Source organism: Apteryx rowi, unplaced genomic scaffold, assembly GCF_003343035.1.
Source record: "Apteryx rowi isolate R43461 unplaced genomic scaffold, aptRow1 scaffold_110, whole genome shotgun sequence".
Classification (NCBI taxonomy): Eukaryota; Metazoa; Chordata; class Aves; order Apterygiformes; family Apterygidae; genus Apteryx; species Apteryx rowi.
This window is the reverse complement of record NW_020447309.1, coordinates 496,964-625,494: the sequence shown is the minus strand read 5'-3', so window position 1 is coordinate 625,494 and position 128,531 is coordinate 496,964. Positions and strand designations below refer to the sequence as shown.

General features: G+C 38.8%; 1 protein-coding gene across 5 annotated transcripts; it reads left to right on the top strand.

Moving 5' to 3' along the window:
* The first annotated feature begins 32,480 nt into the window (after positions 1–32,480).
* AGPS (alkylglycerone phosphate synthase) lies at positions 32,481–94,868 on the top strand. 5 transcript variants are annotated; one of them, XR_003255088.1, is made up of 21 exons: positions 32,481–32,688; positions 48,024–48,113; positions 53,528–53,618; positions 55,552–55,672; positions 55,753–55,827; positions 56,554–56,625; positions 58,491–58,570; positions 61,634–61,714; positions 65,478–65,603; positions 67,710–67,818; positions 68,248–68,375; positions 72,846–72,897; positions 75,361–75,437; positions 78,863–78,975; positions 81,842–81,911; positions 82,922–82,983; positions 84,447–84,536; positions 85,007–85,106; positions 86,603–86,660; positions 86,802–87,008; positions 93,986–94,071. XR_003255088.1 is itself a non-coding variant. In XM_026075179.1 (20 exons), the coding sequence occupies exons 1-20, from the start codon at positions 32,495–32,497 to the stop codon at positions 94,105–94,107; spliced, it is 1,911 nt and encodes a 636-aa protein (XP_025930964.1). In that variant the 5' UTR covers positions 32,481–32,494; the 3' UTR covers positions 94,108–94,868. The 5 variants fall into 5 exon arrangements, 3 of the variants coding, with proteins under 3 accessions (XP_025930964.1, XP_025930979.1, XP_025930987.1); XR_003255090.1 differs by having other exon boundaries at positions 86,802–86,998; positions 93,986–94,070; XM_026075179.1 differs by lacking the exon at positions 86,802–87,008 and having other exon boundaries at positions 93,986–94,868.
* Positions 94,869–128,531: the final 33,663 nt, after the last annotated feature.

Sequence of the window (128,531 nt, the reverse complement as noted above, 5' to 3'; positions counted from 1 at the left end):
GTTTTGGCGTGTGAAAGCGCGGCAGGAGTCTCTGCCGGTTTGTCATTTTCCGCGTACCGCAGGGCTGGGTAGACGCACACCAAGCGGTTGAGTTTCAGATTCAAGGTTTGCAGCCTAGCCTGGGGCGTACGCCACCGGGGTACAGTAATGATACACTCTCCAGAAAGTCAGTGATTTTTCCACGTTTCCATGTTTCTGCGTAGGAAATACAAATTCATAATGAGACCGTTAGCAGTCCATCAGAATAAGCCAGCTAGTTCACCTCCAGCTGCTTTGTGCAGGCATATGCTGTCCTCTTTCCATTTACGTCTCCTCATCAAAATAGTTTGCTAAATTTAGAAGGCTTCTAAAAATACATTTTCTAGACTATTTCTAGCTGAGTCTTTGCTGAACTAATACATCCCTTCTGAAGCCTCTATATGTACTTTTCCAATATACCAAGGTAATACTTTCTCCAAAACTGCCATAATTCCCTTACGTCTATTTTATTACTTGTGTTGTAGCCCCAGTTGATGCTACAGGTATTGACATACATTGTTTGATCATGATCGGGATGGGTTGACTTGTACACTTGAATCTCACATAATATTTTTTAGACAGATATAATGGAAATGCTCATAAGATTAAAATTTCAGGATTTCCTTTATCAGTCAAAGATGTTATGGGGTCATGGGATCAGATTAAAAGAAAACTGTATCGCCATGTTCTTTATTTAGTCTTTTATTTGCCAGTTCTCTCTTCAGTCTTAACACAGCTGCTTACGTATCTAAATATTTCATGCTGACATAGCACTTGGTAAATTTAGGTTACGTGTAGTTAAACAGTGAATTCAGCACTGGCAGAAGAAAGATGGAAGTCGTGGCAAAAACCTCATGGAATGCAAGCATAACCTACAGCACTAATGGACAACCATGTGGAGTTTTATTAGAAATAAAAGAAAGATGGAACAACACCATAACAGCATTGCAGACCTGCTTGCATATCAACTTCCCCAAAGCAGAAGAATACCAAACAAATGACCAAACTTACAAACTATCCAAAACAGAGATAAGGAAATGTGGGTTTTAGTACACAATGATCATTGGGAATTTATACCTGTATCCCTACTGTGTCATAATTACCAAATTATTTGAGTGTCTCATCTTAAAGCACTTGTCAGTATTTGATAAACGGCATTTATCAGAGAACAGGCTGGATTCCACCTGGAAATTCAGGTAGCAGTCAAGTACTTAATTTAGTGCACTGGAGATGGCTTTGAAAAGGGTGTGACTGCTGCCACTGTGTAGACTAGCTGTCCATATATGACAATGTATGTCTTTCAAATGATCCTTTGGTCATCATTTTAGCCCTTTTTTGAGGCTCCTTTCAATGATCTACTATAACAAAATAACACTGAATTAGTATGCTCTTACTATCCCTAAGAGATACTAATCAAACTATTCTATTGTAGGCTAATCATGAAAACAAAGTAACCTACCACCGTATTTATGCATAGCTTTGTGTCTACAGTAATGATCAACCAATCCATTTTACTACAAGAAGTTTCATCTATGTTATCTAGAGTGGTAACTACGTATCACTACCCAAAGTAAGGTCTTTGCCCATTACATTTTCTATGTTTTGGGATTATTATATCAAAATCAATCATAAATTAGTCTGAACATGAAAATGAATCTCTTCCACATTTGAAATCCTAATTTAAAGTAAATTGGATTGAGTTGCATGACTGGAATTGCACTTGCCTACTGGAATTCAGTCTCTATGGAAGAAATACTTGGTCACTTCAAGTCAAATGTAGAGAAAACAAAGTAGAAAACAGGTGCCTGGAGTAATATATTGAAGAAACTCATAAATTCTAACAGAAGGGCCAGTTCTCAGTTAGCACTGAGATATATAGCACTGACATATATATATATCCACAGACACACACATGTGAACAATCATATGTAACAAATTCAGTGATTTTATTTTCCAAAGTTCTAAGACTTTCTATTCTGGGGCTGTATGGGTATTTGCTATTATGGAAAATCCTGACATAGGTTCCACAACATGCAGAAAAGTCTTGTTCTGATTTAACTTCTGTGGCTTGAAGCCAGAATGTTGCTATGGTCTTTTCTCAGATTGGTGCAATATGCCTGTATTGGGTATTCGTAATGGTTCAGCTATATTAGTTCAACTTACCCATGTAAAACATGGCTAGTATGAAGATCTAGTTTTTGCATTTGCCCTACAAGGTACAAGAGTTTAACTGTATAAATTACAAAATAGCAGAAGTGAATAATTTTGATAAATTTGAAATAATTTTAAAAAATCTTTGCACAATCATGTTGCAGATCTCTGTCTATCCAAAAATATAGAAGGTGCTTCCTGTAACTATATGAAATTGATATATCCATTTGAAGGAGGAAAAACCTTTAATCTAAGTAGATTTATTATAAGCCTGTCTGGTAACTGTACTAGGTACAGTGGAAGCACTTGCTCTGCAATGAAAGTTTAGTTAAAACGCATCCATAGTGCCACTAAATACATTATGGAGGTCTAAGCAGTACATGCTGCATCACTAATGAACTAAGGATACTGAAGTAGCCCTTATGATGCTATGTCCTTGATCCCATGGAGGGATAATGCATGGCAACAATAAATAAGTTGTGATGGAGAACCAGCAGCAAAATTTTAAGTAGATTCCTGTGTACCATTTTTATAGTACCAGTCTAAAAGTGAATCCAACTGAATTCAACTAAAATGAGACTGTATGTTGGAGACTGTAAAGAAACAGAGCTCTGAAACAGAAATGGGCTGTCACAGTTTAAAGAACCTTTTGATTATAGCTGCTCCCATTTCAAGATTCCTTGCAAATGATGGTTTTATTAATTACCATCTTTTGACTTTTTCAGTACTAAAAAAGAAATAGCAAGCAGAAGACACAACACAGTAGCAGAATATGAGTAATATACAATGTCACTTCATGAAAAATTGCCCTGACACTATAAAGGTGTCTTTTCTATATGCTTCATTAATAAAAAAGCAAAAGAAAAGCAAATGGGAGTCTTATGGGTTGGTATAGATTGTATCAGAGTGCAGAAGTACTATGCAAAGCTTAGCTTAGCAGCTTGCTTGGACCATGTGGACAAGGATTAAAAAAAAAAAAAAAAGGGAAGGACACTTTCTGGCCAGGGCAGATAAAGGAGCATTGACTATATATTTCATTCGTGTTCCTTGCTTAATTTCTTTTCTCTTTTCCTTATCTTCACACCTTGATGCCAGGCAGACCAATGCTTCATTTCTTATGAGTAATGCAGCCATCCAGCCATCCAAAGCTCAGCTTAATGAAAATGCTATATCTCACCACAACATTCTCACCATACACCACTTGAAGAAGTGCATTAGGAGCTTTCTGAATCAGTGTGAACTATAATTTTGCAATATTCTTATCTTCATTTGACTAGACAATTTGAAATACTTGGAACCACGGGTTTATTTTTTACTTGCCTTATAGCTTTTCGTAAAATAAAGTTTTGAAGAAAATGTTTCCAATTAACATTGTATCTTTTTAATCCTGGAGGCAGCCAATGAGGAACATTCAGTTTCTTTGGGATATAGTAACATCTCCGTATGGTGTATGTAGAGGAATTTGGGCCCAAATGTAATGCTTTAGTCTCCACTTGTAAATATGAACTTTTGTTCAAACACAGAAAAATTCAAATCCTTTTCTATTATTTGCCATATTTCTGTTCATATATGTGCATCTGCCTTGTAAAACTTACATATGTAGTCTGTATATGTTGACCTTACTCTTAAAGCTGTTCACCCATTCTTTGGATACTTTAGCTTATAACAAGAGAGATATACTTTCCAGGAGATCTGAAGTAGCTGAGTACAAGAGTTAACTTATATATTCAAAAGGAACCCTTGATGATACTTTACTGAAGAGTAACAAGGAGTATAAAGGATTTTTAATTACACATATCATTTTAAATTTTACCAATTGGCTATTTTTGTATTTGTCATTTTCATTATTTCTATTCTTGCATTAGAGTTTTCATCAATCTTAATATTCAGAAAAGCATGTATTTTATTATCAGAATATATTCTAAGATATTTTCATGCTTTTTAAAATGATAGGACAAAGGAAAGATTTGGCCATACTTTTAGCTAATGGACTATTAGCAACACTTTGGTGAAGTTCTGTCTGACATATCTGTATAACATTTTATATTGCTTTATACTGGAATAATACAAAGATAGAAACTACTGGTGCCACCTATTGCTGAAAAAATACATTATAAAACCTTGCTACTTTTGAATATCTTCAAAGAAAGGGCAATGGAGGAAAATAACTGTTGGAATAAAATATTTCAAACTACTGAAAGATGTTGGAGACAAGTCTCAATATGCTGACTGGATTTCAGTCACACTGAATTTCTGAACATTGAGTCAGTGACTGTGTTGACTGGGACCCTAATGAGTAGTGACTCTCAGGATCTGTGATTTTGTGCTGGAAGTTTTTTTGATGTTATATTTTTAATAAGGACTTTTGCTTTAAAATTAGTCTAAGTGATGACACTAGAAAAAACACTGATGACAAGACTGAGTGAAACTAAATTTATCTTTAACTCAGTGATGAGGAGATATTCTCTATTTTGTGGAAAGCTCTGCATGAGATGTAAACCAAGGACACTGGAATCAGCATCATATATGGCACAAACTCTATCCCCTTCTTACATAGCAAAATTATAAGACAGACCATGGATAGGTGCTTGGTTGCTGGCATAATGAGATGGTATGTCCTCAGGTATGAGGGTTGGAAATCATCTTCCCTAATCCCTACCATCTAAAAGTTAGGTGAAGTTAATGTGCTGCCTAAAGTACAGTAGCTGGTTCTTTCTTTACTTCTCAGAGAAGACCCTATCTCTAGTACTGGCGGAAGAGTAACCCTACACCTATAACCTTTTGCTTTGTCCAAAACCAGTTATGATTTCATTACCTGGAACCATGGAAATAAAAGAAGTTGTAGGTCTTTGTATATAAGTATGAACAAGTAGAGTATAGACCTTTACTCATTCTTCCTGAGGAAAGTTCAAATTTAAATTTGGCTCAGAGGAATCAGAAATGGTTTATCTTCTGCTGGTACTTGTCTCATCCTATAGAGTAAAGTGACATTGAAATATTTTGAATGCATGACTGTCAGAGTTTCTGTTTTTTTATGATTTTATGACTTAAACTTAGAAATTAAAATCCTTTCAAGTTGAGAAATTCCTGAGAACAATGTGTTTGAAATAAATAAAAGAGCTTGTAAGGGTAATTTAACCACTTCATGGCAGTATTTTCGAAGCCTTTGGAGGAACTCGGTATTACTCCTCCTGTTCATTCACAGTGAATGTGAAAGCTGTGCTTACAGCACTCTGCTCTGTTTACATTTGYAACAGCAGGCTGATCTATACTTATAACACTTTTCTGAAGAGTTGTTTATAATGCTTTTGCACAGGCAGTTCCGGGTGCACACTTTACCAGTGTTACACAATAAGAATTCACCTCCTACTAAGTAAGCTCTATAAAAAACAAAATAGAGGACATTTCTTGGTTGTTGAGCTTATGTCTTCCACACAGTGAAAAGTCATGATGACTTTTTGGAAGTATCGGTTAAACAATTGTTTTAATTTACTTTCAGGAATACTTTTGTATTCCTATTCAGGCTAGAAAATTTTCAGCTCTGTGTGATAACAGCTCTGTTACATTGCCATCTAAATCCTTTACAGATTCTGGAAAATCTGCAGAGCCACAAGCTCCTTTCGTCTGGAACTATGTGCTCGTAGGAGAAGGAAAACAAGCCAGTGAGGCTTTCATACAAGACCCAGTGTGGCAGAGTAAGTAGTCTGAGGCGTTCCTCACTACTACCTGCCCAAACACCCTAAAACTACTTCTTTCCAAAAGAAGTGACAGGTAGTGATTAGAGACACACCTCTAAAAGGAGCAGGAGAGCTCCCTCACGATACTAATCTGAAGTTCTTTGCTGTGCCTACCTCAAATCCCTGTTTTCCTATGAGGACCTTGCCAAAGAACTCTGATGCCCACTCCTCCTTCTGGGTCAGTTACAATCCACCAAGCTGTTTTCTCATGTTTCACTCCCTGTGGACTATGGACATATAGTGTTAACTTCTATCAGCCTAAATAATTAAAAGCAATGCAAAGTACACACCAGAAAATTAGAATGGTTGAAAATGCATTCTTTCTTTCTCAAAGAAAGGAATAAACTCAAATCACAGTCAGCAGGAAAATGAATAAACTATTTGGTGATACCATGTACAACAAAATAGCTTAATAAAAATGAAATTATTTAAAGTAATATTCAAACCCCAAGCCATCATTTAGATCATTTAGATTCCAGTCATACAGAGGTAATTATTAACAAACTTCCTCATTCCGTTTGGTGAGAAAACAATTGAAAGTTTTAATGTCCTGGAATCTGCAGATAATAAATGATGTGATCTGGACTCCTTGCCTGAGTAGAATACTAATTCTTCTTTTACCCAGGCATACTAGAATATAGGTATGTCCGATGAAAGATATTTTTATGACCTTCTGGAGCCAAAACAATTCTGGAGTAATTCTAAAATGGGATAACTGTTCCAGAATTACATATTGAATTAAGCTAAAATAGACCAAGCAGCTTATTCCAGAATTAATGACCCCGTATCTCTTGCAATTTAAAATTCAGTTTAACTTCCATAAATTGAAAAGTTTGCAACCTGAATTCCACTCAGTATATTGGAAACAGTTTTAAAAGACTTAGTGTGCGACTTCAACTACTGAAGCATGTAGCTGAAGTATGTAAGTATGTTATTATATAAATAAACATATTACAAAGAGTTTAAAGTACAGCATGTGTTTGGTAGTCAGAACTCCATATCTGATATGCTGCTGAACTCACCACTATCCTTTAAGTATTGGAATCCATTTATGTTGTAGGTGTCATAGGTGTGCTGACCAAGCTCCTATCTGCCTGCTTTTCCCTTTAAATTGCCAAGTGTTCACAGGAGCTCAGAGAGCTTGGACATTTCCAGAACACACACTGTAATTGTTCTTGGATTTTTTATTGCACCCACCCCCAAATATAGAGTGTGTGAAAGCAAGAACAATGTCAAGGTTCTGATACAAAAGACAAGACAAGCATCTGGTAGAATATCTGCTCTGTCAAAAAATTTTAGGATATTAGTGGTATCTGTAGAAATAGAATTAATAACTCAAATAGTTAATAAACTATATTATATTCATAATCCCTTTCTAGGAAAGACCTTTATCCTCTAACTCAACATTCTGTTTGTTCTCTGCTACAATGAAAGAGTTTGCTAATTAGGGGAAAACCGAGTTATTTCCTGCTCTGATTTTCAAAGAGGAAAGGAGGATCTGGCTGCTTTATTGCCACCTTTTTTCTTTTTTGAGATTTTCTTCTTGATAGTCATATGATGTGGGAGTATAATATGTTATTTCCTCCTTCAGCCTCCTGTCATGCCCATATATTCTGCTAACCCAGCAAGCAGTGCTCTCTTACTGTGTTTAAAATATACACAGCCTGCTGACTCTATTCACGCTGCTCTGAAAGACCTGCTCTTGGAGCAGCCATACACACAGGATGCTCTGCTTCTTGTCCACAGGGCTATTACGCAGACAGTCTGTAAACTATCTGCGACTGTCAGTGCAAGCCCGCTTTGATGTATCTGGTGGAGTGCTAACTCCCAAATGTGCTCAGATTTGTGAAGATCCAGGTGGACAGACTCCAGTTCTGCATGAGAAAGCTCTTACAGGCTCACTGCTTACTGGGCAGCATAGGTAATAACCAGAACAAGTTGCATAGATTTGCTCCCAATGTAGATGTGTCCTCTATGCCTTGGTGAGAAGGAAACAGTCAGAAATGCAGAAACCGTGGAGTCTGCTGTCAAGTTTTTGTTGTTTTTTTTTGTCTGGTTCTTTTTTTTTTTTTTCCTTTTTTTAGTTTAACTTCAGCTTCTGACTTGCATCACTTTGTCCTGTCCTAAATATGTCATGGCATTCCCACCCATTGGCCTCACTCCTAATCATAGCTCTGTTTGTGTGCTATAGGGAAAGTGTAATACACAGGCTTAAGCATGAACTGTGTTTTGAATATCAAGTAATATCATGCAATCAGTGTGATCCTCAGCAGCATACTGGACTGTGTGCCTACTTTATTGTTTGAGCATGTGGTAGAAACAGGGAGTTTGTCTCTGAAAGTGAGTTTCTGAGGAGACACAAACTAAGCTTGATTCTCAGAATGCAAATGCAACCCTTATTTTTATACTCTCTTTTGGGTTTGCTGCTAGAGTAATCTGGCAGCTGCTCAGAAATGCCATCTCCAAAACAGTATTGGGATCTCTGTCAGTCCATGACCTGCTGACCTTTTTTTTGCTTTTTGTTTCTAAATACTTTGTTCCAGAAGAACAAGTCCATTATGGGTTCCCCTTAATCACCCTTAGAGGTTTGGACAAGTTAAACATAAAAGACTTATTTCCAAATAAATCTGGCCCTCCAGCCACTGATTAATTTTCTGGCTTTTTTCAGAACTCCTTCTCATTTGTCTTTGTCTTTTTGATAGTATTATGGATGGAACTGAGTACTTAAGGCCAGAATCATAAAGAAAATGACTTAACCTGATGCTGTTACAGTTCTTCATATGGAGCCCAAAATTATACTGATTTTTGTCTTGCTATATTCTACTGCAAACTCATATCTAGTTGCCTGTGGAGAGGAAGAAGAGTTTCCCATCATTTGCTTTTCCAATCCATGCTTTTCTGGCTATTTCTTCAACTGAAAATTATTTGGATTATCTGTACAATATTTGTCAATTTGGCTGATTCTAGATCAAAACTATTACTTTCTGGGTGTCTAATTTCTTTACATCTCATTTATAATTCTCTCTTCATTGGCATGTGCAGCTCTCTGTAATGTACAATTGTAAATGTCAGTATCATGCTGAAGATTACTTTATTTTCCTGATGAAGATGTTAAAAAAATCAGACCTCACACAAATATCCATCCCACCCCAAAAAATCTCACAGTTCACTACATGAACTACCTTTTGTTTACACCTTTGGACACTATATTGAAGTTCCCGGTATATATTGGGGTTTCCAGTATACTGTGAACGATGTTCAAGAAGGAAAAGCCTACATGAGAGCAGGAGCAGCAGTTTGGTAGCTGGCAAAGTGAGGCAGCTGGGTTGTAAGCAGCATGGGAGCTTCACAGGGAAATAGCTTGCTGCTGGCAGGGTGTCATTAGGAGCAGCAGGAGGACATAAGGAGTCAGGAGACACAACAAAACTGCATATGTGATTGGCAGAAGACCGGTGTCAAATGGTCCCAACAAGGCCCACCCCATACTATCACAACCCTCATTTGAGTTTCAACTGCAGGGCTGATTATGTTGCCACTGTCAGAATAATTGTGCTTAAGGGAGTTGCCCTATTTGTTCCAAGAAAGCTGTAAAGTTGTCCGATTACTTCTGCAGAGCCTGTGTGTTAATGAGGACACCCTGATAACTGGAGCTTGCAAAGCCTCGTGCTTGGCACACCTACAGCGCTTGGCCCCGAGCTGGGGTCAGCCCCAGGTGACAAGAGATATCTGTTAGCCCACATTCAGGGACAGGTGTTCCATAACAGCACGAGAAGTTACAGCTTACTTATCAAAGCCAGCTGCAATTAAATTTTCAAGTAAGGTTTTTATGGAATATGGTTTGAACCTTTACAAAAATCTAGTCTATTACATCTGCTGCCTTCACTTCAGCCACTCCTTTTACAAATCTGTCCAAACAGATCACTCGAGTTCGTACAACAAGATTTATTTTTCATAAATCCACAGTGTTTGTTGCTTGTGGTCCTAGAACCTCCCAGCTGTTGAGTGACTGCTTTGCAATGTTCGTAGTATTATTTACTAGGAGAAAAAATTATGCTTAAAAGAGACCGATGGCAAGTATCATTCCTTTTTCTTCTCAAAATTGGTGAGATGTTTGGTTACTAAATGTTCCTTGGTTTCCCACATTTATTATGGTCCTATTTTATAGCATAATTATGACTGGATCACATTCATTCTAGAAACTACCAGAATGCAGCCAGTATCCCTTGACCGATGCACAAAATGTAAATTGTTTCCTGTGTTTGTTTATGGATTCTTAATCAAGCTGTTTTCAATCAAGCTATCTGCTTTCAAGGTCACAAAGGCTGTTTTACAGGAGTGCGGTGTGTGTTGTATCATGTTAGCTTTCACACTGTTTGTAAATGCAACAGGAGAGCTGCAGATAGGTTGCTTGAGGAAAACAAGTCCATTGGAAGGCTTATGTTTTGCTTAGGTGAGCTGACAAAAGTGAGCAGAACAAAGCAGGCTTGTCATAGCATAAGTACTATAATTTCTGATGTTCAGGAGTTAGGTTATTATGCAAAATTAAAAAGAATAAGAACTGTTCAGAATATGAGATTTTTATTGCAGTTCATGCACAGAAATTTTGCTCTGCTAGCATAGCCAAATAGTTGGCTAGCATTTCAACGAATTAAATTCCTGGGACTCTGCCTGACTTCCTCGGAAAATTTGAAGCTGTTTTAAGGAGGTTCTGTGAGAAAACACAGAAGACTGAATTTCACTGACTTTAGCCTGCTTATAAGGGAAGGGCTTGTAGTTACCCTCAGGCATAAACTTGATTACATAAAGAGTAAGAAATACAAAATACATCATATTCTTTAATTCTAAATTACATTATTTGATGTAATAAGAACTTCCATACCAGACCAAATCTAAATTAGTTGTCTGACAATAGTAATTCCCAGATGTCTCTGAGGAAATTGCCCAATTCTTCAATCTCCTTTCCACCCCTCCACAAGTATAATGGATAATTATGTAACAACCTGACTATAGGGGAAGTTATTTTCTAACCTCAGGCTGGTGGCTGATTTATGTCCTGAACTGTGAACATTTATATCCGTTATGAATTTTTATCGGGTCCAATCTAATTCCCCACATAAATGTATGAATATGTATGCATAACCTTTTACTAAATCTCACTAAGCACTTGGCCTCAATGATACCATGTGTCGGCATGTTTCACAAGCATATTACTTTTGTCAGTTTTAAATACATTGCCTTTTCCTTTTATTATTATGACCGGTATTTATTTGTAAGTGTATCAGCAATAACCCCCAACCTCCTTTTCCATAGTCATTCCCTGACCTGAGCAACTCCCAGGTCCGAGTCTGGGTGTCCCTGCTGGCCTGGAAGGTACCAACCTACTGCAAACTGACATTTTCTGCTCCGTCCTCTCATAGGCCAGACCTAGTCTTTAACATTATGGATTGATGAATGGCAGAGAGATGATGCTTTCAGTAAGTGAAAAGGTTAAACCGCCTCAAGGACAATTATCATTCTACTGCACCACAACTTCCTGAACTTGTGAGTGTCATTAGAATTTAATGTTAAGAGAAGAGTTTATTTTAGAGGGGAAGAGATTGTTTTGGACTACCCAGAAGAAATTAATTTTCATTTGTGTAGGGTTAAAGAGGTTGTTTTGTGAAAGACTGATTGGGAAGGGAGGAATTAATCTTAGGGGGAGCTATTATAGCTAAATTTTATTTGAGGGGGGTAGATTATCTTTGATTATATTGGAAAAATGATTAAAAATGATTATATCTGGTAAAATAAGGTTGGATTAGGATTGACTTTGAATAGAAAAGTAAGAAAAAATTATTTTACCTAAGGAAGGAATTTGAATGTATGTATATGTGGTCATTTTACTGACATAAAAAAGTGGACTGGTTTTGACTGGAAGCAAATGAAGATGTCTGTAGGGAAGAGCATACAAAAGCAGCAAGACAATGATTTCCTGTCTCCTCCCCAAACTGGATATTAACAGTATCTGCTTTCATAGAAACCTGAAAGGTGGGCAGATCCCAGGGTTGCCTAAGGGCAGATGTACCCTTGCAAATCAACCCTGACTAAGCACCTGTAATGAAAGGGAGGCCATGAGACTGACTTCAATAACCCACATATGGAGAAGTCGGGGAAACCTTGAATCTGTGACTCCTCAGAACATACACTCTGTGAGGAAATATTATTAGGCCAAAGAAAGAAGTTCATTTACACAGACTGGGGATATATTCAAAGCCAGCAGAGATATTCAGAGTGGTTTCCTCAGACAGCAGAATTCAAGAAGCAATAATTACGCACAAAGAACTTCTGTGATCAGGGTCAAAATAAGGTATCTGTGAACCGAGCCACAAAATTTAAATCTTCATGTAAATTCTTCGGTTTGGGAATGCTGAGAGATCATCTTTTGTTGGTTCACTTAATTATATAATAAGCAGCTATGAATTTTTTATTCAGATTAAAATTTCCCTGGAACACAAGTTAGTTTAGATCTGAGGTTTTGGCTCAAGACCATTCCCAGCTTGTACTGAATATAAATTACTGGCCTAGAACCATGACATGTTCAATTCATCCTCCATTTTATATGGGTGAAAAGTGCATGCATAATTCTGTGCATATTGCACTTTCTGTAATCTACTGTGGCAAATAGACCAAATGACTGAAACTGCTAGGTAAGACACTTTATTTTAGCCCACACCCAGACTTAGTTTAAATACCAGGCAAAAATGACATTTGAATTATTTGATTTGAATCAATGCCAAATTCAATCCTATGCAAACTCAGAAAGAGAGAGAAAAGAAAATCTTGGAATAAAACCAGTGATTTATGTGTGGGAACATAAGGCAATAACAAGCAGCAATCAAAGTAATGACAAGAATGGACCACCATGAAAAATCCAACAGCTTTTCATTGGAGCTACTGTGGTTGTGGGATTGGGAACAGGGGCGATATTTTGATACATGGTTAATGACTACAAGAAAAGAAGTCCTGGAGACCAGCATTCTCACTTCCACCTTTATGTTCTCTGTGCCATGCTCACTCACAGTGCTTTGAGATTCTTTATTGTCCAGTACAGTAGAAGAAGACAAAATTTCCCATTCTGGAGAGAAGAATAGAAAATAATGATGTTGCATTTATACATTATACATTATAATTATACATTATCATAATCTCTTTCAAAATAACTATGCTACATTAAGAGCTTTATCCTGAAATAATGAACCTTGGTGTTGAGTTCTGGTCTTTTGGCTCAGTTTGATTTGTCTGTTAGTGTCTTGATTTCAAATTCAGGGAAGTAATGCAACCTGAACATCACCTAGAGAGAAAGCAGGACTTCCTAGAGTTTTGTCAGCATTACATATCCCATGGGGATTATGTTTTCCAGGATGATTTTATACTCTGAAATATTACTATTTTTCTTAGGCATTCTTTACTAGGTCACAAACCTTTGTAAGCAGGTTATATTTGTATAACCACATGCTAGCAGTTCAGTTCAGAAAGACAGGCAAGACATCTTTTTTAGCTGTACCTACTTATGCCAACATTCAACTCAACTCAGAAAAAAAGAGATTGGGGAGTAGTTATATAGAAAGTTTGTAATTGCAGTTCTATTAGGCTACTTGTACCCAGAAAGACTTTGAATGAGCATTTTCTGAAGTTATGCACATAAAGGTCCGATTCCTTGTTTCTGTTTAAGCAATTTTGTCCTCAGCCAGAGACCTATCCTCTAATCTGAGGCTTCTCAGTGGGACTTTTGTTCTCTAAATTGTCATGCCAAACAGTTGTCCACTTTGTTATTTTTTTCATAAAAAGGCACCTGTTCTATTTTAGATACTGCTTAGTCTGTTCCACTTCAGTGGTCTGCACTACTCCTCTGAGAACCCTGAGCTTTTGACACATTTTAGGCTGCCAGCTCTCTTATGTTCTTTTCCCCAGCAGCCAATTTTGTTCTAAAATCTTATGACTGAGCCAACTTCTGTTCCTTCATAAAGGGATACCCTCTTGTTATTGCAATTGAGGAGTTCCATAAGAGCCTTTTAATGTCTCCTGAGTGTTGTTACGTATGATAAAATCTTGAATTAAGCTTTACCTAACACTTGTTCATGCAATATTCATTCACTGGCAAATTGCACTTGTTTCTGCTGTTGACAAATACTTTTAGGTTTATTTCTAATACCACAATTACATGACCAGATTAATATATAACAGAATAAAATGTTATATGCTGTGTTTGAGTAAGAGGAGGCTAGAAGCCTGAATTCAGTACAATGTACACTGCCATCTTGTGTTCTGAAATTCTAGATAATATAAACATGCATACTATACATACAGCTTTTCACAAAATAGGAGGTGGCTGTAATAAAACAATATGCAAAGTTACTGAAAGATACTTACTGTCAGGGTACAGTTCCTTCTTTTCTTTCATGTAAAATAGTCCTTAAAATAGCAATTCTCACTGGTAATTCTGAATTTGTCAGTTCTAAGGATCCATTTCTTTTAATTAATGATTTATGTGTAACCCGGTCTAAAAAAGACTACAGAGAAAATTCTGTCACAGCCAGGCCATTCTCCATTTTCAGCAGTAAGGCTCAATACGGACTCCAAGGAACAGATCTGTTGTAAGGTGGCCTCTGAGCTGGTCTAGAGTTGCCAGAGTGGTTCTATACCAGAGGCTTCTCTTCAGCAAAAAATGCGTATGATAGAAAAGAGGGTAGGTTTTTATTTTTAGTTGGAATCTCTCCCTTTGAAACAACTGTAGTCTGAACACAGCTAGATCATCTAAGGCTGTTCCAGTATGCAGCAGACTACTAGCTAATTGGGTGAAGGAGGACCTAAAGCAACATTTACTTACAAAACGAAGAAAGAGAATCTAGCATCTCTGCCCTGTGGTGCTTATTTAAAACTTGATTCAAAACAAAAAAACAATGACACATCTTGGTGGATGAAATAAGTATTGCATGTTTTTCCTGTAAAAATAATCATTCCTTCATAATATGCTGATCAAAAAAGCTGTGTACACGCATACCTCTAATTGTTTTCACTGTATCATGGTATTTAGCTCTGCATTTTTATTATGTTTTTATTAATTCCAGGTTCTTTCTGTAGTTGTTTACTATTGAAAACATGTAGGAGCACTCTGAAAAACAGCTTGAAACAATGGCTGTATAAAACCCAGAGGATTTATTCCATGCAGCTGCTGTTGCCTGAACCAAGCATAAACATGAAAGGCAAAAGGATGCCAAAAATCAAATAATAAGCTTAGAGACAGGCAGCAGGGCAGGAAATAGTAAAAAGCATATCATATTAACAAATGCCAAGTAGAAGGGCAGAATGGCAGAGAACACAAGCAGGAGGCAGAAGAGGGAAGCATGCTTGGTCTTACTTGCTCAGAGGTTCCCCTCAGGTTAGTTGCTTTCCCTGCCAGAAACCTTTCATTCCACCTGTTTAGCATTTCTTAGCCCATTTGCACATACTTCTGCAATATAACTTACAATATCATTTGCCACCTCTAAAGGCAAATGATTATGGCACCCATTATGACTTATGCATGCAGAGCTTCTGTCTCCAAAGGTTTCGCTTTATGGCTTAAATAGCTAATATACCACAAAACAGAGTTTAAACGACCTCCCTCTATTGTGCAATGAGCAAGTATAATGATCCTAAAGAGCTTTTGCCTCTATAACAATACTTTTATAATACCTGGCCTTGTTTTAAACTTGTCTTCAAAAGGCAACATGTATATTGCAGTCTGATTGTGTAATCTGCTGTTTCAGTAAGATTAGAACATTAGAACTGTTTGCACAACACATTGCAGTCAGTGTTTAAGTAGTGCAAAAAGCTTATTAAAAAGGACTTTGTCATTTCAAAATCTAGAATGCTTTGCTAAGAGCATTAATGCTGTTTCAGTTTCTTTATCTGCCTGCAACATTCTTGCCAATTTTCTTAATTTTCTAGCATAGTCATATTTTCTTTATTTTATATTCTTTGCTGTGTTGCCACGTAAGAGATTCTCAGACAGAAAAAGCTGTCTACACATGAGGAACAGTAAAACAGTTACTCAAATTGTGCTGAAAACTGTATCAAATAAAGTGGGAAACTGCTTTTTGTAATCTCTGTGCCATGGTAATCTCTAATGGGGCACACGTATACTTCCTCACTGGTCAAATAGCACTGTAATGGCTATGTGTGTTAAGGGAAAAGTAGAAGACAGAAAATTACTGCAAATAAAAAATTAAAGCTCTGGGAGGATAATAAAGTTACTCTGTTCTCAGTGCCTGGAGATATGGGTTGACAAAGCCTGTGACTGTGGTCAGTCTAAGCCTCCTAAACTCCAGGTTTTGAACCTCTGCTAAAGGTTGCTATATTGGATTAGACTGCATAATGCTCAAGTTCAGACCTTCAGATTCCCTTTTAGGTGTGCCTTCGGACTTTAGGGAAAGTCACAGTCATGTTACAACTGCAGTCACCAAATGCAGTTGGGTCTATCCAAATCTTCAGTGCCCTTGTGCATTAAAATCTTCAGAGAATAGAGAACTAGATTAGGGGAATGGTAGATAAGAGTTTCATCCAGCAAAGCTTCAAAGTTTTCTCCTTTAATTAAGCTTAATATTTGAGTTTTTCCAGCGATACAAAGCCTAATGTGTCTGTTATTCCAGTGTTCCCTACTATGTGGTGGAAGTAAAATGCCACACTTCTCTGGAGCACACACTGTAGGTGCCTGAGACCTTGCTCCTATTCTGCTGCTCAGGGAGAGTTGTCCGTAGAGAAGGGAGATCTGTCACAGAGCACAAAATAATTAGTACATGAACTTAAAATTATTAGAGTGGGTTTTTTTTTTGTTTTTTTTTTTAAACAAAGCTGCCTTTCCTTTAAAGTGTCCATCTGCAGGGCTATAAATGTTAGCGAGAAAGCCTCTACTTAGGTTTTATTTTCTGTTACCAAGAGCAGTTGGCCATCTGCTGGGTAAAAGGAAAGCTTTGCTTTGTTGCATTTGGAGGCAAGGGTCACAAATACCAGAGCCCAGTCCTTTGCAAATGATATGTTTATGCAGATCAGAAAATGCCTTGACTTCTTCAAAGTTATTAAGTCACCCTGTTTAGCTATCAAGATCTCCTTAGATCAAAATCCAGTACTATGCAGTTTAAAATGTCTTTCACCTTAGAGATGTTGTCTAAGATTCTTGCTGTCCTCAGGCATGGAAGGACAGATGAAAAGATGAGACTTGCTTTTTGTCATCAGATTTTGGGGTACAACTTCAGCTTCTGTGTGCCAGCCCATGAGGTGATGTCTGCACTACACAGGGATCCCAGGACCCATTGCCTGCTCTTTCTGGCCTCTGCTGGGACAATTTGCATTTGCCTTCAAAGTCTTCAGCAGTTAGGAGCTTGCTGCTAGTGCATGTGGCCAACATAAAGTCCATCAGCTTCTCAAGGCAGGCACATCTGCAGACAAGTGTCCAATACTCCTTAAAGAGCACTCTGGTGCTGAATTTTAAGATGATAGAGTCTGACAGAAGCCTTGATCCTGCTGTAGATTTACAGAACTGAGGATACTACCTCACAAGCTCCCCTATTCAGAGGCATCAATTTAAATTGGTTCTCCAAAATTCAGCGTTCCAGAAGTTTAGGAGATGTGTGTTTGTTCAGGAGCTGCTGACTCCTGGGTCTTGCTCCAATATTTAGTATATTTTAAGGTCTCTTGGGACCAATGCACAAGGTAAGATGGAGTGAAAACTGAAGAGTTAACAGAGGAAAAAAAATAACTTGCCATGAAGAAATCAGAGATGAGGTAATTGGAATTTTTGAAAAGCTTCTCTGTTAAATGAAGTAAAAATGTAACTGATTGAAATGATAAGGTATGATTGATTAGGCACAAGGATCAAATCTACCTGTTTTAACTGCAAACAACAATGTCACGTAAGTCAGGTACAAGGTATAGAACCAGGAATACACAGTATCACCAGGAAAAGAAATCTGAGGTAAGTAATTTTTCCTTTTTAATTTCTTAAATAGTGTTTAGAGGCTGATCAGTAGCTACAATAAAATGTTTAGACACTGTAACAAAAGTGCTCAGAAAATATTTTGTTAACAAACAAATAGATGCTTCAGTTAACTGCAAAAAATGCTAAAAAGAGCTTTCTACAGAGGAAATGTGCTATGTCTCTGCATTCCTGCTCCAGGATCAGTGAACTCTCCACTGAAGATCCAGCATGACCCCTTTCAGCAAGGATTCTTTTGTTGGAGAGTTTAAACGATGCATTGAGCAGTGAATGAGGAAATTAAAACATCTTATTGGAAGAATGAGTGAGAAACTCTCTCTAGCCATTTAAGGAATAATACAAGGACAGGAGAAAAATTCAAGTTAGGGGCTCAAAAATAGGCACTTCAGCTCTGTCTTGCTCTCTTGTGTACCAGGAGTCTCACCCTCTCCATTCCAGCTAAAATTAAATGTTTAAATAGGAGTAAGGCAGCTTTAATGCTCTTGGCCCAAGGTTCTTTGTGCGAAGATGTTCAGGGTAAGTACTCTTGTTGTCACTTCAAGACAATCTTCCTGATCAACATCTCAATTTTCTAACTTTCCCTCTGCTAAATTTATTATCATGGTTTTATTTTTCCTTCAGTCACAAGATTGTATTATCCTTACATGCCCTCTTAAAACTAATCTGTACTTTGGCCAGGAGGGAGTGCTCTAGCAGGGGAGCCAACACTATTATCCTAGAGTCTTAACAGGCCTTGTTCCAGCAAGCTTGAGGAATGATTGCCCTGACATTTCTTACCAAGCTGCTTTCAATTCACAAGAACAGGAGGAATCACTTGATACTTCTTTTTATGCCTAGTCATTAGGTATATTTACAGTAGTACTTTCTCCCTCAAAGTTTGGCATTGCTTTCTTTACCCCCACTTTACCCCCCTGTTTTACAACTGTTCCTTGCCCCTAAACTTCCAGCGCTGCCATGCTGAGGAGCCATGAACAAGGACAGTTTGTTTTTTACTTCTCAAAATACAAAGAATGTTGTGTTAAAGAGAAAATAAATTCTGTTTCTCTCTCATTTGAAAGTGCCTATCTTCTTCAGTGATATCATTGCATGTAATGGAGCAGTAAGCTGGTCCCCCATCAAACAAAGAAAGCAGTAGAGATTAATTATCTCACAAATATTTTGGAGAATCAAGCAGTTCACCCATTTGTGCTGCTCCATTTCCCATGTTTTCAGCTGAAAGAGCAGGCTGCTGTCTAAATTGATGGTGTCCTTTTCAGCTGAGACCAGCTTAATCTATTTTGTGTTCTTCAAAAAAGGAGCTGCCTTTGTTATCCCTTGTATGCACCACATTTCTCTGTTGAAACAAAGCACTGGTGAACAGCATTGGCTTGACAGTGCTTGAGACCAGAGTCATCAGGTCTGGCAAAGCTGTGGCAGGAAGGGCATTTAAGGTGTCCTGCTGGTGCAAATTTAGCAGTATGAGCTGAAGCCTTGCTTTAATTTTATATACTTACGATTGTACAATACAATCATCAGATCTGCAGATGAATTCAAATCACTTCATCATAAGAAAGGAAGCAAAATTAAACTAAAAAAATCAATATATAACCAATAATTCCAAAAGTTAAAGAGAAGAGTCTTCCAGACTGTCTCTTAATGACTCATATGATTCAGTCTGCTTTAGCACTGCTTGCTTATTTATAGGTAATGCTGCTATTTAATGGTTCTTATCCATGACACTCTACCCTACCCTCCTCTAGGAGGCTCTCACTCCCATCACAAAGACAGTTTATCCTTCTATGGAGCAGCTGCTGAACTGCTCTGGTTTATAGCTTGGCATATTTACATAAATTGCCACTCATTCCTCTTAAGATACTGTGCTGTAATTTGTAAAATCCTGAAAAATCATCCTTTTTTCTAGCATCTCTGATGTTAAAACTGTATTTTAAGAACTGCAACAGATTTACATGTGAGCAGAAATGTTGCTTTTACTTGTACAAAGTGTTCTGTTCAGCTGCCTTTGACTCCCCAGCCTAAATTATAATTGAATCAACATTTGCTTTGTTTCATAGAATGACAAAGTTAGCTACATTTTATCAAAATTCCTTGATTTACTACTTGATCTCATTTTTATTACTATTACTTCAGTCTCAATCTCCTTATTTTTGTTTCTCAGATAAGGCAAAACTGAAGAGCTTAGCTGCTAATCCAGGAAAAGGAGAATGAAAATGAGGTGTGGAAGTTGCAGGCTTCTGCCCAAAACAAAATGCACTGTATTTAGTATAGTGCTGGTATAATGATAATTTAATTGAATGTAAACCAGGAGATCCCTCCCTCTCTCTGCTGTGGTTAGCCACATGACTACAAAAACGGAAGGGGGGGGGGGCTGCACCCACCAGCTTGCAATAAAGTTCCCTATTCACAGGTCTGTACCTCCAGGTCTTGTTTCAGTGACCGGAATTCTTCCTTACTGCTATTCCATTCCTCTGGGACTAGCAGGTCCGTGAGGTACAGAACCACCCTGGCACTAGGTACACAGAAGATTTTGTGCTCGTGGCACTGGCAGTCTCTGGCTGAAGCCTTCCATAGCACAAGCATTGCTGGGCATTGTTTGCCTCCATTATCCTGTGGTATAACTGGGCAGGGTACTGGATCCACTCTTGGCACAGGAAGAGAATCCGTCACATGCTCAGTACCACCAGCTGTCCCTGTCTACACTCTGCCTAACTATCATCTAATCTGTTATCATTACGTTTGCATGTTCTTGGATGTCTTTCTAAAACTATGATCTTAAAGTGTCTAAAAATGAACGTGAATTGTATTGTTCTCCTATATCTAGTTAATACATGCTGGGAAAGAGTCTGGTTTGTCAGTAGGCACCTACAGTTTGGCAATGCAGAGGTAAGCTGGGTCAGACTGAAAAGGCAGCTGTAGAGGAAGTGAATGTGCAAACACTGTAAGGGAAGATATAGCATTACAGGAGACATTGGGGGAATAAAGACTAAGAGGGAAGTGATATTACCTAGGGCTAAAAATTATAGAACTACAGCAGATTATGAGACCAGTGGGCTGTTTGGATCAGAGCCCATAAAGTTTAGTCCATAAACTGCAAATCTGCCATAGGATGTAAGGACACAGCTTAACACATGCCTCCAGCAGGTCTTAATAACAGGGATAGTATTCACTCTTTGCTGTGCATTGAAGGGCTATGGATTTGAATTATAAGAGGATATAGGTGCCTACATGTATCGGAACAAATGCAGAGGCTTCAGGGTAGTTTTATCCCGTCTTTACTATTTTCACAAAGCACATACCATGTACTGTAAAATTCAGATGTATAATAAAATTTTTTATTATTAGTCATGCTTTTCCATTAATAGCTACTTTTATAGGACAATTGTACCATTGTGTAGGAGATAATTATAGAGTAAAATAAGAGCATATGAGAATAATATAAATATTATGCAGACAGTGTTAATAGTTCTATCTTATTCCAAGCAGTAGATGTTTCATTCTGCTTTGACATCCATTTCCATTGAGATCATGGAAGAACCTTGGGCTTTAAGCAAAGGAAAAAACAGCGATGGTTTCACATAAATTTTCAGGGAAAAAGCAACCAAAATAATGAAATTATGTGAAGGGAACCCTAATAACAGAATCAAACACTTAATGCAAATGCTGACAACTACCACTTAAAGGGTGTTTTATCCATTTTTAAAAGTCACATGATTATTTGCCAACTTCCATTTGTGAGTAGTTTTTGCATGGCCTATTCAAACACTCCTCCCATCCCAAGTATGTTGTTTACACAATTCCGTTGCTTAATTGTGTGCCTGATGTTGTGTACCTTGGTATCCCCTAGAGCATACTCAGGTAATTGTCTTAAAATTTAATAGACACTACAAGAAATTGTTCCTTCTCATTAAACTCCATGGAAGGATTTGCAATAGCTGATTTGTTTGTTAAGCTGCCTTGCTATCATCTGACCTAAGGAGTTTGAGTTAACCACAGAAATTAAGTGTTATACCTTTAACCGAAGAAGGTCAAACACATTTTTACTAACTTACCTGATAAATATCTGTTTTCCAGCACTAAAGAATTCTGTAATAAGATTCTGCAATAAGTCAAGAACTGCACAAATGTACTACTACTGTTTCATCAGCACCTTTTTCATATTTTAGGCAAGTAAATATCCAACTTAAACTGCATGCAAGTAGAATCAGCCCTCTACATATCCTTGTATTTCCCCTCATTTCTTGAGATGTTATTTCTCACCCACAAACTGCCAAGTTCTCAAACTTAGAATCTTCTCAAAAGAATACACATGAATTGAGTTTCTAATATAAAACACAAGCAACATTCTCTTCTGCAATACAGTTTATGATCATTTATATATTTATGTAGCCTTAAGGAAGTAAAAGAACAGTTATTAGAATCAATAACATATCTAGGGACATAAGCAAGGGAAATAAGGAATTAAACAGATGTTATTACTAGGTCATTTCTTCTTTAAATTCTGAGGAATTGACACGGATTGGGAAAATTTTACTGCAAACAAAGTACTTAAAATGGATTATTTTACAAAATGCCATATGCAGTCTAGTTTCTAGTACCTCCCCTGATGATTTGATATACATAAAGATCCTAGCTCTACCCCGAGTTGATCTCGGGATCCACACACATTAGAATACAGGGGAATGTCAGAGCATATTGTTGAACATTCATGCTTACTATATCCAGCTCCTGCTGCCTCAGTTCTACATAGAACATGTCTCTAGTGCTTGCAGGCTATCAAAGCAATGTATCTGAGAAGATATATTAAGAAATATACATAACTATCTAAATGAAAAGAGAATCAAAATTATATGAATTAAAAGCCTCAGAAGGAAACTACCAGTTCTGTTCAGGAGAAATTCATAAATTGGACTGACAGAGGCAAAGCTCATTCTCAAAAGGGGATTTTCAGAGTTGCAACATTTCCTGTCAGACTTCCAAAAAGAGGCATAAAACTGAAATGAAAAATGGAGGTTCTGAAAGTAAATAAAGAGAACAGAGTGGTTATGATATGAAGTTACCAAGATAAAATGCAGGTGTGTGGGTGTTGCAACAACCAAGAAAGTGGTCAGGCAAATAATTTCCACAGAATCTCCCTTGTTTTGCTGGGCAGTTACATTTCCCCTTAATTGACAGCTCTCAAAAAAAGGAAGAGGAGAGAAAGTCTTGGGGCAACAACAAAAAAGTACAAACCACACTTGAGGTCCATTGGGATATATACCCTGAGAGCTAAGTGTCTGTACATGTCCAATTATGCACACTTTCATTGACAAAGCCAAAGGATGGCATATGTGGTAGCTATGTGTTTAGTTTTATTGAATTCTCTCCGCAAACAAATATGAAAGCTTTTCTTTGACAGGTTTTGATGTTGTGATAGGGTTGGAACTGGGCAGGGATATACATCTTTACACAACAGAGTTCTAGGGAGCTTGTCTTTCTTCCTTTCAGTAATTCAGATGCAGCAGGACTCAGCAGGAACCTGCAGAACATGTGCATTTATTAACATAGCTACTGCTATTGTTAACAGTGATAGTTGAACTGGTTTTACTACTGAAGTAAACAGTAGACAGAAATTAAGTGTCTTAGTCTGCAAAGGCTACCTTGAATTGGTTGATGCACAGACTCCTCCATGCCTATAACTAACAATTTAGCAAGTATTATTCTTGCATGCGTGATACACAGAAAATAGTCAAATCTGAGCATTAGTAATACATGCATTAAATTCCACTCTAGGATATCAGTAAAGGGCTTAGTGAAATCACAGCAGTTTCAGAGGACTAGAAATGCATCTAATAGGTTGAAAAGGATTTGTTACTTGCTTCTCAGTAATCAGCTCTTGCTCATATATAGGCCTATTGTTTCATGTAGTATGTTCAGACCATTCTGTTGAATGAAAGCTGAAATAGTTGATCATCACTGATACCTTCTCTCCTTAATAGGAGAGAACTGACCACTGTGTACAAACACAAAAGAAACAGATGTATGTTTGAGATACCATGTCAGTCAGTAGCAGATCAAAACACTGAAGAGCAATGCAATGCTGCCCAGTAACCTCTCCACACAAAAATGAGTCGGCTTCTAGTAGGAGATCCCTAGATAGGTTTCATTCGAGGTTTCATTCAGGCTCTGTAGGCTTTTACTCCCCCCCCCCCCCCCCCCCCCCAATTTTCCCAGGTTTCAGTTTCTCTTGTCCTTGTGTAACCCTTCCAGATTCAGGCTGACCCGTAGCCAAGGCTTGAGGTCCAGCAGGCTTCTCCCTAACTGTCACCTGAGACCTGGGCCTTTGCCATCCTATAGTACTGAATCCTGCAAGCTGAGCCTCATATTGCCATAAGCTGGTAGGGGATAGACGGATGCAATACCTTACCCAGAGTCTCCACTGACTTTACAGAGATGGCACAAAGCCTAAGTAGGTTTTGGACATGTTGGTTCCTTTCAGGAAAACTTCTTGGTCCATTCAAATATCAACAAAACTCCTCCCAGAGGATTAAGTACTCAGTGGTGAATGGCACATTCATGAATTGTTTTATGCTTCCTGCATTTCTGGTGATAAAATGACTGATCCAGAGGTAAGCTCAAGGGTTTATGCTCTTTTCCCCTTTTTGTCTCATCAGCTCCTTTTGAGCCCATGATTCAGCTGTGGATGTCCCACACCCATTCTGTACTCAGAGCAGCCCAAACTCCACCTTTTCTGTAGGTGGTGGCTTTTTGTACAGGGTTGTAGATACAGAACAAAAAGGTGCAGCCAATACATTCCTGTCAGTCACATCTGAACTGAAGTTGAACTGGAGAAAACAGCATCTAATACATACCTTATTCAGTAGGCATTCACTTTGTTTTAACCATGCAAGAAGTTGGATTAAGTGAAGACTCTTGAAAAAAAATTCTTTTATTCCATTCATGTCCATCTCACCTTTTATAGAAAGCTTCATTAATTCTTTTGTTGTACACTAAAAAGTGAGAAAGTATATTTTAAATACAGTATAGTTCTCACAGTTTACAGAGGAGCAACAACACACCTTTGAAGATTGTTTCATGATAACTTTTTATTAGTTTATCTAGTAGAGAAATGCCCTCTTACCAGTTCATGAGTTATTTGAGCTAACATTTAGAAAATTAGTAATTCATTAATTTGCAGTTTGACTAAAATTCTATTTTACTTACATTATTGGATAAGAAAAAGTCACACCGCAAAGTTAAGACAAAAGCTTGTGAAGTCAAGCAAAAGTTAAGACTTGTCATATTTAAGCTTGCCCATATTACTCAGTTTAGCTCCCTTGATCATTTTTATTACATGATCTCCTCCAGGGTAACATAATCATGCATTTTTCCAAATTGCTGTTTCTTAGAGAAGAGAGAGCAGAAGAATGGTCCTACCACTTCAGACCATAGTCCATCTAACCATGTATCCTGTCTCTAGTGCTGGCCACAAGCAGACAACTTGGAGTAAGAACAGATAAAGCATATATGATACTTCCCCCTAGTATTCTGCCATCCTTTAACCATTTTCAGTTCAAGGATTTTCCTAAGCTTGTTACAGTCTATTTGCTAAGCTGATACTAACCTTTCTTTCAAGCTCTTGTCTAGCCCTCTGCCAGGGCACAGCACAGGAGCCATCAAGACTCCCCATGCCAGCAAGAGCCCAGTGTACCACCTCCAGCAAGGGAGTGGGGCAGGCCAGGGGCAACCCCCAGCATCAGGCACCTAAGCAGGGCTAGGCTGAGCAGTCAGTCTGCAGGTCAGGGTCAAGAGCAGCAGGACCCATGGCCAGGCAGGGGCAGAGCTACAGCCCAGCACTGCTACAGCATTGCTAGAACAGGGACTAATAGCCCTGGGCTGAGCTTAAATACAGCCCTGGGGCCAAAGGCAGGGGTGGGTGGGAGCCCCAGGTGGGGCTGTTCAGGGCCCTTAAGGTTTATTAATACCCCCAGGACCTGGCAGCTTGTTTACTCATGTAACCTTTTGGGGTGGGAGTAGGGGAAAGGGTTGCCTTATAATAGGTATTGTTGACAATACTCTTGGTTATTCAAGTCTTTTGAGTTGCGACTTGTATGTTTGTAAATTGGACTGCTGTTTCTGTTTGAAGTCACATTGTCTGCTTGCTATAGGTACTACTATCAATGGAATCTTAAGTACCAAGGTGTAGTAACTTTGCTTTGGGAAGAGCTGTCTAATACAAGGTGCAGGGGATCAGTGATTGCTATACAAAACACAGTATGTAACACTCCACAATATATTTTAATTGTTCTTTCCTAGCACTTCTAAACTACAGTAGAAGGACCTGATGGTTTTGATGTTCCATGCTTTTTGCTCTATACCTGCTGAAAACTTGGCAATTTAAAATTAAAGATCAGCAGGTTTTTCATGCTTTTCAGCTTCTAATTTTTCACCAAGTGTAGGAAAAGGTAGTTCATGTCATGAGAAGCCAACTTCTCTCATCATTCTCATTGCTTACAATGATGAGAATGTTGTTCTTTTGCTGCCCTCAGAACCAGGGAGTTGAATTAAAGATTATCTGGTAATTCAAAATTGTTCTACTTTAAAAGCAAACAAAAAACCTTTTTCTGCTACCTAATCAGTAAGGGAACAGTACAAGTTTGTATTATTACATTAACAATCTCTGTTAGTTTTGACTGGGGTCATGAACTTCTTCAGGTTGCAATAAAATTCTACTGAAATTTTTCAAAATTCTTTTTGCAGTTTGAGTTGAATACAGTACTCTTTACCTTCTCATCTAGATGTGTGTACAGTTGCTATTTCATCATCCCATCTAAGGCTGGAGGTGTTTCCTATCAATTAATTTTACACAACTGATACCTACATCTCAAGGGCCTTCATGCTACCTTAGATGGTGATCTTTGATCTGTTGAACTTCATTCAGGGCAAGATAATTTATCAGAAGAATCTTTTCTTTTCACAGCCTGTGTATGGATTGCATGAGAGTGTAGTCTTTGTCCTTAGCAGCATATTCTCTCTCTGCTCTCCTGAGTGACTACTGCATTACAGAGCTCTGAGAGACCTTATTATGGAGACCTCTGTGCAAGTAAAAAGCATTTTTGCTACTTTATTTTGTATTACTCTGTAAACTCTTTTTAAAATTATGTTATTTGAAACTGTCAGTGTGCACAACTCTGGAAATGCACATCTTTGATGACATGAGGAAATGTCACATTGAGTTGGCATTGTACTCAGACTTGCAGATGCAATCAGGGATATGTGGGAAAAAAAGCTTATGGAACTGCAGAAATGCTGCTGCTTTGGCTTGACAACGATTGCATACTTCAAACTACGACTCTGTAGATCTGCTAGCATTATTTAGTGAAATGGTAGTTCTCTCTGTTGCCACAATTATAGTACTTCCAAAATTGTTCTGGGTGCTAGAGTTTCTTCTCAGCACTTCTACTTATCAGTTAGACTTTATATGAATAAATTAGGCATATTTTATGCAAACATGTCAGTGGTTCACCTCAGGGAAATGATGAGAAACAGCAATCCCACAATGTGTCAGTATGTTATGTTACCTTTTTTTATTGTAAAGATCGCTATCCTTTCAAGGGAGCTGAGGATTGCATTCAGAGTGCTAGCAGGAACTCAGCAGAGACCTGTCAACGCACAAAAGTAAAGTCAGAGTGTTCCCACTGAGGTCTGTTCTCATTGTAAGACCAGTCTCTTGCACAGAAACAAGGTATTGATTAGCTGTATTTTAGCTGTATTTTTGTTCTCTGCATGATGAGGGTTCACACTGGTTTCAGAACCATACCACCATGTCCCTGCCCACAGGTCAAACTCTAGATGCAAACACTTGAAAAGTAATTGGGAATTTTTTGGAGAATTAAGTCCTGAGGTGGTGATAAATGTTCCTGGCAGATATTAGTTAAATTCCATTTTTTACTTGGAACCTACTATGATTAGGATCAAATACTTCACTCATTAAGAAATATTGCACCTTACAAGTAACTGATACAAAGAAACATTCCAGCAAAATATGAAGTCCACTACAATGAATCTACTATTTCATTGCAAACATTAACCAATGTGGAAGGATTTAGATAACTGTGACTTAAAATCCCTCCAGCTACATCCAGAACTTCAGTAAACAATGTGAATGGAAACTCAGTCAAGAGACCTACATTTGTTCCCTAAAGACTGTTTTTTCACAGCAGCAGATAGTTAAATGCAGATACACATGAGTTAATCCAGAAAGTAGTATACAAATTATTCACAGGGGGGAACTTAACTCCATAACCGAACTATCAAACTGCTGGAACAGCTATTTATATTGCAGTAATACCAGAAACCTAACCTAAGGCTGAGAGCCCATTTTAAGTGCAATTCCTGCTCCAGGAAGCTTGTAGACTATTTTCTAGTCAAAGTACACAAATGGCATAAAATGAATTGACAAAAGTGAGAATAAAAGCAAAACAAATACTACTAATATCAGGCTTTTATGTACTGCTTTTCATCAGTAGGTCTTATGCTGGTTGATCGCACATTGTCACACAGTCCTTAGTGTATTTATCTTCAAATCAATCTCTGTAGGGAGATATCCCTGGTTTCTATAAGGGGAGCTATGACACAAAGAGGCACCAATATTGCATATGAAGTAGAGAACTGAACTACACTACATACTGCTCCCTGGAGAACTTTCTGCTGGTTGCTTAGCTAATGGAAAGGCATCATGTTGAAGTATCATGGGAGAAATAGGCCCTTTAGGGGGATTTGAAAGAGGAAGAGTTTTATGATTTTTTAAGTTATTTTCTTTCATATACATGACAGAACGAGCATAAGGGTGCATGAGAAAGGAATGAATGCATAAATCAACATTGATAAGGAAAATATCATTATGAAAGTATTAATAGTTACATAGATATTAGTATTCCACTTCGAGCTTTCCATAAAGCTGATTGGCTCCATCAGACTGCAAAAGCTAATAATGAAAATAGGTCCCATGGGACAAAAGAGCATGCTTCAATTGTGTGAGGTATTCCACTTCACAGAGAAAATGTTGGAATTAACCTGAGTAGGTCACCTTGCCCTGAGCAGAACTGTTTATACTGACATCATTTCTGATAGATGTTATGTTGTCTGTTCTTAAAGCTGTCTTATGAAGGTGATTTCATAGTCTACTTAGGTAATTTACGACAGTGTTTCATTTTCGCTACCATTAGAAAGCTTTCTTAATACTAGTTATGTCTTGCAGTTTGAGCTCATTACTTCTCACCAACATACCAGAAGCATGAAGGGCAGATTGATTGCTCCCTTTCACTTCATAACAGTCTTTTACATATTTGAAGACTGTTATCGTATCCTTCTTAGTTTTCTCTTCTTTAGGCTAAAGAGACTCAGTTTGTACAGCCTTTTCTTCGTCCTCTGGTGAAAAACTCTATTCTGTTCTTATTCTTTCTGTTCTCCTTTAAATTCTTTGCAGCTCTCACATCTTTCCTGAGGTGGAAACTCAAGGCTGATGAAAGCACTCCAGGAACAGCTGAGGCCTCACCAATACGTAGTTATAAATTCCTTGTAGAAGACACCATCTGGGGTTGGTATCACATCTGTATCTCCCCCCATAAATCCCACTTCTTCTCTGTCTTCAAAGTCCAGGAATCTATGTAGGATGACCCTTCCCATTACCTAAAGGGTGCCAGTGCTGAGAATTACAGAGGATGGAGGGATCTGCCATTCAGTGTTGTACTTACAGTTAAGCTGATGGTGGATTTGGACAAGCTGAACTGATTGCCCGCCAGTCAGTAATCAGGAAAGGCTCTGCTCCGCAGGGTCATAATGACCCCATTGGGTACAAGGATGGATCATTCTCCCTGAAGATTGCCATCTCCTGATGGTGCTGACACTTCAGGATGAATCCCAGCTGTTCACACCGGCCTCATACATGATCAGGATTGTTTGACAGTTGTGTACCTGGCGCTGGCTGTCCCAGCTGCAGAGAGGAATATAATCCCACCAGTCAGTGTTTGTCTCCCTCCACTCAAACAAGAGGGGATTTGACTAAGCAATGGCTATGGGTTAGGCTGATGTTTGGAGGCTCCAAAAAAAAAAAGACCATTCCAGATGGGACAATGTGGCTTGCCCTCCAAGCCTACCTAGAATGAAGGAGAGGCCTGTGGTCCCAAGTTCTTTTCCTGCCAGACAATACCTTGCCCTGTCCTACAGCCTGCAGGCAATTCTGAGAATATCTTAAAGGTGCAAGTCTTCCCAGAATGACTGCAGCAGCTGCAAGAGGCAGCATGGCTCTGCTCCAGGTGTGAAGCAGAGGCTGATGAGCTGTGTCAGGCTGGGACTTAAACAGAGCATGTTGACATGGTCATTGGTCACGTGCAAGGCCGACAAGTTGAGGTTGGATTTGTGATCACAAGGTCTGTGTTACTCAGTGCACTCCTCGACACACATAAAATGGATCTGACCTGTTCATCCTGAAAGCCCTAAGACTTCACCAGAATAGATGCAAGCTAGTTCAAATCATTTAATTGGGACATATGAGGCATTCTTCAAGATAACTACACAACACTAGCCTGACTCTGCTGAGTCTGCTATTATTTGGAATAGGAACCTGACTCGTCCCACAGCAAAAGGTACTGTAAGAAAACTTAAGCGGTTCAGAGTTCAGTCTAGAAACCATACAGATTTTGTCAACAAGAGATCTGTCAGTGTTTATAAACAAAAAGAGAAGAGTCCTTAAATGGGATCACAAGATATTTATCACTATTTGAACATTTGGTTACAGTTTTCATAACCATGGTAGTTATTACAGAAATTAGAATAACTTCAACATTATCACCTTTAAACCTAAAGTATGATGATCTTGCATATTTAGGTGAAAAAGCTTGGCTATGTTTATTATTTGGGCAAATAATTTTACTTGAATTGATGTATACTGATAATTTTTTTTAACTAGAAATCTACAGTAGAACTGATGGTGAACAGGTATCAGTGGGTTCATAATTCCATAGTCACGTAAGTCCACTGCAGATAAATATTACCTATATTAAGGTACAGATTGTCTGCATACTTCAACAGGAGAACCTGTATAGACTAGCAGAACAATGGCTCTGAAATAGAATTTGTAGCAAGATTACAGTGAAATCTCAGAGTAATTTAATTGATTAGTGGCTCTGGAAAGCTATATTTTTTATATTTTTACTATTACTTACTGGTTTTTGACTTCAAAGATTTATTTCTCTTAGAAGCTAATTTTGCTAATAAAAGCATGCATTTTTGAGAATACCTCAGTCTGTAGTTTAGTCAAGAGATAATGAGGAATCTAGGTTGACTAGTTAACCAATGTTTATGATTTAGTTGGTGCGTGTTTTGCAGTCTACCATTCTCTGATTTGTTTAAGCACTCTTCAGATTCCTTCAGCTGCCTGAAAGGAGGGAGGAGTCTGTAGTAGCAAAAGTATGATAGTAAGCATTACTTTCAAATAGAAGTGATTTTGAAAGTGGGGTGGGTTTACTGGTGGGAGTGGATAATTAGGAGTCTGGAGCCTCTCTTTTAGCAATGTATGGTATGTGAAGAGCAGCCAGTTTATATCATACAATTAGAGGTACATGGCTAAGCAGCCCTTCCATCCATCACCCAAGGCCTTGTTTTGAGACTCTGCTGTTTGGTTCTTGTCAACTGTAATTATAATATCTGTAACTCCTATAGGATTATTTGTCACCTCACCAACCTATTTCTTAAGTATCCCACCTATGTTAATGCCATTAATTAGCATTTCATAATTTACTTGTGCAATCCTCTGCTTTAACAGCATGTTTGTATTCCCTCGCATCTGTTTAGAGATCAAAATAGATATTAATAATTATAGGACAATTTGCAATAAACCGCTTTTTCTCCCGTTTCTTAATGTAAGCCTTGGATTGCTGACTTAGAAGGCTATTCTAGCAGGCTGTACGTCTGCATGTAGAAACAGGCCTAGGCGTTAAAGTTTTAGAAATATATGTGTTCTTAGCCTCTTCCTGAACAAAGGAAAATGCAATGTGACTTTCTGGCACTTAAACATACGCCATGCTGGACAACACAGAAGTGGGTCAAGCAGGCTGGAGCCAGTCAATACAAATTGTCTGGGTCAAATGCCGGAAGGCAGCATTTCAAATCCAGGTCAGGAAATTTCCCTTCTGGTATTTCTCTCTTCTTAAACTGCAACATTTTTTCATTTTCACTGTGTAGTGGAAAGGGAAGCTCAGGTGATGTCAGCAGCTTTACGTAACTGAAACAGCCCCGACACTTCCTGAAGGAGGTGCAGTCGGAGCTCAGGTGCTAAACATTTCTGTGCACGCCACAGCTTTACAAAGTCAACGTTCAAAAATGAAATGCTGAGGCCCGCGCCTATGGCCGCGGGGCCGGGGCCGGGGCCGCCCGCAGCAGGCCCGGGCGAAGCTCCAAGACGCGGCCCCATGGCGCGACGCCCGCGCGGGCGGGCGAGCGGGCGGCGGTGCATGCCGGGACAGCCTATATGGGCGGGCCGCGCCTTCCGCTCCCCCGACCTCTCACCCGGCAGTGGTCTGCGGCACAATACGGAAGTGCGATGGCGGCCCCGGCGGAGGAGGCGGCGGGAAGCGGCTCGGGCTCCCCGTCCTCCGCCCGCCGCAGGCTGAGCATCATCTCCGGGCACCTGCGGGGCTCGCCGTGGGCCCCGGGGCGGGAAGGGCCCTCGCCGAGCCCCTGCAAGGCGCGGGGGGCCCCCGCGGGGCCGGCCTCCGGCTCCATCCCGAAGAAGCGGTAGGCGCAGGCGGGCTCCCCGCGGGGGAGCGGCCCGGGAGGGGCGGCAGGGGCCGGTCGGCGCCGCAGGGGCGCGCCCTGGGGAGCGCGGGCTCGCTGCCGGCCGGGGGTGGGCATGGGCTGGGGGGCACGGGAGGCCCCGCGGCGTTAACCGGAGCGGTGCGGGCGCCTCCGGGTTTAGCAGCAGCCGGGGGGTGTCCGAAAAGCAGCAGGGAGCCGTTGGGAGGCAAGTGAGGCTGCGTGCAGCCTTGGGTGAAGTGCTGAAGCGATTAACGGCTGGAGGGAGTGGATGAAACCTCAGAAAAGTGACTTTCAGTGTTTTATTTTTTGTTCCCCTTATAAGGGAACTTGTATGTGGGCAGAGTCACCTTAATAACTGTAGAAGAGGTTTCCTATTTGCAAAATAGTCTGATGCTACTTTAATGAAGAGTGCAGCATGTGTGGAAAAACAAGATTTGTATATGGACTTTTTGCTGTGCCTGCTTCACAGTCACATGAAACCTTCACCTGATATGAATACTAACAAAAATGTACTCATAAATTAGACTCTAACTCAGTCTGTGGGAGCTGAATAGTTGTGTCAAGTCCATTTTCTTCCCATTTCTTACAGTGTTTAGTAAGAAAGAGTCGTAGTTCACATGAGACCAAGGGAAGGAAAACTGTCATGTTATCTAGCTGAAAATTGTTTCATTAGTTTCTGAATCCTTTTTACTGCATTCTTTTAAATGCTACAATTACAATTCCATGGTATAGCTTCATGTAACTTGCAAGCCCATCCCATCAGAAAGGCTGACCTTATTATATTTATTTTACGATCTCTCCTCTCCTAGATGTGGGTTTTCTGTTCATGTTGGCTTGTTATCTTGCAAGAGTGTCTTAAGTTTTGGTTTGTAGACAACCTAATTGCTCTCCATTGAGCTGTCTATAGACACTACTATGGTTCCTGTTGGTGCATGGAGGTGGCCTTGAGGCAACTAGTGGTTAAGAGAGTTGTTTCTCCTTTGAGGAAAATCCATACTTCGAACTTGTTTTTCCAGACAAGTTCAAGCCCCTGCAAGGGCTTTGTGGGAGCAAGCCAGGATATGAATTATTCTAGCAGGCTGTGCTTTTTTTCCTAGGGCCACAAGCTGAACATCCCTGCTTTGGGAGGACTGGGATGTTATGTGCATGAAGTCAAATGTTAAGAACTTTGAGAGACTGTAGCTTTCATTATGAGAAGATTTGATATTTGTACAGGAGAGGCATCCTCATGTCAAATGATGCCGTTCACTGGGAGAAATGGGTTGTTTCAAAATTCTCTGCTTCTGTATTGAGTTACTCTTTGGTTTAAGAGTTTAGTAGAAAGTAATCATTGTTTTTGAAAAGTATCTGTCTAGCTAGGTTTAGGGATATATTGAAAATGGATTCTGATGTACCTTCCACTGCCAATCATTGCATTCTTGAAGAGTAGGAAGAATAGAATAGAAAAATCTTTTGTGAAGATGCACGTAATCCTAAGGGTAGTTTCTTTTTCCATGGAAATGCAGGTTTAGTAAACTTAACACCTGTACTACTACAAGTTTGCAACATCATTCTCCGATACTGATTTTTTGCTATAGGAATATAATATTTTGCTATTTTTATTCCAAATATGTTGTTCCAGATTAAGAATAAATATTACATTCCTTCTAGGAGCTTATGATCAAAGTGATACAACTGCTGGATACTTTGCTGTGAGAGTGTAAGGAAGCTGCTGAAAATTTTGATCGGTGCAATAGGTACAACTATCTTGATGTACCTAGAGTCTGATGTTCTCATATATTGAAACAGGAGAACCTAAAAGATGTGTCTCTGTTTTCAGATGTTCCCTCTGAATACCTGAGGTGTGATGAAACATATTTGAGATGTTACATATAAAGAATGTCTGAGACTTAACTAATAGCTTAGATGCTAGGATTTAGGTAGAGATTGTAGTTGAGGATAATACCCAGGTTTTGAAGTGAGTAATAGGGGAGGATGATTCTGTTGCCTGTAGTGATTCAGAAAGGAGGTAGTAGCATAAAGAGTGGTGAGTGATAAAGGGGCTGAGCCTGGTTCTAGCTATGCTAATCTGGAGCTGATTGACCCGTTCAAGAGAGACAGAACGTCCTGGACAGAAGGATTCATGTCTGCAGTACAGTAGTTTGAGTGACTGTCTGGGTGACTGAAATTACTTAAAGATGGAGAAGGCCTAGAAAGTCATCTTGGAATATCCACAGAAACCTGGGAGAGAGTGGGGAGATCCTCTGTGAGATGCTATAATGACACAGGTAAAATACTTTGAAAAATACCATTTTAAGGCAGACAATATCGGTTTGGAAGTCTGGTTAAGAGATTAGGTTCTGATGAAGGTGCTTCTGGTTGAATGAGAAGGTAAGGGATTTTGGGGAGGAAATTGGAAAATGCTACACAGTGACTGTAACAGATGTCTTTAAAGCTTACCAGGAGTAAGGAATTTTAGAAAATCAATTTATATTATCACTAACTTAGTTTATCCATTGATAGGCCAAATGCTAGGCACTCTTAGCACTTAGTTAAAATTACCACATGAGTGAAATTAAGTGCACCACCCAAAAAAATAAAAAGACACAAAGTCATTGGTGTGAGGCTAAGGGCTATTATCAATGCTAATGGGAGTTTTCCAGGAATTCCTTGCTTTAGGCATGGCTTGCATTCTTAGGCAAAGGTATAATTAATAATAAATCATTACTTGTTTTTTTTATTTAGGTAATACAGTAGATAAGAGTAAAATGTGATATTAAAAACCCTGCATGTGCACACAACAAAACCAAACAAACCTGTAAATGAAAACATGGAGAACCAGACAGAAAGACAGTCTGACTGCTAAGGTAATAGGTAGCTTAGAAGATGCTAGTTCTAGAATGTCTTCAAGAATTTGGAGCTGATGATCAAACATCTGTAAGGAAACTTTAGATGGCTGAAACACTGGCTTGGATGTATGGAGGCTGTAGTAAATGCAGTAAAGAGATAGGGTTGAAAGATGATGGTTGAATTTGCATTTGGGGCTTTGAGTACAGAAGAATGAAGTATGGAGGAGATGAGCTAGTTGAATACAATAGGTCTTTGAAGTGTAAACATGAGTGTAAGGAGCTGTGGCTGTTTAACTCAGCTGGTTAAATATCTTTGGCTGAGATAGGACTACTGTATTTGTCTTATGTCCATCATTTAACCTGCACTGGTTATGCTTCCTTATTTCAGTTCAAAAGTGTCTGCAAATCTTGTGAAGCTGCACCATCGGAGAATAGAAGATGCTTAAGTATTTTAAGCCTTGTCAGAGTTCTAAGTGTTTTTAGGTCGTTGAACAGATTACAAGGTTCTGAAATTTCTTAAAATAAAATTTTAACTTGTCAAGTTTTCCTGCTCAATTTTTTGAGCTGTATGGATATTCACACTTGCATTGCACCAAGCTGTAAGATCTAGCTAGGTTGAAGCAGATTAGTTTAATCTGTACCAAATTTAATATCACTATCAAGTTAATTGACTTTCAGGCTTGTTTAGTAAGGCTTGTTCCCACGTCTTAGCATAGTCACAACTTCAGAGGTATACAGTAGTAAACTCATAGCTGTTTTTTCTATCTATCAAGGGGACAACAATGAGGATTTCGGGAGTTAATGTGACCTCATGTTGGGAAGATCTTCAAGATAGTGGTTTTTTATGTGTTACTGAAAAGCTTGGCTGAAAAATCTTACAAGAATAACTGATCTGTAGATAGTTACAGTGATGCTGTGTGGCTTTTTGTCAACAATATTAGGACAATCCAAAGATGATCTTTTTCTTGCAGTCTCCTATTAAATCTGTACATGGTGATTCGGCTTTTCCACTTCTTTCTGAACTATTAGTTTAACTGTGCCTAGCAAAGCTGTGGCCAAAGGTACCTTAAGCAAAGATTTCTGTGTTCGTTATGTCAGTTGCATCTTTTCAGTAGTGTTTGAAATAATAACATCAAAACATTTGACATGTACAAGATTTAGTTGCAGTCTGTTTTGCTTCTACAAAGCAGGAAACTTGCTATGACTGCATCCTTGTAGTACTTTAAGTGTGTGTCTCTAATCACTGCATCAACTTCTAACTACTTATACCATAGTCACTAGACACTGACTAGTGTAATTGACCTGCAGAAACACTGATTTCTTGTCATTGACAGTCCAAAGATGTTAATGTTCAGGATCTTGTCCAGTTGTTTTTTCATCACCAGTGGAGGCAGGAAGAAGGAGGGCATGTGGAATTGACTGAGATTCTGTGGGTACCCATCTAACTGTCCATGTTTCCAAATAAAAATGCTCATGAAAGCTAAGCAGTATGAGTTTGCAAATTGGGATATTTACAAATTGTAGTAGGCGTCCTATTTAAAAAAATCTTTTAACGAGAGGAACTTCCTCAAAGAAAGATAAACTAGTATAAACTTGGGTGAGTTTCCTCTTGAGAAAAATCCTATGTACTGTAAGAATGGAGAGATGTTGTATCTTGGTGCATTATTGGTCGGAATTTTGTGTTAATTCAATGTGCCAGTGAAGGATGGGGTCTAGTTAAACTGCTGTGTTTTAAAGTCTTAAAGATGATGGGTGTGCTGAAAAATTTACTAAAAAAACTCAAATTGAAAAATCTAATCTCTTTTTCCCCAAAACTTCCATGTTATGCTGTTGATTTTTGATTATTTTATTAGCAAGGCCATTTTGTTGAGATTTCTGAAGTTATAAACTTAAACTTCAAAATACTGTATAACTATTTAAGTACATGGTGAAGAGTTAATCTTCAACTTGTACTGCTGAGAACTTGTACTGCACTGAAAACGCTAAGGTGCTGTAAAACTCCTTAGAACACAGTTACACCAGGGTAACTATTATATATGTTAGAAAATCCCTCTCAGAGGTGGACTTTGAGTTGATATTAATCTAGCCATAATAGTCTGTATTAAAACTAATTCAAACCAAACTTTACACATGTTCCTTGTTAAAAGGGGGTATTGACCAGGTGTAATTAAATGTTCTCTGTAGCTCACAGACTAAAAAATTTTTTTCTGTCCTGGAGCAAGAAAAAGCAGGTCAGAATTTCCTGACTCTCCCAGTCTGTGGGGAGAGCTTCTTCCCTGCAAGATGAAGAGAGGTTTGGGTGTGTGGGGTGTGTGTGTGTGTGTTTTTTTGTTTTTTTAGTATGGGTGCACTGCTACCTAGGGTAGACTAAGGGATGAGTTTATAGCCAGACAGCTGCTCTGTATCATGTTCACACCAAGCTTGCCTAAGGGTAACTTTATTCATATAATCATATCTTCATCAAGACTTAAAACTTTTGCAGAAGTTGCTGGTAGCTATTTTGACTATATCAAGCAGAGTTAGCTCAAAAAATTAGCTTGACTTTAACAAGTAACATTAAAGATGCTTCATGTTTCACTACCAATACTCAGCCACCTTTTACAGCATTTTTTTTTTTTTTTTTTGTATCTTGTAAATTTAAATGATGGCCAGTACAAATGCTGTTTTATAACTCTCATTCACCTGGTCAATTATTCTAGTTCATCTGTAACTACTGCTTTATGTAACCTATCTTGAGTGATGGGCTTCCTCTTTCTTTGAATAGTTAGTGAATTGTTTAGGATAGCTTACTACAGTTGTTAAAGGTGACTTTCAGAGGAATATGCAACTATGCTTATAAGAGTACTTCAAATGTCTAAAAGTTTTTTTTTTTTTGTATAATTCTGTTTTTATTTGGAACTAAATTCAGGGTTTGTTTAGGTGAAGACTGGAGGATGACAATACCGAAGTATAAGGTGAGCAACAGGGGGTGGAGAATGTTGGGGGGCAGGGAGAAGAGTTTTTCTTTTTTTCCTCAAGTTTAGCTTGTCTTCTGTATGTATCTTGAACTTGGTTACTAAACTTAATTTTGTCTGAAAGGTTAGATTCCATATGCCAGTTCTTAGTGCTGTTATGAAAACATTTAACTCTCCTTAGAGAACAGAGTGTTCCAAAGCAAAGCTTGATGCTAAATTAAATCCTGACATAGTTGACTCCTGAGCTAGTGGTAACTTGGAGAGACGGAGAGGGCTGCTGCCATTTAAAAGTCTTAACAGATCATAAGGAAGTGTGGGCTAGATGAGTGGACAGTGAGGTGGATTGAGAACTGGCTGACTGGCAGAGCTCGGAGGGTTGTAATCAGCGGCACAGAGTCTAGTTGGAGGCCTGTAGCTAGTGGTGTCCCCCAGGGTCAATACTGGGTCTGGTATTTAACTTTTTCATCAGTGACCTGAATGAAGGGACAGAGTGCACCCTCAGCAAGTCTGCTGATGATACAAAACTGGAAGGGGTGACCAATACACCAGAGGGCTGTGCTGCCATTCAGAGGGACCTCGACAGGCTGAAGAGCTGGGCAGAGAGGAACCTCATGAAGTTCAACAAAGGCAAGTGCAGGGTCCTGCACCTAGGGAGGAATAACACCATGTACCAGCACAGGCTGGGGGCTGACCGGCTGGAAAGCAGCTCTGTGGAGAAGGACCTGGGAGTGCTGGTGGATGACAAGCTGATCATGAGGCAGCAATGTGCCCTTGTGGCCAAGAAGGCCAATGGTATGCTAGGCTGCATTAGAAAGAGCATTGCCAGCAGGCTGAGGGAGATGATCCTCCCTCCCCCTCTACTCTGCCCTGGTGAGGCTGCATCTGGAGTATTGTGTCCAGTTCTGGGCTCCCCAGATGAGAGATGGAGCTGCTGGAGTGAGTCCAGTGAAGGGCTACAAAGATGATTAGGGGACTGGAGCATCTCTCATATAAGGAAAGGCTGAGAGAGCTGTGACTGTTCAGCCTGGAGGAGAGAAGACTGAGAGAGGATCTTATCAATGTGTATGAGTATCTGAAGGGAGGATGTGAAGAGGATGGGGCCAGACTCTTCTCAGTGGTGCCCAGCAGTAGGATGAGAGGCAACGGGCACAAACTGGAACATGGGAAGCTCCGTCTGAACATGAAGAAAAACTTTCTTACTGTGAAGGTAAAGAAGTCTGACACCATCCTGGGCAACCTTTCACTAGGTAACCCTCCTTGAGCAGGGGGCTTGGACTAGATGATCTGCAGAGGTCCCTTCCAACCTCAACCATCCTGTGATAAGAGTAAGAGCCTGTTGCATTGAGGAAGGTGTGGCAGATCACATGGGACTTGAATCAAAGCTGTTGTTAATTGCTAATCAAGGTTAATGTTCAAAATAGAGGAACAGATAACATAAGATTCTCATTCTTAAATGTCAGTGTGATAAAACTAAATCACAATTTGAAGGCAAGTGTGACTTAGTATATAGTAGCAATACTTTCATGTTATCTACCTGAAGAGGTAACTACTTATAGTTAGATGATAAGTAATCTGTCAGAACTGAATTTATCCATAAGCTTAGTAGATACCTTGTTAAATCTTTGATATCGGGTAAATCAAACTAGATACATTCATTGGTTAAATTTTGCCAGAAAAAACACTATATACTAATAAAAGTATAAAGTATGTTTAATACATAAAGTAAAACATGAAGTGTTGTATGAAAACAAGTAGCTATTTACAGGAAAACAATTTTGTAGCTCAACTTCATGATATTTACTGAGGTCTGAATTCTTATGCACAAGAAAATGAAGACTATATATAGCTATTTATTTAAAATTAATTTGAACTGAATAGAATGATCTCTGCTAATACAATAGGTTAGAATAGTTGCTTTGACTTCCTAAAAGGTGCTCTGAACTGAAGTAAATTAAGACTATCTGTAGTGTAACACGTTGCAGCCAACTAAACTTCCCTGAAGTATTAGTGTACCTCTTAGATTGAATGTGATGGACAAGCATAATGCCTTGTTAAATCCAGAAGTGGCTGTTGTATGCAGGTTTTCAGAGTTGATATGACAGACCAAAAGTATTCTTTTACAGTTATCTGTGTGCCACAGGGCATGCTAAAAATTCTCTACACAGGTAAAGCAGTATTGTCTAGGAGTGGAGCTTATTTTGCTTGAAAAAATAAATAGTGGCCTCTTGATCCATTTATTATCTTGAATTTTTGAAGATGGTGAAGCAGATTTCTATTTTTTGCAAGCTTAAAGTACTACTACTTGCAGGACTGATCTCTAGGTTCAAAAAGTAAAAATTTTAGTGCCTGTTCCTTTACTACCTGAAAGTAGCCATGTGCATTTTATAGTATGGCAGTCTCTTCAAAGAGAAAAACAAAACTGGCATCCTCTGAAGTAGAAGATAAAATAGATATTGCTTCTTGTAAAGTATTCCATTGCATAAGAATTATCATTTGGCTAAGTGTGCGTATCTGGAAGCTTAGTAATATTGGTTTTCCTGATATTGATTACAGTATTTCATATTTAATTCACCCATATTTACTAAGACTTTCTACAAGAGAACATTAGAAAAAGACCAATTTCCTTGTTCTTTGAGGCTTCATTTATTCCACACATGCTAGTAAGATGTGTAAGGAGAAATAATGCTTTTCTATCACAACAGCTGGAAAAGGAGGACACACTCTGCTTTGGAATACCTAGTACCTTCAAGTGTATTTTATGCCTTAACTTTTGTGATTGCACTTGCAGTTTAACTTAATTCTTAAATTTAAAATATGAACTTGGATTCACATTGCTGTATTCGATATTTGGCAAACAGAATAGCAACTGAGTTAGGTGTTTATGCAACTGTGAGGGTTTTGCTGAAAGCGCAGGCTACAGAACCTGAATGTGTCTAAGGCTGTAAAACAGATATGTTACTTGACTTCACAGACTTGAGAGCGATTACTTTTGGTTTGCTGCAGGGAAGACTCTCGAAGAGGAAAGAAGTATAAGAATGACAAACAGCAAATACTCCCTGCCTACAGCATGTCATTCTTCTCCAGATAAATGATGCTATCACAAAGCAGTTCTTCAAGAGATTCCTAGGGCTACATTCTCCTTCCTAATTGCCAGGCACCTAATGCTAATTCAGTGCTGACTTCAAAAACACTTGAGTGGCTTGCTTTCTTGGTGGTTGATAACAGAGTCACTATATAACCTAAACAGGGTCTCTGCTCCAGATAGGGAGGGAGAGTGACCTTCCAGCATCACTGAAGGAATGGATTCTGAATCAGTAGCCAAAAGCCCAGTTAAGCTGGACTTTGAGGCATTACTGTTTGGATATAATCTTGTTGATGTAACTCCTTAGCACCATAATACTGCCTGAATCTTACTGCACACTTATCTTTTGTTTTGCAAGAGCAATACAACCTGTAAGACCTTTTTGCATTGCTACATTAGGCAAATACTGGTGTGTTAGCCATTGTGGTAGCCCATAGAACTGCTGCTTTAAACTCACTTCTAAGAATATGCTAGTTCTTGGATGACAGAACAGGAGTGTCTGTGTATATATATTGTTTTTATGTATATGTTTCAATGCTTGGCATCAACTGATTGAGTTCAAAATACTGGTGGTTATGGTGAGGAAACTAGGTAAGCATTTTGGTTTTGATGCTCTGAGTCGCATTGGTTCTGTTGCATTGGCTTGCCCTGTATCTTTCATCTTGCTGTAGGGTGGCTTCTCTGAAAGAAATACATGGAACTATATCATTTGGTCTTTTAGCAAGTTAGCTCAAGTTCGCTTCACTTGTGTGTAGCGTACCAGTTCTCCAGATTGTGTTGGAGAAGAGGGAGAAGTTTTGTTGGTATTTGTGTGCTTAGATGGTATATCTGTGTAATGAGAGGCAGGTAATTCAATGTTGGCATCCTTTGATAAATCATCATGACACTAGTGAATTAGAATTTGTTCGTTACTTGGTTCTGATATTTCACTAAGTGTGATTTCATAGCTTCATCATAAGTGAAAAAACGTAGTGTTTGCCTTCTGATGTTACAAAGGTAATGACCAATGTGTTTTAGACTTTGGAAAAATAAAGAGCGGAGTAACTGTTCATGGTATTTTTCATCTGAAGTAAAAATTTAATTGGCAGTTCTTCTGTGTATTGTGTGTGTAGTTATTTGATATGTACTTATGACTTGAATTTGAAAGTACTGAAACTAATATCTATGGTATGATTTCCATGCGAGCTGAGCATCTGGATGCTGAACTGCAGTACCTGCTGGAAGCTCTGTGCTTGCTTTTCAGTTAGTACTGGTTTTCTAGAGAAAGGAAAACAATTTTTAAACAATCAGTGTCTGCCACTATAGCATGAGATTTGAAGCCTGTATTGGTTTAATTAAAATGTTTAGTTAGGCCTGCAGGCCTTAGCCTGCCTAGCTGGGTGATGGGAACAGCCCAGGAGCTCGTGGTGTGAGGAGAAGGGCTTGCACCCTCAAAGCAGATGACCACAGTTCAGTGTGTGCCGCTGCAGACCAGGCGTGCTGCACTCCTATTGCCACCCACGCCAGCAGCGAAAGCGTGCCTGCTTAGTGTGGGGAAATACTGCCACCTTGTGGGCTCGTTTCTCAATTTTTAATGCCTTTAATTGTTTCAGGGCTTAATATATAATACCTTGTGCAATAATTTGAAGAGCTTCCTGCCCGGTGACTCCTGGTTATTCTATAACAAGTTCTGCAGAGGAGGGGAAGTGAAGAAAATGCTTGATTTGTTTAACAAATATTTTGCTGTAAAAAATGAATCCTTGTTGCATTAAGTCAAATTAATATTTTGATGCTGGGTACTGTAATAAAGTGAAATATTTAAATTCACTTAGCCTAGCTGGACTGTTTTTGCAACACTAGCTTCTATTGTCACTGTTTCCATGGTAACTTGTTTTCTTTCAGATTTTTTTCCTTCAGGCAATACCATTATATATAATGCTAAAAGCAAGCTTTGCTTTATATTTAGTACTTCATGCATTTTTTTGTAATACATCTCTGGCTAAAAGCCAAAGCTAGAAGGAAAGGAAAGCCTTTTTTCTCCTCATAGTATTTCTGGCTAAATTATTCCTTCTTTTGTCTTTAACAGAATATTGAGATAATTTATCCCTATTTCTGTTACTGTGAAGGTAGTGAATAAAAAAAGCTGTCTTTAAATCATACAGTTCAGGTAGAATATAGAACTGAGTAGCATACAGTTTAAAACAAGAACAAATGTTGATGAGTCTTTGACTTTGCTGTATATACTCTTTGGAAGGATGATAGGAAAAAAAATGTAAGGATAAGTGTATAATTTAAGGATTATTATGTCTTGCTATGTTTAACACGAACGTACCAATCAATTAAACCAAACTGAACTTCTGCTTTTTCAGGCTGGGGCATGAAACTTATTAACATGTTTTGAGATGATCAGGCTGTATACCCTGAGTAATATTTAAGTATTTTTTTGTTATTTACTGATTAGCTAGCAGCTTAGGAAATTGTTTGGACCTTTGAAAAATGAAGATAGAAATTAAGGTATTGCTGCAGGGCAAACTTTGTATTTGAGACGGTATAGAATATTGAGATGTTAGAGTACAGATTAGATATCCTCTAGGAAAAATGGCAGTACATGCTGGTTGCAGATCAATGCATAGTTTGGGTTCTCTGTTCTCAGAGTCAGCACTTGATACATTCAGTACTCATACGTGGGAGGAGCTTTTAATATGGGCTTAGGTCTGTATATTCTCAGCATTCCTTTGTGGTCTTTGTACTCTTCTGGAATGAGAGTTTAACATTGAGTTAAAAACTAGGGGATACAGAAGACTACGCTGCTCACTCAGTTATAACTTGGATCATACTTGAGAGTTAGGGTAAACATAAGGTCATATACTAATCTGCCAAGCAGTTGTAATCGTTACACCAGTGGCATTGCACAGAGGACAGCAGGAGTGCTGTGCAGGAGTTGTGGTGTGAAAAGTTTGGGCTAAGGAAAGTTATTTAAGCAAATAATGCTACAAAAGGGTAATGCAAAAACAAAGAAGGAGTAGGAACATTATTACACACACTTCTGATGAGAAAATCATTTTCTTCTTCAGTTGCCTTTTGTTTCTTATTATGCTTGTAAACCATATATTTCCAAACTTAAGCTGGAAAAGCATGGAAGTGTAGAGCAGGTGTGTGTTACAGTAACTTCCCTCATTTGAGGGACTTGGGAGAGTGGAGCAGCTCTGAGAAGCAGAATAGTGCCCTGGCCTATATCTTGAAGGCTTTTTACCTTGCACCTCTTCTGAATAATACATAAACTAATGCCCAGCATCCCCCAATCTGAAGGTTTTTCCATCCACTCTTCCAGAAAGTTCTGCTACAGCCTTTGACTGAATTACATCATTATGATATTGCCTCAGTAGTCAGCGAGGCTTGTGCATCTCCTCTGGATGTTTTCTGCTTTCCTCTGCATCAAGGGTAATTCTCTTCAGTCTTGGGTTTCATCAAGTACTAAACCATGAAGTCTTGCAAAACTGTGACATAAAGTAGCTCAGTCTTCACTAGAGGCTACATCAATTATAAATCAGAGCTGACTGATTAGTCTTTGTCTTTTAAAATCTCGTCTTTTTTAGGCTTGTTTTTCTGAAAAGCTGCATGCAGTATTTTCTCTAACCTGTTCTTATTGTGCAAGCCTGAAGTGCTGCTAACTACTATCAAGTAAACCAAATAATAGTTCTTGCATTGGCAGTACTCTCTATTTTGGAACAAAATGAAGGATAAATATCAGACAGGCTGATTAGGAAGACAGCCCTTCCTATCTCCAAATAAAGCCCCTAAACTTGCTTGGGATAGCTTTGAATATAAAATAAAATGCATCTAATTAATTTTGATAGCTTGTTTGCCTATCACAAGGTGCGATATTGCCCACTGAGCAAGAGACAAAGGTCTCCTGACTTGGTGTTATCAGAACAGTTGGTTCTAAGCACCCCCCCCCCCTTTTTTACAAAAACTTAAAATCCAGTATGTAACAGTTTTGAAGTTAATTACTCTAACCACTTCAATAGCAAGAGCCATGTTGTCTTTCAGAGTAAACCATTATATGCTTTTTTCATTCAGGAATAGTTCAATGTTAATTAAAGACTCTTCAGGGAAAAAAAATAAATATTGACATCCCAACCTTGTTTGGGTGCTCTTGTTTCTTTTTTTAAAGTCTGATGAAAACGCCAAGTATCTTAACACCAACCTAGGTAAGTGGGCATTTTAAAAAAAGGCAAGCAACTGGAATACAGTCTGCTTAGCAGAAAGACCCCATACTTGGGTGTCAGTTCAGTGCCTTAACTAGCAACGCCTCCTCCTGAATGTTGGGAGAGGTTTCTGTACAGCCATCAGGACTAATGATAGCTTCAAAGTTGCACTTAATTTCTCCAATGTCACCAATTCCTTTGGAATCCAGAAGAGAACCTGGCCCTCTGCATCTTGGTCTGTGTGACTGACTGCAGGTTTGTTTTTTCTTACTCTAGCCTTTGTTTCATGCATCGTATTTAACAGCTTATTTTGGCACTGCCTTGCAGGAGGACATAAGCTCTCTAAATTAGGGCAAAGCTCCTTGAGCCTTCCTCTGACTTGCCATACTAACAGCAAGTCTCTTCTGACCTTGTGGTCCAACAAGCTAAAGAGATCAGGTGTATAGAAATACTGTGTTTGGTCAGCAGAGGGAGAAATCTTGCTTTGAGGAGGACTCCAGGCCTGGGGGTTTTGAAGGGAACCTTTAGTTTAACAAACGCCCGGTTCCATGGCAGCCTGCTCTCAGCTGGGAGTGGCTCAACTGTGCAGCACTTAGTGGCTGTGTGGAATTTGTTTTAAAATATATATTAAAAATATTCATTTTTGTAGATAATGTAATACGTAAGTAATATAGAAATATATATATTTAATTTATATACTTACTATATTATAAATACATATATATCCACACACATAATATGCTTAAATGCGAACACTTGTTACCAGTTTGTTAAAACTTGTGATCACCTAGAATATGACAATGAATTACGTTCTTTGATATAAAACTTGAGTGGATCGTTGCCTTTTTCTGCGAGAACATTAAAAGTGTAAAGATTGGTCTATTGAAATAGGCAGCAGAACAGAGGGGCTTCTGTATCTTAACAGCTGTTTGGCTAAATGGTTTAATTTTGACTGCAACTTCAGAATCACTTCAGTATGGAGGAACAATATATGCAATGTGCCTGTTGAAACACTTCTGTTTCAACCTGCAGTGGAATAGGTGTCCAGTGTTTTCCATTTGACTAATTAAAACCTTGTGTAGAGGCCATTTGAAGAGAATGAACTCTGATTAAGCAGAGTCTGTTTAATTATAACAGACAGTTATGTCAGCAGCCAATGTTACTGTTACCTTTATTATAAAGGCCTTCAGTAATCAATTAGCACCCAGTTATCTTATATGTAAAGCTGGATTTATAACTGATTCATGTCAGTGGTTTCTTTGAATTTGCAAAGTCTTTTTGAAATGGTCACAGTYGATCCTTGTCTTACTCTTTGTAATATACTGTATACTGAAAGATTGAGCTACATTCACTGATATACAATGGATTGAGGAAAATCATTTGCCTTTAACTTCTTGAAGATGCCTTTTAATTAAATAAAACTCAGTTTTTAAGTTAGCACTTCGTTTCTAAAGTAAATAAATGAGCAAATTTTCAAGCAGAGTTAGATTAATGTATAATTACTGTCTTTGTATCCCTGCATCTTAAATATGTTTATATTGTTGACTTCTGACTTTATCATAATTAAAATATTCTCTATTTTAGGATAGATGTGATTGAGGCACTTCAGTTTCATATTTTAGCAATTACATATATCTTTTTCCATATTGTTTCTTATGATGTCATTACTTTGAGGTCACATACAGTTTGTTTGGTACATTATTCCTGCAACTCTTTTTTTGCTTCCCAAAATATATTTTTAATCTGAGTGCTTGAGGTACTTCCTAAGAGTGCCTTGTTACATGAATGTTTTAAGAATGCAATGGGTTTACAGTATTGATATTATATTAAACTTCAGTTAAGCTTATTTCTTGACAGAGAATAACAATGCTAAATGTCTTGCTTTTTTTATTCTGAAATTCAGCTATTGCCTGTTGGTGTTCTAGTATTTATGTGTAGAATTTAAAAATAGGCATCTTTCAAACATCACTTTTTGCTGATTGGAGAATATCACCATACTGTATGTGTTGACTTCAGCTGGTTGTTTTTTGTAAAACAACATGTTTTTCAAACACTAAGATGTCATGTCTGCAGTCTGAAAGAATAACAGTTGTGACTGCAGAAAGATTTTTTTGTGCTGTCTTAAGCTATGTGCTTGTGATACGCACTTGCTTTCTTGAATTGCTATCTAATAAAGCTTTTTCAAAGCCATAAAACTGCAAATTGTAGAGATACTTTTGGCTTACGGTAGGCTAACACATTCTCACTTTTTTCTCTCTTTAAGGCAAGAACTTCTAAAGTGGAATGGATGGGGATATAATGACTCCAAATTCATATTCAATAAGAAGGGTCAAGCAGAATTCACAGGAAGAAGGTACACTGAAGATTTGTATCATTGAAGTAGAATAAAGTGTGTGTTCAGTATTTTTTAAAAGCTAATAAATTGACCATATTGTTGAGTTACAGAAAGTTCTTTGTTGTGTTTATTCACAGAATAGGTTATAAGTTGTTTGGCATTTAATAGGTTTATTGAACTCTATGTATAGTCTTTAACATATGTACTAAAATAGACTGTGTAGATTATAGTAAGGTTTATTAAAACTATTACAAAAAGACAAAATCAGTCTTCTCCATAACTTCATACACTCACTGTGCATTAAATTTCCCTTGAAGAATGGGATCAGACCGAGAATCTGCAATGCCTCCTAAAGGTTTAGGTAATATGTGGCAGTCCTGTGCAATTTTGCCAGTTTTGAGAATCTCATGAGTGTCAACAAGTTGCTTTACTACTTAACTTTCAATTTATTTTTTTCTAAACTTTCATTCATGCAGCTACTTGAATTTAAATAAAAATTGCTCTTTAATTGTACATTTTGTGGCGATAACATACTTTTCTGACTTATTACCTCCTAGCCCTTTGTTCAACAAACTTATTTTTCTGAGAAATGTCATCTTTGAGTAAATAACAGGAAGATTAAGTCTACTAAACAATCTATTCACTTTCTTCCAGTAGCATTTAAGCCTGCCACTTGACATACTTTTTTCCTCCCTGAATGGAAAAAGTCTTGCAGTCTTCTCCCTGACTTTAAAAGATATAAATATACTCTTGTTAAGAATAAAGAAAATGGGAAAGAAATAAGATTAGTCTGCTGTCCTTCAGAAAAATTCCTTCCAGCTCTTTGAGTTTGTCTGTGTAAACTAGCGTGAGCTAGTTTGAGATGAAGTTGAGCAAAAACCTAACTGATTTTGAGTGTTTTAATCCTTAATTTCTTAATTTTCAGGCTCAGATTAAAATAAAAAGCCTTGGTTTAGGCACTTCAGCTCACTGTATATTTAGGGAGGTCCTGGTGCCTTTGAATGATATGTCACAATATATTTAGCAGGAAACTAGTAATTTTCCTCTGTACATCATATTGACAAGTTCATATTTAAACCAGCCCTTCATACTGTTTCAATATTGATATCTGAAGAGCAGAATGTTGCTTTCTTCCTGGAAATAATGAGATCTGTGAAGCCTTTTCCTGGAGTTGAAAGCCATTCTAGAGCTTTTCTAAAGGACAAATAGGTCCTTCTCTTCCTTTCCATAAGATTTCCGTAAGACCTCCAGTAATTATCTGTGGTAATTCCTTAAGCATTTGCTTTAGTCACTAGACAGCTGACTAGTTATGAACACACATCTTCCAGATTTGTCTTCTGTTGGTAAGCATAGCTGCTGCTATGTTTTTTGTTTGTTTTTGTGACAAGCTTGATGTGTTCAGGGCATGCTTTGATCATCCCTTGACAACTTCTGAATAAGCATACCTGCTCAGCCATAACCTGTCTGGCACTTTGGATAGCCACAGAAACAGGCTTTTGAAGCCGGGCAGATTTATTGATGAAAACTTGTTTGCCTTTGGGATTAGGCTGAGGTTTTTGAGATTTCACTTTTGTTTGCATTTGCCTGAATTTTGTCCAAGTGTATCCCTTATCCTTATTTCTTTGCTTTGGCCTTTACACTGAAAGGAAATTGGAAGAATTGGAAAATGACAAAGTATTCAGAGCTGCTTTCATCGCTCACAAAGCTGAGGGTAGATAGGGTTTGAGGATGCTGACAAGCCCCACTAACAAAGTCAGAATAAGAATATTTCATTGTTTCCATAGTGTCCTCTTTAGGATTGCGTGGAAGAGACTTTTGCCTGGACTTTGACTCTTGTCACTTTGTCACTCATTCTTTCAGCTGGTATTTCTTTAGTTGTTCACCTGGGGTAGGTTATGCTCCATAGAAAGCTTCTATACAGGGCACTTTGAAGAAAGAACGAGCATAGGACTGAACTTTCCTTTTAGAAAGAATCATTGAGGCCACTGCTTGTTTGCCTAATGAGTACCAGTCAGTGTTCCAGGATGGTGCTGCTCTTCCCCATCTGCATTCTCTTTCTCTAATTGATGGATAATATGAGAAAGGCCTTCTTGGGTCACAATATAGCTCCTGTGCAGTAATCTGTTTCAGTGGTAGAAGGAGAGACTGTTTGAAAAGAATGGGAACCTGACTTCTTTGACAAATTACCCTTGTACTCCTTCAACATCCACAAAGGTTGTGTTGGAGATGCCTAGGGCTTTTAGTATTCATTTATAGATATATTGTCCATAAACTTGCCTAATACCCTTTGAGTCTACTGATACTATCTGCCTCTGTAGCATCTTGTGGCAGCACCTTCCAGAAGGTCACTGCCACTGTGTAAAGTACTCTTGTTTTAAATTGAGTACCCCTTATCTCTTGTGTTGCAGGATTAGGCGAACAACAGTTCTTTGTTCAACTTATCTGCTGCCTTCTTGATTATGCAAGACTCTGTCATATCCCCTCCCCAGTCTTCTGACCATATGGAAGAGTCCTGGGCCCTTTAGTCTCTCCTCTCAAAGCTCTATCCCCTTGATCTTTCTAGCTGCTGTTCTGTGAACCTTCTCTAACTCTACTACATCTTTCTTGATACAGGGACAGGAACTGCACACAGTACTCAAGAAGAATGAAGGTTCTATACAGCAGCAAAAAGACATCCTTTGTCTTCTTTCTCAAAACCCTTCGTGATGATGCATAACACTGTTGGCTGCTGTTGTCTTGGCATCATCACTAACAATATACTTTTTACTGGATTAACTACCAATCTGAGTTCAGCAGAATATGCATATACCATTCTTTTTTTTTTTTTTTTTTCCTGCTCTTGCAATTATCTACATCAAAGCTTATCTGCTGTCTTCATTTGCCTGTTCGTTTAGTTTTTTTAAGGTTCTGGAGTTCTGTGCTATCAGGGTGGTACTTGTCTACCCAAAAGAGCTTAACTTCCACCTGTTTGGAGAGTCCACTCTTCATTCCAGATCACTGATGAAGATTTTAAAGAAACTGGTCCCAATATTGCTCTGTGGGGACCTGCATTGCTGAGTTTGTCTTGAACAGGGATCAATAATCCTTGCCCTCTGCTTCCTGTCTTAACTATCTTTCAGTTGGTGGGAGAACTTTTCCTTTAGTTCTGTAGCAACATACTTTCTTTAATAACCTTTGTGGTGGAACACCACCTTTATGGAAGTACAAATGCTTGTTCATTGTATCCCCTTTATTCACTTTGTTTTTATACCCTCACAGAACTCCAAGGGTTAGTGAAACAGGACTTCCCTTTCCAGAAGCCATGCTGACTTTCCCAACAGACCATGCATATCTGTGTGTCAGATGATCTTTTTACTATAGACTCTACCATCTCACTGAGAGTAGACTACACTTGCTAGTCTAAGGAACTAAACCTATTCTCCCAATGTAGAATGTTCCTTGTGCTATCTGCACGTGCACAAAGCTTGCCTCCTGAAAACATAATCATGTAATATTGTATTCTGCAGTGCATTGCCAGTGCTCTCTCTGCTGGGCCTTCTGCCTGTGTCTTGAGTTAAACTTGCTGGACTTCTGGTAGTTCTAGCTTGTCCTCTGAATAAGTGGTGAAGATTACTCTTATTAAGCTAGCTATAGCAATAAATGGGCAATACCAGGAGAAGGAAGAGCATGCCAAGCTAACCTGAGGATCTGCATCAGGAGTCTGTAACAAAGATAGAAATACATTAACCTTTTATTGCTTATTGCGCTTTCCTTTCCACAGAATTCACTTAACAGTTCCATATAGATATGGTGATACAGTAATGGCTGCCACAGGAGGAGTGACTGAACACTGTCTTTCAAGCTGAAGAGTCGAGCTGAGTTGAGAGAATAGTTGAGGAGTAGAGCGGGGAGGTGTGGGATTTTTTTCTCCAATAAGAGAACTACGAGATGAGGAAACGAAGGAATTGGCTTTTCTGTATAATAGATGACTTAGTTGTGGAGTTTGCCAGAGTTATGAAGGTCAGTTAACTGGGTTAACAATGAATAAAAAAAATCTTTAGGAACACCTAACAGGCCTAATGCAGTGATCCGGGTGCAAGCTATAGTAAGGATTCTCAACTGCTGAAAGTTCTTAATATTAAAGAAGTCCTTGTTCTCTTCTCCTTGGAGAATGTTTGTACATACCTAAATATGCACAGTGTGTACATATAATAATTAACAACAGCTTCTACCTTAGCAGTGTGTCCAGCCTCACCTGTTCTGCATGTGGTGTGCCTGGCCATAGTCAGCTCATCTGTCCCTTGTCTGTCCAGCTGATTCAGAGTAAATTCTCAAATATTCACATCTGCCCTGTAGGATAAGCTCTTGTCAAAGAGAAGATAAATACCTTTGAATTTCCATATTCCCCTTCTGGGGTTTGACCTCAGACTCCCCATGCCATAAAGTTTCTTCTGCCAGGACAATACATAGTTTCTTCCTCTTCTGTGGCATTCAGATAGTACAGAGGGTTGTACAGCCTGGGAGGTGTTGAATTTGTCTTGCATTACAATGTTATGCTCACCAAGACTCCTAGCTTTTTGTTGAAATATTTAATGAGATCAAGTTGCTTGTATCAGAAAACGTAGAAAGAGTAAAAACAACTAATTCTAGAGATTCTGGTGCAGAATTGCTGATGACTTTCCTGCAGAATATCTTTATTTTTTGGATTGGATCTGAGCTTTCAGGTCCCACCTCTCCAAATTCCATCAAATGCTTTGCTATTGTAACAATATTGTGGCATTTTTCTTGAGTGTTAATCAGTCTAGTTGACTAGGACTTACTGCAGATAACCTCCGCAGTACTTCCTACAAAAAAGGCTTTTTAGTTCAAACACCAAAGAAATATTACAACTATTCCTTCTCTGAGCCTGAGATAGACATGCATTCACATCAGTTGATGCATTCTGAGGGTAAGGGAAAGACTCTTAATACTGTTTTCCTGACAACATGCAAGGTTGAAAGCAGGGTTTGTGCATGTCTGAGACTGCTTTTGTTTATGTTGCAGTGTGTCCATGTATACCCAGTCTATACTAGTAGCTGTCCTGAAAATTGTCACACAGTTTTCTACCTTACTGAAAGGGAGAGATATTTCTTGAAAATAAAGAGGGTGGTAGTGTTGGAGTGAGAAGAGGGAAAAAAAAAAAAAAACAACCAACCTTGTGCTATGATTCCCAAAGATCTTAAAGTGAAAGTAATATTTAACAATTGATATGATTTTGTGTTAAATACAGTACACTTAAATATTACGAAATGTGTGGTTGCATGAAAGCTGAATATATAGAAGTCTTGTAGACTTGTAGATAAAGCATTTCATTTAAAACCTTTTTTTATTTGTGGTTATGTAGAATCAAAAGTAGTGTATCTGACATGCATTGTTTTAATTTAAAATGATCATATGTAATATTGACTTTTCAGGTACAGGTTAGGTGGTATGGTATTACCAACTTTTAAGGAATGGATAGAAAAAACCTTTGGAGCAAGTCTGGAGCACAAATCTACCTCTAGAGTAAGTAAATAGCTGAAAAAATTCAGTTCCTTTGAACATTAGTCTTAGACAAACTGGTCTTGATCATCACTATTAAATATGATTCAGAAGTTGTCAGATGGCCTTGCATATGGTTGACTTAAACAGTGTAGTAACACTTCAGAAGAGTTGCTTTTTGTTGTAGAACTACTACATGAAACTTTCAATAACTTAACAAAACTTCTTATTCTAGGTTAGCTGGTAATACTTTAATTGCAATAAGTCTCCTACACAGTGAGTTTTTTGTCCTTAGTTGTAGGTTGTTTCACAGTTTGCTGAAACTGTTAGCCTAGGGGGAATTATCATTTATGGGAAATTAATGGCTGTTCGTGATAACAAGGACAGAAGATAGTGAAGTTAAACTATGCAGTGTTTTCGGTGCATTTGTTGGAAGCAGGCTACGCTTATACAGTGATTGTGAAGTAACCCTGCTTTGGGAGACAGTTTCTTCAGTTAGTTCAAGACTGCATTTTCTCTGAAGCTAGCAATGTCTTCATGTTGAAATTCTGAAAGACCTGCAGTATGTTTCAGTTAATTTTGCATAACTTATCACATTTAATATCCTCCTAAAAAGTTATTGAAAAATTTGCAATTCTCCTGTCCTTGAATTTGAGGGACTTTGATAATTAGAAGATACTTGACTGTTATTTTTTCCAAATAGAAATGGAGTATAGAAATTTGAGGTTTTCGGTCATAAGACTAAAACTGTATGTCCAATTAAATAACTCCTTAATTAAAGACCATATGTAATGGACTTATTTCTTTAGAGAAGTAACCCTTGGAAAAAAACATGAATGAACCTGAGACTTCCTCTGTTCATTACATTTAAAAAAATTACTTTTTTGAATCTTCAAAGTAAACTACACTTATTATCTATAAAGAACTTTAATTTTTAGGAGCTGGTGCATATAAAGAGTCTTCAGATGGATTTAAAAAGTCAAAAGCTTGACACCTGAATCTCATTTTTGTGCTTGATATCTAAAATGGAGTCCAGAAAAGAGAATTAAGTGCCTCAGTCTGAATCTTGAGAAGCCATAAGAATAGAATGTGAAACATCTGTCATACTCAATAGGGATATGGAAGAATGGGTTGGTTAGAGAACTTCAAACAGAGATGCTCCTCTAGATTTGTACATCCCTGATTTAAGGGCTGCTGATAGGGCAAAAAGTCTGGTGTAGTTTCTCTGCAGATGCCCAAAACTGTTTTTCCAAAGAGCTGATCAGAACTAGCTAGAGGTTTTTTGGAAACACCTGCATGTTGATGACTGCACTTGCATTTTGTGCAGTCTTTCTAATGTGTGAGATCTGCTTAAAGTGTGCCTATTATGTTAAATCACTCAAACTTAGATATATTTTGCCTTGCTTCTGATTTCTGATCAGGCTTTGATCTGAGAAGGATTTAACTTCCAGCTCATGACAGGAGGAGGGAAGGTGATTTGGCAGAAACAGAAGTAGATATGGAATTTGCAGAAAGCTTAAGCATATACATTTTTTGTATTGTAGGAAAAATTAATATTAAAAAAGAATTTTGACTTTTAGTTATTATCCCTTGTCAATAGGAAGATCTCTTGGTCCTGTTCAGGCCCTGTTTTTCCTGATTCTTGGGAAGTCTTCAAAATGCAAATATTCTGTTCAGTATGTACTTGCAAGCTAGTACATTTCTCAACTTACCTGGAGGAAAAAGGGTCAGAATGCGCTACTGAAATAAAACTTCCTGTGAGCATCTAGTCAGTTGAGTACCAGATAGGATGACTAGGATCTATTCTCGATGATGAGAACTTCAGTGTTTCTAATTCTAAATTTTAAATAGCTGGGCTTTGGTAGTTCATCAGTTAGTGGTAACTCAGTCATATTCTTTTATAGTACAGAAATACTGCAAAAGTGAGCCTACCTTTAATGAACTTATTGTTTTGTAGGCATCCTTAAATGTTAATGATGTACCTCCATCCATCATAAGTGAAGAATTCCTTCAGGATCTTATAGCCACTAAAATCTCATATTCACAGGATGCAGAAGATAGGGTATTTAGAGCTCATGGTAAGAGAATGTCATTTATATAACTGTGTGCTTTTAGATGCTTCCTGTTCTAATTTGTTAATTTCTTGTTTGTATTTCAGGTCACTGCCTACATGAGATATTTGCACTCAGGGAAGGAATTTTTAGGCGAATTCCTGATATAGTTGTCTGGCCTGGTAAGCTTTAATTTTTCTTTTCCCTTCTGATCTGAGAGGCTGTTGTTTCCTAAGCTATGCTTTCTTGTCATGGGGAAACTGTCTCTTCGTTCATTGGTTTCACTCATGTTTACTGAAACTGAAGTGAAGGAGTTTTTTTCATGAGTGGTAACCATGATCATTTAACATCTGGATTATCAGTTGTGCCTGGGAAATCCAATACTTCATATCACCATGGGGAAGTCAAATTCGTTGTTAAGAGGTTCATTGTTGATGAGGTTTTTGTGGACAGATGAATTAGAATCCGTTCTAAAAAAATATGACCAACAACTCTACTTTTGAAACTGAATGTCAGCCAGAATGAAAAAGATGTGTTGTTCAGTTCTCAGAAGAGACTTTTCTCACTTAAAATAAATTGGGTAACCTACTTTAAAGAAGCTCTGAACTTAATTTATTCTCCAAGATATCTAGCTGAAATGTTTGCTAACCTAGTTTGCTAGGAAGTCTCAATCCATGAGTAGACCAGGGAACCAAGGCTGTAGTTAGTTTTTTAAAAGCAGGATTGTTTAGGTTTGAACTTCACTCTGGAGCTCTGATACTTTTGAGCCTGACCTGCATTTATTACCTGTCTTTGAAATATCTTCCTTGCTGGTGTCTGAAAGGGCTCTTCTGCTTATTTAGACTGCTATATTTAAACAAAAATAATAGACACTAATCCTGTTTGTAACTGTTTGGAATTTTTTTTAGTTTGCCATGAAGATGTAGTTAAAATTGTGGAGTTAGCCTGTAAGCACAGTCTCTGCATAATACCATTTGGTGGTAAGTATTATCAAATTTCAGTCTGTTTAACATCACTAGTTAAAATGTACTTGAATTCAATTTTGATGTGTAGGAGTAATGAGTTGTACCTCTAATTAAAAAATTAGAGCTGTTGGTGGTATTTTAAGTGCTGTCTTGAATGTTGAGTGATCTTGCTATATTAACAGCTGCTATGTTCAGTTTAGCAGTAGTCAATAAAAGTGTGTAAACAACTTCAATATTGCATGTGTAAGAGTAGTGACTGAGGTTGAAATCTATCTCTCTAGCTCTGTACCTTGGAAGCCTTCTAGGAAATAGTAAACATAGATTCAGATATTTGTGTTAGAGGTCTCATGTTTTTGGATGCTTTGTGCTCTGTGCCCACAAGCATGTGTAAACTTGTGTTATTTGCTGGAGTGCTGTGTACCATTGAAGCTCATAGGTCTGGGGAGGACAATGGTCAGGCACCATTCTGCAGAATCATTAACCGTAATTCTGATTTCATTTTAGACTGCTGGACATGAGAGTTAGAGCAGAGGCTCCTCTGGTAAGGGTTTTGCAGGAAAGGTTCCTATTTTCATAGGCTATTTATTTGCCTGTATAATCTGGGCCCTTCTCAGTCTAGAAGACTTCTAAAGGTCTTTAATAGTGGATTTTTCTCCTCTAGGCCTGCTGAGGTTGAGGGGTGAGCTGTCTTGTTTTGACTTAGAGCTCAAGGAATAAGGGATGTTAGTTTTCATAAGCTCATTCTGAGAAGCTTTCTCTCTCAAACTCTTCTGTGGGATAAGTCTACACGTGTTTTATTTCATACCTGCTTATGCTGTAAGAGTATAGACCCTGTAGAAAGGACACTTATTTGGCAACAAGCATCTTCACTTAAAAACTTGCTCTATTAGTCTGGTATTGTGCCTCCTTAAAATGCTGTCATCCTTATCAGATATATTTGGAGAGCTGTATATGACTGCTACAAATTGCATTTGGTACCAGTAAATGAGTACAGTAAAAAGCAGAGATATTGACTAGCTCTTGTTCACTGACCAGGATACAGGAAGATCTTCAAATTACCAAGTCTGTTACATTGAATTATGGTCTACTTCTGAAGTTGTTACCTTGGGGGATGAGGGCAGATACTCCTGTATTAAGGCAGATACTTCCTTTTCTGTCATGGGAAACAAAGACGACTGATGGTATTGCTCTTAGAGAGTGTTTGATGTGTTTGATTAGTTGGCACTGTCTCTGCACTTGCTACTGCTTAAAAGGGATTTTTATGGTAGCTTACTATGGTGGTTCTTAGTATTCCTGATTTTCTTCCCCTTACTGCTTTTGTAGTCTTTGAGAAGCCAGAGGCTGTTCTGTAATATATTATAAAGATGCATTAGAAACCTCCAAAGAGGTTTGCCATTTGTTTTTATTCATCTGTTTGTATAGTTACACCCTTTCAGTTTCGTACTTGATTTAAGATAAGTATTGCATTCCTATATATTAAGTAGATTTCTTCAGCCAACTTTCCGGATAGAAGCACAGTATCTTTGTATTTCTGTCAAATGGTATTTAGAAACAACAACTGTTTCTTGGATGGCTTTGATATTGCCCATCCTTCCCTATTTTAAAATTCTGTTCTGGACTTTACTGTGAGCAGCTGAGATGCTTTGGTTAATGGTTTTGTTATCAAGTGTTGTGAAAGCAGTCAGTCGGTTTCAGTGTTGCCTCGCTTTTGAGACTCTCAACTTGGTAACATGGGCAGCTGTAAAATGCTAGCCTCAGATAAACAGCTGATTTCTGTGATCTTTAAGTTCAGTATGAGAAAGGAAGTAGAAAGAACAGGGTGCATGTAAAATTCTTAGGTAACTTTTATTAAGCAACAATGTATTTTCCCGTATTTTCAGGAGGAACGAGTGTCTCTAGTGCTCTTGAATGTCCTGAGGAAGAAAAAAGAACAATTGTCTCCTTGGACACATCACAAATGGTATGTAGCACTTCTAAGAGAAAAAACATGTTGAAATTAAAACCCGACGACAATTACTTTGAATGATCATCACTGGAGAATGACAATTCTGTGCTTGATGCAAGAATAAAGAGATAGAAATATTATGATACCTGTACCATGCATGATTAAATTAATTCTCCTTTAGTTCAAGTGGTATTTGGCTGATGTTAGCCTTATACTACTTCATATGACCTGGGTACTTTAAATTCAATATATATGCTGTTAAGACTTGTCTTAGTAGTTTTAATTCAATAAAAGTCCGAGGAAGCTACCATTCTTCATACCACTGTGTGATAGAAAGTGATGTCCAAGGTTAAGTGAAAGCCGGTGGGAAGCTGTTTGTTGTCAATTTCACTGGGGGTTTTTTTGCAGACGAAAAAATACTTGAACAGTGAAGGCTGAGATGACCTAAGATCTGTAACTCAACTCGGGAAGGCTTAATTTATCAAAGACTAGATTTTATGTAGATAGCATCTTGAGAACATGAAGTTCACAGCTTTCTGGCATTCTGGAAATGAAGTTTTTCTAGTTCTTAGTTTTCTGTTTTCAGCTTTCCATCATGAAGAGTTCTTTACTTGTAAAATCTATTTTGTGGTTGCATGGGTAGAGATGCTTCAGCAATGGCTCTATATTCTTAATGTAAGGCTCTACTGTCTGTGAGCTCCCATTGAGCTTATTAACTCCTTTAACCTGAGAGTAACGCCTGGATTGTGGTGCTCTACCCCATTCAGTGGTGGTTCAGTTAGGTGTGCTGCTTCTCACTCTTTCTGACTAAAAAGTGAGCTTTCTCACAAGAGTTGTAGTTACACACGGAAGGAAGCTACTTTATCATTTGGGCATCTCTGTGGGAGTGAAATCAGAAGAGTACAATACTGGCTAAGGCTCTCACTTGAACTCCCTGTGATTCAATAGCCTGCAACTTCTGTCTGGTTTGGGGGTGGGGAAGGAATGCAGCTGACTTACTATCATGCTTTTGTGTCTGCCAGATAGGTAAGTAGGTATCAAGTCAGAAAATAGACCAGCATCTTCTAACATGTCTTGAATAACACAGTCAGACAGCTTCTGTAGTCGTTAGTGTGGAGGGGAAATAAGGAAAGCAAGGTTAAAAAGGTGCGCTGTCTGAATTCAAAGATGAGCGTCTCAGAACAATTAAGGTACCTACTAAGTATCTATTGAAATAGTAAAACTTAGCCAGTCATCTTTGTCTTCTGTGTAGGATCTATTACTATTGTGTTAAACTTTGTGATTTACCTAAACTTGTCACATCAGTTAAATAGTTTACATTGCAACTGAAGGTGTTTAAAAGGAGCTAAAAGAATTGGCTTTGAATAACTAGCCCAGCTGTTATGAGGGGAGAAAACAGTTTTAAATGATAGTTTAATCTGGACTATAAGATGCCCACATCTTTATGTCATTCTATAAATTGAGGGAAACTGAAGTTAGAGCTTTTCTCCTTCAATGCAATATGAATACATATAGAAATACTTCAAAACCAGAAATGAAACAGAATGCTTTTTTGTCTGGTATTGCACTAAGTGTTTTAGAATGCTTGAGCTTCACTTTTCCTTTCATTTTCATGAAATCTATGTGGATTTTAATACCAACTATTAATGTGACTTTGAATAGGCAGGTATAAAAGCAAGAAAGCTTTTGCCTTTGAGTAGGAGAATCGCAGTCTTCTGCTGCAGCAGGCAACTTCTAGAGAAGTACTGCATAACAGTTCGGAGAATTATTTCGTAATGCTTCTACTATTTAAGTGTTTTAAATTGTACTACATGGAAGCTGTATACCTACCTGTGGTGACTACAGAAGACCTGTATCTGGAAACCTGAAGGGTGGACAAAGTTATTTTCGACAGATGAAGCTTGATGCATCTTCTGTCAACAAGTCAGGTTATACAGGTTTATGCTCTGTATTGTATCTAAGATGTTTCTGAAAAACTGAAATTGAATTGAAAGCACTAACTGTACACTTATTGAGTCAGTGTGTGGATGCTGTCTAGGAGATGGTGCCACATACTAGATGTACATGCAGTACTGTGGTCCTTCACAGATGTTAATTCCTTGTTGAAACTGAGCAATATTAGCCTCATTCAGGGAGACAGACATGTCATGTCAAGTAATATAAATTTAATATTCACACTTTTCTTTGCTCCATAACTTGCAAAGAGTTGTTACTACATTTTGCCTCTGTCTATTAATGACTTTAAATTATCTTCATAATGCTGCTTTTTCTGACCTCTGTTCTGGATAATACCTCTGCTGTTATCTATATCTGCTAGATAATAATCCATTATTAACAGTGAAAAGTGGAAATTGAAGCTTGTGACATCCTTCGTGTAAAGAGAGCTAAAACTGGACTTGCATTTTTTTTCTCCTTCACATGGATTGTTCTTTTGACAATGATACTTAGTGTAGCATGTAATTCATACTATTTGCTGCTTTTCCTGTTTAGCAGAATATACTGATGGGACAGTGAATGTCCCCATCAAGCAAAATGAAATAATCTTTCCAGGCATTTTAAATTTCTAAAGTGCTTACTATAGCATGTCAGAGTATGTATCTTGCTTCTGGTATAGTGTGTCAACACCCAAGAGCTGAGGTGCATTATTGGCCACAGTCTATTTAACCCATGAAATATATTCAGGAATACTTTTCTTGGTTCACACTTAATGTCCAGATATTTGGATTGATTCAGGTGCCTTAAACTGTTTTAATTGTGAAAAATCACTGTATCATTTCATTTCTGTAAGAACTATGACTTAATTCCTTCTGGCTTTTTTACATAGCTTCTCTAAGCATTCCCAGGGTAAATTATGACTAATGAGTATAATGTTATTTATATTCACTTACAGTAGTGGTTTTACAAATTGTAACCTATTGTGTAGCTGTTTGAGGGGATGAGGGAGCTCAGCTTCCACTGCTGTCACAAGTAGAATTGTATTATTAAATTTTATGAGCAAGTATGTTGGTCATATAGTGTTATGGAAGCAAGTAAACGAATCTTTAGTACTGATTCTTAATTTTGATTGTTTTTCAACAGAATCGGATTCTCTGGATAGATGAGAAAAACTTAACAGCTTGTGTAGAAGCTGGCATTGTTGGACAAGATTTGGAAAAACAGGTATTAAACTTGTCATCCAGTGTTTCTTATCATTTTTAAAGTTGCTCCTCATATCTTGTCTAAATCATTGAATTTCTGGTGTATTTTCAGACAGACTGTTCTGCTAAGCATTATATACATGGTTATGAACTATATTACACTGGATGCTGTATTTGATACTTATATTTCTTAATTAAAACTATTGTTAGCTCTAGCTACAAAACACATATGCAGTAATAAGTTGACAATTCATAGGATGTGATACTGTGCTTCCTCTTGCAGATCTTAGCTATGTCTTTTTTGTGATTATAAGGCATAACACTTCACAAGATAGTTACAGACCAGGGAAAGTATGAATTGTCATTTGTAGTGCATGTTTTAAATATTTTAGCTAGAGGCAGAGTTTCCTCAGAAAGGTTGGAGCATATAGCAGGTTTGCTGCTGTTGATGCTGCTTAAAGTTTTCTAGAGGAGAGCTGAGGGAAGGATGGAGAGTAGTCCAAAACATGGATCCAGTGGAAAATTAATCATTTCTCAGTGATCTTTAGATGCTTTAAATTGATTTATCAGACAAGCCACAGCATCTTCTCAGGATAGTTCTCAGTGTTCCTCTATAATCAAGCAAGCTGCAGATATTTGCTACTGCTCCTCAGGATGCACCATTCTGTTCATAAAAACTGTTGGACAATTTCTAGGACTTGCCTTATTTGACAGCTATATGCCATCTAAACTTTTTGAAGTGCCTAAATGCACTTTACAAATATACAAAAACTTGCTTGAAAAGTTTTTTTTGAACAGCTTTTTTTTCACCCTCCCCTCCTTTTTTTTGGGTGGAGGGGAGGGAAAGAAAACTTGTAAGGCTTTGCCAACAGAGCAGTTTATGATGAGAAAGATGGCCTTTCATGTCTCATTTGATATTCCCTTTTATTGTTTGATGTAATATTTTAACCTTTCCAGATCTGTTTCTTCTTAAAGGTTAGAATTAAAATGCAAGAAGTATAGTCCCTTAATTTAAATGAAGTTCTTTTTCTAGGGTAGTAGTTTCTGATATTTCACTACTATTCTATCACTTAAAGTAAGGCATAATATTCCTTTGCCTATTATAGCTCTTACAGGCTGAAACAGGGCTGTTGCAGTTCTTCCATTTGAATCCTCTTTTTGATAGGAAACTAACTTTTTTCAGTCAGGTTTTTCTCAGCTGTGTAAAAGGGTACTGGCTGTCAGTTTGTTCGATGCTGAATATAAACTTGCGTTTATACAAACAAAGGTTTTAGCGTATGGAATGACTCTGATTACCCTAGGAGCTTCAGTGTGACTCCCTCAGTGAGCAAAGAATACAGAGTACAGAATACATCCATCTATTTTAGTGTGCCTATATACTTAAAGGATTTTTATGCATATTTGAATTACAGAACTCTTAATGAGTGGGACATGATTAAGACTGACTCCTAGTGATGCTTGTTCTGTCTAGTACAATCTGAGCATAACTGACTAGTATTACAGTTTTTGCCAATGCAAACTTCCCCTGAAATACAGATGGAAGTGGGAATATACAGTTGGACATGGTAACAAAGGAAACTGCTTGAAAGATTTTTGATTCAGCTTGTTACTTGCTAGCCTTAAGCTTTGGATTGTAGAGTTGGAGTCTGTCAGTGCACAGAAAGATTTTCAGAGAAGGGTGGCATCAGTAAGACAGTTAAGTAGGGTAGAAAGCTCAACATCAATGAAGTAAAGGTGAGTACTTGTGAACATGTGACACATACAGCTAGAAGAAATGGGTAAGACTGGGAGGGAAGAAGTTGGGTTCTAGAGGCTTGAGGAAAAAATATGGAATTGGCATGAGTTCCCACTAGAGCAGCAGTCAAATGGAAGAGGTTTTCTCAGAAAAACTTAATGTTGCAACAGTAATCAAAGTAAGTGTAAGAGTAAAAGGAATCTAATTTTAAGGCTGAGCTGTATTAGCAGCAGTAGCAAGGGATCTTAGTTCTGTTCTTCACTACATACCAGGAGACAGTACAAACATGAAATGTTGATCTACATGCAAGGAGAGAAATCCAGCTTCTGTTGCCATAAGCGGAAAGTCCAGATTAAGTGGCTTTACCAGTATTACCTAGGAATTACTTTGCAATGAAGAGTTTTGGTGCCTCTTACTCTCTATTCCTCGTTGCTCTATGTGTGCTTAGGTTAACCAGTATGCTATCTGATTTACAGATATCCTAAGCTTTACAACAATAACTAAAATCAAGAGCTGTATTCAAAGAAGTAAGGTTGAGAACTTGATTTTTGATAAGTTTGGCCATAAATGTTATAATGGGGCATTCAGAATTAATGTACACTTCACAAACTTGTCCACTATAGCTACTGATTGCAGTGTGATTAAGGCACCATTTTGTGTGGGATGAGATTTATTCAGATGCTACAGTGATGAGCTCTATTGAAAAGCCTCTGAAGTGACTTGTTTTTATGCCAGAACAGAACGTGGAATAATAGGTGGCTAAAAAAAGGCTAGAGTTGAAGAAAGGGTGATAAAGGTGGAACAATATTTGATGCTGTTTTTGTAATGAATGTTATCCATCAGGTTATGATTCTATAGGGAAAAGCTAGTATGTGCTCATGTTCTCTGGATGATCATGCCATGCTGGCAATCTCTTACATTTGGAAAGTACGTAGCATAGTCCCTTTCCTATCCTATAAGTGGTCTTACCATACAGGGAGTTTGGGCCAACTGCATTGGGGTGCATAGTCAGTTATGTTTCAAAAAGCACTGTTGTCTGCTGCACTTGTGCTTATGCCAGTGGTATGAATTGGTAAGTTGTGACTGAAGCAAACTTCTCCTCATCGTGGGGAATGAGGAGGGTGCAGACTTCAACCCTTTCCTAGTATATGACCAGTAAGGATCTAAAGCCATAATCTCTGGTAGGAGAAAGGGCCATGAGCTAGGTGAATCGCTGTAGACATTGCACAAATGACTTTCAATCACTGAAGTTAGAATCATTTTATACAGCAGAACATAGTTAATGATCTGCATCTCTGTTTTATGCTTACATACCTATCTCTAGATTGTTACAGTTGGTGCAAGCTGATAGTCTCAAATGCACTGATACAGTTATTCAATGTGAGACTGCTGGATCTCTGTTTCTGTTGGACTGCTTTGGTGCTGCAATTCTAAGGGCATTCAAGAGAGCTCAGGTGCTGTGCAGATGGCAAAGCCAAACTAATACAGAAAAATGAGAAACAAGTGACTACTTAATGCACAGGAATGCATGATCTGCATCACAAATAGTTAACAGCCTTGCATACAGGAAGCCCAGCCAGATGGCTGTATATTAGAACACATCACTCCTTGAGAGAATTAAGTACAGGCAATTTGGTCACATTTTCTGTAGACCTGCTGCATATCATATTAGGATAGAAAGAACAAGAGATTGTGCCTTATTTATTGGCAATGTTTGTGTAAAGTTGGCAGTTACTTAGTTATTTTTTTCCATATGCATTTGAATTCTACCTTCTTATAAACAATAGAGGTCTCTGTTTTAAAATATGGGGGAGGAGTGTTATAGGTTGATATAGAGCACAGCATATGCACTTTAGAAGCAGAATCAATTTGCCTTGCACTTACGTATCAAAGCACAACTCATAAATTTGTGACTGAATAATGTGGGGGGGTGGTATTCAGGATACTTATTTGTATTTAAAAAAAAAAAAATCCCTAAACTAAAATACTGAGCCTTGGAGTACTAAGCAAATGCAGGATCTGTGTGGAATATATTGTTTCCTTTCTTCAGCTTGCTGAAAGTGGCTTCTGTACAGGCCATGAACCAGATTCCATGGAATTCAGCTCCCTAGGAGGATGGGTAGCAACACGAGCATCAGGCATGAAAAAAAACATCTATGGAAACATTGAAGATCTGGTAAATATTTCTAATGTTTGTTCTAATTCATTCTCTTGATTGCTTGAAGATGTAATTTTTGTGATGACTAATAATGAGGGAAAAGAGAGGGTGAATTGCAGTTCTATTAACAAGTGATATAGTCTTGGCATCAAATTTTGACTGAGATGCTTGTTTGCTTGCTTTTGATATTAGTACTGATAATCCATATCACTGATATAAAAACAAGTTTGGTTTGGGGTTTTTTGGTACTCGGTGGCTAGCTTAAGCAACTGTTTCCCTATCTCGACTCTGCCTTCTTTTACTGTTTAGTGCTCTCTGTGACTGGTCCTGTCTTAATTTGCGATTAATCCATTCTATGTTTAGAGTGGTTCCAAAATGCACATGCTGTCTTCTGTTGTGTGTTCTTGAAGTTGTCTAGTTGGATCAGCTCATTCTGCCAGCAAGCTGGTTCTCTTTCCACCTTCTCCCCCTCACTAAGCTAGCAGTTTTTCAAATTGGCAAGCTGATCTGATTGACCTTGTGGGCCCACAACTGCTACATGGTATGCCGCTACATGGTATGCAGGGGTCATGAGGAAAGAAGCAAGGGACTGGGAATGGCAGTGTTCTGCCCTTAAATCCATTTTAAGCATTAAAATACTGAGCCAGGTAACTTTTAAGCATATTTTTGATTTTAAAAAAATCTACCTTTTTGTGTTTTAATGAATAAATCAAAAGCACATCACTGTTCAGACTTTGCCTTCTCTTTTGGCTTGATCTTCTAGCCTTCTCTAATTGTCCAGTAGATTGAAGAACCCGTCCACACCCTGGCTCTTTCATTCTTTTCCCTTCCCATGACACTGAGGCAATGTATCCTTATCACCTCAGGCTTTTTCATCAGCAAATAGTTCAAACATGTTTTTTCTGTGTACAGACATGACATTTTCCTGTCAGTGAGCTTGGCAGGAACTAAATTGTATTCAGTAGGTGTGACTCGAACAAAATAAACTGCTCACACTTCAGGTATCATCTGTGCCTACTCCTGAAGTGTTACTGTGTAGTGTAGTTTTGCTGGTATTAAAAGATGTGAAGCAGAAAGCTTTTCTGTCATGAGACCATAACTTCAAGCTAAAACTTAGCTTCTGAAACTGTCATTAAGAGAAAATATATTTGAAAGGTGATTCAGAACAGTTCATGAGTTTCTTAATGTCATAGTGAGAAAGGGGAAGTGTTTACCTTCTGGGAAAACTTTATATCTAGAAATGACCTGTTATATAAGCTGCTTAAAATCCACCTTCTTATTGCAGAATCAACAGTTCATAAAATGCATGTAACAATTCTTGAACAACTCAGAATGGGATGAAAATTATTTAGCTACCTGTGCTTGAACGTTTTAAAGCTGTTAGTGGAAATTTAGTAATTTTGCTGCATTTGAAGGCTTTAATAAAATATATCCTTCCTTGCTATGAAAAAAATGAATGCAGTATGAAAAAGATGAATGCTCTGTGGTGGACATTCATGAATAAAGCTGGAAGCAAGAATCCTTGAAAGAAACATTAAAACAAACAAACAAAAAACCTTCCAGCCTTACATACATATTGGGCTTATGGCAAACTTCATATTGATAATCCATTTCACAAGGCTGTCTTCTCTCTTTCCTCCTATAGAAATATCTTTCTGTAGCAACTGATGTCTGAATCAGACTTGCTTTCTTTCAAGCAGCTGTTTTAAAGCATAACTTAGGCAAGAAAGCATGTTCTTTTTGCTTCAAAAATCCCTTTGTTCTTCTGAAGCATTATGTATATCCTGGATTAAAATTCTAGTGTACAAAGAAGGTACTGTCTACATTGAGAGAAACAAAACAGTTTTAACCACTACTGTCTGCGTGCAGTCAACAGTTAATTTCATTTGGCAGGGACCTGGGAGCAATCTGTTGTGTTGGCAAACTATATTGCATTAGAAATAATGGTTGTTAACAGTTCTCTGGTTATCCCAAAAATTCTTGGGGCAGCCTACAGCACATCTAAAGCCTACAAAGCTGAACTGTGTCAAGCTTAATATGCATTTTGTAGTAAATGAGTATTATCAATAAAAAAAATCTGTGCTTAATGCTAGAATGTATAGTCATTGTATATTGTTTAAACAGGTGATTCATATAAAAATGGTAACTCCTAGAGGAATAGTAGAAAAAAACTGTCAAGTACCTCGCATGTCAACAGGACCTGACATCCATCACTTCATTATGGGATCTGAAGGTATAAACACAGTAATACCATATAACTGCATTTAATTCAGCTTCTGTAATGGCTTTGTGATTTGAATATCTCTAACACCATGGCTTTCAGTGTGTTTATGGGTGACATTCTGCAGGCATGGATTTCTTGTGTTGTGATAACACATTGAGACCTTAATTAGGACCATGAAGTTATGCAACTCTGAACAGAGCTGTGGAGTTACTCTGTATTTCTAGTAACAAACCCTGTGATTTAGAGGGTAGCTTGTAAGATTTTTTTACTATGTAAATTGTCAGGGATAAATCATCTAGCAGTTGAATTTTGAATTTTGGGGACTTCTAATTTATGTTAACTTACAACTTCTTGATAAACAGTTGCTATTAAGTTGGGTAACTTTTGAGAAGTGCATCTTCCAGCACTTTACTGCCTAGTTTTTCTTTTTCCCTGAAGGAACTCTTGGAGTGGTTACTGAAGTTACAATAAAGATTCGCCCAGTCCCTGAGTACCAGAAGTATGGCTCTGTGGTCTTCCCCAACTTTGAAAGAGGGGTGGCCTGCTTAAGGGAAGTGGCAAAGCAGGTAAAGAGAAGCTATATGTTAACTTTGTGCAAGAACACTGATTCTAGCCTTGTCCCGAGTCTAGTGCTAAGGGTAGGCTGATGCTCTAGTCTACCTTTTTTGGCAACTGGTAAGCAAAGATTTGAGATCATGTGGAAGTCGGTAAGTGTATATGGTCTGTGAGGCTTCCCAAAATAATCCAGTTGAGGACTGAGCAGCTTCTGCATTTAGACAGATACTGAGCCAAACTATGGATGTGCCTTTTGATGGTTCTTTTTCAGTGGGAGTTACTAGCATATCCCAGCACAGAATTTGGCTTTGTGTCTCCATCAGTGGAGAGTTTTGTCCTCAGGTTCATTCAGGACTATGTAGAAGGGAACAGTATTTATTTGTATGTTGCAACTTAATTCCTGTAAAGAACAGCTGGATTCATGGGTCCAAAGTGACATAGGAGCAAAGGTCATGCAATGAAAGGATATGGCCTGTGCTTACAGGGGATAGAAAAAGCTCATTGAAGGCTGGTGACCTGTTCAGGTACTGGATGTTTTCAGTTGAAATTGTGCTTGCACCTCAGTATTTAAATAGAACCGTCTCAATGGTGTGATCAAACACTAGGAGAATGGGCTTCAGTTAGAAAAATTTGGCCATAAGTGTCCAAATTGTGTTAATGCTTTTTCTCATGGCTCCGCTTCCAAGCAAATATTGCAATATATAGCCTCTTTCTTCATGATCTTAGACTAACTCTTCTTGGTTCTGCGTAAAAAGTACCAAATCACTTCTGTGCATAATAGAATACACCTTGAATTGGGGAAAGCATTTCAGATATGTTTTAATGATTGCCAAACTAAACACAGCTTTACATTTTTCCCGTGATGGATCTAAATTAATGATTTAATGTTCCAAGCCAGATGTTCAAACTGGTATGTGGATATGTATGCTAGTCAGCCGCACTTGCCAATTCTTCTGTCACATACTTCCACTGTTGGTACTTGTCCTTCCTCTTAATGGTATCTAAGCAGATTGTTTGGGAACAGTTAATTATATGGCCAACCAACAGTTTAAGTCAATTTAAGGAGCTGCTGTCTTTTATCTAGCTATGGGCTTAAAGGGGAGAAAAAGGCAGTATTCATCACTTACTGTTCCTGTTCTAAACTTCTGTTGCTGCTGCTGTTTCATAATTTACTTAATCTTGGACTACTTATTTCTTTCTCTGTGCCCCCTCACATCAATCTTGGTAGTAATTAGTGATCTTTATCTGAGAAGCTCGGGTTTGTCTATATTGGTCTACTTTAATGCAAGAATAACCAACCTGCAGGTTGTAGGCTGAATCTGTCCTGTAAAAACCTCATCCACCCTGTTCTGTCAACCTGCCTGGCCAGCTATTTCTTATTTCTCCTTTCTCATGTCCTTTTTTGTCATGTGACTAAATATGCATTAACCATGTGATATGGGTGAACATGTCAAATCAAGTGACAGAGGAGTACTTCTGTGCCCACATGACTGGATGAAGACTTGCCTAAATTTCAGGCAATCTGTCATGTTCTTCTATGTTGGTTGCACATCTTAATATATGACTGGACATGACAATCTTGGATTACATGATGTAGCATGTATACATATGCATGACCTGTTTGCCTAATGAAAAGTAGCTGTTCTTACTGGTTTCCAGACTTCCATGCAATGCAGAATCCAGATTGGACTCAGATGTGGATTTTGATCACCATCTAATGGCAGAACATAGTCACTTTTCGTTGAATTTGAATAGTATGTGTATTTTTGACATAGCAACATAAATTCGATATCTGACAAGCAACTTGATTAGAATATCTTCAGTGGTTTTCTGAGTTGCCGTAATATACTAAATACTTGAAGGTCAAAGATCTTTGGACTATAACCACGTTGGATTGAGAAGTGACAATTGAAGTCTTTTGAACAATAATGTTAAAGACATTTCTTACTGTAACTGTATTCTTACTGCAACTGTATTAGAATGAGAAGACGTCTAGCCTTAAAGAAACTGTATTTTGTGCTTGATTTCATCATCAAAAGGAATAGAAAGTATAGTCATCAAATGTAGACTTATCTTGTCTGACAGGTCTTCTATTGAAAATGCCTGGAGAAGTCCTCCCAGCCACTGCTGTATAGTAGTTAGCTGGAGCTCTTCAAAATATATCTCTCTGATGTGAGCCATCTTATTTTGTGTAACTGCTTGTGAATATATGTCTGATCTTTTCATGTCACTGAACCTAATGAGATTCTGCTGTGTTGAGTTCTAGAGACTATGTATTATGTGGATATCAATGTGTATAAAAGAAGCTTTACCTTTAATAGCATTACACTAGTTGTCTTTCATCACAATTCAGTTGTTTTTTTATGTAGTCACTCTTCCTTCTGTTCGTGAAACTTTCAGGAGATTTCAGTTATGCTGCTGGCTAATGTCTTTCTTTCCTGAAAGAAGGAAGAGTTGGAAGTCTATTCTATTGCCATACACTAGTACTCAGTTTTTTCTTTATTGGTAGTTATGGCTCAAAACTTCCCATCTTTACTGCGGATTTCTGCCAAGAATGTGAATTATCTTCATTCAGAAGCAAAATCATTACAGAGCATTCAGTGGTTGATAAACTGGAGGCAGTGACATTTTCAGCTAGCACAGCTAGGGCAACAGGAGTAGCCTGGGGCCTGAGTTTCACCTCCCCATAGGTTGAGGTAAGCCTAAGTAAGCACTGGCTATAGATTGACAGGTGTGGTTCCAAGTTGGCAAAATTGCACCTTTCTTCAATATTGTTGTTGCTAGGGAAAGCTTTACATGTTTGCTGCCTTACCCAAAAACTTAAGTGAGTCTGCCTTGGTTTGGCAGATCCGCATGTACAGACTACTGCGCTTTCACTATTGTGAAAACTAATTTGTTAGTTCCCAATGAAAATTGGGAAAAGGCAACTTGTTTGCTGAGAAGACACTGTATCTGCCTCTACATCAGGACAGTATCTTTGACTATGTTAAGGACATTTTCCTCTGTTTCATCATGCTCTTCAATCTAAATGTCACAGCGATGGGGTGCATATTAGGGCTCCTGTTAGTTTCAAGATTCTGTCAAAGTTAGTGTCATGTATGTAGAAGACTTTTTTTTGTTTTTGTTTTTTTAAAAAACTTTTGCTTTCCTTCAGGTACTTCTCCCAAAGGTTTTTGGTATATTGACTTTCAGCATTGTCTCAAGGGTAGTAGCATTTTGATCAGTGTTTGTAATAACCAATGGATCCTTGTCTGTATCTCAGGTGGTGGGAGGGGAGTGCAGGTGCTGCCTCCCCTCCCTTCCCCACACCCCCCACACCCCACAAAAAAAAAGTGAAACACAAAGCTCTGACTCCTAGAAAAACAAGTATGTTGTGTCAGCATGGAGTTTCTGATGAAAACTCACTTGATATGTGCCAGTTGCTTTTCCATGCTAGAGTTAAATTTAGTGGAGCTCTCATTTATAGTAACTAAATTCAAATGTAAAAAATTATTTGAATCACTTCATTTCCTACAAAATTAATCTAGCCTATTTTCAGATACTTAGCATTGAAATGCTTTGCATAATTGTGCTATGCTGTGAGAATTAATTCTCACAATCTGAATAGGTGTGAGTAGTCTCTCTTCTGTGAAAAAAATTAAATAGCCAACCTAGAGTGAATCCCAAATACCTAATAGCTGTGCTTTAACACAAGTTCTGATGCTTTTGGGATTCTAATCTTACGACTTGTAACTTGGATAATATTTTTAGATTGCATGGTCTGGTGAACACTGAAAATCAGTATAACAATTACCAGAAAATCTGTAAATCTAAAACTCTGTTTTGGTGTTTTTTCTTGTTAGTGTTTTTAAGAAAATTGGGCAAAATACTCAATTTTTTAAAACAATATCACAAGGAGAGGGACACAAGGTTGAAGGTTTTCTTAACTCTGTTTCTTTTGTCTCTAACTTCCACAGGAATGTATTTGCAGACTTTATAGTCAATCCAGTGGAAGAGTTAAGCATTAGTAGTTCAGGTCACCTTAAATCTTTTGAGTCCCCAAAGCATCCTCACAAACATCCCTACCCAGTATAGACAGAATAATTTCAGCAGAAACTGTTCTAGTTGTGATACCCAGTGTATGTTCTAAAGAAGGCTAGTAGTATTTTGTGTTGTATCTACAAGTGGGTATATACTGTTAAACATAAAACCACCTTGATTTGTATGGTGCAGCAGAGTTGAGCTTAAACTGAAAATTCTCAGTGCAGTATATCTGAACATACTTCGTGGATGTTGCTCTTCAAGTGAGAAAAAGCTTACAGTTGCCCCTTTTCAATGATGAAAACTAAAATATTTAGTAGTTATGGCCATATGTCTCTGGTAACAAAACTTGCTTCTTTTGTGTTATTTTTAAATGAAAATGTGATTGTCATGCATTTCAGTAAAACTGTGAACACAAATCTTTAATTCTTCCCTCTCATGCCTGCAACTTTGCCCTTAAGAGATGTGCTCCTGCATCAATTCGCCTTGTGGACAATGCACAGTTTCAGTTTGGTAAGTTCATACATCTTGTCTCAAATGAATATCTGTTTCTGATGGCTCTTTATTTTTTAGTAGCTTAAGTTTCTTATCTGGCATTTTTTCTTCAAAAGTAGACAAAGCAATGAACCTCAAGATCAAGCTCCAGACAGTGCCATAATGCTTACTGTCTGGGAAAGTCCATCTTCTCCTCTGGAAAAGCAAGACTGGATACAACAGTCAGTAAAGAACCATACTCTGCGTATAGATACATAAGACTTCTGGGACCTTTCCCTTACCACAGTTGTATAAACCATAGTCTCCTGGGGGCTTTGAAATTCTTGAGGTACTAGCACTGTTTTGGTGTAAAGGAGTGGAGCTCGTATTTTTGTGTTATAGTACTTGAAACATGTTGCTGCTAAAAGCACTTAGGAGGAGTCAGGTGTCAAAAAAGGGAAATTCAGCATGTAGTAGTAACATGCACCTTATTACTTTGAAGGTGAGTTGACTGGTTCCTTTAAATTTCATAAAAGCATCGCAGATGGTGTATGGATTCCTGAGAAACAACAGTTTATTTTGGAAAAGTGTATTAATTCTAATTTGGCAATGATTATGCTTGGGTGCGATGGAGATAAAGACACATTTGTCAAGCGAACCATATATTTTTAAAAGAAAAAGCTTACAGCTTGATTGTATTTGCATGCAGTTAACAGCATTTACTTATGTCCGAGCTTCTAAGTATGTAAGTAAAAAATCAAGCTACTAGAAGATTATTAAGCCCAAAGATTTGGCAAAAGTTTTAACTAGTTTAAATTCAGAAATAGAAAATGTCAGACATGCAGAGTGATCATATTTGAGCACATCTTAGGGGTAATGATCAGGTTAAACTGTAGGAACTCTGACAAAAGAAGTATTCTAGCTCAGGATGCTTTTGAAGAGTCCCTGAAATTCCACTATGTAAAGAGCTAATAGTTTACAGTATATCAAGTTATTGCTGAGACTGTGTGGTATTTTGATTGTGCCCATAAGATGAAAATGTGAAATCTGATTGACCTTGAAAACCTTTATTTTAATACCATTTGAAAGAGTCAGAATTTATTAAATCAGTTTTGGATAGAAGTCTCAGTGATGAATCTTGACTTAAATGGCGTTAATCTGATGGTATTGAGAAAGTTGAACGTTCTTTTTGATCCCAGAAAGTTAAGATCTGTGTTTTTAAAAAAAAAAAAAAAGAGAGAGAGAGCGAGAGCTCCAGCAAGCCTTGCTGATTGCTCTGGCCATCTCTCTCAGACATTGAGAGCAGAAGGCAGATGAGTTTGTGCTTGCTTTTTAACTGGAAACAAGTCTGACCAATTATAAGCTTTAAACCCAACACCAGAAAAATCAATATTCCACTTTGCAGCTTTGATCTGAGGTTGGTTGTTTGGTTATCCATGAGAGTGTTTTAGGTTTATTGAGATATTTAGGAAGTTTTTCTTGTAGTCATTAAGTAGGCTTAAATCCACTTGCTTTTACAGATTGTTGTTTAATAAATTCATGTCCTTTCATTACCTTATCCGGTGCTGCTTTTTTTTCTTTTTTTTTTTCCTTTTGCATGCTCACTTAAGTGTGTTTCTGGGTATACTCTTTGGGGTTTGCTCTTACCTGCATAGCATACAAGGGAGGGTCCCTCCTTCCTGAAGAGGGGTGAAGGGTAATCAGTTACTGAAGCTCATGCTTTATTCAGGAGGAAATACTTTGTGAAGTATTTTGGAAGGAAGTATCATGTAAATGGTGCATAACTTTTTTTATGAATTGGGCTCACAGCATGTAGGCCAGATGCAAGACTCTTAAAATGAAGCAGTTATGGGAGTTCAGAAGTTGCTTGTAACTGAAAACAATGGAACAAATAGTAAAAGGCTTTCATCTCAATTAAACCCAGTCCTGAGGCAGAGATGTTAATTTAACAGACTCCAAGACACCGTTTATATATCCTGGTAATTGTAGTTCTCTGTATGTGATTAAGGAAGCAATTACTAGTTTTATGTAGAAAATTTTGCACAAGTGACATAACCATTAAAGGAAAAATTGCTTAACTCCTTACTTGCACCATTTTTGGCTGTTGGTTTCAGTGGTTTTGGCATGACTTTAAAAAGGTTACTGGTTTTGCTTAGTTTTATAGAATAAAGACTAATGAAGTGCTTTTTTAAAAACTTTCCATGTACCATGTACTTCTGAAGATCTAAACTAGGTCAGCCTTAATTACATCTCTGCATGAAGAAGTGTTAAATGGAATATTCATGCAGTTACACATATGCCTTTTAAAAATTAATAAAAACCTCTTCCTAAATCATTTTTCTAAATGAGTGAAGAAAAGTCCCTTCAATTATGATAATAGAAGTGCTCCAAGTGATTCTTGCAGCTTTACCTACCAACTATTTTCTTCGTTTGCTGGTTGAGCTAGGAATTTTAAGATTACTGTTTGCCTAAACACACTTTTTTCTACTTCTTTTGCCAAAGGTCATGCTCTTAAACCACAAGTTGCTTCCATTTTTACATCATTTTTGGATGGACTGAAAAAATTCTACATCACAAAGGTACCTGTTTCTGGTTTTAATACTGTTTGGAACTTTGCATGCTGTTCATAGAATTTGAGATTTTTGTTGTGCTGTCTCCAGTGCAGCTGAGTTCATGAGTATAACAGATCCTACATTGTAGGAAATTGCACATCAGTTGATTGGAAATCTCAAGGTGTTTTAATCCCAAATGGGATTATCTGTTCGAGGAGTTACTCCATGAGAGCTATTCTCTCCAGTGATGTATGTAGATAAGATTAAAGCGTCTTGTCTAACAATGAGTAAGTGACAGAGCAAGACTGGAACCAAAATATGTAATTTAGATCCACTGATCATCAGTTAATACTGGCGGAGTGAGGCTAGCATTTTACAATTTTCTTGCATCTCCCCAGATTTTGTCAAGCTGTAACCTACCTTGTTATTGCACTAAACTAGAATTTTGGAAGAACCTCAAGATATTTTTCTTGAATTTCCCATATAGATTGTTTGTTCTTGGAATTCATCCAAATAGGTACCTGCTTTTAATCCAGAATCAGTAGGTTCAAGAATGATTTCACCTAGGCTTTGTATATTAACTAATCTGTTTTGTTACTGACTTTTTTCCTAAAATACACTTGCTAAAGAGTTCACACAAATACAAGTATTCTAATGTAGAAAATTATTTAGATACCTGTTGTGTTAGGAGGAGCAGATGGTAAAGATTCCATTCTAATCTGATAGTACTGAGTATGTTCAAAGAGCGGGCATGCTTGAGAGACTTAATGGCTAGCATGGGTATTCTTGAGCAGATTCTGCTTCTTTCTCTTCTGCCACTTCAGCAGAAAGTGCCATGGACTTCTCTTGCTTGGAAACCATGTTAGGTTTAGAGATGGCCTGGAAATAATTCCACCTCCCCTCCCTAAGCTGTTGTAACACAAGAATATTCAAAGAAATGAGTGTTTTGGCGATATGATCTTTATCAGTTTTGAAGCCATAATCCTAGTAAGCAATATCTACCGCAACAAGCATCACCACTTACCAAGGAAAGGTGTATTACAATTTCAATTCTTCTAGCTCTGCAAGAAGGAAAGAACATTTGGAAAAACATGAAATATGCTATGTAATACTGATGCGGAGAGTCCAAGTTAGTGACCAGTTTCCATTTCTCATGCTAGGACATAGCCCTCTTGAGTATACGAGCGACTCTCACTTCAGTAAAACTCCCCAACTGGGAGGGGATGTGGGAATAGAAAAAGAAACAAGTTTTGATGACCCTGAGGTGGCTGCCATTACCAGGTGCCCTTGGGAGTAAGATACTCAGCTCCATCATACAGAGGAGTAGTAGGGTCCTTGGGAACCCACAATTACCTTTCATCTGTGAACTGCTCCCCATAATTTGTGGTGTGACTCTTTATGGATTGTGATGACCCTTTTGGTCCCTTGCCATATGAAGACTTCTGTGTGGCTTGGAGGGTCAAAGTTCGGACAGTCATGTACGAATGCTTTAATGCAGCATGTTACGAAACTTTGGTACTACTGTTCCTCCTTGTTTGGGTAGGTGGGGAAGAAAATGGAGGAGTCAAAGCAAAGTAGCTCACCACTAAATAGCATTGGCAAATCAAAGAACAAAAGTACAAAAACATTCTTACTTCGACTTACAACACTTAAATGTTGTACCTTTATGATTTAGGTAGTGTCAACTCTTGTCTTAAGTGCCTATATTAATACTTATATTAAAATAGGGACAAAGTCTTTCTGGTTTACTCCTTCATAAAGTTTGGGACTGTTCATTAGTTCACAAATGCTCTAGGTATTTTGCCTGTCTGGCAGTTCACACTGTAGTCAGTCTCTCACAGTTCTCTTCAAGAGGCATTGAAAGTGTTGGCTGATCATTGCAGTAGAAAGAGTAGAAGAAAGAATGCGTACTAGAGAAAATACAAATGGTTCTAGAATGAGAAGTGACAGTAAATAGTGCCTTAATAGACCCTTATGCTTCTGCTTGGTGTTTATCACTGTAGTAACAGTCTTTCTACTTTCTTTCTACTTATGTTAGTTGTGCTGGTTTTGTAGGATTAACGAATGAGAGAGATTTTTTGCCGAGGGAAGATGTATTCTGTTTCCCAGTAGTTTTCACAGTATCCTTTTCTTGAAGTGGTGCATTCCTTTTCCAAAATACTAATTCGGACATCCTTGACCTGGAATGACCATACAGATTTCAGGCTATCAGTTGGAGAACTGAGCCACCAATGAGATACCATGCCTTCTCACTGTGGTGTGGGGATGCTCCTGGTACCTTCAGTTAACTTGCAGTACAGTTAATCTGCTCAGTCAAGGAAATAATTCCTTGAATGGCTGTAACTGGGGTCTTCCCAGTGTAACTGTTGTACACAAAAGATGAATTTGAATCTCTCAACTACTAATGCAAACTTCATATAACATTGCTTAAGCCCTAAGCAAGAAGTTTCCACAAATAGTTTGGAGACTAGAAGAGATGAATGCCACTGGAAAGGGAAAGGCTTAAAAAAACCTTATGTTGATCAATATACATATTAGAAATACATAGTTCTAGATTGTCAATATTTGCCCTGTTGTAGAATAAAATTTAGTTAACATTCCAATCTTATATTTCTCTCCATTCTTCCTGAAATCTTCTCAGTAGTAGTAATTCACTGGATTTAATTAACAATCAGAAAGGTATATAGAAAATAAGTAAGGCTCTTACTCTTTGGGCCACTCATGAAGATTTGACTCTTGCTTTTTCAACTCTTATTCCTGGAACAAAGTCACGCAGACAGCCTGACTGCATTACTGTTAAACCGTTAATGCAGTTTTCTTCCCATCTCCACTGGGATATGCTCCCTGCACACTTTTAAAGGTTAATTTCCCTCCTTTCCATAGTGCTTTCCCAGGTTTAGAGTTTTTTTGTGGTATGCTACTAATACCACTGTTTTGAGAGCAGTGTAACATATTTATGGTCGTCATCTTAACACTAATAAAGGAATAATTGACAGAATGTGTCTCCTTATTGCTTGAAGCCTTTAAGAACTGGTCTTTTTTCAGCAGTAGACAACTGTTGTGTTTATCTTGCTTGTTTTGACAGGGAAACAAAGGTGAATGAGGTGTCTCTGTGCTGCTTCAGTGGGTTTGCGAGTGTTTGTCCAATTAAGAGAATAATGTTTTTGTTAGAGTTTTATATGTGTATAAGGAATGCTTTTGTTCTTGTGTTGAGTAGAACTATTCTTGCTTGTAATTTAACAGTCAAACCTCTACTCTTCAGCTGTTCATATATGAAGAAAAACTGATTGTTTTGGAAAGTAAACTTTGAAATTTGTTTTTCCTTTTCTCTTGAATGCGACACCATTTATTAACCTGAGTGCACTTTATGTACTTGAAAAGCAAATTAAGAACTTGTCACTTGTGTTCTATTACACAGGCTATGATATGATGTGTGTGTTTTCTTTTTGCAGTTTAAAGGATTTGATCCCAACATACTGTGTGTAGCTACCTTACTCTTTGAGGGTGACAGAGAGAAGGTTCTTCAGCATGAAAAGCAAGTTTATGATATTGCCACCAAGTTTGGGTATGCTTTTCAAAACTCTTTCATATGAAGTGACAAGTTAACTGTCCAGAAGTAAATAAAGCTACTCTGTTTTTATAGCAATAACTGTATAGATCTGTTCTCAGCTTACTAGTTTAAGTGTGAATAATCAATTAGATACTTAAAGTCCTCTTTAAATATAGTTTGTGCTAATTCTTAATAGATAGTTAAACTTATTGAGACACTTCAGCTGTTGATATTAGAGCAAAATGAATATTTGATTAAATATACATTGAGATTATTAGAACTTAAGCTAGCCATTATAATTATTCACAGACCTGGAAGCTGCGTGTTTTGCAGTACTGGATTAAATTTTTTCTTTTAGCTACAGAAGGGGAAGACAAAATCATAAAGGTGGTATTAAACATTTTGCAGAATCAACATTGGCACATGAATAAAGAAAGCTTGTTTAAAAAAATTTGTCTTTAGTTAAAGGAATTTGACTTATATGTACCACCCACCCTGTCCCACAGACTGTTTTGTACTCTTAAAGGAACAGAAAACACTTCACTCCAGTGGCAGGCTGACTAACGATCGAGTGGTTTCTGTCCATCCATTTTGGTTGATTACAAGAGTGACTGATGAGAGCCATCATTAAAAGTGTCATTTATCAAGAATGTACTTTTTTTTCTTTTTAAGAACAGTATTGCAGGTATTAGTCTCAACTATTTAAATATACATAAATGTCTTATCCCTTTCTAGAGTATCTTTTCTGAGATTTGTGCTTTGATTCTACCACTTCAGGTGACTTACAAAGATGGAATTTCACATGGGCAGCTTGGTATCATTCAGTGGTTTTGGGGGCTCAGGTTTTTTGTTCATATATCACTTACACTTTTGAGATCTTAAATCAGTAGCTTTGCTGCTGTGACCTGTGAGCATACAAGCGCACAAATCCAACACATTCTTAAAAATATAATTGCACATATTACTGTAAATGAACATCAAGGATGTACTCTGTCCAGTTCTGTTTCCTCTGCTTTTTCATGAAGCTTAAAGACACCTATTTTAAGATCACATCAAATGTTTATTTACTGTTTACCTCTCTTCGGATTATTGAATAAAAATAGAACTGTGAAGAGTTAAAAGATCTACTTTGAAGTAAGCTGTCATTTCCAGTGAAAAAGACAAAATTCCTGGTCTATTTAACTATTTTCCAAGGAAATGAATGTCTCTGAGAATCTTAGGTGGCTAGTAAGCCATCACAATGCAAGCATATTAAATATAAGCGGTACTTATCAATATCTGGTATGCAAAAGATATGCTCTCTAACGATGAAAAAACGGTCCAAAATTAAATCTGAGATGATTCATTGTTTAATCAGGAAACAGAATAGATTCTGTTTGTGGCTGCAGTTTGACTTAATTCACTGTCACACTTCCCTGTCTGTGACAGATTTGTGTGAAAAGAATAATTAAAAAAAAAAATCAACTCACTGTGTTAAAGTGGCAGTCTTTAAAGTATTGTTCTACCCGATCGGGAGTACGGGAGTACACAGCAATTCTGTAATGACGAAATGTAGTGGCTCTTCAGCAGATCAGAAGGACTATAGCAAAGTAACAGATCATTTTGTAATGCAAATTAGAGAACTTCAGTCTGCTTCAGTTTCTAAACCTTTTAAATTCTAAAAGGAGTAGGAGAAACTAGTCATAATGGTTTAATAAACTTTGCAAAACATCTTTAAGTAGGCTCTAAAGATAGTTTATATAATGTTTGCATATAAAGGCTTATATGCTTTTGAAATTAAGTGATTAGTCTAATGTTACTGTATTAACATTTTATTCTTTAAAGAGCTTATATGGGAATGAATCCACTGATTTAGGCCAAAGATCTGTTTAGCTGAATACTGTCTGAGTAGCAGATGTCTAAGTACAGAGTGGTAGTTAACTAATACAGTTTTAATATCAGTCTGCAGTTTAGTGCTTCCTGAAAAGGTTTAATTTCTAGATATGTTCTTCATTTTACTACGTCTGCAATAAGTGTATTGAAATATAAGCTGTTTTAAATTATTTTCTTTAGGTCAAAAAGTCATGAGGGTTACACAAAACAAAGGCTGTATTTCTATTATCCAGATACCATGCCCTTTTCTTTACTGCTAGAGTAGTAGTGTACTTATGTGTTGGTGCAGTTACACCATTGATACAGGGAGAAGGTGAAACTGAATTCAGAAGACTAACATGATCTCCAGATGTTTGATCTTTGTATGCTTTGAGATTTTTCTTGTTACATCTCTAGTCTTCAGAAGAATGCAATCTGCCTTTTGTTGAATATAGAAATATTGCTGTTAAATGTAGAAGATAGTGTTTAAGGGAGAAATTTTATTATGGCAATCTTAATATTGAAACTAACGCTTATTTTCTGGATAAGCAGATTACTGGGAAGAATCTGATTAAGGTTTCTAAATTATTTAATCATTGCTACGTAGATTGGCTTTGTATTATACTGGCATCAGTCCAGATTTAGCTTTAGTTTCTGATTGCACTGAAACAGACCAGAAACACTCTTGCTTTCGGACATATCTTAGCTGAGCTGGTGGAAGGGAATAGTCTGAAGGGTGTTGACTTATGAATGTCTGCTCTGAAGTTAATCCTACTCAAATCTACTTTTTTCCTGAGATTGTTTCTGCCTTCTATAGAAAACTTCCTCCTTTCTGAGCATTTTGGTGAAGGGAAGAAAATGCCACTTCAAAATAAGTATAGCTACCCCACAGTTTAACTATTTTAGCACAGCTTTGAGGCAGTTAAATTTGCCCATATATTTGATTAAAGTATTGATTTTTCATTTTTAATTCTTTTTGGAAACCTGTGAATGCTTTGCTGAAAAGCTAATTAACTGTCATTAATTGCAGTGGCTTGGCAGCTGGAGAAGATAATGGACAGAGAGGATATATGCTGACATTTGTTATTGCTTACCTTCGGGTAGGTCACCTTTTGTTGGCCTACTGAAACTTCTGTTAATTACTGTATCAAAACCTAAAGATGTCTTTTTCAAGATACTTTTATAAATTCTAACTGCAAATTGCCTTGGTATAATCTCAAATTTCTCCTAGAGAATTTTCTGTTCCATCTTTAACTCTGTAGTGCTTGCTTATAACATTTCATCTACAAAAGCACCATAAAAACATTAACTTATGCACCTGTTAAGAATATGGTGTTATTAGTAAAGGCATGGGGAAATGAGATTGAAGAGATCTACTGACAGGTTGCTAAATAAATGAGGTCAGACTTTATTAAAAAAAAATCCATGGGCTGAAAGTAGTCAGTGGTTGGGGGAATGCTCAAAATACTCATGTGCTTGCTCAGCTCTTACTCCTCTTTGGGCATCTGCTTATGGCCATGGTTTGAATCAGAATTCCAGGAAAAATGTGCCTCAGTCTGACTGGTGCAGCTGTTCTCAGGGGTTCTAGTTCCACTGTCTTTTTAGAGTTTTTTCAGAATACTCTGAACATCTTCAGTGTTACTTTTTATTTAGCTCTTATAATTTGGAGCACATCACTTAATCTACCTTTATTTCAGCAGACTATATGTAAAATGGGAAAAATGTTTCTTGTCTTTATTTTACCTAGGCAGAGTTTACATTCCAAATAAACATTTCCACTAGGTATTATACTGTTTAGCATAATGGATCTCTTAGCTTGATGCTATAATGATACAAGTATTTGATTAGTGGAAGCATACAGGCAGTCTGATGAGTTGTCTGTGGTCATGACATCAAAATGCTGAAGTCATCTGTGTTTTGGAAGAGTGACCCTCTTTCCATAACTATTAACTACTGTCACTGGGACAGCTGGATGTTTTTTCTAAATGGGCTGTTTCTGCTTCTAATACAAATTATCTTAAATTGAACAAGTACTAACTTTGTATCCTACACTGGAATCCCAGATGTAGATGCTGAATGTTGTTGATAATTTCCTTTCTCTGTTTATTAGGACCTGGGCCTGGATTACTATGTAATAGGAGAATCATTTGAGACATCTGTTCCTTGGGACAGGTAAACTGATTCTTCAGAATTGCTTGAAACTTGTACCTGATTTTATTCAAATTACTCCTAACTCATACTTGCTCATGAGGAAACTTAATTTAGGTTTACGTATAGTGAAGGTTTGCTGATGTGCCTCTAAAGTCTTGCACCTGCATGTTCTTGCTAAAGTTGCTGGTAAATTACATCGTAGGGTTTGTATGCACGATGTAGGCGAGCATTCAATAACACTTCTATTTAGGGTAGCTTACTGTAACAAAATCAGGACTTTAAAATGCACTGGTTGGGAATGGGGGAAATGACTACAATAACAGTTTTGTTTGAGCAGCCACACGTGCGTGGAATCGGCAGTGTATTTCAAGCAGAAAAGTTTCTAATGAAGCTCTTAAGTTTATGCAGATAAAATGTTTGAAAGTTGTGTTGTCCCCCTGCTGTGATGCAGGGAAAGAAGAGAGCTGAAAAGGGTGAATGATCCCCAAGGTGAAGATCTTTCTCAGGTTTAACTTATCTGTCAGCTATAGTATAGAAACACTTGACAACAGAATTTAACATTATTTCTGCTTAAACTCATGAGTTATACAGTTTTCCAAAATTGGTCAGTTACCCTGTACCAGACTAGTTGAAGATATTTGAACAAAATATTTAACTTTATATACTCTTCAATAAATGGATAAATTTCCCTTGTATATTACTCACTTCCATCAATTGACAAAATGGTTTAAATCTGTGTAAAATGTCAAAGTCCGAATCATATAGTATGGATAGCACCTCAGATCTGTGTAGGAGAAGGTACTAACTGAACAAATGGTCATCTGAAAAATATTTGGAAGAAAACATTTAAAGTATTTTAGCACTTTGGACGCACCTGGGTCTGTCATGGGGGAACGAGGTGGAGGTGGAGGGGGAGAGGAGGAAGAAGGAAAAAAAATATATGGCCTATGACAAGCTTTAATAGCTCATTGCCATGTTAGAATTACAACATTTCAAGCTTGCAAACTAATGCACAGCTGGGAAGTTTGTCTTTGCCTTGCAGCATACCAAAGTGGTGGTGTTAGCACAAGGCCTTAGAGTTCTTAAGTCTTCTATTGTGAGTTGCGTTTTGCCAGCTACTTGTGAAATGTTTCAGGCTGTTTTGCTGACAAAAATACACAAAGGCATACAGAATTGGGTAATCTCAAACTTCTGTTGAAAAATCTCTATTTTTGAGTCCTATTCCTTACGCAAAAGAGTTCAGTGCTCTACTTCACACTAAACTTGCTGCTCAGGAGATGTACAGGAAGAGTAATAATACTACTGAAGTCTGATTAGGACTATTTTATTGTTAGGACAAAATCTAAACTAGTTTAACATTGGTTTTTAGTCTTATTGTTTTATTAATTTATACCCTTAAAATTACTAAAACTGAAGATTTTTTTTTTAAAGAAAATTGTATAAAAGGACATCTTAAGACTTCATTTTACTGTTTTCTTTTACAGGGTTTTAGACCTCTGTAGGAATGTAAAGGAAAGGATAGTAAGAGAATGTAAAGAAAAGGGTGTTCAGTTTGCTCCTTTTTCCACCTGCAGGTAAGTTATGCACCAGCTTAAATATTTGTTATTCTGGAATCCTTTATTTGTTAAGTAGCTAAGGAACAGCGTACAACTTTAGTACTAAAAAAGAGGTCATTAAACTTGCTATATAGTAGATAAAGTGAAGCTATTAGTACAGCCATTAGTAATCTTGACCTTCTCTAATCCGCAAGTAGATTACATAGCGAATTAATCATTTCCAGGGATTAGTGGCACTTGATTAGTTTTGACATTTATTTTTGCTTATAGGCACCAAGGAGTCAAATATTACAGGACTGATTTAAGAGCTTAATCTCAAAGTCATAGCATTGATTCACTCTCATAAAGTATGAGCAAAAAGGATACAAAACTTTAAAACAGATACTTCCTTTTTAAATGGCATGAGTTACCTTATGAATTGTGTAGTGTGACATAGTGGCTGGTTTAATACTGTAAAACTCTGCTTGTAATGCAGTTCTCTTTAACAGGGTGACACAGACTTATGACGCAGGTGCGTGTGTCTACTTCTACTTTGCCTTTAACTACAGAGGAATTAGTGATCCTATTCATGTCTATGAACAAATTGAGGTAATGTATATATGAACAATGTTTGGGGTGCGGTGTAGGGGAGAAGCTGATGATTTATGATATGTTTGTCCCAGTATGTATTTCGAACCCATTGGCCAAGCTAACTGAGTGCAGGAGAGAGATATCAAGAGTTTGTTCATCAGCAGCCAAGGAAAAATGTGCACCCTGATAGAAAAGACCAGATAAGACCTGGTCTAAGCAATGCTCTGTTAAACTAGCTGTAAGTTTCTTTGTTTACCAAAACCTCTGGAATAACTCTTTCCAGAGAAGCCCTATTTGGGCCTGCAAGTTTAACAAGAATACACAGGAGAGCCAGTGTTAACTGCTTTAACACTTTGGTGAAAGGCTATACTTATGTAGGGGAGAAACTAATAACCTTATCTTAATGATGGAGTACTTATATGTAGCAGGACTATGGCTAAACTGCTTTCCTTTTCTATTTTCTGGTTCATATGCTCAGTAGCAGGTAATTGTTAATAGGACTATAGAGAAGTAGTCTAACTTTGTAATGAGGATATGATTCTTCTCATGCTTGTTTTTTAGAAATTCCTTGTGAACTTGGCAACTGGCTGCAAAGTTGTATGTACAAGTTCCAAGGTTTTCTGTGCTGTTAAATTTAGGGCATTGGAGAATATACTTCTAAAGTGCTTGCTTAATGAAACTCATTCATACTTAGCTGTAACCATTTATTGGAATTAGCAGCATGATCACATGGATGCATGCCTTCCGTTGTAGATGACTAACCTAACAAGTGAGTTTACCAACAAAGTACATGCGCTCTGTGGAAGACTGAAAAATTTGTAACTGCGTAGATATGGTTATATACATTATTCCAGTGAAAAACAGATTTTTTTTCTCAAACTCACCACCAACAGCATGGTGTCTGTGCTTAGGAAAGCTTTCTCTGTCACAGCTTCCTTAGAAAGCTGTCTATTTATACTCAGAGCTGGATGGGAAAGAAAATGCTAGAGCTTGAAATTGTTCAAATGCTTTTCTTAGCATAAAAAAAAATCTAAACTTTCCTGCTGCAAACTTCATCAACACAAGAACAGTCTTAATTGTAAAATGCCTCATTTCTCAACAAGAATCTTGGAGACCTGGGTCTAAACTCTGGCCTGAATAAGGAACTTTGAAAATGTTCTCTGCGGAGTCATAAAAGTTCTCCGTTAAAGCCTTCCTCTCAGTACGATCTTGTCCTTCTGGATGAGCACCCTGTCCACTAGACTAGTTTCTGCAAGGGGGAAATTGTTCCGGAATTCCATTCTGGAACAATGGTTTTGTTGAAATGCCTTGGCTTTGACAATATTTATTTGGAAAGCTCCCAGTTACATTTGTCTGTAAGCTTAAACAAAAACGTTGGCCTGTGTTGTGTACCCTATTTATTTCTGAAATTTTTCTTATACCTGTGTAAATGAGTATGATATCAAGTATTTATTTTTAGTGAAATGCATTTTGTGCATTTATTGTTGAATAAATACCTTATCTTTCCAATTTAGAGGGCGGCTAGAGAAGAAATACTTGCCAATGGAGGAAGTCTGTCACATCACCACGGAGGTATAATTCCCAGTCTAATGTTTATCTGTCTTGTAGTGCCAAATATTTACCAGTGTATAAAATAGTTTTAATGGAACTTTGAAAAATATTTCAAAGATATTAATTGATATTACTGAGAAAAATATTTTGGCATTCTTTCAGGGAACTTCTCACCCTTTTTGCCAGACTTGCAGGGGAAGTGTCTGTAGCCTTGGTTGCTTGATGTCAAGTCATACAACGTGCTATATTTATGGCCACCCTCTTCAAACCTTTGATAGGAAATCTACAGGCTGTCTGAGAACCTGAAAATGTAGTTGGTCAGCTTGTCTTAAGCAACTTCTACTGAATCCTGTGCAGAGGTATATTCAGGTACATAGACCTCAAAGTGGGATACCAGTTCCTTCACAATTTTAAGACAAAACATTTTAACTAGTGTCCATTGTGGCTAAGTGAATAGTTAGCCCTAATTCCATAGCACCTAGTAAAAAGTATCTGCATAAAAGAGCTAGAGTTTGAACTAGACCATGTTGTAGATTACCATTTGTTGCACAATTGATGTGAGTATTGACGTATCTGTCTTGCTGCCTGCTAACTTCTGATGACTTTATTTCCTCACTTGTAGTTTGGAAATGATTTGTCATGAGTTAGTGGTCTCCTTGCAAGCTAAGCTATTTTGTACTTTAATATTTGACTCAAACCAACATCATGCCTAAAATGTTACCCTAATGCTTTACATATGCTTTTCCCACACAGCCTAATTAACTTGATTACATATGTCCTGTATCATGCTGTAAACTCAGATGTCAGGAATACTTGTTCTGGCTTCATCTTGATTTGTGTAACTAACTTTTAAACTGATTAACTTGTGATGTGTTTCTTTTCTCTCTACTCTTTTGGGGCATTGTCTGGCCACAGAGTTATGAGCAAAGAGAAGGAAGCCTAATGGTTTAAAATTAAATTATAATTCTGACATTCCAATATAGCTTTGCATGGGGAAAAACTGGAGGGCAGAAGCAGTGTTTTAAAACATCTTGGTGACTTTCTGGACTTGGAGAACATCTTGAAATTTGAGATTTATATCTAGGCCTGTTTTTCTTCATACAACTTTAATACAAACTCTAAGGGACTCTGCTTCAGCAATACCAGAGTAGGAAGGGGTTGGAAGATTCAGACTGTGATAACATGAGGGGAAAAAGTATTAGTGCTTAATGTGCTTTTATTGTCCACTGATTGAATATTTAGTGCAGTATTATAGTGGACTAGTCAGTTCTTGCAGAGGGGGTGTGGAATTTCCCCCTTGATCTGCTGTTGTGCTCTCCCCTGCTGTGGCACCTGTATTTTACTGTGACTAGTATTTCTTCCATTAACTTGCATGCAGCTGTAGCTTGTCATATGATTAGATGTATTTGTGTGCACCATATGAAATCTTGCTTACAGCATGTGTTGGGCAAGAAAAGAAATTACTTGTTGTATAGCATTTTCATATCCCTGCACACTTGAACTTCTGACTCAACAGATATGGGAAACTTGGTTTCTGTTAAACTTCTTATGCTCTCCTCAACTGTATCTTCTTTCCTGATAAATATTTTTCTACTTTAAGTATTTTTTCTTGGTCTGGCAGTGCATTGTGTACAATATGCAAGATCCTTTTTCCTGTGTTTAGTAGATTTGCTGCTGAGAATTAGTCTAAAGGTATTGCTTTTATTTACTGACCTTCAGGCCTTGTCATTCTTAGCACTGCTAAGACTGGTGTACTGTGTGGGGTAAAGGAAAATACTGGTGCAATTTCTTCTAGTATTTGTCTTGTAATTGTGATTAATAACAGTTGTTTTCACTATCTGGAAACAGACAGGCTGGTTTGTCTGCCTACAATCATGCTGTGATAAATGGAGCTATTTTAACTCTGGTTTTGTGTATCAAAGAAAACAGATGTAGTCTAGGACTTGAGGCTATAGAAAATACAAAGCCTGCTTAACTCAATCTTCATACGCTTCTTGAGTGAAGATGTGATTGTATATTTCAGTTTTAGATAGGTGTAAAGCTCTAGTTTAAATCTGGAGAAATACTAATTTTGGATGAACCCATACCACCTACAATGATAACTAAAATTGTGATAAACTTAAAATTTTATAAAGGATAACTTAAGAGATTTTAATTTGGATTCTATTTTATATTATCCCCAAATCCCCTGCTAATGAAAAGTACTGTAACTCTTGGGCAATACTCAGGAAAAAGTTAGCAATGTCATGAGAAGATTTCCACCCAGACACATGATGACTTCTGAAGTTTAAAACTTGCAAGTAGCATACTTTTTCTTTGTTAATGGATTATGCTTGAGGACCCTGCAATATATAACATCATACCTTGACATATCTTGCAATTTGTAAGAAGAACATGGCAGTAAAGAAATTGCAAAAAGTGTATGAATACCAGCCTCTTACAGCAAAAGAATCACATACATGCAGGAAGTCCTAACAAAGCTAGAAGTGTGCATTTGTGTAATCAGTTTATCCTTTCGCTATAACATTGACTTGTATTTTGGTGTGCGGTATCTGAGTGTTTTATTTTTATAAAGCTGGATATGATTTTTCTGACACTACAGTTTAAATGACTTTTTATTCTTTTAATCATATTGCCTTTTACTTCCGAATTCTATTTCTCACTCTTGACTTATGAGTATTAATTAGATTTAAATATTTGAAGGTGTCAGGAGTGATTTTTCTACTTTAATTTTAGCATTCTACATTTGAGAGCATGTTTCTGGATTATGTGATAAACAGGATTTACACTTAGGAAGACTCTTGGGCATGTGTGTTGCTATAAAAGTTCACCTGAAATGTAAAACTGAACAGGTAGGTGCTTTACATGTGCAGGAATTTAGCCATGCTCCAGTGCATCAGAAACTGATCCCTTGTAGAGGAGGTTTGCAGGCTTTTCATGAGCCTGGTAGTTTTGACTAAATGTGGTAGGTCTGTTTCTCACTAAATTTGTTGAGAACAAACTGCTGAAAACTTTTCAGTGGTTTTAAAGGAATTATTTTTGATGTGTGACTTTGAAGTGGTTTCTTATGTTTTTTTCCTGTCTCTTTTAACCAGTGCTCTGACATCATTTGTGGCTTGCTAAAAGTTTTTGAAAGGGATTCAGGAATTGGATATCCTGCTTCTAGTGATCCTCGTTTTCATTTCTTACATGAGCTTTTACAGCCTTCATTATAGATTTCCCCTTGCCTTTACTGAGTCCTGCATGTAGAAAGTGATATTGCACATCTTTGAACACAGCTTTCGATCCTGCTACTTTCCTGGCAACAGCTGTCTTTAGGTTTGTTTAAAGTCATGTACGTAAGGGTTGCCAGCATCTCATAGTCTGCTTCTAGATGCCTCTCATTAGAAAAGCAACTTTGGAAATAACAACTTTATAGATACAAACTTAAGTAAATAAAAATTCTTATAATGGCAAGCCCTAAAACAACTTGTATGAAATGTCACACCTTAAGTTCTGAATTCCTGTTTTATAAAATATACACTTTGTATACATAAAATAACACATGCTGAGGAAGTATCACTAGGTAGGATTGGTGTATAAACAGAACTATTTCTCTTTGAAGTACAGCATCATAAGGGCACTGGCTGGATTTGGGCCTGATCCTTTTTGTATTACCAAGTTAAGCAGCCATGTAGAACGAGCTAAGGAACAGTTTAAAAATTAATGACAAATTGTTTCCTTTGCAGAGAATGTTCTAAGAAATAGTTACTTAAGGAAACAATTATTTATTTGGCCTGTTGGTTTGAGCAAGTACCTTCATTTAGCTACTTAATAGAACTAATTTTCTTCCACTTTACAGGCAGATTGAGTAGGATAAATGTTAGTGCAGGCTGAGCTCCACAGGGTTAGTCAGGTATAATATCAATTTCCTGGCAGTTTGTTTACCTTAAAATTGCCTGTGTTACATGTTTGGCATTGCAATTCTGTATCAGTAAGGGGTCATGGCTTAGTTGTACACTGCAGTAATTAACTGCAGCTTTATTTCCTCAGCCATAAAATAACCCTCACAAATCACAAAATCTGGAATTATAAAATTCTCTCATGGGGAGCAGTTGGACACATTCTTTGCTGTTCTACATAGAAAAAGTATCCTCTTATTTTTGCAAGTTAAACACTGGAGGTGGATCATATTTTCATCTGTAAACTAGAGCTTGTTCTATTGATTAGAATGAGGCATTTAGACTGTGGCCATTCCGTGTCAAACACCAAGAAGCCCTATTGTGTGAAACAATATAATCACTCGTACTGTATTTTCCTCCTTGGTCTATTGAAAGTCTTAACAGGATTGTCATCTTCCATACCTCTTCCCAAAGAAATGCAGAGGATTTTCTGATTCATCAACACAGAATTTGGGAGTGCTTATTTGAGTTGTTTAGATGCCAAGTACAAACTTGCCAGATGTTGGGCAGTGATAGGAAGTGTTCATTATGTAGCAGACAAGGCCTCAGATATACTGCTCCAATGTACTCCCATTTTACTGCCGTATTAGATTAATGCGCTGACCTTTCTCGGTGAATTGCAGAGTTATCTCTGGAAAAGTAATAACCTGCTAAGCAATTTCAAAGAGTGGAAAGATGCTCCCCATAGAGAGAACCAACTTCAGAAAGAGCATGCAACAGCCGGAAGAGCCCCATCCTTCTTAAGACCCAAGCTGCCATTCTTCCTTTTGCAGAACTGTTCTGCAATACCTGCTTCCCTAAGTTGAAAGGACTGGAGCAGAGGAAGTCTAGGGCCATATGCCCTGCCACTAGAGCCTATTTCAGCTGAGACCACACACTCTTATAAATCTATTCTGTGTGGGTAGAGTTATTCCTGGGACCCATAGTTCATCAGCTGCACTTAAACTTCGCTTACAAGCCTGTTTGTGTGTTCTCAAGTACTTCCTGTTCCTAGAGGGAGAAAACTGATTGCTGCCTGTTTGCTAGCTCCATCCTTAGCAGCCAGATTTTTGCAGCCATCCAGACACATCTTCAAAGACGAGCAAGTGTGGCCTTGATGAGCCAGAGATCTTTACTCTCATTCTAGCTTCTTTTGTGGGCAGCAAGCTGCCCATCTAACACACTATGAGACTTGTCATCTGTGGCAGAGACTGTAATGTCAGTACCTGGTTGCTGCAAAGGATAGATGGCACAGGAAGAACAGGGAATGTGGTTGTGTTTTACCAAACTTTGTCATTTGGAATTATCTTGTGTTCATGGTAACCTCTCTTACTCTTATGGGATTTTCCTCTTCCTTTTTTCTTCTCATCCTTGAAGCTGCTTGAATTATTGTGCTGAGGAGGAACAGAATACCCTGAAATTAACCTGAAGTGAAACAAATATAAATACTGCTTTTCTATATGGTGTTCTCATCTGCACAAAGCATTAGCCTTTCACTTTTCCCTGTAATCAGATGGACCAGCTTAGAACTCAAAGAATAGAATTGCTTCAACTCTTTTTAACCCTGTGATACAAAAATTTGCAGTAGCTGACAAATCCACATACATCTCTGATGTGAACAGCAGGAGTTAGGGGCTCAACCTGCTGTTATCAAGGGGTTAAAATCTTTCCATTGAACATGTTTGTGAAGGACCACTGGTATCTGTAGTACAGCTTTTTTTGTTTCCAGTTCACTAATCAAATGTATGTTAGATTTATTATTGTAAAAGTATAAACCATAGAAAATTTGACAAGATAGATGTGTAAATTATCACTTTGACAGAACTAATGATGCACTCCAAGCACCTTCTGTTTTCCAGCACTTGGTGAGCGACTTCATTAAATATGCAACGACTGTTTGGTGCTGCTCAGACAGTGGTTCAGTTCCTCATGGAATTGCATTATTACTGGAGGTGTAAAAGAGGCAGGCGCGCTAGCTGTTGGGCATCCTGCTGTGATTCTAATGTGCTCCATCTTGTTGGAGCAGTTGTTTGCAGTCTTTTCAGGACAATTACATCCATAACCACAGGACACATTCACTGAAACTATATTACAGATAACAGTTAAGAATGGTAATGACTGTTCTTCTGCTTCTTGTGTAGGAGCCAGAGTGTGAGTGACTTGAGGTGATGGTCAAGCTGCATCCATTTTTTTCCTCTTTTAAACTATCTCCACATAAAATTCAACTAGATCAGCTTGCTCAGACAATCAAATTGTAATGGTGCTGTATTTACAGATGGGGTTGTTTGGAGCTGGGTTGCAAAATACAACTATAGTTCCTACCACATGACAAATGCTTTTGTCCTTCAGTTATGATCTTTGCTCTTGACATGCATGCTGGTAATAGTTGTTTTTCACCAAACTGCAAATTTCATTCTTTCTCACATTTGCTTTTTCAGTTGGCATTGTGACTAGCTCATATTCCTTAAGGTATAAACAACTATGCTCTGTTCTCCAGAGGTGTCCCTGTAATTTATTATTCTGATGACAGCTTGATGGTTACCCTGAGAACAGGGTACAAAAGATGGCTTGAATTTAGCTTCAGATACTCTTAAAGCATCTGCCTCTCAAGCCTTTGCTATATCACATCATACTGATAAATGGACTGTGTTTTAGGCTGACAAGCTAAATGCTATACTGTGTTTAATGAAAAAATGTCCTCTATTTTGAATGATCTGTTAAATCGGAGTTGATGACTTGGTTAATATATGAACACTTGGCCATGTAACAGGACTATTGTGAGAATTTTAGTGCAGTGAGTTGTTAAATAGCTAGTGTTTAAGCTGTGCTTTGTATATGGTATATGTTGTGAATATCCATTTTAATATGGAAACTAAATTCCTATGTAAAATCATATGTGTAAGTGCCAGCCTGTGTAAAAGTTTTGAATGAAATAAGATGTTTTCTTGATTGAAAACTAGGCTTTGTCTTCTCTTTAGAAAACAATTTTTAGTTATTTAAACCAATACTATTAAAAATTTTTTTCTGGCAGTAAGTTCTGACTCTTATTCTGCTTGCTTGAAAGCAGTCAAGAGGTATGGGGTTCTAGTTTTAATCTTTTCAGCTTCCTACTTGAGTTTGGCTTTTTAAAACTTATAATTACTATTTCACTATTTTTAATAGAACATGTGATCTCAGCCTAAGCTTCATCTAAATTTCATAGTTTCTAAAGAAAGTAGACAGTGTGGAACACAGGCTTCCTCTGGGAGTATGCTGAGCTTAATGAGCTTGATAGTCTGGTGGGCTCAATAAATCAAATAAAGCAAAACATTTCTCATTTTTGAATAAAAGCATTTATCACACAGTGTTTATTCATTCATGGTCACAAGATTGATTGGCTCCTAGAATCCTGCCATATATTGAAATGCTTTGTTTTTGTTTTTCCAGTAGGCAAATTGCGGAAGCGCTGGATGAAGGAGAGCATCTCCGATGTTGGCTTGGGAATGCTGAGATCTGTTAAAGAATATGTGGACCCCAATAACATCTTTGGAAACAAAAACCTTTTATAAAGCCCTGTACAATATGATGTACTAAAACTTCAAAATTGCTGTTGAAATTCCTCATTTTCATTGTACTGATATCCCAGTAATCAAATATAACATAGACTAAACTTTAAGACTACTATATTACTTTGTCTTTTCCCTTCTAATAAAGTGGAATGAATTCCTTCATTCATTGTTAATGTTTATGGATTTTTACTTACAGTGCTTTTAAACTCTTGAACAACCCACTGGGCACATCAAAGTATATTGCCAACCAGGAAATGCAAATTTGGTTTTCCAAGTTTGGTTAGGCAACCCAGCTGAAAGTATTTTCCATGCTGGATACAGCCAGCTGTTTCTTACTAAAGCATCCCCTGCAAGGAGAACAAAGACTGACAACAGTGTTGTCTACAGAAGCAGCTGCTCAACCCAGCCCCTTGCTGAAGGAAAGCTGCTAGGAGACAGATGAGATTACACCAAGGAGTACTTTTGTGCTGGAGAATTAAGTATGTAATAGACTTGTAACCAGCAACCCTTTAAAGCACAAATGTAGGCTTTGATCAAAAGAGACAATGTTAAGTCAAACTACTTCTAAAAACTCGGCAGTCTCCCACCTTAGCACTACTGAAAATCTTAAATTGATGTGTTCTGAGTTGTATTTGCATTGCTGGGATAATCTGCTTAAATTAATCCTAGGTAAGTCACTATAAGTTTTGTACAATGGACATTTCTCACTGTATGTTGAAAACAGGTTTGTAACATAAGACTTTGCCTTCATCTGTACTACAGTCCTCGTGTGTATGGTTTTGCTCCTGTTTTGTTTTGCAGAGATGCAAAATACCTTTTTTCAGTAAAAAAAAGTTTTAGCTATTCAAATGAAACTGTTTGCCCAGCACTGTCTTTTGAAACAGTCTCAACAGTTTTACTAAGCTTAAGTGGACAACATACTGTCATCCTAAAAGTGAGGTTTCCCATTTTAATTTTGTACAGTTTCCTATGACCTTTATGAATTGTTTATTTACTTCACTGGTAGCCACAAATGTAATTGTCCATTTAACTTCAGGAAAAATTTCTTGAGTACAGTATAAGAGTAAGCATTTTTACATTGAAACTTGAATCTTAATCAGTAAAACAAACTAGAAGTATTTGTCAGTACTCATGATCCATTTTTAAGGTGGGTTATTTTCTTAAAGCAAATTATCCGACTTTTTGATAAAGTATATGATCACCTAGGATAGAAACAAAACAGAGACTATCCTTTGAGGACATTGTCTCTCTAGCCAACTGCTTCACTGCTCTGTAGTGACAGTTTGGGCACCTTTTGTATTGGTAGTGCCCTTAACAAGGAGAAAAATAAAATTGCAATTCTGTTTTTAAACTGTTTTAGGATACTGTCTAATTCTCAATTTTGGTAATACACCATAGAAAGTATAATATACATGCTTGAAAAAATTGCATATCAAACAACTTTGAAACTGTTTAAATTAATTTCAAGTATGTAATTAAAATCATCTAAAAATCATGAACAGTCAAAACATCACTTTAAAATGCATGTGGTTAAGATACCAAATCAAAGCCTTTTATGATCCACAGGTCATAAAATAGGATGTTAATGTGGTATTTGTCATGCAGTTAGATTTATTTCTAATGGTCTTTGTTTCATAACACTTCAATATAAAAAAAAAATCTAGTCTTCTGCATTTTTGTTCTTAATATTTTGGCCCACAGAGCTCATATTTCAGCAGCACCCAAAACAGTAGGTATCTGTATTCTGTTTTAGGAAACCAACTTCTGGTACTGTGGTTAAGTGTTCCTTATTCGATATGTGCACAATGGCTGTCTCGGCAAAGTGAGCGTTTCTGCAGGAGACTCCCTCGTTTTGCATGCTGCACAACAGTGATTCCTTGGCCACAGCTGGAATCTTGCTGATGACCAGTATCACTGAAATAGAGACCTTTCTAGGAGCTGGTAAATATGAAGGGTGGATTTTTATGTGCCTCGGTGAAAGCATGGTATGCTAACATGAAATATCAGTTTTGAAGGAAACTGTTTGGATAACCAAAAGCCTTGTTTCAGAATGACAGCACAAGCAGAACTAAAACAAGTCATTATAGCTCAGTAATACACTTGTCTCTTAAGACGCTGACTTATTTGACTTAAAAGTACTACATAGTAGTGCTTAAAAGTACTATGTAGAAAGTACAACTTCCTAACTCTTAACTTCCTAATTATGGTTTCCCCAACCTTTTTTTTTATTGAAGTTACACAACCAAAAACTCCTTATGCCCTTTATTTTCAATTTTTAAATAGCCAGTGGCTTCTGAAATGATTTAAAATACAGTAAAAATTTCCACTGCACATCAATTGTCCTATAGGACTCTTATAACCTGTTATTTCACCTTCCTACAGCTACAACACAGGACAGCCCCAGGGAAAGGATTAACTGCAAATGTAATGGATATCTTTTTTTCTAATGGCTGCCCTACAGCTGTCTTCCTAAATATTTTTCTATCACATGAACTGTTCAGAGCTTAGTGAAATCCTGCAGTTGAAATGCATATTTTATCAGCTGTCTTTAATTCTTTCACTTTTAAATACCTAATGAAAATAGAGAAACATGTAATACAAGTACAGGACACCTAGATATACACAAATCATTACCCCTTTAAAAGAAATCTTCCCTCTTCTAATAGTGAATTAAGTCTTCCACCACTCTCTTCCTTCTGTTTTCTTTATACAGACTACACTTCCCATAGCTGCAGCCTGTTCAGAGATGGAGTTTGTTCCATGCAGATCAGAAGTGTATCTTGGCAAAGCATATTACTTTTTCATTTGGTTGACTACTTTGGCCATGTATAAGATAGTTTTAATTAAACTTGTCATGACTTGCAATTACACAGCTACTGCTCTGCCTTTCTTTGAAAGGAAGAAAGGTGCAGAATGAATATGCTTGACTGCTGAGTGCATTTACATTGGAGAGGGACAGTTTTATAAAAGTTTTGAGAGGAATATCATCAAAGAACATATGTTAGAAATTAACACAGAGTCTAGATCTTAAAGAAAAGCATGTCTCTGACTTTAATACTGTGGATATTACCACTTACAGTATATTGGTTACATTAGAGATGTCATCTTTGCCTTACAGCTGGGAACAGAGGCCAGGCCAAATAGTTCTTCCATAGCAATGTAAATTAATTGAAACCAACCTCAGAGGCAGGGATATGTTAGCGTTGAAATCCAGAAAATATGAACTGTTTCTCAGTCTTGGAAAATGTATGCTTATCAAGGTTGTAATTCAACAAGGTTATAATTCAACTTTCTGCTAGTAAAGCCAAACAGTGTGTGTCGTTCTAGTGTGAGACTAACTGTAAAACTGCAGTTGTAATGTAAAGAGATAATCAAACCTTATGTCATTAATAAAATAATAATAATAATAATGATCCTAAACCATTATGTGTTTTTGTGCTGAAACTAAAAAATATGTTCCCCTAACTTGTCACCTTGGTTCATCTTAACTTGGTGGTAAACTTCTAAGGAAAACAAATAGGAAGGCTTTGGCATTCGTAGAGAGAAAGGAGACTGAATTTGAAAATATATGCTAATAGAAGATTTACTTTTGCATTCTATTTAAAGCAAAACAGGAATATTAAAATAGGAGCAGATTTTCAGTGAAGGAAGGGAAAAACAATACTTGGCTTCTGTTGGATTATATGAATTTGTTAGTCTATTCAGTTCAGAGGCTTCCCTTCCTGTTTTCCCTGTTTGGACAGCAGAGCCACTTTCTACTGCTCTTGGAAAGCTCTGTCAATATGACACAGGAGAGCACCTTATCTTAGTTAACTTCCCCTTGTTCAAAGACCTGTTATATTAAGTTATTGCAGCAGCTATGACTTATACATGCAACAGCAGGAAACTATCTGATAGGAACTATTTGTTAAAGCTGCATAAATCTCTATTTGAAAGTTTCGTGTGCGCAAATATGCACATATGAGCAGAAGCATATTTGAGTTATCTCTATCATTGCTATAAAGTTTTTATTATGTCCTTTAAGCTAAAATGACTGAAATTGCATCTTGCTGAAAGGTCTGTTGAATTGTCTTATGCTAATGCAGTTTCATTAATGCATGTCATTTGAAATCTGCAAAAAGCACTGTATGCAGGGGACAGGAGATGTAATGATGTGATTTGTAGAATTATAAATGACAATATTGCACCATTATCCCAAATTTTGTGTGTGTAATATTTCATCGGAAGGAGAAAATTACCTGATATTTAGGCATTGGTATTTGTATATTTCCCTCACATTAGCAGCATAAAAATGTAGTGTTTTTATTTAGTTTTAGATCTAGTTACTCTATAGGAAGGAGATCTTGGGTGATATGTAATACTTCTCTCAGGATGAGAACCAGATCTCATTAACATCCTCTTCATTTTTAAACAAAAAAATCCTGCATTTTATAAGAAGTTGGATCTGAATTGGCAGCTGCTTGCTGTGCATGGTTTCTTAGTCCCAAAACTGACTCTCAATTCTACATTACCTTTGAAAGAAAACTGATGTCTTTCCCTAGGTTGTTTATGGAGACCATACTTGGCAGATGATTGCTTTGTTCATGTTCAGCTTTCAGGTCTCCTGTGGTGCTCAAGTGCAGAGGTAGTCAAAGCTTTTTTCAGAAATGTTTGGCATACTGTCTTTGAAAAATATCAATACTGTCAGTTTGAAATTTAAAACTTACTGTTTCAAAAATATTTGAGAACTTCATTTTAAATCTTATTGTTACTTGCAGTATTTACTGATACAAGTTGCAATAATATGTACCTCTGCTGAAATGCTGTGAAATATTTCATTTATGAAGTTGTTTTTGCACTTTGGAAAAACTAAACTTTTTTTATGGGAAACTTTATGAATGTTTCATTTTGATTCAGAATAAAGCTAAATTTGTTTCAGTTGACTGTTCAGGAACTCCAGTAAAATAATTCTGTTTGGGGAGCATCCAGTCCATTTCTACCTTCATGATAAAAGCATGGAGACATAACAGCTTTTGAATGACTATATTTGTTGTAGTGCTGTAAAGTGTCTCATAGCAGCCTTCTTTCCATGAAATGGAAGTGTTGATCAATGAAACTTATGTGTACAAGAAGATGATGGACACAATCTGATGATGTGACTGTAACTGTGTAAAGTATAAGCTTCTAGAACTTCAGATCAAATCATAAACCAGAAAAGTGATAAATGTTAGTCTTTGTTTAAAATTCATTTAAAAATTAAACTATATTTTCTAATGAAGAATGTGAAATGATTTTTTTTACAACTTTGCAGTTCAATATCACATGGCTTATCTTACTGTGGCTGTCTTTCCAAGGTGCTATTACAAAATAAAATATTAAATGGACAGATTTTAAGATAGGGCCTTGATAAAGGTGCTCTCATTTCAGATTACTGGAAGGGCTTGGATCCATTCCCATGGCGCTCTGAGGATAGGGATATCTGGTGCTGCCATCACACCAGTCAGTGCTAGGTAAGCAACATAAATACTCAAAGCAGTTTGAAGACAATGGATAGCATTGATGTTACGTACTCAAATGAAGTTCAGCACTGAATGCTGAAAACATATATATATATATATATATATATATATAGTCAATTTGGATAGATCAATGCACAGGCAGGACAAATTGATACATGTAATTACTGATAAATTGATTATTGATATTGGTATTGATAAATGGTTGAACAGCAATCTTGAATTGCCGAGGATAAGGCAGTAATGAAGCCTGAGGATCTGGGAGTAGGTACAAATACAGCAGTTAACCTTTATTCCTTTTACCCGGTGGCAGCAGCCATCAGTATTTCCTGTTTCACTCTATTACTGCTGCCGCACAGGAAATCCTGACTGCCCAGAGGCAAGGGTTAAAGCTGTTCTGAAATGTCAAGTGACACACTCACCTAGCAAATATGTAGCAGCTGGATAAATATGTGTAGAGATGAGGCAATAAAAGGCAGTCATCAAAAAAGTAAATCTGTCTAATGTTAGGAAGCAAATGTAAGAAAGACCTGGGTGAGGTGAGTGCTGCATGAAAATCGTGGCTTTAGAACGGCATTTTTTGACAAGCCTTGCGCATCGTACTTACCAGTCTGAGGAGGTTACAGAGTTAGAGCGCAGAGTCCTGGATAGATGAGAGGATTTGGGTTTTAGCCTATTTTTTTAAGGAAACAAAGCACATGTAATCTCTTTACTGCTCAGTTTGCTCCTCATTTTTCTCTTTGTCTCCACCAAACCTTTTGAGCTTTGTGGATGGTTTCAGCCAAACTTCAATGGGTGGAAGTCTCAATATATTAAGTTCTCACAGGATTTTGTAGAAAAGAGGCAGCCATGTAGTTAAGCAACCCTAATTTGTGCTGGCAAGGAGCTGAAATGTTAGCTCAACCCTTATTAGATACCAGACAACCTATGTGGTAGAAAAATGAATGCTCTGACTATGGAAGAAACTAACTGGTATTCACTCCACTTCAGATGATCAGTGCTCTATGCTATATGGTTCTCCAGTTACTAATAGCTGAGTTTTTCTTGCAGCCTTAAAATATTCTAGTGAGTGGATCAACCACAAGGCAAAGCCATTGCAAACTGGCCTTTTCAGTACTGCTGCTCCTGGAAATACAGGACAACACTGTTCTTCCAGTTAGTGTTTTTGACATAAGATTTCCTTAATAAATGAAGATCTTGCCTTTGTTCATGCATGTCAGTATGTCACAGCCACACCCTCAGTTGCGCTCGATGCTATTTTACAGCTCGTGTTTTGGCACAGGAACATGTAAGAACAGAGACTTGCCTTCCTTGGGATTTTTCTGGGACTCAGTTTAGTGTGTCTCAAAAGGAGCTTGGGTGGTAGCTTCCCCTTAAAAGGGGAGATCCCTTTAAAGCATAGAACTGACAACAGCTGGCAGGAAACTGGGACAACCTACAAAAGGGGTGCTGGGGAGAAGAGGGAAGGGAAAAGATGCTGGAAGAAGCCAGCAGTGAGCCAGGTCTCTACATGTGTTCCTGGCTGTAGTTCCAGCACCTTTATGAAGAAAGCATTCTCCTAATGAAGAGTTATGCTAGCTTTACAAGTACGCATTCCTACAGTGGTGTTACCCAGCACGTGGTTAAGGAAGCAGGGTTTATGGTTTTAGACAGAGGAGATGAGTGACTGCTGTACAAGAAGTAGCGGAGAAAGGTTTTCGAGCAGAGCTTTTGCATGGTACTGAGGTTAGAATTGCAACCTGGAGTGCAGGCTGCTGCCTTCCTATCTGCAAAGCCTCAGCAAGCGGCACAGCCCATCAGCACGCTTAATAAAAACTTCTTTGAACAACTTTGCCTGTCTGTTGTATGACTTACAGCAGATGATATAGTGACCAGGAAGCAAAGAGAATTACTAACTGGGAAAACAGAGCAAGGGCAGTGCAAGCCAGTGTCTTGCTTCTCTGGCTAAATTACACTGAAATGAACATCTGGCAGCAACAGCCGAGCAGAAGGAACTTGGTTGCTATAGAGAAACAATAAATTTTAAGATGGTAACAAATCTGCTGCCTTAATTAAAATTTAGTACTTTTTTAAGATCGATGAGAGGAAACCTCTATCTCTTCATTTGTAGAACGGTATGCTGCTCTGTGGACATGAAGAAAACATGACATTATTTCCTGTTCTTTTATAAAGCTCACCTACATATCTGGGCTTTAGTTGTCGCATTCAGGTGTTTACTGCTAAGCATTTGCAGGCTGGCCCTCTAAGCCCTTCTCCTGAGCTTTGGGTTCTTCCACTTGATCTCTATTGCAGTGTGATTTATGTTACTAAAGCCAAAATTATCCTTGTGGCTGTTGCGGAAAGGAGGGCCTGATTATTAGCCACTGCTTGAAAAAAAAAAGAAAAGAAAAGTAGAAGAACAAAAGTTTTGGTTTGAGATTTTTTGTTCTGTTTGTTTTAAGACCGTGTGCTGATAAGCTACAGGTGCAGACCAGTCAGTGCACAGCAAAGTTAAAACCCCTGGGACTAGCAGAATAGCAGCCCTTGTGCTGAAGGATGCGTGTGCAATGTGTTGCACAAGTGCAGAGACACTGCAATGATCAGCAAGATCTTCAGCGCCTGGAGCACTAGTATATAGTACTTAAAGTACATGCAGGCTTCCTTAATGGCAAGCAGGTCGTGTGAATACAGGGTCTAGTATCAAGGAAGAACCATGCTTGTATCTATTAAGCCTCCGTACGCACAACCCTGTGCGTGGTGCTGATACTTGGCATCTTGAAGCATAAATGTGATGTCTCACTCTTAGTGTGAGTCTCAATGACAGTGTTTGCTCACTGCTTGCAAATAAGCTTGCAAATAAGCTTGCAAATAAACAAAATGACTGTGTGCTGACTTTCTATAATGTTGCCTGGGGAGTCATATAGAGACATGGCAGGTTTTCTGAACTCCCTCCAGATATGGGCCACAGCTTGTGCACGTGTTTTCTTTAAAGTGTGCAGAGCTTCGATGTCTCACACGTGCTATTTTTATTTGCTGCGTTTGCGAGTGCCTGTCATTTTATTGTGGCCCTGCTTGCCGCCGTGTCCAAGCAGAGGCAGGAGAAGGCCCTGGGGCTGAGGGCAGCCTCGTGCTCCCACTGCCGCGGGGGGCTGCGACCAGGGGATCTCGTCCTCTCTCCCTCCTGGCTGAAAAGGGTGATGCGCGGCAGCTGCGCTGCAGGCAGGGCTGGGGAGGGCAGGGGAGGGGAGGCTGCCTGCGCACCTGCGGCCCGTTGGGCTGCTCCACTGCCCGGGCCGGGGGGTGAAGGTCAGGTGTGAGGGCCAGGCGTGAGGGGTGGGCTGGCCTGGCCCCCTTGGCGAGCAGCCCCCAGCGAGCAGCCCTGGCAGAGCGGAGCTGGCTCGGGGAAGGCAGGCTGCTCTCTGCGCTGAGGTAAGCGGTGCGCCCACGAGGACCCCGGTGGTTTTAATGCCTTTCACGCTGCTTGCTGGTATCAATGTCGCGGCCTGGGGCAGACACCTGGCATCCCCTGGGAAGAGTGGGGGGAGCCTGTGGCGGGCTGAGCTGGGCTAAACCAGGGCAAAGTGGCCATTTTCTGAGGGCTTCCCCTCCGCGCAGGCACAGCCGGGCCCATTCTGAGGGGCCAAGATGGCGCCTCAGGCGCCCCCCGGTGACCCGCTGGCAGTGAGGGGCCGGGGGGAGCGGAGGGGCCGAGGCGGCGCCCCGAGGCTGCGGTGCCAGAGTGCGCTCAGTTCCTCCGATGTCCTCGCACCACTGAAAACGCAGGCTCCTGAGCGCGGCAGGAGGCCGGGCAGCGGGGGGTGACGGCGCAGCAGCCCTGCGAGCCCGGGGCACGCGGGTTTGGCAGTTCCCCTGCTCCTGAATCTCTCGGGGCAGGGCTTGCTGCTTTTTGGCCACAGCTGTGCTACTGCTCAGGCCTGCAGGACCTCTCCCCGTAACCCACGATAGCAATGCGGGATGCAGCTCCTTTAACAAGCACACCCAAAAACTGTGCCAGGATTTGGGGTTATTTTACCTGTTTGTAGCCTCGCTGGATCTCGGTAATACCAGAACAAGTCCCTTTAGATTTTGCATGCACTGTTTGTCTTCTGCCTGCCGATTTATCTTGCTTTTGTATGGGGAAAAAATACACGGTTTCTGCTTCATCTCATGGCATTCGGTGCACTAATTGCTCTGTGTGGAAAAGATATTGGCAGGGAGGGTTTGGGGGGGGGAGGGGAGACCCAGGGATAAGGACAGGCGTGTGGCCTGAGTTGTAGTTTTTTCATAAGAAGTGAGGGGAGATCTGTTATACTGATCACTCGGATAATATTTACTGTTTCTGTTCATGTCATGAAGCCTTATATCCTTTTTCTAAATTGCTCTTCTTCTGTGTAACAAATGGTGCCATAATAGCTCATGTCTAAATAACTTTAAGGAAAAAATACACTCCAAGTACAAAACTTAAAAAGAGTAAATCCTACCTGGTGGTCTATATTTCCAGGCCTGCAAACATAATTTCAACTCTATAATTCAAGGGTTCTTTCCTTTTTTTTTCTCTCTCTGTAGGAGAAAGCATTTTATTCTATCTTACAGTAACTTTATACACATTATAAATAATGTGTTTTTTTCAGAATTAGTAATATAGGAAACCCTATTAATGTAGATACATAGAGTTCAGCTGTGTTCATTTAAATACCTATGACTGTACCACAAGGTATCTATCCCTTGGCTTTTGCTCATGTTTCACATGTGTCGGGCAGGGTTTGCATGGCTTACACTTGAGAAAGCAGTGACACCTGCGAATCCCAAATGACTTAGAGGTGATATTTCACTTCTATGCAGTTATGATAGATGTTAGTTTTGCAAATCATATTCTCCCCTTATTTATAACCTGTCAACCCTAATGTATCTAAACTGCCTTTACTAACAGATCCATTTTTTGTATTATGAGTGTGCAACCGTGAAGGAAATGCTTCCCCAAGCTTTTGATACCCAGGGTGAGCTGCTACTTGGCTTGTGCGTATCAGCCCGCCACAGCCCAAACAGAGGTCCCTGTGGCCCAGCTCCCCACTGAGCAGCGGGACAGGGCCCTGGGGGACCTTGGGCCGAGCCGCGCAGCACGTCCCTCCCCATGGCTCCCACCAGCCCTGGGGCTGGCTGCTGGCGAAGGATACCTTTGCAGAAAAGAGTTGAAATGAGAAGAACGAGTGAGCTCTAAGCTCTAGAATTTTGCTCTTTTTTTCTCTTACTGCCTGGGTTATGCGACAGCAAGTGGAAGTGCAATCCTCATTTCCATGCATTGGAGAGCAGAGGTGATAGAGCGCGCAGGAGGAAGAGGCCTCCTGCAAAAGTGTCCCCCTGGTATTACAGCTGTGCTCCAACCTTGGACCCCATTGGGCACTTTGCACCCCCAGGCTAGCAAGCAATGAGCATGGGCCATGGGCTGCATGGCCTGGGAGCAGGCTGCAGCCGCACAGACACAGAGGCCCTGCCAGAAACTCCTTTTTGTGCTCGACAGTGGCAGAGTAGACCAGAGGGAAACTACTCAAAGTGCTACACAACAAGCTGTTTTCTGCTGGTCATCTTCCAGGGTCACCTCCCCCTGCTTCTCCGGTGATGGTAGCTTGTCTATAGCCAATAACTTAATAAAGAAAAATATTTCTCTTTAAACAGAAAGCGGGCAGTAGAACTGCATGATCACAAAAGCCCAGGGATTATTCATAGCCTGCAGGCACAAATTGGCTTTTTGATAAATTCTTAATATCCACGTATGATGGTACTTACTAAAATGATAATTGCTGAAAGAGTTAATAAACCAGAGTTTAGGAAAGTTCATGGGAAAAGAGATGCCAGTTAGCTCATGTGCTACAACATCACGCGTGTAAAGCTCCTAATGGCTGCAGGAGAAAGAAACAGGAGAACTGTTTTACTCCTAGCATTTTCTTTGGAATTGTTGAATGAGCTTGAGTTTAACAATTTCTCTGCTGCAGAGCAAGGACAGTAATTGTGATGTGCCATTGTGCTCTACAGTCACTTAGTGATCTTTGGATTCTACTTTTAATGTCTTTCTTTCAAATTTTGCTTGCTATATTAAGACTTTTCAAAACAGGGGACTTATGTTCTACCTATTGGATTGTGCTGCCGCTATGTGCCATTTGTGTATTATATACTTTTGATTTGGTTTTTAAAACACTCCTTATAATCCATTTCCATCAGCTTCAAAACATGTGACTGTAAAATGTTGATGCAAGTATTCACATCTCAATTATGAAGGACTGTACAATTTCAGTCTTTGCTGCTTTTTGAGAACAATACATAAAAAGGACAAAAAAAAAATTTCCGTACAGTGGAAGCTACAGCTGAATTTGCTTTTAACCACTGTATTACAGTGACTTGAGTATAACCTGCCTGTAAAACTTCCCAGCTGTTCTAGCTCTTTTTCTTTCAGAAAGTTGGCTATAGAATAAATTAAGAGTATAGAACTGAAACCAAGATGTGAAATTAAAGTTTAATAAAAGTAAATAAGGTCCTGTATTTATTTTAGTGAGGCAATAAAAATGAACATATAAAAACTTGCAATTTAAAATAATGTACATTCTTTTTATGTCATTCCTCTGTTTTCAATTTTATTGGTACAACTGAGATATATTTACTTAAGTTGCATACCTGTGTTTTTCCAGCTGTGATGGTAGCTTGTTTGTTTGATGCTGTTAGCTTTCAAGATACCTTGGAGGAAATATGGGGAGCAAAGCAGAAAAAGGAAACTGGGAAGAGGTAGCTCCTGCTCCCTTGGTCAATGCCACCTGGCACCAGCACACCTGGGGCTGCCCTGGGGCTGCCCAGGGGTGCCCTTAGTTTATGCCCAGGGAGTAGCCCCACGCCTCTGCCCAGCTCCGCGGTGCCCCTGTGTGTGTGGCTCCCGGCCCCGCTGGGGCAGCAGCTGAGGATGCAGTGGAAGTAGAGATCTGGCCCTGAAGGCTGCCTGTCGTTGGCAGCGCAGGGACCTGAGCAGGCTGGAGGACATACTGTCAGCGCTTCCCTGAACAAAACGGGAACAGGTCCTAAAGAGAGTCACCTGCCTTCCAGGCTTGGTTGTGGCCATGCAGATGCTTATGAGTATGTGTGCATTAATAAGTAATAGAAACCTGGCAGCTGAGGGAGAATGAATGAACACGGGATGAGAACGTTATTTGCGGACACCAGGAGAAACAGGTTGTCTTGTAGCTTTAGGCTTGCTGAATGCGCAGGTTGCTTCTAAGGGCAGGGAAGGTAGAAAAGGGGGAGATGTTCGATTTCATTCCTGAAAGTCTCTCTTTTGTGAGGAGCAATGTGGAAAAATGTTTAACCACTGAGGCTCAGAGTCCAAGGCCTCGTTTCCATTTAGTTCAACAACAGTGATAGCAGGAGTGAAACATCTGGATACTACTGAGTTGTATTGCTTACTGATACCATTGGTGTACGCTGTTTGACTTCCACTGAAGGTAAAATAGAGGATCTTCACTCTAGCTTCAGGACCCATTGGGGTAAGGAGGGAGAACCCTTCTTCTCTTTCTGGAGTCTTTAGAATGAATTCTCTTTGCATTCAAGAAATGGTAATTCCTATAAAAGGACACTTTCCAGTGTACTCCATGAGGAAGGGAAGAGAAAATTTGGAGGAGGATAGGGAAGAGAAGGTGTTTAAATAGGTGTGGAGCATCTCGGACCCAAAAGTAGTGTTGTCTTTGCCACAGATGTAAGAGAAAACAGAACCTGAGTGGAACAGAAACCTGACTTTATCTAAAGTAACTAGCTCAGTTTGCCTAGTTTTGTTCTCTCTCTCTTTCCATCCCATTTGCAGAACTGCAGTCTCAATCCCACAACCTACCAAGTCTCTTCAATTAGCATTGCCTTCAAAGACAACTTAGTTGTAGTGGATCAAGCCTACATCTCATAGTCAGTCCAAAATGCTGCTCTGCATCCATAGTGGTGGCATCTACGGGTGGCTGGCAAGGTTAGTCGGTTCCATCAGTCGTGGATACTAGAGTTGCTTTTGAGTGCAGAAATTGATTTTCCACCTGTTTGTAGCTGAGTATTACTCTATTTCTATACAGTGTCTGCTAGCAGGGACTGCAGGAGCAATAGCTTTTAAAGCATCAGGACAGGCTTGCACAGTCTAAGATACTGCATTCTTCTGCTGAATTTCTTGTGCGACAGAAGCAATGTCTGTGCTCTGTTAGTGGCTTTCCCTTCAGATGATGGGGACATTAACTGGGTCTACACTGATAAGAGTTGTGCAGGCTTTCTCATCCAGGACAAAACGTTCTCTAAGGCTGATTCTCCTGGCATTTGATTCATTCAAGAAAACAATTTGTCTGTTTTACCACATTTGCAAAGCTGAAGGGAAACAGTTTAGCCTATTTCAGGTGGACAAAAAAGGAGATTTAAAAAAAAGTGCCCTGATTCAGAACTGTCTGTTCTGGGACATTCATGATCCCTCAGCTAGAAAATAAACCTGTGGCAGTTTTGCGATACTGTTTCCCGAGATTCCCAGTATAGACCCATCTCCCATCAAAACTGGGCTGAGCTACCTGCTCAGTGGTGGCCTTGATTCACATCAAGGCAGTCTACACAGAGAATTAATGCAGATTAGCCACAGTAATACAACCACTGTGTTGCTAACACATTTTCCAGTTTACTTGGTGTTAATCTCTCTGTGTGGATAAAATGCTAAATTATCTATCCTGGAGCTATTATTTCTCAAAAATTGCACAGTCTAGCATGACTCTGCAAAGCCGTTGTTCCCTTTGAGCACTGGGGAATGGGCAAGATTGCTGTTTTGATGCTAAGGTGCCCGTTCTCACCTGCCTCACACCCACTGCCCTCCAGCCCTTTGGTTTTGGAAAGGAAGAGAGGCTAAAGATGCATTTGCTGCAATGCTGGGGCAGGAGAGGAGGCTAAAGCTTTCATGGCTTCTGTGCTGTAACCAGCATATTGCCATCTGGAAGTCACTGAGGGAGCCTGTTAATTTAATTTTATTACTGTGTATTTTAAAGACTGTCAGGGAAGCCCAGGGCTTTGGGACAGGTCTTCATTTTAGTTTAGTCTAAATCAAAATAAATAATAAAATCCTCATGAAGATGTACAGGCACCGTGAGATACTTATTCAATCTGACATGATGAAAAAATAAACTAATGATGTTTTATAGCCTCATGAAAAAATATTTACTTGCTTCATATGATTGTGCCAATAAAGTTTTAAACAGATTAAAAGCAAAGACAGATGCCAATGTCCATACTGATGACTTTGCATATGAAGAAACAAAGAAAGGAAATAGAATTATCCCAAAATGACAAAGCTTTCCAAACACATTTAAACTCATTAAAATAATGTCTGGTGCAACATGAGCTTCTTTGACTTCTAAAACCAAGCAAGTTTTGCTATAAATTTGGCAAGCCCCTAGCAATAATTGAAGAAAAATGGTACAAGTGCATGTTGGGAAAGACTTTGGATCAGAATACTGGCTTTAGGAATGCAACTAAACTTGAAATGAGGCTATTTCAGTCTGTGCAATTATGTTTCTAGAGATGCATCTGAGGTACTGAGGCTGTTTGTACTGTACTGAGTAAAGTTTTGTTCACCAAAAAGATGGGCAATTGCAAAGGAAGTGTGTGAACCTAGTTGAATTGAGCCCAATGCTGCAATGAGTATAGATATGTTTCTTTTAAGTGTTCAAATGTTTTAAGTGTTATATACAGGAAGTAAAAATGCCTAGGAAAATTGAGGATATGAGCAAATTCTCTACGTAGTACAATATTCACAAAGTCACACTGCATGCTGGAAACAACTAGTTTCAGGTATATACGCATTTCTTGCATGGGAATTACTTTTGGCACAGAGTTGAACTTCTGCTGTGATTAGCATCCCCTGCTAACGCAAGCCAGACTGGTAGCTCTAACATTAGAAGACTTTGGAATCAAAATTAATCACAGAAATAGCTCCATAATGAAAACACTCGAGTTTCATCTACACAGTACCTGCCAATAATGTGGGCACCTCTGGAGTTGCCCTGGCGTTGAGCCCCAGCGAGTGCAATGATGAAGCCAACAAGGGTTCGAGGCGGGCAAAGCAGGGCAGAATTCAGTCATACTCATGCAAGCAGGAATAAAATGGAGCATTTGGGAGATCCTACCAAGGAGGGGAAGTTTTGTTTCAAGGTTGAAACAGTTGACAAGAAAAATGAAGATATCTAAAAATGGCTGAATCAACACTAAGATAAATTTATGGTATTGACTAATGTACAAGCATGTATCTTGCCTTGCAGAGCATCAGTGCTCTTAGCCTTTCTCCCATAGACCACACTAAGTAATTAATGAACTTTCATATGGCAACAATGGCTCTGAGCAAGGACCCGGCGTTCTGCCACGTGCCTGCTGACCACTAGTAAAGTTCTGCAGTTGTATGTGTACCAACTTTCCTCTTTTTTTTTCTTAGTTAAAAAAACAATGGTCCTTTAAAAGGCTGCTTAAAAAGGTTTGTTTTTTTTCCCTTAAAATTGGTCTCCCACTGAAGTAAATACATGATGTACAAAAATCAAAAATGTATGTATCAAAAATGGGAGAGGATGTGGCATGAGCACCATGAATGAGCCCAGATAACCACAGGGAGAGGCTGGGATTCACGATGATACATCCCTGATCTAAACCGCTGAGAAATATGTGACGTACTGATCTGGAGCTAAACTTGAACTTTGATTGAACTAAGCTTCTATTAGCAGTATACTCACGAGCAAGCATATCTCAAGTGTCTGGATCTTAGGTCTGGGTTGGAAAGATTGCATATCTGATTGATATCTGCAACGAGTTCTTCATAAGTCAATGCATTTCTAAGAAGGATAATTATTTTTTTCTAACTTGCTTATTTTTTAATTCACACCTGCAAGCTAGTTTGTGCACAAATAGCCTAACATATTCCTGCCTGTGGGACATCTGTAATTGGCATTTTTTTTTAGTTTTTTTTTTTTTTCAAATCAAATTTTAAAATGCCTGAGCAGCCATATGTGTGATAAAGATTAACTGCTGTGCAGAATGACTGCTTTCAGAGAAGAGGGTGGATCAGAGCTCAGCACTAATAAAAGGTGTGAGCTCTGTTAGGTGATCCAAAACTATCATGATATGACTAGGAATGCTTATGATCTTACTTTTTTTTTTTTTTTTTGGTATCTCTGTTCTTCCCTTAAAAAAAGAAAACAGGCTGTAAGCCAGAAAGGCAACAAGATAAATAAGTATATGTCTAATCAATGTAGTAAGCAGTGACCACACCAGAGGCCAGGTCGGTGGGCCTTGGGTCAGCCTATAAATCAATACAATCTGAGTGTAGAATGGCATGCGAACTTGACTTGGTCCCCTCTGCTTTGCATGTGTGTATCGTTATTTTCTAATAGGCCACAGTGGAGTGAAGTGGGTGTTTCTGGCTCCTTTTCTAGGTATGCCTGTTCCTGTAAGTGATGCACATTCTGTAGTTTGGTCTGCTTCCATCCTGAGTCGCTTTCAGAAAGACTCCAACTTTTTTATAATTCAGAGTGGCAATAAAAACTATCAACATGCATATTGGCAGAGCAGGCAATCCCATTTACTAGCACTCAAGCTAAACACCCACTGACTGATAAAGCTGCCACTGTCTCTTACCAGCCTTGCCAAAATGACATATTGGGCAAGGGGGTCTCTGTCACCTCTATCTCTTGCAGCACAGGCCAAGAATGGTCTGAATATACAGTAAATCTTCATTTAACTCTGGACCAAAGATTACCTTCAACTGCAAAGAAAGTTAACTCTCACTTTAAAGCCAGATGGTGCAGGTTTGAATGCTAAGAAGGAAGGTGTTGAAAAACACATGAGAATAGCCAGGATGATAATGTATTTACTTATCATTGCTGGGTTTCTCCTCTATTCTCCTTAAAATGTGTTTGCTATCGTCATCACACAGCAGACAAAGACCAGTCTGATGTTGTTCCTTCACTTTTCTGAAGTGAATTTGAGATGTTGTAAGTGAAATCTTTGTTTTTCAGAATTGGCAAGCTTCCCCCCGCCCCCCCCCACGAATAAATGCCTTTGAAAATCTTCTTCCTCATTTTCCCATTGCATGTGTACTATACAACAATCATCATATTTCACAGGAAAACTCAAACAACTTGATCATTACTTATATCAGTGTACCCTAGGGAAGCATCAGCCTGGGTTGGCAAACTCCTTCCATCAGTCCTTCTACAACATTGATTGTGATCTGGAAAAACCTTGGTCAGATAAGAAGGAAGATTCTTGGTTCATATAAGCTTTGGGCTTGCTGGTGCTAACAGCTAACAAAAGGAACGTTTAATTGTGCTACTTGTTTTTAATTACCTTGCTAAGGCCAGCAACTCCTCAAATGTGTGGGCCACTAGCCTCGGCATGGGTACTGACAAACTCCAGCATGAATTCAGCCCGTACAGGGCAATTCACTGTGAACATGGATTCACTGGCTTCCCTTTTAACAGTTGATCTTTCTCTCTCTCATGGATTGAGCCAAAAGATTTGTTCCAAAAATCCTAAACTCAAAAACATTCAAAATGTGGGTACAAATACTGCAGTTCAGGACTATCTAATCATCTCTAGCCTAGGCAAGAATTGGAGATGCAACAAGATGCAAAGCTTCACAGTCTGTTTGCAATCACTTTCATATTCGAGTTTTCGGCAGCAGTCAAAAACCTTGCGTTATTTTCTTCTGTGGGCCTCCTAAACAAAGCAAGGGAAGTACACTATATATTTTTAGCCACTTTCATAAGAACTACTATTTCCACAAACAGAAGCTGGACAATTGGTTTGGCTTGCTCTCCTAGCAAAGGACAGGGAAGCTGGAATACCTTGAGAGGTTCTGGATGAAGAAACTCGCAGGCTGTCTGGGAACTAGCCACAACATCAGAAAGGACTGTTGTCTAAGAAAAGGGCCAGGAAAAAGTTTCAGTTCAAAAGATGAATTAGCCTGTACCTTGATTTACCCTCCTCACCCTATCGTGACTGTCAGAGGATGTTACCTCTTCAGACAAGCCCTTCAGTTTCATTAGTTTTTTCCTCCCAGTCTCTCCCTATACTATGGTTCCACTCTCAAGGCATGTAAGTCCAAAAAGGAAATTGCCCTTTATGGGAAATTACCTTTTTCCTACAAAAGTATAGATCCAAGTTGAGTAGCTATGTTAATGATTGGCTCTGAGATAAAGACTACCAGTCGTTTTTTCCAGAATGACCATTCACAAGTTTTGGGATGACGTCCTTGCTTTGTGTTGCATCCTTTTTGGAATAGCCTGACTTCTTTCCGTTAGCTGCTCTGGTATACCTTTTGGTGGTTTGTTGAGCTTAGCCTGGTTTTAGTGTTGTGTTGTTTTATATGAAAATATAATCCTTTCTGTAGGTGCTGGTTTACGGTTATTAGATGTTAATGGGCCCTGGCAGAGCAATCGTGTGCTGGAACATGTTAGGGTTTGATATGGGCCTTTATTTCATTCTATCTAGACTACAGCTTGAATATGTGCTTGTTTGCTATTTGGCTTTACTTCTGTTCCATCACTTTCACTGGCTTTTGTTTCCGTTCGGCTGGGCTGAGAGGTTGAATGGGATTTCTGCCTTGCAGAAATTCGGCATGCGGAATACTGAAGCAGCGTTTCTGGTAGTTTGCTGATAAATGTTGTGTTTCCCTAGGCTGTAGGCAGAATCCTTCTGGTCCGAACTGTTGTGCATTTGAATTTCTCGGTGCCTATAGATTCTACCATTTCTTTGTTCCTTCTGAGGCTTCTTTTTTGTTTTCTCCCCCCCCCCCCCTTTTAAGGATTTGCTCTAACATGAAAAAGTCTGGGCTATCCATCCATTTACATTTTGCTCTGATCTGCTTTGTAACTTGTGATCTGTGGCCTCAGGCACAAGGAACTGGCAAAGAAGTGCCTGAGATTGTGGTTTGGCTACAGACACATGGTTTAGAGTCCTGTTCCTCTGTTAATCTGCATTACAGACAATAAACCAGATTGGTGTAACTCCACCAGGCTTTGATTCAGCTACCCAAAATTTATACCAGTGAGAATCTGGCCCAATGTCTTATTTATAATTAAGATAAAATTTGTAGGGAGAGGTACTATCCTTTATTAGAGTCTCTTGGTTTATTTGAGAGGAAAAAACAGACAAGTTTTTGGGCATGCAAGTCCTTCCTCAGGGAGAAGTAACTCCGTGAGAGTGCCACAGAAACTGGTATCACAGTCTATCCACAGCAAAAAGATTTCCAGAAAAGACATGAGTGAAAAAAGTATGAATGCTGCCGAAGCACTGAATTTCTGCTCCGGGTCCTGCACTCTTCAGAAAGCACTGAGCCCTTCCCCTCTGTCTTATCTGTCTTAACTGGGGGAAAAAGGCTTTTGTTCAGTTCTCCCCGGGGCTGAGAGTTTCCAATGTAGCCAGTTCTTTTTCATCTCTGCTCTCCAGCCCACACCTACTGCAGATTTGCTTGTTCGGGTTGGTGCGGTGCTTGGCCATGCCCTTTTAGATGTTAGGTGCTTCCCTGGCAGTGTCACCTCTCGCTCCTTTTGAACGAAGGGAGCACACAAGACAGTCTTATTCTGTTTGCGTGTGCAGGCTGTGCTCTGGGACTGCAGCCGCTTCTCCAGCTCCTAGGATGAGTCTCGTTTTGTTGCACTGCCATATGCCCAGCATTGCTGTTCACCTCCCATAAGTAATGGGATTCAATTAGAAAATGTGAATTTAAACATACTCACAGAAATACTAACTTACTGCTTGTTCAAATGGGACTTGGGGGTAAAAAAGGCGACCAAGACTCTTGCCGAGCAAGTGGGCAGTGCTGGGTCTTCCTCCGTGCAGGCTGGGTCAGCAGAGGTGGCCTGGAGAGCTTCTGTGGGAACACGGGGAGGTGAGGGATCCACTCGGTTTCTCCAAACTGACAGCCCTTACCAGGTTAGTGCATGTGAACATAAAGTGTAGGTTTGAGTTTGATTGCAGTTATAACCAGAATGAGACACCCACTAAGCCAAGATGGTTATACCACCTTTCAACACTTGTGTGAACTGAGTGCTCAGCGTCCCACACATAACATCGGCCTTTTATAAATCTCCTCAAGAAAGGAAGCCATTTCCTAAATTTCCCTAAGAAAGAGAGAAACAACCATCTCATCTGGAATTGCAATCTAGCTTGCTTCCTGCCGCTCTGGCGGTGTCTCCGTGGTGCCTCTGCCGCAGAGGGCTCTGTTTTATTAAAGATTTACTGTTTGTTCTGTCAGCCCATGCACACGCCACCTTTGTCTTAATACTTTCTGACGTGCTGGCGGAGTTTGCTGTGGAGACTGTTTAGATGTCTTCTATGAGTTGGCTTAGAGCGTAATAGGTGAAATGATGGAGAGAGTTCAGACCCAAATGTGGAGGGTACAAGGTATAACAGAAGGCATAAATCTTTGTCCCCCCTTCCAGGCCAGATGCACCAAAAGCCTGACAGACTTATGATTTTAGGTGGAGAAAAACATATGTTATGGTTTTCATTTCTCTAACCATTAATCAAAAGGTATTTTGTATAAACAATGTAATTGCAAGCTCTGGCTAGCATGGGTGGGCTGACAGAAAGGTTTTGCAGTTTTTAAAAGCATAGATAAGCTTCCCCATATACTAACTCCAGTAGTTAGAAGAAGCTGTAAGTAAAACACACCAGTGTAGGCAGGTTTGCTGGACTGAACAACAGCAACAGTGCTGGCAGATCTGGGTTCTAGCTTCTGTGCCCTTATTGACAGGGGCATGTAAACCTGAATTTTCAAAATAGGTATGTATGTAGGTGCCTAAATTTTCAGAAACCCTGAGTACCCACAGTTCCCAGGAATTATACTGGGATGTGAGCACCTTGGTCCCTGAAAACTGGATTACTTTTTTGGGCATCCATAACTGTATTTAGAAATCGAAGTCAAATCTTGGAAGTATTGGCCTTTGCCAGCTCAATTATTCTTGCTGTAAGATAGCATTATTTGTTATCTCTACCTTTGTAAAAGACTTTTTTGAGTGCTGTGTGTAAACCACAGTGTTTACTGCAAGAGCAAAACATTACTTTTTTTCTTGGCTTTTTTTTTCTGAATTGTTCTGGGAGTTTCAGCAGACTCTCTGAATCAGAACCAGGGGTAAGAGGAGCTGATTGAATTCAATGTACACAAGACAGTGGTGTCTGCAAAGCCTGCAAGCACACACAGTGTTGGTTAAGGTAATAGTGGCTAGACTAATGTAACACTGCTGGAACTGAGAATATTATTATTTTAAAAGAGGCAAACCTCCTTGCATCTATCTTTTCCTTTCTAATCCTGACACACGTTTCTGGAGTTCTGAAGAACTGCTGATATTACAAGCACAAGTTCAGACTTTTTCAAATCTTAAGTTGAAAGAAGCTAATGGAGCAGGGCCCTGTGTGATCATTTACAGGAAGGTATATATGCTTTTGTTTTGTTGTAATACAAAACCTATGATTCTTTGGGCATTCATTGTAGACCATTTTCACTTGTGGCCAAAGCATTTTAAACTGCAGAAAAGACAGCTGCACATTAGCAGATGACTTCCCTTAGGTAGTGGCACATTCTCCATCACCACTTTTCTGTGTATTTTTGCCCACAATCCAAAATATGGCTAGAAATTAGAAACTGTAAGAGGGTTTTCTGTTGCTGCCAAGGGATTGGAGTGGTGGTGGGAGCTGAGACCTGGGTGTGGAAGTGGGTGTGCTGTTCAGGGTGCCTGGCAGTGGCCTGGATGTAGGGAGCCTTTTTGTCATTCTTCTGAAGACCAAGCTACAGGACTCTTCCGTCTTGTGTGAGTCAACGGAAGAGGGAGGAGGCCTCAGCACAGGGATGATCACCCTCATCATCCCATGCTGGGCTGTCCTGCCTCTTCAGCACCTTTCTTCTGGACGGAGGGGAGGCTTCAGGCTCTGCAACAGGGCATCTCCTGTGAGCAGGGGAAGCCTGCAGGAGAGGAAAGGGAGAAGCTGTGAAGCTCCACAGCATGAGAGTTATTTCCTGAAAGGAAAACATTTTATTGTCCAGTTTTATGCTGCTATTTGGCACTGTGGTCATTTATCTCAAAGGACCTTTTCCAGGCTACTGATGCCAGGTGATTTGAAACTGCAGCCAGGCCAGGATTCTGGTGCCAAGGTGATTTTGAATAGCAGCCAGCATGAGCAAGAATTGCCAGGATGATAATAAAATGCTGCTTCTAAAGCACTTCCAGAAAATAGCAATCTATTTTAATTTTAAGAAATCTATCCCAAAGCTTTAGAAATTACCCTCACAAAACTGTCAGAGTTTGCACTTCTGCAAATATTTTAATCCACCAAAGAGCAAATGCTCTTATTCTTTTCTCCCAGAAATATTCTGAGTAATTTAAAGTACCAGACTTACAGTAGGATTAATTCACAGATGACACCAGAAACTAGCATCCATATTACAGTGACAGAAATCGAGCATGTTTGCTGTTGCTATCTTCATCTATTGGGAAGAAGTCCATCAACTACAGATTCTCTCTCTACTCCTATAGTTGCCAAAAGCCTATCAGTGGCGAACAAGGCTCGTGTGAGGTGTTAAATATGCCATTGGGTCAGCATTCCACCCCCTACCTAATTCCAGCTGTTGTATGGTGTTGGTCTGTTTTGTGAGTGGTTGTTCTGCTACATTAACTTCACTGGAAATCATCATAAAAGCAGCAGACAAAGGGAAATGAATTCAGTGATGCAAATTCAAATTGCTCCAGCAGTTGGCCTTACAGATTTCTGCTTGGGCAGGTTTAAAGGGTTGGAGAAAATTTAGACTATACCGAGGGTGATCAGCCCCAAGTAGCAAATTCCAGAGCCAAATCTTGATGCTCACAAACCTGAGGAGATTTTAGATCTGCAGTTTTGGTTTAGACAAATCTGTCTTTTCTTCAAAACTTGTTTTGAAGCTAGATTTGGATTTCTCACCTTCTCAAAATTTAGCTCTGGTTACTTTGTGGGGAAAACAGATTTATATTTTGGCTGTCTTGGACTGACTGATTTGTTGAGTAGCAAATTATAGAATTTGCTGTAACAAATTGTTGGATCAATGATCTAACACAACAAGTATACTGTTACTGACAACGTGTGATGATTCAAAAGCAACAAACATATTTTGCTGTGCCATCTCTTAAGAGAATAACTTCTTCCTGACATTTCTAGTGATCATCTTACACCATGAAGCATGAGATTTGATTACTGCTACTTTAGCATGCATAACTATAAAGGTTGTTATTTTTAATGGAGTGGACAGCGTGTCTCATGAGAGTTATAAATGCATCATGTGTGTTTGAAATGTGATTGTTGCGATTTGGCTGTTTCTAATACAGAAGGCTTTGCATAATTAGATTAGCTGATGAAAACACAGCATTGCTCAACAAATCAGCAGGATTCATAGTTAATATTGTTCTTGGAGTAAGGCATTATTTTTTTTTTCTCAGTAACTTGGCTATCTTGAGTAGCAGCAGTTTCTGTGGAGAATGTCAGGCTGGGAAACAGCAGTATGGAATTAGATGTGCTGGAAATGCCGGTTTTGCATGTCTTGAAGTGTGAGTGGCAGGGATGTGCTATGATTTGGAGTGACCTGTCAATTATGTAATGAATTTTCCATCGCCTTTTTCGTCCTCTCCTCCATGGTGGTAACTCTGGCCAACTACCTTGCAAATAAGGAGGATTAGTCTTCCATGAATACTTTCTCGTGCTATTTACAACCACTCCTTCAACAGCCAGCATGAGTTTCAATCCTTGATGCTGAAATCATAGACACATCTTCAGACTGCCTCAGGAATTTTAGTTGCATGTACGCATTTTACAAATGCTGTCTCTCAAACTTCTCTTTAAATAACCAACTTACTCAGATCTCAAAGGCTACCCAAAAAGTAACCTTCAGCTGATTGTTTTTCATTTCATACTGCAGCATTGTATGAAATAAGAGCTAAAATAATTTTGGAATGGGTTATTAGCACCAGCTAAATCTGTTTTTCTCACATAGTTTATGTGATCAGATTGAGTGGTTTAAGGGAGCAGACACTGTTCAGCTCTACTCTCTGCACGGGACGACAGTAAAAGTCCTCACTTTTACTTCTGTCACATTTGGTTCCACACCTGGTTCTGTACTTTAACTTCACATAGCAAATGCTTCAAGGCTATTTACAGCCTGACTGCTGGGCTTACACCCTGTCTGCTCTGTGCCCCACAAATAAAGTGTGTGCATTGCATCAGAATATGTTTCTGTGACTAGATTTAGTATTTTCCCAGTGGGTTGTTCCCTCAAAGAAACCGTTCCTGTTACTGGGCTGGTGCTGTTTTCTCTCTCACAATATCAGCATTGAAAACTGACAGCAGTCTTAGAATAGGGCTGTGCTTTGACATATAATTGATTAAATTCTGCCCTCCCCTTATTTGAAGATACAATGCACTTTTAACTGATGACAAAATTTGACTTATTCTGTATAAACTGATGAACGCACATCATACAAAACACAGAAAAATCAAGTTCTTCTAATATGGCTGCCTCAGAAACTGGGTGGCTTTCTTTTTGGCAAAGCTTTCTGTTTAAAATGAACTTTTGAGTTGTCTAAGTGGGACTTTAGACTAACAGACAAGTCAAAAGAATATGGGGAGACCTTGACCACTAAGATTAAAATCCTCCTGCTAATGATAATATTCCCACCAATCCTCAGTATAAGGTAAAATTCTTTAATGTTTGGATTTGTTGCAAGCCCATACTGATGTATTTCTATTTTGGCTCTTCTCGGACAAATGATCCAAACAGGAAAATTCTGCATAGTTCTCTTCTGTCCACCCTGATTTCAGCCATGACCTTAAAGCCACTCAGCTTTAAACTGTTGGGATAATATAGTTGGTTTTTATAATTGTTTAAAAGTTGTACGAAGACTGGCTTGTGATCACTTGCAGTGTGCAAGTGAACTGGACTGAGCTGAAATCTCACTCTAGACACCTTTTGGGCCCTAAAAGGCCAAGCAACTACCGTGCTCTCCAGGCCATGATCACTGCAATTCACAGCACCCTTCTTGTGTCTCCTCTTCTGCTTGGCCTGCCCCCAAAACCTTGAAACATCTGAATAGATTAATAGGGTTTTGTTTGTTTGTTTGTTTTTAATAAATAAAACACCTTTGTGCTTGGTCCCTGACTATTTAGCTACAACGGAAGACTTCAGCAAGAGCAACCCAGCAGTTTGGAGCTGAGGTTTTGTCTTGCTCCCTTTCTGATTTTCTGCATTGTTTCTAAACCCGAGATTGACATGTTCATAGAAGCGGGTGCATTTGCAGTGCTGGGTTAGTGATTAACGATGGTGCGGGAACTGTATCGGACTGCAGTCATGTTGCAGATGGCCTGTCTCAGCATTTTTATTCCATCTCAGCATTTTTATTCCATCTTGGATTTGATTATGTTCACGAACGGGTCCTCTTTGAAGAACCCTGATGCCAGGCAGGTCCCTGCAGTGACGGGGTTAATGTTCGCGCTGTGCACCAGGCATCGCTCATGTTCAGTCTGGCCCACCGGGAGCTCTGTGGTTAATTGGAGGCTGTCTGATTGGGTTACTGGCAAGAACCAAGTCCTCCTCGCACAACTATGTTCCACTTAGCAAATTTTGTAACCTGCAAAGTGGACACCCTGTCAGTGAGTCAGGAGGCAGTGTGTAGGTGGACACCTGTGATATCTGGACCTGGATCAGTAACAGCGGTTGCTGGGGTAGTGTCTGTCTTGGTAAGCCAGGCAGTTATATAGGCTTGAGGACCTGAATTCATCCTCACTCTTGGTCAGCAGAGAGCAGGCACAGTTTTTACTCATGCCTGGGTTGGGGAACAGCATGTCAGGGATCATTTGCAAGAGGTGCTTTGGAGGCCTTGCCTTCCTGGTATGGTTTGGAGGGAGTCTGGCCATGCAGTTGCAGCCCATAACACGGTCCTGGGCCTTGCGGCTCGAGTTTGCTCGTGGCGTGGAGGCAGCTGGGAGCTCCTGGGGACGCGGGTCATCCCCTTGCAGCGGTGTGCGGGGGCACCAGGCCAGCTCATTTGGGGAACCTCTAAACAGCCACAGATGAGCCTGTGGGTACAGAGCCGAACTCCCACCGCTGAGCCCTCTTCAGCTCTCTGTCAGGGTTAGATGAGCGTGGATCTGACTGTGCGTTTAACCAGCGGAGATATTGGATCTTCAGTTTCTGTGAAATTAAATAGAAGTTACAAGCTGCCTACTCTTAAATATTTATGTGGTTTTAAAGGGCAGTTCTTTCTCTCTCTCTCTCTCTCTCTCTTTTTTTTTTTTCCCTTCTGTTTTGATGGCTTTCTTGTTTAATACTTTTGGATGCAGTCCCTGAATTTATAGATCCCAAGGGAATATTTTACCCACATGTCTGCTTACCCACCCCACCTTTTGATTTTACGGAGACTTGTAGCAATGACTGCATTTACAGTGTGGCAAAAGTGAATTTAAAAACAAATTGAATCACACCTTGTGGCCACCACAGCTCATTCCAAATGCTGCAAGTATGAGGACCTTAAGTTATTATGCAGAAACCTGTATTTTCTTCAAACACGCAGACCTGTTCTGTGTCTGTTTCCCCTTTTCTTCATTTCACCTTATTTGAAATTAGAGTGGCAATGGATATAGCACATGCCTGTCTGCATATGCCTGGCAGGATCTAGTTCATCTATGAATTCATATTGCTTTTTTAATATTGTTGATAAGTGATTGCTTTATTTCTAGACCAGTTACGGGATACAAGAGATGCATTAGGCCTTATACAATGTAATCAATGCAGTGGCTGAGCTTACTATGATATGAATTCACCATTAACTAACATTGCCAGATGTATGTAACAATTCAGAAAAGCCAAAATTTAAGATATTTTGTAACCAGGTTTGTTCTGCAGACTGGACATTGAGATCAGATATTTATTTGCAATTTTAGTTTGGCAAGAAGCAAGATGAGTGGTGTTAAGGCACACTAGGTAAAATACTATTCTGGACACTTTTTTTTTTTTTAATAGGTGCAGTGGGTTGCCCACTGAAGGACCGTGTGCCTTACTCTGGAAAGGAGACGTGTGTGCTTCTGGACTAGCACAGCAATATTGGATGGCAATTGCTCTTCCCTGGATAGCAGGGCTTGCCCTCTCAAGAGGGTGCCAATATGAATCATCTCCCCTAGCGTTATCACTCAAACCTTTCTAGTTCACACCAGTAAACACACTCATACTATGGCAACACTAACAACCACAGGGGAAAAATTTAGCCTTTTGTGTCTGACTGAGCCTGGTTTTATGAATAATGAGCCTCTCCTGAGCGCCCCCCCCCCCCCGGTTTAATGTTTCAAATTGTTTCATTAACCACTCTTTTGACAGCTTCTCAGCTTTAATAATGGATAAGAATACAGCTGCAGTAGGTGTCTCTTAAACTGTCCCTGAGGCTAAGAAATTGCATAGCTCCTTTGCTGTGTCCTTACTATGAAATGCTTCTTCTAATCCCTTGTAAACCAGCCGATTTGCTAAAAGAATTTCTAGTTATTTTATGTTTTTCATTATTGGCTGTTCATAATCACTCTCAGCCTTCCTAACTTTCAAGCTCTGACATTTTATTTGCTCTAGTTCATATTCCCTTTCTGTTGGCTTCAGTTGGGCAGGGTGTTCATTTTTTTGAAAGGCACCTGCTTGGCCTGAACAATATCTTGCCATTTAACCATTTTATTGCTTTCCCCCACACTTTCCTGCCTTCTTCTCCCCCACCCCAAACACACCTCTTTTTTTTTTTTTTGTACTTTCCATGATTATGTTAAAGTTTCTTAAATAGCTTCCATGCTGAGTCTAAAGATTTTAATTTCCTTACTTTTGTATTTAAAGTCTTTTTAATAGCTACTACACTTAAACTGGCACCAGGGAAAGGAGGCTTTTTGTTTATGCTGTGGGGTCCTGCCTGGGACGCTGAGTTACAGCCAAAAGGGTTGGGCCTCCCTGACCGCCCTTGGGGTCCCGCCGCCCCCCGATCCCTGGCGGCCCTCGGGCAGCTGGTTCTGCTCACCAAACCGACAGAAAACTGACCCCACAAAACCCAAAGAGGAGTTTTCTGGAGGTTTGTTTTCCTGAACCTGCAGGATTGCTGTGGAAGGCGCAAACCCGACCCGAACGCCGGTGCCTGCCAGGGGCCTTGAAGTAGCTCAGTGCTTCCTGCTTTATTCCTCTGGCGGCTGGGGCTCAGCGCCAAGTCCTGCTATCCTTGCACAGAGGTGTTTAAAATAGAATGGCGACATGCTGGGATTTGCTATTCAAACCTGGATACGAGAAGACAGGTGAAAAGGTGTGGGATCACCTGATGTACCAGGAGCTGGATGCCACCCATTCACCCCAAATCTGTATTCCTCTTTAAATCTGAGTGGTGGTTTGATGGTTGGTTTGAGGCAAACCAGAAGGTCTTTTGATAGGAAATTTTGTGAAAAATGCCGAGCTGGCAGAAGTGACTTCCAGGCTGCCGGCAGGGGTATCTCAGGTTGCTCCTAATTGCCTGAGATAGACTCAGGCCATACTGTACTTTTATGGGGGCACAGCGAGTCAGGTGTGAGGACAGCTCTGCCTAATAAAATCATAAGAGCTCTCTATAGATTTGCAGACAGACTAAATGGGAACAAAAGATCTGGAAGCAATAGGAGTCAGTGACTTGCACTGGCTTTTTGTTTTTATTTTCTTCTTCCATCAATGTTTTCTAATTTTTCCTACTGCTACATTGTGAGTGCTTACCTTCCTGGGAAAAGCTGCACAAACGTTTTAAATCTCCTTCTTACTGGTCTTTTTTCTGTGAAACTGTAACTGAGTGTGCTTTATTTTCTACCTGACAGTTGCTCTTCATCCTCAGTCCCTCCCCGCTGGTGCGAGGAGCCACAGTGGCTCCCGTTGCGCTGTGTGCGGGACAGAGCGAGGAGCTGGCTCTTTGGCATCTGCTATTTGGATTTTGTCTCAGGCCCTGTCTTGATGAGTTAGTTGCACTGAATTAACTGGACTTGTGAAATTCAGCTGATATTGCTGCATAAACTTCCCTGCCTGGGTTTAAACCAGGTGTATTTTTATTTTTTTTCCTCCCTCCCTTAAGTAGATCAGGATCATACATCTATTAAGCTGAAATAAACTACCTCTAAATCAAAATAACACTGGTTATCTGGCAGTTTGCACCAGATCAATAACCTCCTGAAAGCTGTTTCTTACAGAGTTTGTTTATACATGTGATGAACATACCACAGAAATGAGCTACACTAGTACTGTATTGGCCCCGTCAAGAGTTGCTTTTCAAGTGTGAGATGCTGGCCCGCTTCGGGTGACGGTGCCACTTTTCATTGCCCTCTGCCGTGGGACCGGCACCTGCTGCGCTCCTGGGGCAGCTGCTGCTTGCCGGCTCCAGGCTGGCTCCAGCACGTTGGCTGCTGGAGCACAGGACACGCATTCTCCAGGCTGGTGCCTTGCGCAGTGGCCTCTCTCCCACCACGTGTGTCGCTTGTGGGATCTCCACACAGTAGCTGCTGTTTCCTATCATGTAATTGGCAGCATGAAGACTCACACGCTGGTATTTGGGGGGACCTGGCAAACCTGCCCTCCTGCTTCAGCATAGGCATTTGTGTTTTGTCACCAGGCTTGGTGACTCTGGTTGGCTCCAGCTCCGGAAGAAAATGAGAAGTGGAGCACCTGAGGAGCTTGGGGAAACTAGAAACTGTGAGGAGTGGGGCAAAGTAGAATCAGGAGGAAATGTTTTGAAGGGAAAAGCTGTGGGTGGATTTTGTACTAGTCCAAGATAACAAATTAGCCATGTCCAGGAAGGTGGGTAGGTTTGGGCTGGTATCAAGTTAACAGAGAATAACAGGCTGTGGAAAAAACACTTTGGACTACGTGTGTGCATGTGGAGGACTTTTAAGGTGTGCAGTCAAGCTAAGATGCCTTCTTTTTGCACATTGTTGTGTTTAGTGAATAGCAAGTACCAATACTTTGAAATAGAATATGTGAATGTAACATGGTGGAAGAAGGATACAGGCTTCTCTTACTTGAAATACCCAGAGACTTTCTGTGGAAAAAGAGAGGCTAGTCTTTAATTTTAGTGGCATGATTCCAGGAAGTTCAGGGAACTTGTAAACTTGGGAGAAGGGTGGTAAAATCAAAACAATTATTTCAAGATATAAATTCTGGCAATTTTAAGGCAGTTCTTCTCTAGAGTTCAAGTCTTTCCTATCATGGACAGAACTAAGAAAACAGAAACCTGAACTTTGCAAAACTGAATCCAATTTTTGTAGTTCCAGCTTGGCCCTGTTTTCCTTCTTTCTGCATTATTACCTTAAAACTGTCAAGCTATATTTTTAGTTATTAATTTATTTTTGCCATTCTCTATTGACAGAGCACTAGAGCACAAAGTTTCAGCCTCAAACAAATTTTTATAACCAAGTTCCAAAACCCTGGAACAAATTTTATTGAATGTACTGTTAGGCCTTTAACTGGAGCAGTGCTAGCAGGAGCTGCAATAATACATAATGGTACTATTAGTGCTATGACTGCTCTCTATTACTACCCAAAGGAAAACCAGATTGTAGGAAAAGCAGAGAGCTTTAGCAAGTGAAGATCTCCCCATGGCCAATGGCACTGTGCTTACTAGGAGGGTCCCTTGACCATTCTTACAAGGTAAGAGGTGGAAAATAAATTATAGTTATTTGTAATGACTCTTTATCATTGCAGCAAAACTATGGCCAGTCAGGACCGGTAATGAGTTTAGGTGACTCCCTAGCTTTGTTACATTCCTATGCCTGGAGAGTTTATTTAATTGAACTGCTGTGTTTTTATTACCAAACTTTCCAGAGTCCCAGGCTTCAACATAATACGATGCAGTGCATGGACAGAGGTGTGCTAGGAGTGCATGAAGCAGCTTTAATTGCTTCAGATTCCCATATGTTGTCCCTCCTCCTCCACCACTGTCCCTCCAGAGGTGCCTCTGGGTCAAAGTTGAAATAAAAAGTCATTTAATGTAAATACTTTAACATATCTCGGTCCCACAGGCAGCGGGCAGCATACCAAACTTCCAGGCCTTTTAAGAACAGTATGTCTACAGCATGCCATAGCAACACCACTGCTGGCTGCAATCAAGGCTTGTATGCTTTTCTTCACCAACACTGTAATTCCTGCTATACTTTAAACAAGAACAGACAGTGTCCTTTAGGTTTCTTTCCATAAATGTATACAAACTGGGCCAAATTCTTTTCTCAGTGCTGTTGAAGTAAATCAGAAGTAATTCCACTGACAACCATGAATGCTGCGGTGAAGTTGCACCAACTCTGAACAAAAGTTGGACTGCTCTGTCTGTGTGCATGTAAAAGCTGTAACTGCAAGCCAAGCTGAAATGCTCATTTACTGTAGCACATGGATAGCATTATTGTTGCTTTAGACTTTGGGTAGAAGTCAGTGGTTAAGCACTTGAAATCTCAGTAGACAAAAGAGAACACTATAAAACTTTATGACTGTAGAGTAGGAGATTAAAACATGTAGGTTCCATTAAAAAATCAGAAACTATGTTATATTACATACTTTAGAGGTTTTGTCACTGAGTTGATTAGTGTGACTTAGTTATTAGCTGTTACTAGAACCTTTCCACTGAGAAATGGAATTAGAAATACCAGTTGCTGCATTTTTATTCACAATCTTGTTGAATTCATCTCAGTCTCAGAGGCACAGAGAACCATTCCAAAGGCTGTTTTATACATTTAGGTATTTGCCTATTCTTTCTTTATGGAAAAAATGCAATCTATAGAGACAAAACCCATGTTTTGTAACAGCTGGGCTTCAGATGCGTATGGCAGGGTAGAAAGAGATGAGGGCTGTCAGCCACGTTTGTACTTGGGAAGCTGTAATTCTGTTGACTGGGATACTTATTTCCCCAGGCCAGCGTTAGTACCCTAGTTTCTAACGCTCTCCACCTTCCCTGACCTTCTCAAATCCCTGCAGTTTCCCTTCTCTTTTCTCTGCCATCCCTATGAGTCCCCTTCACTTAGCACCTCCAGTCTCAGCACTGTGCTGGCTACCCTGCCTCACCAGAGAAAGGCAAGGAATTTGTTAAGAAAACATTTTGAAAGAACTCTGTTTTTTTTTCTCACATGTGTGAGAACCCACAAGTAGATATCGTGTTACTTGTTCTGTCCTGAAACATGTTTAATGTACTTATAGTATTTTTTTTGCCTTGCAGCTAGATCATGAATATCTTAAACTTTAGATACATTGCTTAGCTGGGAATGGTCAACGCCAGTTGGTTTTGTCTTCTGAATGCAGAAGTACAGGTATGCTCAGTGCCAGCACATACATGAGAGGATTTAAAAACCAGGTGGGTTTGACACTATGTATAGCTGTGGACTTGACTCTGAAATTCAATTTCTGTGAGTATTTTAGACAACTAAATTAATTACTCAGCAGTAACATAGAAGAACCTTCAGTCTGACAGTAGTGAATTCATTAAAAGTACAAAACAATGTTTTTAGATAATTGTAATATCTGTCCAGCCCGTTCCTGCTTCTTCCTCCTCCCATAGCAATTCCAGGTTTCACTTCTGATCCCCTGTATCTCCAGCCAGTGCAACCAGTATATAAAAAAATCTAGCTTTTGGCTAATTCAGGTGCCATAAGTTCACTGGGCAACAATATTTCAAGGCAGGAAAAGCTTGCATTTAAGCACAGTGATTTGAGAGGACAGCTTAAGAATTAAGCCAAGCTTTTGAAAGCAGTCAGACCCCAAATCAGCCTGCCCCCGTGAGTTTGACTACTGTGTTGATTGCAGTGAGCAAGTCTTAATGTTCCTCCAGTCTCTCTTAAAGCAAACAAGTAAAGCTAATGGGCCAGTTGCAGTGCATGTTCCTCGAGGAGTGCGGAAGGATACTTGTGAGTCTGTCTGTCTTTGTGACCTAATCATAAGAGACCTTGATTAGAGCATAAAACATTGATGATGTGAATGTTTCAATTGCTTTCACATTTGTGCTTGAGCTTGGTGTCCCCAAGGAGATTTGTGGGTGTACAGGAATTAGCAAGTAATCTTATTTTACCCATTTTTATTGCTGATTGAAAAATGAAGGGCTGAGGGGGTTTTCTTGTTGTGTTTTCACTAGTGAGGAAATGCAAAGAAAAGAAATCCCTTTGGGCACGAGAAATAACTGATGTTGTATTTTATATAATAAAGAACAAATTTTGCTGTGCACCAAGCCAATTTATAAATGTGATCTCTCCAACTCACACTTTTAATTACAAGGGGAAAAACTGAATTAGTTCATTAATGTTGTGAAAAGGAACAGTGACCTACCTGCCAAATGGCAAGGTGGAAATAATTAATCTGGTCAATTAAAAAGAAACTGATAAATTAAAATGCAAAGGCTTCCATGTGGTGCATTAAATTAGGGATTCATGATTTCCGGACTGTGTGTTTATTGTCAGACTTGATCCTTCTTTTTCTTGCTTGATTCGATTCGGAGTTTGGCAGGTTCTGTGAGCAAGTTGTTTGGCTTCAGGACTAACATGAATTTGTACACCCAGGCATATTTTGCAAAAGGGAGCAAGATCAAGCTCCTCATGAAATTCAAGTGATGAAATGCACATGCCTTGTTTTTATATTGTATTACAAAGCTGCTCATTCCGTTTGCTTTGCTTTCTTTCCCACCGTTAAATGTCATTTGCACTTTCTTGGGTTTTAAAAGACCTGGGCATGGTGCTGAATCACCTGGGTCATCTCAATCTATTTATGACCTTAAAAATCTTATCCACATAGAAACTACTGAGCTGCTGAAGCTGAACCCTAAAGTATACAGAGTATTTGCTCCACAGAACTGGAAAGAGTAAAACAGTTTCTTTTCTATAAATACCAGTAACTCCTCTTGACAT

Coding starts and splice junctions, on each gene's coding strand:
- AGPS (XM_026075179.1), top strand. CDS start 32,495: ATGGCGGCCCCGGCGGAGGAGGCGGCGGGAAGCGGCTCGGGCTCCCCG. Junction 53,619..55,551: donor AGCACAAATCTACCTCTAGA/GTAAGTAAATAG, acceptor ATTGTTTTGTAG/GCATCCTTAAATGTTAATGA. Junction 85,107..86,602: donor ATGTCTATGAACAAATTGAG/GTAATGTATATA, acceptor TTTCCAATTTAG/AGGGCGGCTAGAGAAGAAAT.